The 144,179-nt window shown below is 45.4% G+C and overlaps 6 protein-coding genes, 1 long non-coding RNA gene and 1 pseudogene across 11 annotated transcripts; 6 read left to right on the forward strand and 2 right to left on the reverse strand.

The window, feature by feature from the left end:
• Positions 1-24,945: 24,945 nt before the first annotated feature.
• LOC123064209 (transcription factor bHLH168) lies at positions 24,946-27,460 on the reverse strand. Its single transcript, XM_044487737.1, has 4 exons — positions 27,222-27,460; positions 26,971-27,138; positions 25,828-26,220; positions 24,946-25,169 (listed from the first exon to the last, which is right to left on the reverse strand). Exons 1-4 carry the CDS (start codon positions 27,246-27,248, stop codon positions 25,104-25,106), a joined length of 654 nt encoding a protein of 217 aa, XP_044343672.1. The 5' UTR covers positions 27,249-27,460; the 3' UTR covers positions 24,946-25,103.
• A 13,957-nt stretch (positions 27,461-41,417) lies between these two features.
• On the reverse strand, positions 41,418-44,230 carry LOC123064210 (uncharacterized). The gene is made up of 5 exons (XR_006430648.1): positions 43,986-44,230; positions 43,764-43,914; positions 42,980-43,562; positions 42,447-42,540; positions 41,418-41,608 (listed from the first exon to the last, which is right to left on the reverse strand). It is a non-coding gene; the product is annotated as an uncharacterized lncRNA (long non-coding RNA).
• Positions 44,231-48,917: 4,687 nt separating this feature from the next.
• On the forward strand, positions 48,918-57,488 carry LOC123068157 (uncharacterized). Of its 4 annotated transcripts, none has more exons than XM_044490633.1 (21): positions 48,918-49,187; positions 49,620-49,682; positions 49,875-50,203; positions 50,314-50,410; positions 50,489-50,566; positions 50,655-50,714; positions 50,799-50,903; positions 51,604-51,717; positions 52,002-52,043; positions 52,206-52,313; positions 52,395-52,573; positions 53,452-53,732; positions 53,825-53,946; positions 54,058-54,100; positions 54,211-54,302; positions 54,978-55,026; positions 55,107-55,177; positions 55,278-55,397; positions 56,318-56,412; positions 56,846-56,891; positions 57,188-57,488. In XM_044490633.1, the coding sequence occupies exons 1-21, from the start codon at positions 49,038-49,040 to the stop codon at positions 57,233-57,235; spliced, it is 2,292 nt and encodes a 763-aa protein (XP_044346568.1). In that variant the 5' UTR covers positions 48,918-49,037; the 3' UTR covers positions 57,236-57,488. The 4 variants fall into 4 exon arrangements, with proteins under 4 accessions (XP_044346568.1, XP_044346567.1, XP_044346569.1 ...); XM_044490632.1 differs by having other exon boundaries at positions 48,919-49,187; positions 55,275-55,397; XM_044490634.1 differs by having other exon boundaries at positions 48,919-49,187; positions 49,626-49,682; positions 55,275-55,397.
• Positions 57,489-65,760: 8,272 nt separating this feature from the next.
• LOC123064211 (transcription factor bHLH162) lies at positions 65,761-68,851 on the forward strand. Of its 2 annotated transcripts, XM_044487739.1 has the most exons (3): positions 65,761-66,079; positions 67,623-68,015; positions 68,581-68,851. In XM_044487739.1, exons 1-3 carry the CDS (start codon positions 65,906-65,908, stop codon positions 68,644-68,646), a joined length of 633 nt encoding a protein of 210 aa, XP_044343674.1. In that variant the 5' UTR covers positions 65,761-65,905; the 3' UTR covers positions 68,647-68,851. The 2 variants fall into 2 exon arrangements, with proteins under 2 accessions (XP_044343674.1, XP_044343673.1); XM_044487738.1 differs by lacking the exon at positions 68,581-68,851 and having other exon boundaries at positions 67,623-68,342.
• Positions 68,852-77,276: 8,425 nt separating this feature from the next.
• Positions 77,277-79,377, forward strand: LOC123072940 (transcription factor bHLH168-like; annotated as a pseudogene).
• A 12,193-nt stretch (positions 79,378-91,570) lies between these two features.
• Positions 91,571-97,078, forward strand: LOC123064213 (uncharacterized). Its single transcript, XM_044487740.1, has 5 exons — positions 91,571-91,702; positions 91,825-92,010; positions 92,846-93,238; positions 93,925-93,984; positions 96,592-97,078. Exons 1-5 carry the CDS (start codon positions 91,676-91,678, stop codon positions 96,838-96,840), a joined length of 915 nt encoding a protein of 304 aa, XP_044343675.1. The 5' UTR covers positions 91,571-91,675; the 3' UTR covers positions 96,841-97,078.
• Positions 97,079-104,839: 7,761 nt separating this feature from the next.
• On the forward strand, positions 104,840-106,877 carry LOC123068158 (transcription factor bHLH167). Its single transcript, XM_044490637.1, has 2 exons — positions 104,840-105,213; positions 106,189-106,877. Exons 1-2 carry the CDS (start codon positions 104,995-104,997, stop codon positions 106,645-106,647), a joined length of 678 nt encoding a protein of 225 aa, XP_044346572.1. The 5' UTR covers positions 104,840-104,994; the 3' UTR covers positions 106,648-106,877.
• Positions 106,878-113,068: 6,191 nt separating this feature from the next.
• LOC123068160 (transcription factor bHLH167-like) lies at positions 113,069-115,068 on the forward strand. Its single transcript, XM_044490639.1, has 3 exons — positions 113,069-113,236; positions 113,939-114,331; positions 115,003-115,068. The coding sequence occupies exons 1-3, from the start codon at positions 113,069-113,071 to the stop codon at positions 115,066-115,068; spliced, it is 627 nt and encodes a 208-aa protein (XP_044346574.1).
• Positions 115,069-144,179: the final 29,111 nt, after the last annotated feature.

Raw genomic sequence — 144,179 nt, forward strand, 5'->3', positions numbered from 1 at the left:
TCGCGCCCTGGCTGTTGCATGGTGTGTTCGGCGAGTTGATTGCCGGACAGACCTTCCGGATAGTTGGGTCCTGAAAGTATATATATAAAAAAAGAAAACGGCGAAATAGGGAGCCCCTAAGTGCGGTTAAGCCGCATTCTGGGCGTGCCGTAGTTGTGCCCCTCCCCTTACGCCCATGGTATTTTCAAAGCGTAATTATGTACGCGTGGTACCGATATCACCGTCTGGCGAGGGCTGGGGTTGGGGCCGCACTGCTATGCTTGCTCGGAACGTGCTAGCCGGCCTTGCTGGAGGTTGCTTCGGGTGCGCTTGACGTTGTCCGGATGTTTAACACCCGAATTGGGGAACTGCCTTGAGAGGCTGCTCTGTACTTCCGCCGCCAGGGCTGCTGTGTGCTCCTCCGTTCGGAGAGAGCGTTCGGTGTTTCCATTTACCGTAATGACTCCGCGAGGACCTGGCATCTTGAGCTTGAGATATGCGTAGTGCAGCACCACATTGAATTTTGCAAATGCGGTTCGTCCGAGCAGGGCGTGATAGCCACTACGGAATGGGACTATGTCGAAGATTAACTCTTCGCTTTGGAAATTATCCGCGGATCCGAAGACCACTTCGAGTGTAACCGAGCCTGTACAGCTGGCTTCTACACCTGGTATGACGCCTTTAAAGTTTGTCTTTGTGGGTTTAATCCTTGAGGGATCTATACCCATTTTTCGCACTATATCCTGATAAAGCAGGTTCAGGCTACTGCCTCCGTCCATGAGGACTCGAGTGAGGTGAAATCCGTCAATGATTGGGTCTAGGACCAATGCGGCGAATCCGCCGTGACGGATGCTGGTGGGGTGGTCCCGTCGATCAAACGTGATCGGGCAAGAGGACCATGGGTTGAGCTTTGGGGCGACTGGCTCCAACGCATAGACGTCCTTGAGAGCACGCTTCCGCTCCCTTTTGGGGATGTGGGTTGCGTATATCATGTTCACCGTCCGCACTTGCGAGGGGAATCCCTTCTATCCTTTGTTGTTCGGCAGCTGGGGCTCCTCCTCGTCATCGCTACGCAGCCCCTTGTCTCTGGTTTCAGCACTTAACTTGTCTGCCTGCTTGAACACCCAACAATCCCTGTTGGTGTCGTTGGCTGGTTGCTCGGGGTGCCGTGTATCTGGCACAAGCGATCGAGTATCCGGTCTAAGTTGGATGGGCCTGGGGGGTTTCTTTTGAATGGCTTCTTCCGCTGACCGGGTTTAGAGCCTCTGAATCCGGCATTGACTGTCGTATCCTCAGTATTGTCGCCGTTAATGCGGCACTTGTGCTTGTTGCGACGTGACCTACCATTGTTGTCCTTGGTATCTGAATTACCAGGGCTCTTGGTTATGTTATTACTACGAGCTAGCCAGCTGTCTTCGCCTGCGCAAAAGCGGGTCATGAGTGTCGTGAGGGCTGCCATAGATTTCGGCTTTTCCTGTCCTAGGTGCCGGGCAAGCCATTCGTCTCGGATGTTGTGCCTGAAGGCTGCAAGGGCCTCGACGTCCGGACAATCGACTATTTGATTTTTCTTGGTTAGGAACCGTGTCCAGAATTGTCTGGACGATTCCTCTAGCTGCTGGATTATGTGGCTTACGTCATCGGCGTCTGGTGGTCGCACATAAGTGCCCTGGAAGTTATCGAGAAATGCGGATTCCAGGTCCTCCCAGTAACTTATTTACTCTGCTGGCAGGCTGTTAAGCCAATGCTGAGCTGGTCCTTTAAGCTTGAGCAGGAGGTATTTGATGGCGTGCAGATCATCACCACGGGCCATATGGATATGAAGGAGATAATCCTCGATCCATACCGCGGGATCTGTTGTGCCATCGTATGATTCGATGTTTACGGGTTTAAAACCCTCTGGGATTTGATGATCCATTACTTCGTCTGTGAAGCATAGTGGGTGTGCGGCGCCTCTGTACTGGGCTATATCACGATGTAGCTCGGATGAGCTTTGTCTGTTGTATTCGGCCTGGCCGTACTTTCATATCCGGCGTGACGGTTATCGTCCCGTGATGTGGGGCGCCCACGCGATCCATAGATCGATCTTGTTTGCCTTGCCTTATCCTCCAATATGTCTCGCAGGTCTGTTGCGTTTCCCCGTGCTCTGGTATTTTTGGAGCGGCGCCGGGGTGCGGCTTGGATTGAGGGCCAAAAGGCCTCTCTGTCGCGGCCATGGGGTGGCCGATCGGGTGCATCGTACACTGGTGATGTAGGTTTAGTTGCTTCCTCCTCTAGTTGGGGTAGCAGCCTGCGCTTTGGGTAATTCTTGGAGGGGCGTTCAAGTTTATACTCTTTGGCCGCCAGGACTTCGGTCCATCCGTCGGCTAGCAGGTCTTGGTCAGCTCTAAGCTGCTGCTGTTTTTTCTTGAGGCTGCTTGCCGTGGCCTTAAGCTTGCGTTTGAAACGCTCTTGTTCGACGGGATCCTCTGGCACGACGAATTCGTCGTTGTCGAAGCTTGCCTCGTCTTCGAAGGGAGGCGTATAATTGTCGTCCTCGACCTTTGTACCTGCCGCTCTCTCATGAGGGCTGGCTCCTTCGTCCTCCCGCGCTGAATCCTGCTGGAGGGGGTTATCTTCGGCACTGTCCCGGGTGTTGACGTCTCCGGTGCCGGTTTCGCCGTTCTTGTTTTGGCGGGATTTGGAGCGGCGCCGCTGACGTCGGCGCTTGGGTTGCTTCTTGGAGGGGTCATCCTCCGCTTTTTCATCGCCATCCCCTGCTTTGGGGGTGTCCGCCATGTATATGTCATATGGCGAGGTGGCCTTCCAGTGCCCTATAGGTGCTGGTTCTTGGTCATCTCCCGCATCGGCGTTCATACCGTCGATGTCTTCGGAGTCGAAGTCGAGCATGTCGGTTAGATCATCGACAGTGGCTACAAAGTGGGTGGTGGGTGGGCATCGAATTTCCTCGTCGTCCGCATCCCAACCCTGCTGACCATAGTCCGGCCAGGGCTCTCCTGACAAAGAGAGAGACTTTAGTGAATCCAGGATATCGCCAAAGGGCGAGTGCTGAAAGACGTCCGTGGCGGTGAACTCCATGATCGGAGCCCAATTGGGTTTGATCGGGAGAGGTGCAGAATATTCGGAGTCCGGAACGGAGTCCGGCACCTTGGAGTCACGGGCCTTGCAAAGGACTAGGCTGGTATTCGGCTCTATCGCCGTAGAGATTGCGGCTCCTGGGGCGGCGTCCAACCGTCCGTCCCTGACTAGCGCAGTTGGCTCCGAGTTAATGGTCGGAGCGGATACCTGAGCGGCGCTCTGGGCGCTGTCCGGCGGCAGAGCTAGATCATGCCCATCGAGACAGTGCGGCACACTTGGTCGTGGCTTGAATCCATCAAAGATCAAGTCCCCGCGGATGTCGGTCGTGTAGTTTAAGCTTCCAAACCTGACCTGATGGCCAGGGGTGTAGCTTCCGATCTGCTCCAGATGGCCAAGCGAGTTGGCCCGCAGTGCGAAGCCACCGAATACGAAGATCTGTCCGAGGAGAAAAGTCTCACCCTGGACTGCGTCGTGGTTGACGATCGAAGAAGCCATCGGGCCTAATGGTGACGACACAGAGAAACTCTCAATGAAAGCACCAATGTCAGTCTCAAAACCGGCGGATCTCGGGTAGGGGGTCCCGAACTGTGCGTCTAGGCGGATGGTAACAGGAGACAAGGGACACGATGTTTTTACCCAGGTTCGGGCCCTCTCGGTCGAGGTAAAACCCTACTCCTGCTTGATTAATATTGATGATATGGGTATTACAAGAGTTGATCTACCACGAGATCGAAGAGGCTAAACCCTAGAAGCTAGCCTATGGTATCATTGTTGTTCGTCCTACGGACTAAAACTCTCCGGTTTATATAGACATCGGAGAGGGCTAGGGTTACACAGAGTCGGTTACAATGGGAGGAGATCTTCATATCGTATCACCAAGCTTGCCTTCCACGCCAAGGAAAGTCCCTATCCGGACACGGGACGAAGTCTTCAATCTTGTATCTTCATAGTCCGGGAGTCCGGCCAAAGGCCATAGTCCGGCTATCCGGACACCCCCTATCCAGGACTCCCTCAGGGAGGATGACCATGGTTGAGGCGTCGCGTGAGCGGGCTCAGCGGTGGCCATCGGTAGTCACGGTGTTGTGTCCTCCTGGTCCAGCGGGACCAGTTGGGGACGCGTGTGTGGATGCCCCTTACTATGGGGTATCGACCCGGATCTAGTGACTGAAGATGGGCTAGGAAGGAAAGGTGATCCCTTTCTTCCGTTCTTCCATGGTTGGTGCTTCGTAATGTGGATGGATGGTGGTGGCTACGACATGGATGCCGGAGCGGTGGCTTCCGATAGCGGTCTACATGGTTGGCTCCCTGGTGGGCACCATGTCGGTGGCAGTGGCTCTCCCTCTTGGTCGTGTGGGCGGCATGGGGATAGTGGTGGGTGGCTCGGGCGCTCTTCCTGTCCTTGGCAGCGGCGTCGCTCCGATCCGGACCCGGGGAGCTGAACTCATTGCGCCTGTCCTGAAGACCTCGTGTCGCACGGGGGAGCTACCGAGCAAAAATTACTACTACTCTACACGCGGTGCGGGGACGTTGTTGACCTCCTTCTCTTGGATGTGTGCTGTGGCAGTTGCAGATCTATGGTTTGTGCTCAGGCGAGTCGATATGGGCCCAGGGCCGATCAAAACTTCTGCTTCGGGTAGGAGATGTCGGGCTTGGCCCAAGGCACTACTAGGAAAAGGCCGGCTAGTGGCGCACCTGTTTTGGCCATTAATGGCGCACTACAGGTGCGCCACTAGCATCACGCCATTAGAATTTTTTACTAATGGTGCACCACTGGTGCGCCATTAGTATACCATATACTAATGGCGCACCTATAGTGCGCCACTAGTATGCCTAGAGGTGCGCCATTACTATCTGACTTAGTAATGGCGCACCACATAGAAGTGCAACATTACTAATAATTTTTTTTCAATTTTTTTTAAAAAAAATCAAAAAATTTCGATTTTTTGTTGATTTTTTCTTAATCTCGGGTCAATGGTGTGCTCGTTGGTGTCCTTCGTGATCTCCTCGCGGGCATAATGGTCGGTGATGGTGGTTTGATCTTCTCTATCATGTTAGGCAGATCGGGGATGCTGACCATGGTTGAGGTGTCGCGTGAGCGGGCTTAGCGGTGGCCGTCGGTAGTCACGGGGTTGTGTCCTCCTGGTCCACCGAGACCGGTTGGGGACGCATGAGTGGATGCCCCTTACTGTGGGGGCATCGACCCAGATCTAGTGACTGAAGATGGGCTAGGAAGGAAAGGAGATCCCTTTCTTTCGTCCTTCGTGATGCAGACGGATGGTGGTGGCTATGACATGGATGCCGGAGCGGCGGCTCCATATAGCGGTCCGCATGGTTGGCTCCCTGGTGGCCACCATGTCGGTGGCGGTGGCTCTCCTTCTTGGTCGTGTGGGCGGCATGGGGATAGTGGTGGGTGGCTCGGGTGCTCTCCCTGTCATTGGCAGCAGCATCACCCCGATCCAGACCCGGGGAGCTAAACTCATTGCGCCTGTCCTGAAGACCTCGTGTGGCACGGGGGAGCTGCCGAGCGAAACCTGCTGCTACTCTACAGGCGGCGCGGGCGCGGTGGCGACCTCCTTCTCTTGGATGTGTGCCGTGGCAGGTGGAGATCTAGGGTTTGTGCTCGGGCAAGTTGGTCTAGGCCCAGGGCCGATCGAAACTTGAGCTTCGGGTAGGAGATGTCGGGCTTGGCCCAAGGTGTGCTCGTTAGTGGCATTCGTGATCTCCTCGCGGGCATAATGGTCAGTGATGGTGGTCTCGTCTTCTCTATCATGTCCGGCATATTGGCGACGCTGACCATGGTTGAGGCGTCGCGTGAGCGGGCTCAGCGGTGTTCGTCTGTGGTCACGGGGTTGTGTCCCCCCGGTCCACCGGGACCGTCTGGGGACGCATGTGCGGACGCCCCTTACTGTGGGGACATCGACCCAGATATGGTTACTGAAGACGGGCTAGGAAGGAAAGAAGATCCATTTTTTTCGTCCTTCCATGGTTGGTGCTCCGTGATGTGGACGGATGATGGTGGCTACGACATGGTTGCCGGAGCGGCGGCTCCGGATGGCGGTCGGCATGGTTGGCTCCCCGGTGGGCACTGATATGTCTCCAACGTATCTATAATTTTTGATTGTTCCATGCTATTATATTATAAATCTTGAATGTTTTATGTGCATTTATATGCTATTTTATATGATTTTTGGGACTAACCTATTAACCTAGAGCCTAGTGCCAATTTTTGTTTTTCCTTGTTTTTGAGTTTTACAGAAAAGGAATATCAAACAGGGTCCAAACGAGCTGAAAATTCCCGGTGATTTTTTATGGACCAGAAGAAGCCCCCAAAGCAAAAGAGTTGGACCAGAAGAGTCCTGAGTCATCCATGAGGGTGGAGGGCGCGCCCTACCCCTCTGGGCGCGCCTCCTGCCTCGTGGCTGACTCGGAGACCCCCCTGACGTGAAACCGATGCCAAAAAATCCTATAAATATAGAAACCCCCGAAAAGAAACCTAGATCGAGAGTTCCGCCGCTGCAAGCCTCTGTAGCCACCAAAAACTAATCGGGACCCTGTTCCGACACCCTGTCGGAGGGGGGATCCATCACCGGTGGCCATCTTCATCATCTCGACACTCTCAATGACGAGAAGGGAGTAGTTCACCCTCGGGGCTGAGGGTATGTACCAGTACCTATGTTTTTGATCGATCTCTCTCTCTCATGTTCTTGATCTGGCATGATCTTGATGTATCGCCAGCTTTGCTATTATAGTTGGATCGTATGATGTTTCTCCCCCTCTACCTTCTTGTAATGGATTGAGTTTTCCCTTTAAAGTTATCTTATCAAATTTAGTCTTTAAGGATTTGAGAACACTTGATATATGTCTTGCATGTGCTTATCTATGGTGGCAATGGGATATTCACGTGATCTACTTGATGTATGTTTTGGTGATCAACTTGCGGGTTCAGTGACCTTGTGAACTTATGCATAGGGGTTGGCACACGTTCTTGTCTTGACTCTCCGGTAGAAACTTTGGGGCACTCTTTGAAGTTCTTTGTGTTGGTTTGAATAGATGAATCTGAGATTGTGTGATGCATATCCTATAACCAAACCCGCAGATACTTGAGGTGACATTGGAATATCTAGGTGACATTAAGGTTTTGGTTGATGTGTGTCTTAAGGTGTTATTTTACTACGAACTCTAGGGCTGTTTTTTACACTTATAGGAATAGTCCAATGGATTGATCAGAAAAACTAACTTTGAGGTGGTTTCGTACCCTACAGTAATCTCTTCGTTTGTTCTCCGCTGTTAGTACTTTGGAGTGACTCTTTGTTGCATGTTGAGGGATTGTTATATGATCTAATTATGTTATCATTGTTGAGAGAACTTGCACTAGTGAAAGTATGAACCCTAGGCCTTGTTTTGAAGCATTGCAATACCGTTTTTGCTCACTTTTATTACTAGTTACCTTGCTTTTTTTATATAATTTCAGATTACAAAAACCTATATCTACCATCCATATTGCATTCGTATCACCATCTCTTCGCCGAACTAGTGCACCTATAAAATTTACCATTGTATTGGGTGTGTTGGGGACACAAGAGACTCTTTGCTATTTGGTTGCAGAGTTGTTTGAGATAGAGCATCTTCATCCTACGTCTCCCACGGATTGATAAACCTTAGGTCATCCACTTAAGGAAAATTTGCTACTGTCCTACAAACCTCTGCACTTGGAGGCCCAACAACGTCTACAAGAAGAAGGTTGTGTTGTAGACATCAAGCTCTTTTCTGGCGCCGTTGCCGGGGAGGTTAGTGCTTGAAGGCATATCTTTAGATCTTGCAATCGAATCTTTTAGTTTCTTATTTTATCACTAGTTTAGTATATAAAAGAAAATTACAAAAAATGGTATTAAGGGTGCCACATATGCTTCATCTTTTAAATGTCTTTCGTGAAAATAAGGATTCTGATAATTGTGCTCAATTGCTAGAGGAAGAATGCATTAAAATGTTTGGCACTAAAATTTTGAAGGATGAGCATGATTGCAATGTTGTTAGTATGAATTCCTTGAATATCCATGATGCTAATGATATTCAAAGCCACAAGCTTCGGGATGCTATGTTTGATGAAGATTATATTTTTTTTGTCCCCCAAGTTTTGATGAGAATATTTATTATGATGAAAGCATGCCTCCTATTTATGATGATTATATTTATGGAAGTGGATTTGGAGAGGTCATGATATTATTTAGTGATGAATCCACTATTTCGGAAGAGGTTCCAATTGATTATGAGAACAAAGTTGCTATCTATTATGATTATTGTGATGACAAATATGCTATAAAGAACAATGACAACCATGAAACTTGTCATCTTGATTTTAATTTTCAATTGGACTATGCCTCACATGATCGTTATTTTGTTGAGTTTGCTTCCACTACTATTCATGAGAAGAATTTTGCTTATGCGGAGAGTAATAAAAGTCCTATGATTGTGGATCATGAAAAGAATGCTTTATCTGATAGTTATATTGTTGAATTCATTCATGATGCTATTGAAAATTACTACGAAGGAGGAACATATGCTTGTAGGAATTGCAATAATATCAAGTTTCCTCTCTATGTGGTGAAAATCTTGAAGCTATGCTTGTTTTGCCTTCCTATGCTAGTTGATTCTTGTTCCCATAAGTTGTTTGCTCAAAAAATCCCTATTCATAGGAAGTGGGTTAGACTTAAATGTGCTAGTCATATGCTTCATGATGCTCTCTTTGTGTTTCAATTCTTATCTTTTATGTGAGCATCATTGCCATCATTATATATGCCGAGCTAAAAAGGCATTAAAGAAAAGCGATTGTTGGGAGACAACCCAAAATTTACCCTTAATGTTTTTGTGCGTTCACATGATTATCCCACTGTAGTAATCATGCTTTATAGTTTTTGTTCAATAAGGTGCCAAGTAAGACCTTTAGGATAGCTTACGGTGATAGTTGTGTTGATCCTGCTGAAAATCAGAAACTTTTGCGCCCAGTAAATTGGTTTTAATAATTCACAGAAACGTAATTTTTATATGATTCATTTTGCTGTGGATTGGTAGACAAATTGCTCAGGTTTTTCTAATTTGTCTGTATTTTTGGAGTTATAGAAGTATTCGAGAGTTACAGATTACTACAGACTATTCTGTTTTTGACAGATTCTATTTTCTATGTGTTGTTTGCTTATTTTGATGAATCTATGAGTAGTATCGGAGGGTATGAACCATGGAGACATAGGAATATAGTAGATATAACACCAATATGAATGAATGAGTTCATAACAGTACCTAAGTGGTGATTTATTTTCTTATACTAACGGAGTTTACGAGTTTTCAGTCGAGTTTTGTGTTGTGGAATCTTCAAGTTTTGGGTAAATATTCGATGGACTATGGAATAAGGAGTGGCAAGAGCCTAATCTTGGGGATCCCCAAGGCATCCCAAGGTAATATTCAAGGACAACCAAGAGCCTAAGCTTGGGGATGCCCCGGAAGGCATCCCCTCTTTCGTCTTGTTCATCGGTAACTTTACTTGGAGCTATATTTTTATTCACCACATGATATGTGTTTTGCTTGGAGCGTCATTTTATTTTATTTTGTTTTGCTTGCTGTTTGAATAATATCCCAAGATCTGAAACTCTTAAATGTTAGAGAGTCTTCACATAGTTGCATAATTATTCAACTACTCATTGATCTTTTGGAGTAGCTTGTCGTTTGCTCTAGTGCTTCACTTATATCTTTTTAGAGCACACTGGTGGTTTTATTTTGAAGAAATTGATGAACTCTCATGCTTCACTTATATTATTTTGATAGTCTTAAACAACATGGTAATTTGCTATGGTTATGAATTTAGTCCTAATATGATATGCATCCAAGAGGGATATAATAAAAACTTTCATATAAAGTGCATTGAATACTAAGAGAAATTTGATTCCTTATGATTGTTTTGAGATATGAGGACGCTGATATTAGATTCATGCTAGTGAGTAATTTTGAATTTGAGAAATACTTGTGTTGAGGTTTGTGAGTGTCGTAGCATGCACGTATGGTGAACCGTTATGTAACGAAGTTGGAGCATGAGGTATTTTTTGATTGTCATCCTTTGCGTGGAGTTTGGGATCGCGCGTTGGTTAACTCCTACCAACTCTTCCCCTAGGAGCATGCGCGTAGTGATTGGTTTCGATGATGAATAGATTTTTGCAATAAGTATGTGAGTTCTTTATGACTAATGTTGATTCCATGGATTATACGCACTCTCACCCTTCCATCATTGCTAGCCTCTCTTGTGCCGCGCAACTTTCACCGGTGCCATACATCCACCATATAGCTTCCTCAAAACAGCCACCATACCTACCTATTATGGCATTTCCATAGCCATTCCGAGATATATTGCCATGCAACTTTCCACCTTTCCGTTTATTATGACACGCTTCATCATTGTCATATTGCTTTGCATGATCATGTAGTTGACATCGTATTTGTGGCAAAGCCACCTTTCATAATTCTTTCATACATGTCACTCTTGATTCATTGCACATCCCGGTACACCGCCGGAGGCATTCATATAGAGTCATATTTTGTTCTAAGTATCGAGTTGTAATTCCTGAGTTATAAGTAAATAAAAGTGCGATGATCTTCATTATTAGAGCATTGTCCCATGTGAGGAAAGGATGATGGAGACTATAATTCCCCCACAAGTCGGGATGAGACTCCGGACAAAAAAAAGATAAAAAAGAGGCCATAAAAAAAGGAAGGCCCAAAAAAATGAGAGAAAAAGAGAGAAGGGACAATGCTACTATCCTTTTACCACACTTGTGCTTCAATGTTGCAGCATGATCTTCATGATAGAGAGTCTCCTATGTTGTCACTTTCATATACTAGTGGGAATTTTTCATTATAGAACTTGGCTTGTATATTCCAATGATGGGCTTCCTCAAATTTCCCTAGGTCTTCGTGAGCAAGCAACTTGGATGTACACCCACTTAGTTTCTTTTTGAGCTTTCATAAACTTATAGCTCTAGTGCATCCGTTGCATGGTAATCCCTACTCACTCGCATTGATATCTACTGATGGGCATCTTCATAGCCCGTTGATACGCCTATTTGATGTGAGACTATCTCCCTCTTTTGGTCTTCTCCACAACCACCATTCTATTCCACCTATAGTGCTATGTCCATGGCTCACACTCATGTATTGCGTGAAAGTTGAAAAGGTTTGAGAATACTAAAGTATGAAACAATTGCTTGGCTAAGACCGGGGTTGTGCATGATTTGAATATTTTGTGTGATGAAGATGGAGCATAGCCAGACTATATGATTTTGTAGGGATAACTTTCTTTGGCCATGTTATTTTCAGAAGACATAATTGCCTTGTTAGCATGCTTGAAGTATTATCGTTTTTATCAATATTGAACTTTTGTTTTGAATCTTATGGATCTGAATATTCTTGCCACAATAAAGAAAAATTACATTGATAAATAAGTTAGGTAGCATTCCACATCAAAAATTCTATTTTTATCATTTACCTATTCGAGGACGAGCAGGAATTAAGCTTGGGGATGCTTGATACGTCTCCAACGTATCTATAATTTTTTATTGTTCCATGCTATTATATTATCAACCTTGGATGTTTTATATGCATTTATATGTTATTTCATATGATTTCTGGGACTAATCTATTAACCTAGAGCCCAGTGCTAGTTTCTGTTTTTCCTTGTTTTTGAGTTTTACAGAAAAGGATTATCAAACGGGGTCCAAACGAGCTGAAAATTCGCGATGGTTTTTTATGGACGAGAACAAGCCCCCGAAGCAAAAGAGTTGGGCTTGAAGAGTCCCGAGTCATCCACGAGGGTGGAGGGCGCGCCCTACCCCCTGGCCGCGCCCCCTACCTCGTGGCTGACTCGAAGACCCCCCCTGACGTGAAACTGACGCCAAAAATTCCTATAATACAGAAACCCCCAAAAATAAACCTAGATCAGGAGTTCACCGCCGCAAGTCTCTGTAGCCACCAAAAACCAATCGGGACCCTTTTCCGGCACCCTGCCAGAGGGGGGGTCCATCACTGGTGGCCATCTTCATCATCCCGACACTCTGCAAGATGAGGAGGGAGTAGTTCACCCTCGGGGCTGAGGGCATGTACCAGTAGCTATGTGTTTGATCTCGCTCTCTCTCTCCTCTCTCTCTCTATCTATCTATCTATCTATCTATCTATCTATCTCTCTCGTGTTCTTGATATGGAACAATCTTGATGTATCGCGAGCTTTGCTATTATAGTTGGATCATATGATGTTTCTCCCCCTCTACCTTCTTGTAATGGATTGAGTTTTCCCTTTGAAGTTATCTTATCGGATTGAGTCTTTAAGGATTTGAGAACACATGATGTATGCCTTGCATGTGCTTATCTGTGGTGACAATGGGATATTCACGTGATCTACTTGATGTATGTTTTGGTGATCAACTTGCGGGTTTAGTGACCTTGTGAACTTATGCATAGGGGTTGGCACACGTTTTCATCTTGACTCTGGTAGAAACTTCGGGGCACTCTTTGAAGTTCTTTGTGTTGGTTTGAATAGATGAATCTGAGATTGTGTGATGCATATCCTATAACCAAACCCGCAGATACTTGAGGTGACATTGGAATATCTAGGTGACATTAGGGTTTTGGTTGATGTGTGTCTTAAGGTGTTATTTTACTACGGACTCTACGACTGTTTGTGACACTTATAGGAACAGCCCAATGGATTGAACGGAAAGAATAACTTTGAGGTGGTTTCGTACCCTACAATAATCTCTTCGTTTGTTTTCCGCTTGTCGGTGTCAAAACCGGCGGATCTCGGGTAGGGGGTCCCGAACTGTGCGTCTAGGCGGATGGTAACAGGAGACAAGGGACACGATGTTTTACCCAGGTTCGGGCCCTCTTGATGGAGGTAAAACCCTACGTCCTGCTTGATTAATATTGATGATCTGTGTTACACGAGTGGATCTACCACGAGATCAAGGAGGCTAAACCCTAGAAGCTAGCCTATGGTATGATTGTTGTTCGTCCTATGGACTAAAGCCATCCGGTTTATATAGACATCGGAGAGGGCTAGGGTTACACAAAGTCGGTTACAATGGTAGGAGATCTACATATCCGTATCGCCAAGCTTGCCTTCCACGCCAAGGAAAGTCCCATCCGGACACGGGACGAAGTCTTCAATCTTGTATCTTCATAGTCTTGGAGTCCGGCCGATGATGATAGTTCGGCTATCCGGACACCCCCTAGTCCGGGACTCCCTCAGTAGCCCCCGAACCGGGCTTCAGCGACGACGAGTCCGGCGCGTATATTGTCTTCGGCGTTGCAAGGCGGGTTCTCCTTCAAACTTCATGTTCCTGTCGAATAGTGTCTGGCTTCCTTATAAATGTTGCGCTCCTTGGCTTCTACGCCCAATAATGGCCTTCTTCCACGTGTCGTATGAATGCGAAAAGCTAGGGTATTTTTACATTTTACCCCCTAGCCGTGCGAACGAGCCGCCTATAAGAGAGGCGAGGATCTAGATCCAGCTCACACCATCCTCCATTCCGCAAGTTCTCATCGAAGCGCCTCTGACAAAAATCCATTCCATCATGGATAGTCGACGCGGCTCCTCCTCTCGCGCTCCCAGCCCTAAGCCAGGAGATTGGGGGAGATGCTCAGTTCCACACAGCGAGCTAGTGGCGCTCCAAACCGAGGGATATCTTCCCCCAGCTTTCATGGTTCCGGTTCGAGCCGGACTGGCCACCTTCAAGGGTGGAAAGCAGGCGGAGAGCGTCCCCAACCCTTCCAAAGGAGAGCGGGTATGCTTCGTCCCTTATCTAATAAGGGGACTCGGATTTCCCATACATCCGTTTCTCCGGGGGCTCCTGGAGTTCTACGGACTCCAGCTTCACCACCTCACACCTGCCTCCATTTTGCACATCGCGGGCTTTGTAGCTCTTTGCGAGCTGTTCCTGGGCATCGAGCCCCATTTTGCACTGTGGAAGAGATTGTTTTGCCTCGTACCCCGTTCTTATGAGGGGTCGATATATCAAGTGGGCGGAGCCGAAATATGGCGCATCGCTGGGACCGGATATCTATCCGGCACCCCGAAGAAGGCGTCCGAAGACTGGCCTTCGGAATGGTTCTACATGGAGGACGCCCCTCTGCCGGATCCAGTTCGGATCGGCCTCCCGGAGTTCAGCAATGCTCCCTTGAAGAAACGCCTGAGTTGGCGCCCGCGGAGCCCTCAACGGGAGGATGATGGGAGCGTCCATTATCTGATGGGCCGGATTAGGTTACTGGCCCACTCCGGATTGACCATGATTGGAATCATGGCCACGTGCATTATGCGAGGGGTGCAGCCACTCCAATATAGGGGCCACCCTATGTGGGATTTCAACGGGGAAGACGACGCCACCCGTCATGGCCGCAGAGGGCCGAGCTCGGCAGCCGATCTGGCAAAGATCCTGTCCGGCTTGTACAAGGGGGAGGAGGAGGACTTTCTCCGCACGAATCCATTGAACGGATTCTCCATGAATAACCCTCGGAGCTGGGTAAGCGGACGTTTATCTACCCGATCCATACTTCCAAAGTCAAGTATTTTACTTTGTGATTTCGACGCAGGAGCTGCGCCGGGACGTGGAGGGCATACGAAGCCTAACTCCACAGCCCGAGGATCCGGAACGATCCCTTGATCCGACCTCCGAAGAGGATCCGGACATAAAGGTGGAGCTGATTGACGGGGTGTTCCACCAACTTAGCATGGACAATGCCCTAGTCGCCATTACGGCTGACTACCCCGGTTTGTTTCCGGCCTCCCAGGTGACTACGACCGAGGTCTTGACACCATCATTTGATCCGTGCTCAATTCTGACCATCCTATACTGATGGTGCATCGCAGGAGGTGCCTTTAAGGCGGGAAGCCGAACCTGCGGCGGCTGACCAGCAAGGGTCAGTTCGGCCCAGCAGGCGGAAGAGGAGTGCGACGCGAATCGAAACGTCGCCGCAACGGTACGGCGCACCGTTGTTTTTAAGGGAAGGATCCCTAGGAGGTATATTAATGCTCATAACTTTTTCCAGGAGAAAGAGCGCTCGCCGGACAGTGTCCGGAGAGGTTGCCAATCAAGCCTCCGCCAGCCATGCTCCATCGCGTGGTCCGGAAGTGGAGGCGAACACAAGGCAAGAGCCGGATGCTCCTCCGACGGAGGATGCCGACAGGCTGTCCGCCACCCGGTCTGAGGTGGAGAGCGCCATGAATCACAGGCGTCGCCGGACAGTTCTTCGTGACGCGTGTTTCTCCCCGGAGGCGTTGAATGCCTTTGATGCGGGAAACGCGCACCTCCGTGCTGCTCAAGATGGTTTAACCAGAGCCACGGAGCAGTATGTGAAGGACATACGGGTAAGTAATTTTAATAGTTATATATGCTAGTAGCCCCCGAGACTTAAAATAGTTAAAATAACTGATTTAAGGATCATTTATTATGCAGGATCTTACGGAGAAGAATACCCACCTGTCCCAGGAGCTCCAAGAGTGCAAGGCCCAACTTGAGGCCGCACTAGCCACCACAGGGGGAGCCACAGAGACCCCCGCTGGTAATACGTACTTCGAAAAGATAAGTAGTTAACAAAGTGCGGCGTGTGCGTAAATCTGACAATAATATTGCAGAGGGCGCCGGACTAGATCCGGACAAGCAACAGCTACTGCGTCAGCTAAAGGCCGGCGAGAGGGTGCTTATGAAGGTGCAGCAGGAGAGAAACAAGCTCCAAGATGCCCACACCCAGCTAGGAGAAGAGCTGAAAGGTGTTCGGGCCCAGCTGTCTGGCTCCGTGAAGGAGAATCAGCGGCTTCGTCGCGGCATTTATAGTAAGTGCTTGAGCAAATTCCTTTGAAAAGAAGAATTCGGCGAGGAAGTCGATTGACAGAAATGTGTCTTTAGGTGTGCTCACAGGTCGCCCTGCGGAGGAAATGCCTGGTTCAACGGGTGACCAACTTCCCGAGCTGGTGCAACTGCTCGAACGTGTTCGGCAGGCGATGAGTGGCGTCGTTCAGGCTTTATGGCCTTCCGTCTCCCTACCCGAGGGCCTTGGAGGGCTTGCTGAGAAGCTTCAGGGAGCACGGCGACGCCTCCGTCTGTGGAAGATATCGGCCTGCCGTCAAGGCGCCAGGGAGGCCTGGGCCATGGTGAAGACGCGGTACCCGAAGGCTGACCCAAACCACATGGCCGAGGTCGGACCTGCGGGGCCTGATGGGAAGGAGATCCCTGTGAGCTTGATGTACGGCCAAGTAGAACTGGCCGCGAAATATTCCCAACAGGACTGTAAATTAGACAGCCTGTTAGATGGGATTGAAGAGGAGTACAATCAGTCAGTTTGACGATGTAATTTGAAATGACATGTAAAATGCCTTCTAGCCGGATTGTAGATCGTTTGTCTTTGCGGACCTTTTCGCTTCAACCTCGGGACCCAACAGTCCGGAGTGTGTCCGAATACCCTTACGGTTATAGAAGAACCGGGGCATGCGTGGAGACAAGGCGTCGGGGTCATAATTGCTTTATCAGACAAGTGCCCAACTAGCTATGTTATATTACATGGTTAGTAAGAAACATCTTCCAGGGAGAATAGTTCCGTTAAGGGTTCCTTTCCCTGGGAGGCATGCCCTAAAGTGCATGTCCGGACTGCGAAAATAGCAGAAAAAGCATCTGGGGGCAAATAAATAAGTAAGTAATAAATCATCTTTCAAGTCACCGACCGAATATTCTCTTAAGAACGCTAGCTTTCGGCTTCACCCAGTCTGAGGTACACATCCGGCTGACCCGGCAGTAACAATCGCAGAGGTGCTCCCTTTACCTCCTAGCCGAACAATCGGGAACGTAGGGGTAAGCACAGGAGCCAGGCAACCCAGCTTGGCCAAAACTTAAGTCATATCGATGCATATAATGGTGAATAAAAGGTACATGCGGAAGTATGACACATGTGTTGGGCATGAAGCCCGTATAAATAAGCTTCTGTTAAAGAAGCCCCCAGGTATAATGAGTGCTAGGAGCACATCAAGTGTGTGCGAACAATGCGCAAATCAGCCTATCAAAGGTATTGGAAAAAAAGTGGGAAGAAGGAGGGGGACAAGAGACAGTGAAAATGTAAAAAGGTGGACGGAGGAGTGAGACGAACTCTGAGTCCGGCGTTAGGCGTAGAATCTTCGGAGACGGGCTGCGTTCCATGGGTTCGGCTCGAGTCGGTTGTCAGATGCGTTACGTAGACGGTATGCTCCGCCGGTCAGGACTTGGTCGATGATGAAGGGACCTTCCCACTTGGGCTTAAGTTTGTCCTTTTTCTTGTCCGGCAGGCGTAGAACAAGTTCGCCAACATTGTAAGCTTTGGCCCGTACTTCTCTGCTTTGATATCTTCGAGCCTGCTGTTGATAAAATGCGGAACGAGCTTTTGCCACGTCCCGCTCCTCCTCTAAGGCGTCCAAACTGTCCTGCCGATCCAGCTCGGCTTCTCTTTCTTCGTACATGCGCACGCGAGGTGAGTCATGAATTATATCGCAGGGCAGAACTGCCTCTGCGCCGTACACCATAAAAAATGGTGTGAATCCGGTAGTTCGGTTTGGCGTGGTCCGCAGCCCCCAGAGTACGGAGTCGAGCTCCTCTACCCAGTGCGTGTTAGATTCCTTGAGGGACCGCACTAGTCTGGGTTTGATGCCGCTCATGATTAGACCATTTGCTCGCTCGACTTGACCGTTAGTTTGGGGGTGATAGACTGAAGCGTAGTCGAGCTTGATGCCCATATTTTTGCACCAGAGTTTAACCTCGTCGGCCGTGAAATTCGTGCCGTTATCAGTGATGATGCTGTGGGGGACGCCAAAACGGTGTACTACCCCGGATATGAAATCTATCACAGGTCCGGATTCTGCCGTTTTAACCGGCTTGGCTTCAATCCATTTGGTGAATTTGTCCACCATGACCAATAAGTATTTGTGCTTGTGGGTTCCCCCTTTAAGGGGTCCAACCATGTCAAGCCCCCAGACCGCGAACGGCCAGGTGATGGGTATAGTTTTGAGGGCGGTGGGTGGCATGTGGCTCTGATTAGCAAAGAGCTGGCAACCGACGCATCGTTGGACTAAGTCCTGAGCATCTGCCCGGGCTGTTGGCCAATAAAATCCTGTACGGAAGGCCTTGCCTACAAGGGCCCGGGCTGCAGCGTGGTGCCCGCCGAGTCCGGCGTGAATTTCAGCCAGGAGATTACGCCCTTCCTCTTCGGAGATACACCTTTGAAGGACTCCGGTTGTGCTTTTCTTATAAAGTTCTCCCTCATGGACCTTGTAGGCTTTAGATCGCCGAACTATGCAGCGGGCCTCATTTTGGTCTTCGGGAAGTTCCTGCCTAATTAAGTAGGCTAGGAATGGTTCCGTCCACGGGGCAATTACTGCCATTATTTCGTGGGCTGAAGGTGTTATTTCATTGCTGAGCCGCCGATTGTGTCAGAATTGTCTGAGTTAGGTGCTGCAGCTGGCTCCGGATTGTTATTTCCGGACTCCTCTTCCCATAATACGGATGGCTTAAAGAGCCGTTCCAGGAAGATGTTTGGAGGGACGGCGTCGCGTTTTGCGCCGATGCGTGCTAACACGTCTGCTGCCTGGTTATTATCCCGGGCTACATGGTGGAATTCGAGTCCTTCGAACCGAGCTGACATTTTTAGGACGGCGTTGCGGTAAGCTGCCATTTTCGGATCTTTGGCGTCAAAGTCTCCATTTACTTGGGATATTGCGAGGTTTGAATCCCCGCGCACCTCTAGGTGTTGAATGCCCATGGAGATTGCCATCCGGAGGCCGTGTAGAAGGGCCTCGTATTCGACTGCGTTGTTGGAGTCCATGTACATTATTTGAAGTACGTATTGGACTGTGTCTCCAGTTGGGGACGTCAAGACGACGCCAGCCCCCAAGCCAGCCAACATTTTGGATCCGTCGAAATGCATGATCCAATTGGAGTACGCGTCGTACTCTTTAGGGAGTTCGGCTTCGGTCCATTCGGCGAGGAAGTCAGCCAGAACTTGCAATTTTATAGCTCGCCGTGGTTTGTAGGTTATGTCAAATGGTAAGAGCTCAATGGCCCATTTTGCAATCCTGCCCGTTGCGTCGTGATTGTTTATAATATCGTTGAGAGGTACTTCGGAGGCCACCGTTATGGAACACTCTTGAAAGTAGTGTCGCAGCTTCCGGGATGCCATGAACACCGCATACGCTATCTTTTGATAATGTGGGTACCGGGACTTGCATGGAGTTAAGACAGTGGATACGTAGTACACTGGTTTTTGAAGAGGGAATCTGTGCCCTTCTGTTTCTCGTTCGACGACGCGTACCGCGCTGACAACTTGATGTGTTGCTGCGATATATAATAACATAGGTTCGCCCAGGTTGGGCGCGGCCAGGACCGGATTTGTTGCCAGTATGGCCTTGATTTCTTCGAGTCCGGCCGTGGCGGCATCCGTCCATTCGAAGTGTTCGGTGCGCCGGAGGAGGCGATAGAGGGGCAGAGCCTTTTCTCCCAAACGGGAGATGAAGCGGCTTAGAGCCGCTACGCACCCAGTTAGTTTTTGTATTTGCTTGAGGTCTTTTGGGATATCCAATTGTGACAGAGCTCGGATCTTGGCTGGGTTTGCTTCAATTCCTCTACCGGATACAATGAAGCCCAAAAGCTTTCCGGCTGGTACTCCGAAGACACATTTTTCCGGGTTGAGCTTAATGTCATATGCTCGGAGGTTGTCAAATGTCACCCTCAAGTCGTCTACTAGAGTTTCGACGTGTTTGGTCTTGACGACCACATCGTCTACGTATGCCTCTACTGTTTTGCCTATCTGGGTAGCCAGACATGTCTGAATCATGCGCTGATATGTTGCGCCGGCGTTTTTGAGTCCGAAGGGCATTGTGTTGAAGCAGAATGGCCCATATGGAGTAATGAATGCCGTTGCGGCCTGGTCTTTTTCCGCCATCTTGATTTGATGGTATCCGGAGTATGCATCGAGGAAGCACAATGAATCGTGCCCTGCGGTAGCATCGATGATTTGGTCGATGCGAGGGAGAGGGAAAGGGTCCTTTGGACAGGCCTTGTTAAGGTCTTTGAAATCGACGCAGAGGCGCCAGGATTTGTCCTTTTTTGGTACCATTACTAGGTTGGCTAGCCAGTCCGGATGTTTGATATCTCTGATGAATCCGGCTTCTAAGAGCTTGGCTAGCTCCTCTCCCATTGCCTGTCTTTTGGGTTCGGAAAATCGCCGAAGAGCTTGTTTGACTGGCTTGAATCCTTTTAGGATATTTAGGCTGTGCTCTGCCAGCCTGCGTGGGATTCCTGGCATGTCTGAAGGGTGCCAGGCAAAAATGTCCCAATTTTCCCGGAGGAATTCTCGTAGTGCGGCTTCTACATCAGGATTTAATTGTGCCCCAATGGATGCCGTCTTTGTGGGGTCCGTTGGATGGACCTGAAATTTGACTATTTCGTCTGCTGGTTTGAAAGAGGTGGACTTGGACCTCTTGTCGAGTATCACATCGTCCCTATCCACCGTGGAGCGCAGCGCAGTTAGTTCCTCTGCCGCTAGGGCTTCGGATAATGCCTCTAGGGCCAGTGCGGCTGTCTTATTTTCAGCGCGGAGTGCTGTATCTGGATCACTGGCGAGAGTGATTATTCCATTGGGTCCGGGCATTTTGAGCTTCATGTACCCGTAATGGGGTATAGCTTGGAAGATTGTGAATGCCTCTCGCCCTAACAAGGCGTGATATCCGCTGCCGAATGGGGCCACTTGGAACGTGACCTCTTCGGACCTGTAATTGTCCGGCGAGCCGAACACTACATCTAGTGTGATTTTTCCTGTGCAGCGTACTTCTCGACTAGGGATTATTCCCCTGAAGGTTGTGCTGCTCCGCTCGATGCGGCTCCAGTCAATTTCCATTTTTTGAAGAGTTTCTTCGTAGATGAGGTTTAATCCGCTGCCGCCATCCATGAGTACCTTGGTAAGACGAAAGCCGTCCACTATCGGACTGAGGACCAATGCGGCTGGTGCTCTAGCTGTTCGGAATTTAGGTTCGTCGCTGGCATTGAAGGTGATAGCCGTGTCACTCCATGGATTTGTTGTTGCTACTTGGTAGACTTCGGCGAGGCTGCGGATTGTTCGTTTCCGCATGTTATTTGATGCGAAAGTCTCGAAGACTGTTAATACCGTACTGGTGCTGCTGGGCTGGTTGCCCGGGGCTAAAAAGCCTTCGCCACTTTTGGCCACCTGCCGTAATATCCAACATGCTCGAAGGCTATGTGTTGGAGTGGCGCCCTCCGTACTGTGGATTTTGCAGGGTCCGTTGAGCCATCCCTCCAGTACGGTTCCGTACCCTTTAGGGGTTTTTTGCTTTTTGGTTTTTAACCCAGGTGCTTGAGTATGACGCACCCTTTTATTTCGGACTGGGGTTGTATTCAGGGCCGGATTGTCCCAAAACCTAGTTTCGGTTTTCCAGGCACTCTCCATCGCGCAGTATTTTTGTACAATGGTCGCTAGGTCGACGAAGCGTGTAACTTCGCGACGACTGATGGCGTTTATGATTCCCTTGTCCGTGCAATTGTTGCAGAAGATTGAAATCGCGCTTTCTTCACGGCAGTCCTTTATCCTGTTCATAACCAGGAGGAATCTGGCCCAGTAATGATGTACTGTTTCATCGGGCTCTTGCCGTATTTGAGATAGATCGCTTATGTTTGGGTGGGCGGGTGGAATCAAGTTCGGAACCCCGCCCGATCTGAGGCTCAAAGGCCAAGAAGCTTCCGGATTCGGAAGCTTGGTTTGCTGGACGCTTTCCAACAAATCTGGTCCGATGCCTGACTTTAGGTTCAGTATTTGATTAGCGTCCGTCCCTCCGCGGGAATCCGGCATGGAGGGATCGGGAATCCGGACATAGTTGGTTTTTAACATAGAAGAAGAGTCGCCGCATTGTTCCTCTACCACAACAACGTGGTGGGTAACCTGGGGAGAGTTAATTTCTCTCAGATCGGTTTTAAGCCCAATCTGATCGTAGTCGGTAGCGACTCCCAGGGCGGCGATGCGATCCAAGAGCTCGTTTACGGAGGAGAGCTCAATCGGATCTAGCTGCTCGGCGAATTCCGAGCTGACGTGAAGATCGCTTTTAATGACCTGAGAGGTCATTGTCGGAGCGGTGGCCGAACAGGCGGTCATAAGAAAACCGCCTAGCCGGATAGTCTGGCCGGCGGCCAAAGCTCCCTTGACGACGGTGCCGTCTTTAAAGACGGGAAAAGGCATCCTTCCTGATGGTGACGGCACAGAGGAACTCTCAATGAAAGCACCAATGTCGGTGTCAAAACCGGCGGATCTCGGGTAGGGGGTCCCGAACTGTGCGTCTAGGCGGATGGTAACAGGAGACAAGGGACACGATGTTTTACCCAGGTTCGGGCCCTCTTGATGGAGGTAAAACCCTACGTCCTGCTTGATTAATATTGATGATGTGTGTTACAAGAGTGGATCTACCACGAGATCAAGGAGGCTAAACCCTAGAAGCTAGCCTATGGTATGATTGTTGTTCGTCCTGTGGACTAAAGCCATCCGGTTTATATAGACACCGGAGAGGGCTAGGGTTACACAAAGTCGGTTACAATGGTAGGAGATCTACATATCCGTATCGCCAAGCTTGCCTTCCACGCCAAGGAAAGTCCCATCCGGACACGGGACGAAGTCTTCAATCTTGTATCTTCATAGTCTTGGAGTCCGGCCGATGATGATAGTTCGGCTATCCGGACACCCCCTAGTCCAGAACTCCCTCACCGCTATTAGTGACTTTGGAGTGAATCTTTGTTGCATGTTGAGGCATTGTTATATGATCTAATTTATGTTATCATTGTTGAGAGAACTTGCACTAGTGAAAGTATGAACCCTATGCCTTGTTTTGAAGCATTGCAATACCGTTTTTGCTCACTTTTATTACTAGTTACCTTGCTGTTTTTATAATTTCAAATTACAAAAACCTATATCTACCATCCATATTGCACTTGTATCACCATCTTTTCGCCGAACTAGTGCACCTATAAAATTTACCATTGTATTGGGTGTGCTGGGGACACAAGATACTCTTTGCTATTTTGTTGCAGGGTTGTTTGAGAGGGACCATCTTCATCCTATGCCTCCCACGGATTGATAAACCTTAGGTCATCCACTTGAGGGAAAGTTGCTACTGTCCTACAAACCTCTGCACTTGGAGGCCCACAATGTCTACAAGAAGAAGGTTGTGTAGTAGACATCAGGCACCATGTCGGTGGCGGTGGCTCTCCCTCTTGGTCGAGTGGGCGGCATGGGGATAGCGGTGGGTGGCTCGGGAGCTCTCCCTATCCTTGGCAGCAGCGTCGCCCCGATCCGGACCAGGGGAGCTGAACTCATTGCGCCTGTCCTGAAGACCTCGTATGGCACGGGGGAGCTTCCATGCGAAACCTGTCGCTACTCTGCAGGCGGCACGGGGAGGTGTGGACCTCCTTCTCTTGGATGTGTGATGTGGTAGGTGTAGATCTAGGGTTTTTGCTTGGGCGAGTTGTTCTGGGCTCAGGGCCAATCGAAACTTGTGCTTTGGGTAGGAGAGGTCGGGCTTGGCCCAAGGTGTGCTCGTTGGTGACCTTCGTGATCTCTTCATGGGCATAATGGTCAGTGATGGTGGTCTGGTCTTCGCTATCATGTCCGGCAGATCGACGACGCTGGCCATGGTTGAGGCGTCGCGTGAGCGGGCTCAGCGGTGGTCATCGGTAGTCACGGGGTTGTGTCCCCCCGGTCCATCGGGACCGTCTGGGGACGCATGTGTGGACGCCCCTTACTGTGGGGGCATCGACCCAGATCTGGTAACTGAAGACGGGCTAGGAAGGAAAGGAGATCCCTTTCTTTCATCCTTCCATGGTTGTTGCTCCGTGATGTGGACGGATGGTGGTGGCTACGACATGGATGTCGGAGCGGCAGCTCCGAATGGCGGTCCGCATGGTTGGCTCCTCAGTTGGGCACCATGTCGGTGGCGGTGGCTCTCCCTCTTGGTCGTGTGGGTGGCATGGGGATAGCGCTGGGTGGCTCGGGCGCTCCCCCTGTCCTTTGTAGCGGCGTCACCCCGATCCGGACCAGGGGAGCTGAACTCATTGTGCCTGTCCTGAAGACCTCGTGTGGCACGGGGGAGCTACCGAGCGAAACCTCTGCACTTTGGCACCGATGATGGCAACACTTGCGGGCGTCACTTTCGTCTTGAAGACGTCGTCATGGTGCTCCTCTTCATGCAAGGATTCTGGGTGAAGACCCTTGTCTCTTCTGGACTCGATGGCGGCGACGCTTTGCGCCATTTTCCCTCCTGTGGGCGTTGTCATTGAGCTTAGGTGTTTAGGGCATTGTGTGGCCTTGTACCCGGCTTCTCTTTGCTTTCTTTTGGTAGCGTAGCAGTTCTGCTTGATACGTTTATCAGGGGATCGACATTGTATGAGAGATACCCACCATCTTGTATCGTTCGGCCGTGTACTTGGTTCGGTTATTGCTTTATATGTAAAGCGGGGCGTAAACCTGTTTCGAGTCGCAGAGGGAGATGCACTGGTCGACAAATATCAATGCAGCTTGTTGTGGTGGTGGTGGTTGTTGTTATTGTTAATAGAAATTACACAAGGTGATTATATATTTTATACTCCCTCCGTCCGAAAATACTTGTCATCAAAATGGACAAATGGGGATGTATCTAGAACTAAAATACATCTAGATACATCCCCTTTTATTCATTTTGATGAGAAGTATTTCCGGACGGAGGGAGTATTTAACATGTAGTACAACAAGCTATGATTGCCCAAAACTTGTTTATAGAAATTATAGAGGGTGATTATAGATCGAAGATTGGTCCACATTTTTTTTGCATACATTGATAATGTTGTGAGTTCAACACTTTTACTAGTTATAGTTAAGGTGTTTCCACCCCTAATGGTAGTTAGTTAATGAATAGACATCATGTACCATTTCTGGGATGTTTATATTTACTTTTTACACAAATTGACTTACTATCATACCAATGCTCCCAGTCGTTCGGAAATTCTTGAAACACCTATACCAATTCTTGTGCTGAAAGCCTGTAAAATAACAAGAAAGAAATTTATGAAATCAGTTAACTTAATTTGATGCAAATTGGATAACTTTATAATTTGATATTTAGATGGAAATTAACCAATCCTCCATCACACAAGCAATTTTTTTCCAGCCGCGTCTAACTAAATTTAGCACATACATTCAGGCCATAAGAGAGGGACAAAAAATGAAGACATAAGTAAAGATGTGTATGTCATGTTGTGTACATCCAAGGTTGTTTTCAAACTTCTGGGCTAGCTTTCCTCCTTCTTTTTCTTTCTATCATTCTATAGCCTAAGAAAATGATTGGAGAGGAATCTATAGTTCCGCAGATTCACATACGCACAGGGACACTCTTATATTTTCTTTTGTGCATTTTACTTGTACATATGTTGCTAATTCAGTATAATGTTACTTAGAAACTAACATTACCCGTGAGATGAGTATGAACACATATTTTTATTAAGGCTATCGATTCAAGGTTCCAAAAAGGAAAAATAATATTTTGACACAAAAATCATTTTAATCAGCAAATAATGCTTTTAATGATACAATTTTCATGCCTCATGAACAATATTTTATTGGTATAATTAATTATTGGTCGAAACCTTAATCCTAGGACTCGTGTGCGCATTATGTTTTGCAGCGTGTGTATGTACGTACCCGGGAGTGTATAGTGTAGAATATTCTGTCGGCAGCAACAGAGTGATTAGCGTTAATGATGACAGCCCCTTCTTCCTCAAGAATGGTGATCACCTCATGGATCTTGATAGGCCTCTCTGTGCTGCATATCAGCCTTACCTCCATGCTTTCATCGTCGTATTGCCGCACATCCACTACCCGTGGTGATACCTCCAATTTTTTTCCTCCTTCTGGTGACCCCGCACCGCTGCTTGTGGTAGCAGTGATAGTGGGCGTCGAGATGCCACTAACTCCCAGTAACGTAGCTATGGCTTGTGCAGAGACCTTCTTGTGTTGTAGATCATCGACCCGTTCCTTGAGCTTCTTGATGTATGATGCCGCCACATCCAGGCTGCCTAGCTGGCTCAATGTATCATATATATGCATTAAAGGAACAATAATATAAACATATTATGAAGTGATTTTTTTTATTTGATGACATGATTTCCTTGGCTGATAATCTTGATAATGGACGAGTTGTATTTTTTCCCAGTTTATTTATGGTGATGCATGTGATTACACAAAACAAACCTTCTGGATTTGACACTGTATTATTCATATCATCTTGTGTAAGCCCATACTTTCAAACATCACGTTATCTGGGCGCTATAGCGTTTAGAGGGGCATCATGCTAAGTCGATTACCACCAATTAACACGCTATAGCACTAGTTAGCGCGCTAACACTTCTTCTGCTATTTGCCATAATCCACTATTTAAAACTTGCGTAAAAAAAAATTGAGGATATCCTTTAGTCGACAGTGTGTTTGTACTCTTTGCTTAATAATATGGCTGTGTGGATCAATCGAAAAAAAAGCAATGTGTTCTTACTTTGCACTTGTTTTTCTATACCGTGCCTCGACATGCCATGAGCTCCAAAAATATACTCTTGGACGGAGGGAGTAGTACCTAATGTGAAAATAAATGCCCAGCAAACACTCCTAATTACCATTCTCCACTTAAATATTCACAATACAATATATAAACTCAATAGTTTCTGGAGAGGACGAGATCATGAGATAATAAGCATGGAGAATTGGAGAGAAACAACTAGCTAGCTATCAATCAACTATATAAGAAAAAAGGGAACAAGCTAGCATGTGAAGAGAAGTGTGTTCTTTCATTACAGCGTGGGGGAAGTGTTGTTTTGGGATGAGGGACGCGAGCTTGTCGCAGAGCGCCTTCATGCGCTGCCTCCTCTGCCTCTCGGACCTCTTCTTCTCCATCGGTGCCGCCGTGTCGCCAGTCGCCCTGGTCCTCTTTCCGCCACTCACCGGCTTGGCCTTCATCTCCATCTAGCTTAGCAGGGAGAGATCGATCAGCAGCCGCGGTCTTATTGCTCTAGAACGAAATTTAAACGTAATGGAGAAGAAGATACCGAGGTGCAGGCAGCTGCTAGGTTCATGGCGGCAGCTCTAGCTAGGTAGGATTAGGATGCGATGGAGGAGGAAGAAGGAGTGCGTGGTAAGGGCTGGCCTGATCTGAGAATATATGCTAGGCCAATGGGTGCATAGAAAAAAGGGTATATATTGTGTTCAAAATGTGTGTACAGATATACGAGGTAGTATATCCGTGGCTACAGTAGTGGATTTCAGTACGTACACATGCTATTGGTTGGAGTGGGATGCAGTGGTGGAGCCAGAAAAATAGGGCCGAGTATTATTAAACCTTGTTGGGGTGGGCCAATCCATCAAAAACACTGTTCATATACTAGGCCTAAATCGCTGACACCCCCTGTCTCCGCCACTGGTGGGATGGAGAAATTTCAAGGGAGATTTGCAGCTGCGTGTTGTTGTTATATGCTCCGCGTGTTCCGGTGACAAAGGTGACAGCAGCGTGTGCATGCATGGATCTATTGGTTAAACACGTACAGTAGGATCCAGCGTATAATTCCCGGCCGTGGGCGATATATACAACAAGCACAGCATGCATGCAGGATTGGGTGCAAGTGGGAGTGGGCCTTCTGCCATATGTACGTGGGCGCAAGATACTTTCGTTTTTTTCCAAAAGGATCATGTATCTACTCTCTCCGTTTCACAATATAGTATGCCCACGTTTTCCGGGATCTAAGTTTGACCATAAATTTAAACAACGAAAGTGACTACGACGGGAGCAAAGGTTATACCAACGAATTTGCTATTTCGACACGAATTCGGTACTATAATTTTTACTTCCGCCACAGTCGGTCTCGATGGTTGAATTTATGGTCAAACTTAAATTTTGGAAAGTGCGGGCACACTACATTGTACTAATCACCTCAAACATAATAAAAATTACATCAAGGTTCATGGACCACCGAACGACCATTGCCTCCGCCAGAACGAGCCGCCGACGCGCCATTGTCGCCGCTCCCATACTGTAGCCGGCCTGACCTTGTCGGTGACAACCAGGAAGTCTTCGTACACGTGCCCCTAAGGACCAGCGCCAACAGCTAGTTATATGAAGTTTTTCACGGTATGTTTTTTGGGACCTGTAGGGCTTGCTCTAATAGCATATTTCCGGGCCAACAACTAGTTATATGAAGTTGTCATGTCAAATATAGCCCAACTAATAGTCACGTGTACAATAGTTAGTCGTACTAGTATGTTATTGATATGCGGCCCATCTTTTTCTCTCACAAAACATGTTCGAACACATGCTACAGCCGGTTGTAATTCTACAGCCCGTTTATCATCTCTCTCTTTCAACCAGGGAAAAAAATCTAATGTGGGATCTCTTATAGCCCAGGTACGTCACTTTAGGGAATCTCCAACGCTGACATGTAAATTTGCTCCAGTATCCATCCACGAACAAGTGGGGACTTGTTCGCCGCCACGGATGCAGGAGGTGGCCATCCAAAGCTAGCCACATATGTCCGGTTACATTTCAAGCGAAATTCAACCAAAATGACAAAATTTAATGCAAACTCAAACAAACCAGATGATATTCATTTATACCTAGATTTTTTTTACATAAAACATGAACATATTTGGTCCGGTGAACTAAAAATGCATCGTGCGTAGATCATGCGTAGTACGAGCTTCATCCTGCATCATGCATAGTACAGGCGTGGCCACCGACGACGTGGGGCAGAGCGGGTGGCAGGCTTGGAGGATGTTGCATTGGCGGCGACGATCTCGCTGAGAGATCACTCTTCGCCGTACTTGGCTATCTCCTTGTCGAGGCATCGGAGACGGCACTTGCTCGGCTCCGCCGTCGTCATGGAGCGGTCCAGGGCCCAGCCGTAACCCAGGTCCGGGACCACTGTGATGTGTGGCGGCGGAACGTCGGAGTCTGTGAAGCCCGTCTGGGGCGCCTTCTTCGACGCGTTAGTGTGGCGAGGGGGCTCCTCCTTGACGCGGCATCCCATTTAGACACCGCGGTAGCGCTGGGAAGAGCGCGGAGGGGAGGGAGCTCTGGCTTCACGCGGAGGAACTTCTCAGTTGGTGACACCGGGCCGTTGGCGTGGAGGACAGAGCGACGGAGTGTCACCTCCAGCCGCTGCTCATACTAATCGTCCGTGATGGTGAACAACGGCGCGCGACTGCTACTGCAGCGGCTGGTCCTCCTTGTCACCTGAGGAGATGATGATCACCACCTTCCATGAGGAGCCGCCCGCCAATGAGGACGACGGCCCCGGAGTTCGAGGGCGGCAGCGCCAAGATCCCCACGACTTGCAGTGGTCCAGACGCCTGCAAAGTCCACCCCCGAGTTTGTCTCCGGTTTACGAAAAAGTGTGTTTGGATGGCTAAGCGGATCGATACCGGACCGCGTTGGATGACAGAAGACGCCCGGACGTATATGGATGACTTAGAAGGTCTGCATTGTACTCGCCCTCTTTTTGGTATAAGCAAAAATGCCACACAAACGGGCTATAAGCCTGTTTGCCATTGTGCTGTTTTTATTTACTATTCCCTCTGAGTCACTCATTTTGACACAAAGAAAATATAGTGAGTTATAATGTGCTCGATCATGACCGGACAGTGACCAGATGACCCGCCAAACATATAAGACGGGTTTGAGGCGCCCTAAATGCTCTTATGATGGCAGCGCCCTAGATCGATCTCCATGCCGGCCGGCACCGTGGCACCGCATTAATTAACTCAGTGAATGGATGGCAGAGAACGAACTGCCGGAAAATGTTTCATCGAATCGCATGCATGCCGTCCTCCTCGTCTTCCTCGTCGCGGAGAGGCAAGAACGGCGGTGGCGGTCCGGCCGACACGGATCTGATGACGTCGTCCTCAAATTCCTCCGACACGGATCTTCACCACTTCCTCGCCCGCATTTTGCCCTTCCGATCGCCGGCATAGCTGTAGGAATCCACGACAAGAGGTGGGTCCATGTCGGACCCATCGGAGGAGGAGGAATCAGAGATGACGATGTAGCCTTTCAAGCAACGGACGACGCGGTCTTGGTTGCGCTTGAGCTTGGCTATCATCGCCGCCTCCCACTCGGATTACTCAATGCCGAGCTGGAGCTGCTTGGCGTTGAGCTTCCGGAGCTGTCGGGCCTTCTTCTTCGCCTCATTCAGTGACCAGTGGCACGCTCACTCGAAGAGACGGTCATCCTCGTCGGGCACCCGGCGGCGGCGGGCGGACTGGGCAGACCCGTTGGACCCACTCGCCATCTCCCTTGCCCCCTACCTCTCGCGGCTGGCGGCACGTGCCTCTGACTCCAGAGTCTGTATCTGCGGCATCGGCGGAGCGGGCACTAGAACCCAGCACTGCCCTCGCGAAGCAGCGGCTGAAGGTGGAGGAGGCCGTCGGGCGGGAGAAGCAGATCGGGCAGGCCTCGCACATCCACGCGCAGGGCAGGAATGGCCGGCGCCGGCATCGGTGCTGCCGCGACGGGCGACGGGTGGCTTTACATCGGACCTAGAGCTGCCGCCCGTATCGACCCGCGAGTGCTCGAGTGCGATACGGAGCGCCAACTCCTCCTCGTCTCCGGAGCTGCCATCAGAGTGGCTGCTGGTGCTGAACAATGCTTGTCGGCGCTAGGGATTTGGCGGATTGGGGAAATGGGAGCGTCGAGGAGCGGAGCGGAGCGGAGCGGAATGAGCTAGGGTTTGTGCCGGACAGGGGGGTTTGTGGGATCGGGATGGGCCAACGGTGGGCCGGGCTGACATGGCGGACGCGCCCGGGCGTGCCTAGGCCGCCTCATATCCTCCCAACATTTGGGACGGATATGAGGAGTGCCAGTCAGCCCCGACGTTTGAGGTCCATTTGAGAGGTCTGATTTGGTCGGTTTTTCGTGCCCGAATGGCCTGCCCGGGCGTTTGAGACGAACACATGATGCCCGGTTGTAGATGCTCTGAGGCTGCCCTTGCTCATGTATATATCACGTTACGGAGAATATCACATGGAAAACAACATTCAAAGAAAACTTCGCGAGAATCACATTTAAAAATTTCTGAAAAATCTAGAAAAAACATGAGATTTTACGAAGGTGATGTCTCATTGCCATACGAAATTTTGAGTTAAAACACATTATAAGATGTGAGCTATGAAAAAGATAAATTCAGCAAATAATAATGATATTACTGTTTGGCATTATTCAATGATGATTTTGTTACTTTTACATCTCACAACCCGTAATGCGTTTAAACTTGAATTTTTGCATGGCAATAAGCCCCACACACACACATGTATAGAAACAAAGACTCTCTATCTCACACACACATCTATACAAGCAAAGATTCTCTTTCCCTTTGTCTCTCTCCATCTCTCTCTCTCTCACACGTATACAAACAAACTACTTATCTCTCCCTCCGCATACGTCGCGTCAAGCCCTGTGATTCTGCGAACATTATTATTCCTGGCGTATGCATATAATATCGATGTGCATTTCACCAATATGAAGAATGTGCAAAAAATTGAATGGCCTATCACATCCATAGAAATGCGTGGTCGACGCATGCATGGATGCATGCATGGCGCCAAATGAAGAACAAAACCCGGATATATCTCTTGTGGAAACTAGCTAGCTAGTAGTCCGATGCATGGCACAGATGGACGATGGAGACATGCCATGCTAACATGTGTGCATGGACCAACACAGCAACGGCCCATCCTATGCTCCAAACAAAAAGCAGGTCTACAAAAATACAGATTTGTAGGCTACAAAAATACAGATTTGTGGCTACCAAGAAGGAAGAAAATTGTGGCCATTAGTAGTTTAGTACAAGTACAATCTTTATAATTTACTGGGGTCGCACGATAATGTTTTCATTTTTTAAAAGGCCCCATGTAGTTTGGGATCCATATTACTTTTCCAACAGTCATATACTACATTGCATGCCCTAATGCTTCACGTGCCCTTGTTCCTTCTTCCATGTATATATTCTATGCTCCACTTGGAAATTTGTGTACAGAACATTGCAAGCTAGAAATAGGACTTCACACACACTTTTCTTCTAAAAATTGTTTTGGCCATAATCTCCGTATCCAACTTTTCCCGAAATCACTAGTTACCCGATACATCAGTGAGTTCCATGCTGGGGCAAAGAACACAATCATGCCCAAAAGAAAAAACAAGAGAAAAGGAAGAGGAAAAAAATGTGATCAACACTGGCTCAACTAAAGCTGCTGTATCCCACGACTGCTGCGCCCACGGGAGAATTCCACCACGCTCCATTGCCATCGAATTGCCATGTACCAAGCAACACCTTCAAGAAGGACTGCGACGACGATGACACTGCTGCCCAGACGAGTCCTAGGATTTCTCCCGGCACGCGGAGGGGAGTGGGGGACAGGTACACCTGACGCCTTCAGGAAGGGTGGCGGCGCCCACATGCATCACTGTGTCCGTGCCGGCCAGGTCCGACAGAGATTTTCCCCTACCCCTCACACCCATAGCCCAGGACCGACCATCAGCTCCACCATGCCTACCGCCGACCAACATGCGCCACCACATCCACGAGAACACCATCATCGTCTCACCACGACAAACGCGGCGAGGCCGGCCAGGCCGAAACGAAGCCACCGTGGACAGGGACCTGCGGTGCCGCAGCCCCGTGGGAGGGGACAACCTCCACCGGCTCAGGCGGTAGCAGACCAGACGCAGAACAGGAGCACGCCAGGCCAACTGCCCAGTCGGGCCCAGATCGGGCCTGCTAAGCTTCCGCCGTCGCGCTACAGCAGACGCAACATGGTAGCCGCCGCCTCATCACCCGTAGCTCACCAGCTCAGCCGAAGGCAACCCTCCGGAGTCCAAGCCGGCCCAGCCAGAGGCGACCCGCCTGAGATGGTAGAAGCTCTTGATGTCATAAGAGCATTTTATTTGGCACCTGATGAACATTTTTTTGATGTTATTTTCGCCTCTGATTGCTTGCCATTGGTACAACAGCTGAATTCTTCTGTCCATGATCGATCTTCTATTGGCTCGGTTGTGGCTGATATCAATTATGCGACAAGCGTCTTCTATTCGGTGATCTTCAAACACGTGCGTCGGCATTTGAGTGTAGCTGCTCATTTGTTAGCTAAGTCATGTATGAACTTTGTTGGTCTTAGACTTTTTGTGATATTGTCTAAGTAATTAATAAAGTGCCGACATTGCTAAAGTTGTCATCTCATGATCTTTTGGTCAGGATATCATGCATGTGTGCATCACAGTGATGTAGACAATGAGGGTTTAACCTCCTTTAAAAAAACATGTCAAATTCAACACTTAGTAAAAGTTAACATTGTTATCCAAGTGCAATATTTCTCCATCCAAATCTATATGGGGGCTGATCCACATGTTATGTTGCATGAATTTATATTTCACCTTTTACAGAGCTATTGTTGTGAGAAACAATCACAATCAACAAGAATTACTGATGTGAATAAAAAAAATCAGTCACTTCCACACGCCAAATAAAATATGTACAAATGGACTTCCACGTCCAATCACCCTCTTGTGACGAGGAAGAAAGCAAAGTGCAGCATGAGCCCAAACGCCATCACATCAACATTTGGCACGTTTACATGCATGTAACATCTGCTCGGCCAAGCTCTCCCTTTCATCCATCACTCCTCTTTTTCTTTTGCAACATAAACATTAATATATTTACTGCGATCAATGCGTAGTACATATTCATTTGTTAGGCACGATTCATACTCCACTCAATCTTCTACTTCGTACGAAGTTTCAGTATAGTTTAGAAACTAGAATTTTCTTTTTGTCAAAGAATTATTAACTTAACTGTCAATGTCAGCCAAAATTCTTGATGTTGAAGGTATTTGTTCCTTTCCCAAATTAATTTGTTCTCAACGTGCAAGTGAAAAATATATGTAGTCTGAAATAGGCCTCATGCATCCACGAGGTCTAGTTTCTTTAATCTAGCCGGAACCACTAGCTAACTAAGGAACTAATACTTATATCTCATGGTGAAATTGTGGCTGTTTAGTTAAAGGCGAAGTATCAACACCTGCAGTTTCATAAACATATAAGTTTGTGTGTGTGTGTGTGTGCGCGTGCGCGCGCATTTTGTAAAGGAAAATGAATTGTATCAATGGAGGAATAACAATAATCATAAAAAAAATGTATTGCTTACCTGTGTAGGAGGCATGTTCATGGCAGGGGATAGAGGATCGGTGACACCATTGCTAATAACGAGCGGTAGTGACGCGTGCTCTGGAAGGCGAGTCGCAACCGGCATAGAGCAATGGCTCACGGCCATGGCCGGCAGAGGGCGTGGGATCACGGACAAGGCCGACGGAGGGAAGGGGATCCCGGTCGAGGCCGGCGGAGGGCTAGTGCTGTTGGACGGGGCTGTCGTTGGAGAGCTAGGGCACCTGGCGATCGGCGGCGGCGCAGGACTAGACTCCATGGCGGCATAGATAAAGCACGATTCGTTTTCCTTTCTTTTTGCTGAATCGTTACCAAGCTAGAACGTAAGTCCAGAGGTTAGCTGCAAAACTGTGATTAAGTGGCTAGTTAGATTCACACCTTTGCTGTGCGCCGTACATCCTTGATCAAATGGCGTACGATGATAGTTTTCAGTTTTTACTGAATAAACGTTTTCACTTGATACTTCATCTTAGTTAAATAGTTATTGTTAAGTCACACTGCTATTTTTTGGTCCATGATACATATTGCACAACTCACGGATTTGTTCAGGCATCTCCACCATGCAATTACATAGCCAAACATTTACAGTAATCTAGATATTGAGCAATTAGTGCATGAATGAATTCCAAATATTTGTTTTCCAAAAAAGTTCTCCAATGATGTACCAAAACAGATGCTATTGGTTGGAGAAGGTGCATGCACTCCATTTGTTGTTGTTGTTGTTAGAAGTATACACACCACATTTAAATTTCTATATTTTAACATGTACAACAACCTGTTATAGCCCAAGATTTGTTAATATAAATTATAGAGGGTGATTATAGATCGAAGATTGATCAACATATTTTTTTTCATACATTGATCATGTTGTGAGTAAAACACCTTTACTAGCTAGTTAAGGTGTTAATCGTAGTCAGTTAATCAACATACATCATGTACCATTTGTGGGATTTTTATTTATACAATTACGTGATTTTTTTCCTTTTTACCCAAATCGACTTACTATCATACAAATGCTCCCAGTCGTTCGGAAATTCTTGAAGCATCTATGCCAATTCTAGTGCTGAAGGCCTGCACAATAATAAGAGAGAAATTTATGAAATTAGCAATTTAATTTGATGCAAATTAGGTAACTTTATAATTTCATATAGATGGAAACCAATCCTCCATCACAGAATGTAAATTTTTGCAGCTGCGTCTAATTAAATTTAGCACATATATTCTGGCCACAAGAAAAGGACAAAAAAAGAAGGAAATCAATTAAGACGTGTATGCCACGTTTTCAAACTTCTGGGCTTAGCTTTCCATCGTTTTATAGCCTAAGAAAATGATTGGAGAGGAATCTACAGTTCCGCGGTTTCACATACGCACAGGGGCACTAATATTTTCTTTTGTGCCTTTTACTTGTGTGTGTGTGTGTGTGTGTGTGTGTGTGTGTGTGTGCGTGTGTGTGTGTGTGTGTGTGTGTGTGTGTGTGTGTGTGTGTGTGTGTGTGTGTGTGTGTGTCGTTAATTCAGTTTAATGTTACTGCCTCCCTTCTCAAATGTAAGACTTTTTAGAGATTCCAATATAGACTACATACGGAGCAAATTGAGTGAATCTACACTTTGAAATGCGTCTATATACATATGTATGTAGTCCCTATTTGTTTTGACCCGGTATGTAGTCCCTATTAAAATCTTTGAAAGGTCTTATATTTAGAAACGGAGGGAGTACAATCGAAACTAACATTACCTGTCAGATAAGTATGAACACACATATTTTATAATGCTATCGCTCCAAGGTTCCAGAAAGAAAAAAAATGACACAAAAATCATTTCATTCCGAAAACAATGTTTTTAATGATACAATTTTCATGCCGCACAAACTATATTTCATTGATATTATTAATTATTGGTCGAAACCTTAATCTTATGACTGAGCGTGCGCATTACGTTTTGCATCGTATGTACGTATCCGGGAGAGTATAGTGTAGAATATTCTGTCGGTAGGAATCATTGATGATGACGGCCCCTTCTTCCTCAAGAATGGTGATCACCTCATGGAGTTTGATAGGCCTCTCTATGCTGCATATCAATCTCACCTCCATGCTTGCATAGCCGGGTTGCCGCACCTCCACTACTAGTGGTGATGCCTCCATTTTGTTTCCTCCTTCTGGTGACCCTGCGCCGCTGCTTCTGGTAGCGGTGATAATGGGCGTTGAGATGCCATTAACTCCCAGTAAGGTAGCCATGGCTTGTATAGAGGTCTTCTTGTGTTGTAGCTCATCGACCCACTCCGTGAGCTTCTTGATGTATGATGCCGCCACATCCAGGCTGCCTAACTGGGTCATTGTATCCTATATACGCATTAAAGGCACAATAATATTAACAGATTATGGGAGTGCTTTTCTTATTGTATGACATGATTTCCTTGGCTCATAGACATTCCTTTTTCCAGATAATGGAAGAGTTGTATTTTAGTCCACTCTATTTATGGTGATGCACACAATTACACATAACAAATCTTTTGAATTTCAATGTTTATTATTTATAATAAGTCGTGTAAAAACTATAGTGTTAAACAACACGCTTTCTTGGCGCTATAGCGTTAGAGGGGCATCATGCTAAGCCGCTTAGCATCAATTAAAGTGCTACAGCGCAGTTTAGCATGATATAGCACCAGTTTAGCGCGCTAACGCTTCTGCCGCTATTTGCATAACCCACTATTTCAAAACTTTGCGTAAAACCAATTGTGGATTTTCTTTAATCCACAATGTATTTGGACTTTACACTTGTTTTTCAACAGTACCTCGGCATGCCATGAGCTTCAAAAGTAGTAGCTATAGTGAAAATAAATGTCGAGCAAACATAGTTAATTGCCATTCGCCACTTAAATATTCCGAGTATATAAACTCATCTATTTCTGGACAGGATGAGAGCATGATATAAACATGGAGAATTGGAGAGAAACAACTAGCTAGCTATCACACAGTTCGGTTATATGCAATGAGCAAAAAATAGCATGTGAAGAGAGAATCCTGTTCTCAATTAGTTCTTACAGCGTGGGGGAAGTGTTCTTTTGGGATGAGGGACCCGAGCTTCTCGCATAGCGCCTTCATGCGCTGCCTCCTCTCCCTCTCCAACACCTTCTTCTCCACCGGTACCGCCATGCCTCCGCTCGCCCTGGTCCTCTTTCCGCCCCTCGCCGGCCTTGCCTTCACCTCCATCTACCTTAGCAGGGAGAGACCGATCAGCAGCCACGGTGTTAATAATACTCTAGATCGAAATTTAGTTTAAACGTAATGGAGAGGAAGATCCCCCTTTTCGAAAAAAATGGAGAGGAAGATACCGAAGTGCAGGCAGCTGCTAGGTTCATGGCGGCAGCTCTAGCTAGGATGGATGAGATGAAGGAAGAAGAAGGAGTGCCTGTGCGTGGCCGGCTGGAGGGGGGCCTGATGATATATGCTCGGCCTATGGGAGTATCGGAAATATATATACCTGGTATATATTGTTTTGAGAAATGTGTGTAACATATATACGAGGTATGTATGTGGCTACAGTAGTGGATTGGAGTACGTGCACATGCTACAGTAGTGCTTGGGGAGGGAGAAATTTCAATGGAGCTTTGCGCGCGTTTGCAGCTGTGTCGTTGTTGTTGTTGTTGTTGTTGTTGTTGTTGTTATGCTAGCTGCAGCGGTGTGCGAACGAATTGCATAGCTCCGTCTCTTTCCGTGACAAAGGTGACAGCAGCGTTTGCATGGATCCATTGGTTAAACAGACGTACGGTCGAGCGTATAATTCTCGGCCGTGGGCGATATGTCTCTGCAGGTAGCATGCATGATTGAGTGCAAGCGGGAGTGGGGCTTCTGCCATCGGTACCACAATAAACTTACTGTAAGAAAAGAAGATCGGTAACGAGTGATAGGTAAGATCCATCGTTACAAGGATTTTTGGTCGAAGACGGAAATTAATTATTCTCTTAGAGCATCTACAGCCGGACTTGGCAAATCCGGCTTCTCAAACGTCCGCAGGCACTGACAGGGCACGCCTTAAATTAGCCACTTTGCATCCGTTTCTCATATTTTATCCCCTAAATTCATACAAAGCATGCAAAAGAAATCCTACGTACTACGCTAGCTACTCTTTGTCGTCGGAGATGTCCACGACGACGGTGCCGGGCGCCGGCTGGACGGGCGGGTAGGAGGGCTCTGGCTCATCGTCCTCCTGCTCGACTGCATCCATGTAGGCAAACATCTCCGCCTCCTTCTCGTCTTCTTGTGCCTCCATCTTCTGCCGGCGACGGCGTCTTGCCTCCGCAGCCAACTCCGACTGGAGGGAATCGAGGATAGCCTGCTGCTCCGCCTGCAGATCCCCGCCGCCAACGTTCCCCACATCCTCCTTCTCCGGCTCATCCTCCTCCTCCTCCTTCTCCTCCACCTCCTCCTCCTCCCAACTCCTCCAGATACACTGCATCCGGAGGTACCCCCACGATCCGGGCTTCGCGCATAGCCCAGGTTGCTGAAGGAGCTCGAGCCGGCGCTCCAGCGTTGGAAATAGCTCGCTCCTTACCCGGCAGCGGGGGGGCATGGCTACTAGTGGACGGGTGGAGTGGAAAGTGGCGAGGGCGGCGGACAGGAGGAGGAAAGTGGCGACGGGTGGAGTAGGGTTTCGGTGCCGCCGGCCGACTTAAATAGCCGGGTTAGGCACTACGCGGCCCGCCGTAGCTGCGCCATGCGGCGCTACCAATCTGACGGAGGAAACGAGTTTCGGACCGCCGGGTTTGAGGGCGTTTTCGGCTGGGGCCCATTCGTCAGGCCGATGTGGCCTGCGTGCTCAGGCGTGCCCGGGTGCCCCATATCCGTCCCTTATTTTGGGCTGGATATGGAGGGTGTCGGTCAGCCCGGGCGTTTGAGGGCCGTTTGAGAGGCCCGTCTGATCAAAAAATCGTGACCGTGCAGTGACCCGGCAGCCTGTCCGGGTGTATGAGGCGGGTTTAAGGGGTTCGGTTGTAGATGCTCTTAGAGCTAGTCTGAAAAGTCCATTTTATAGAGCACCATGTTTTTTTGCACGGTACACAACCACTATGATTTCTTAAGGCTTCATTAAATAGGAGTCGTGTTGATCCATGTCTCTATGGTTGAACTCATCCCTTAGTTCTATCACTAGATTTTTAGTGGATGATGTAAGCATTATTGACAGTTTGGTTTGACAGGTAAAGGACTTTATTTCATATAATGGTCATATCATTTACCGGGAGATGAGAAACGAAATTAGGGTAGTATTGCCCCAAACACTAAAAGATCAAATGAATTCTTCGCCAAACTGTCAGCCACCTGGTTTTCTTCCCTAAAGCAATGCTTAATTTTAGCATTATTTAAAGTTAATAAAGCTAGCATGAAAGATTTCCTCTCAAAAAAGAAAGCCCCGCCAAATAGGAGCTACCCACAAGTGTCGAAATGATTTGGTTTGGCTATGTAGAAATGATTTGATTTTTAATGATAAAATGCTTCTCCTCTGTAGGTTATTTTCCGTTGTACGCACTCGCTATGTACATGGTCTATGCTACAACAGCCAGAGTACCAACCCTTGTTGATGGCGGTGTGTACGTGATTGGAGCAGGTGGCTATGGAGGGTTTTTTTCAACAGGGTGGCAGCATAACCTATGGATCGATCCTCTATCCCCTTCGACATAGGCATATATAGTGTCGGTCTAGGAATGACGCCAAAAATCTTTGTGTCTACATTGCGTTTGCCTTCTCCAAACCATTCCCTTTACCTTCATATGCAATATTTTACTTTCCATTGCTATACTCTTAGAATTGCATGCGTAGGTTGATTGCTTGACTTGTGATAAGTTGCTAAAATTTGCCAAGACTTAAAATTGAGAAAATGTTAGATTTTTATTTGGTGAAGTAGTCTAATCACCCCCCCCCCCCCTCTAGACCTACTTTCGATCCTGCGGGGAGGAAGGGGGAGGAGGAGAGGGGTGGGTGAAATTAAAGGTGGTAGGCACGCCTAGTAGTAGCGATGTATTCTTGACAGCGCTATTGCTATTGTGGTTAGCAGTAGCGCTTGTCCAGAGCAGCGCTACTACTAAGTGGGGCCCAATAGTAGTAGCGGTGTTGCCTTACCAAGCGCTACTGCTAAATTCTTAGCAGTAGCACTGTATTTTGGGTCGTGCTGCTACTGCAGCTAGCGTCGGTGGGCTCAATGGGAACCACTTAGCAGTAGCGCTTTTCTGGTTCCAACGCTACTGCTAAGGCCTTAGTAGTAGCGCTACTTGGAACCAATGCTACTGCTAATTAGCAGGAGCGCCTGTTCTTTTCCAGCGCTACTACTGATGTCCTAGCTATAAGCATTTTCCTAGTAGTGGTTGGATGAGATTATCATGTAATCGAGTTAGTTTTATCAGGGCTTGATCCCTAGTATCCACTATGTTCTGAGATTGATGTTGCTATGACTTTGCTACATTTAATGCTTGTCACTAGGGTCCGAGTACCATGATTACAGATATGAACCATTTATGTTTTCACCAATATATTTGTGTTCTGGATCCTACCATGCAATTCGTATGCACCTATGACGTGTTATGATCCGCATACCCCAAGGTGACAATAATTGGGATTCTTTTCGGTGATTACCGTAATTTGAGGAGTTCATGTATTCACTATATGTTAATACTTTGTTTCGGTTCTCTATTAAAATGGGACCTTAATATCGCTTAGTTTCCCTATGGACCCCGCTGCCATGAGACACTACCAGAAACGCAAATATTTCTGTGGGTCAGAAACCGATAGGAAAATAAGGAAAACCATCAGGAATAGTATTTCCTGTCGGCCAACTGACAGGAATACCCGTCAGCCATAGCTTGACAGGGATAGGAGAAAATGCCTGTCGGGAGACCGACAGGAAACCTATTCCTGCCGGGTGGCCGTCAGGGAATGTAAATCCCTGTCGGGACAGAACCGTCAGGAAAATAGAATTGGGTGAACAAAAAAATAAAATGGATAGAAATACATTTTGCATAATTGATCTATTTCACAACAAATCAAGAACATACACAGCTTAATAGGTTACATTAATCATAGTTTTAATAAATCACATGTACTTTGTATACAAATCCGTCTAATTTGCATACAACAAAGCAGGAAGAGCACATCTAATAACACATAAGTTCGTCAACTACATATGAAAAACATGACCTCATTTGTTACTCAATTACAGCTTGAATTGGCTTCTTTTCCAGATTAGCCTGCACCAAAAAGACTCATCAATCTGTTAAAGAAAGGACTCGTTGAGGTTGTACATTTTATGTCAAATGTCAATTGCAAAAGTACGATTGCAAGAACTAGGACCATTGATCTGTGATATAGTAAGAACCTATTTGGCATCTTAGTTTCTCAAATTAACTTGGCCAAACCTTACCTCCATCCCTCTAAATCCATCACATAATAACTAGGTGAAACTATAAGTCGCAGAATTGTACACAAAGTTGACACCAAATTTAATTGATGGAGCTGCAAACCATATATGTGGAACATCATTGCAGCAAACTTGCTCATAAGTTTTAATAGTATGTACCAGAAACAGATGTCCTTCTCTATAGACAAAAGCTTCTGTACAAAACAGTACCCAGATTTAAGAAGCATGGAGGCTACTTTTTGAAAAGAAAAACATGAAGGAACAATCTTATTATAATTACTTCTCTTTGAAGTATTGTCATTAGTTAAAAAAATCAACAAAATAGCTTTTGCAGCTTAGTATAGTATGAAAAATACTAGGGGGGCAAGGCCACGAGCTGGGAGATGACATTCGCCAGAGGCAATGGACAACTAAATTCAACATCAGACCACTTGTTGAGTGTTGTGTTCCTGGTCTCCATTCCAACATTTCAAAACAAATTAGTTTTCAAACGGGTACTCAAAATCATAACCGTCTTTATGTGTGATGGCTGGTTGACATACAACTAAAACAATATATTTTTAGCAGCTAGTTTAAAACTTGTACCAATTGATTAATTTCCAAGCACGAAACTAAAAGAACACACGGCAATCAATTCATGCACTTGGCAATTAAGCAAAAAATCATACCTCCACCCAGCAGCTCAAGGCCAACTCAACAAACACACAAAGCAATCTTAATTCTGTTGTCGCCCTCTTATCCTTTGCAAAGGCTATTTTCTGTCTGTGAAAATATGTATAAAGACAGTGCTCATTACATAATCTAATTAGAGATAAGTAGAGTGTAGGTGGTAATATTACATGTATTTCAACGGAAAACAGAACAATTGCTAATCACACCATGTATTCCGCTCAATCTTAGTGTAGTAAAGAATTCAGAATTTATGGAAACATATGGCTGTCTTCAAACTAATTTAACAAATTAAGGCAGCAATAAATGGTTGCAGTCCCTCAAATGTGGTAATAGCGGTTTCACCCAAGATGGTTCTGCGATGGGAGAACATAAATAAAATAATTGTTTTTCTACATAAGGCTACTACAATCAGTAGATTACATGCATAACAAATGAGGACAGATTGATGATATGACGTGAGCACACAACTTTACCAAGCTTATCGGCATAACACTAAATTATTTGATTTTGTAACAGTAGGGAATGGTACCTCTTCATCTGGAGGAATAATGATACATTTTAATGCCACCAGGTGATAAACTCAACTTCTTGTTTGCAACCTCTCTGCTGTGCCAATGATATTCCTTGAACTTGCAATGTAACTGCCGAATAAGTCAAAAATACTAACGTAATGAAAGGTCAAAAGGTATGATAGACAAAAATCCCAAGGAACTATAAGGATAAGTACCATTAAGACTGAACCAACAAAGAAAACACAAGCACAAGACAGATCAAATGATCCTGAGCATACTAAATACAGAATGGCATTGTAATGTATAGGATAAAACATGGTAGAATATCACATCAATATAAGGAGCATCATTGCTGCCTAAGAGAAAGAAAAATATAAATTAAAGAGCTACCCTACTGAATATCACATTAACATAAAGGGCGACAAACAAACAGCTTCATATCTAACTGTATCTGGTCTTATCATGATAACATAATAAAGAAACAGAAACGACCGAGTGATTATAAACCCTGTTTTGGAGCTTCACATCTAACTGTATCTGTACTTAAGCATGACAACCTGATGATATTAACAATGTCTTCCCCAGATTCAGTTTCTTCCCCTGCATCATAGTGGAGATGAGCTGGTCAATGTGCTTTCACGTACACAAGTTTAGAATAACACAAGTCAACATTTGGCACAAAAAACCCAGCAATTATAGTTGTATGCAAGCATTAAAATAGTAGTATATGTCATTGCACTTCATAAATAGAAAAGCAAGAACCAAGAATAAAGATGCAAGACGGCAGGGGAGAAGGATTACCTATTTTTATTCTGGTGAGCTCCGTGGAGTGTTTATCCACCTGCTCCTGTTTGTACTCCCATGTTCATGGAGCAACGTCTCCCTTGGTCTATCACCAACTGGATGTGTCCCCCCAACTTGAGGCAGTCGTTGTCATCTTGGTGAGGCGGATCTGTGAGGGGAAGTGTTGGATCTGTAAGGGAGGCAGATAGGAGAAGGAAGGGGCGAACAATCAGGCAATACCGTCGCTGCTTTCCCAGGTGGTGACGACTCAAGGACGGGGCGCTCGGGCGTGCTGTGAGGCGGACGCGCACAGGCGCCGACGAGGACACGGCTGGGTCGCTCCACCGGTGAGGACGAAGGGACAGTAGGCGAGCAGGTGGAGCGGCGGACTGGTACGACGAAGGCCGCGACCGATGCTGCTGGGGCAGTGTTGAGGGTTGGGTCGAAGACGGGGTAGCTGGAGTGCGGCGGCGGCGGAGTGGAGATGAGGGTTCTGATTTGGGGATCCAGAGTTTCCTTCCTATTTCGTTTTTGTACTGGGCCTATTCCTGTGAGCCCATAACTCACAGGAAAATTGGCGGAGCGCGCGTGGCTGAATTCCTTAGCGCGGGAAGGCCCATTTAGGTGGAGAAGTGGGCGCGAAAAGCTAAATTGTTTTCCTGTCGGCCTCAGCCCACAGGGGAATTTATTTTTCCTGTGATCCAGTTGCGGGCCCGACAGGAAAATTACAGGGCCGACAGAAATATTCGCGTTTCTGGTAGTGAGAGGGTAGGACAAAAGATGTCATGTAAGTTCTTTTCCATAAGCATGTATGACTATATACGGAATACATGCCTACATTATATTGATGAATTGGATCTAGTTCTGTGTCGCCCTAGATTATGACTGTTACATGATGAATATTATCCAACAATATCACCGATCCAATGCCTATGAGCTTTTCACGTATTTATCTTTATTAAGTTACTATTGTTGCTGCCACTGTTACAATTGGTACAAAACTACTACTGTACCATTACTGCTACTATTGCAATTGTTATTATTGCTACCGAATTATCATATTACTGTGCCACTAATCACTCTGCTGCAGATATTTAGTTCTTGGTTGAACTGATCACTCTACTTGCAAATATTCTTGGGCTCCCCTTGTATCGAATCAACAAATTTGGGTTGAGTACTCTATCCTCGAAAACTGTTGCGACCCCCTATACTTGTGGGTTATCAAATCATTTTTCTAGCACCATTGCGGGAGAGCATAGTTATATTTGTTGAGTCACTTGAGATTTATATCTGTTGATCACTATGAAGAAACTTAAGAATGATAGAACTAATGGGCAAGAGCGTGGAAGCTAGTGTCAATATAAGTATGGCAGTGAACAAGTGGAAGGCTAAAACAGTGCAAAGAAGTCGGAGCTAACCAATAAAAACATCAAACCATCCGCATAGGACGTGGAGACATCCACGAAGAAACATGTGAATGGCCAACACCTCTTACAACAGAACCATGATGCAGGAGACATCCTAGTCATATGGTAAGTTTGTTTGCCCGGAAGGACGTTTCAATACATATGAGAAGGACCCTGAAGCGCCCACCATTCTAACCCTGATGCAAACCCTACCTTCGTCCGAAGAGCTAGTCGCAACCTGACAACCTATCCATCACTTCCATCGAGGTTCGAGAGCTAGTTCGCCCGGATATAGTTGCGCTTCGTTCGAAACTAGAGTGTGGGTAGGGTGTTCGATTGCATATTGTAGGGGGGCGATGACGAGCCTGGAGGAAGTGCACTATTAACAAAGTGCTTGGGATCGAGGAGGTGAAGGAGCTAGATGCACAACTTGCTAATTTATGGGTGAAGACGAAGACGTTGGAAGAATTGACTGCCCTCCCGATGAATGTGGTAGATCTTTTTTCTGAACTGGAACACCTTGCATTCCAAATTTACGTCGGGCCGTCCAAGTCGGCGGTCAGACGGTTACATTGGGAGGGAGATTTGATAGATACGTTGGCCCATATGAGCACTACATTTACCTATGGCTGCCATTTCAGGGGCTGGCTTGTTACAAGCACGGGAACAATGGATGACACTCCACTCACTAAACCCATCTAAAGCAAAAACCATGTCTCGCGGAAAAGAGCCCCTAGGGCAGATCGGTCTAGCATCGTAGTGTTGATGGCTTGGGCAAGTCCTAGACAGTTAGTCTCAAAAATGACACGACCCATACTATGATCTTCAGCAAGGTTGATGGCGTTCAGGAGGGCAGTAGCTTCAGCATGTAGAGCATCACTCACTTGCTCAATCTTGCCAGCAGCAGCAAACAACACATCACCCGTTAACCCATCCTGAACTCTTGTTAGAGGCATTAAAGGCTCCATCAAAATTAATTTTCACCTTGTCCACATTCGGTTTGACCCAGTGTGTTTGGGCGACCCTTACTTTCCTTGGACATGCACAGAATTCACGCCATTCAACAACATGCTTCTGCAGGAGGAAATAAAACTCTTCAGGCTTGGCTGTATTCTGCTTAGATCATCTCCAACAGACGCGTTATATAAGCGCCGCGAAACAGGAACGCCAGATCAAACGGTTATAATCGCTGGAATCGGGTGGCTACACGTTGACCGGCCCAATTGGGCCGGTCGACCGGCGCCTAGTACTCAACAGAACGTTAACACGGGATTCGATGTTCCTTCGATAGGACGCCGCCGGTTCGGTTAGTACCGTTTCAGTGGTTGGATGGAAGTTTCGTTCTGGGCGCGCCAGCCGTGTGCTTGTTCTACTAGTGGTTGTGGCGCCATCATGTGGCGCTGCTTCAGAGAAAGTTGTGCGCACGTTTTTATTTAAAAAAAATACATAGAGTTCTTGCCTTCGTCTAAAAAAACTTCTCAGAAAAAATATCCTTACATTCATCTATAAAAAATAAAAAAAATAAAAAAATTACCACTGGAGCCTAAGTGCGGGTGCCACTTTGCATAACCTTCCACTTAAAAAATAACGAAGGTCCTCACCTCCATCTAAAAAGAAAAGGAAATACATTTAAAAAACAATCCACATCTTCATCTAAAAAGAATTTCAAAAGATTTCTCACCGCGGCCAACCAGCTTGCGCCACATGGCATTGCTGGTTGGCCGCCCTTCACGCGTAGCTTAATTGGTTTAATGTTTCTTTGGATCGTTCTAAGCATTTATCATTGAAACAAAACACCACCAACTTCTGTAGACATGTGGCCTAGTTAAGAGAATCTACAATCGGCATCCTCAAATTCTCCTCAAACGTCTGCGGACTCATCCAGTCAATGACTGAACAGAAGAGAGAAGAAGAAAAGTGACCCAACCACGACCCCTCATATCATTCATATACGCCCGGACTGTCCGTGAACCCTCATATTGAGTACAAGTATAGGGATGATATAAGGGCTCGCGGACGCGTCCGGTTAGTCCGACACGTAGCACGCGACCCACTCCAGACCACCTTTTCTCTATCTTTCTTTATTCATCTTTTCTCTCTCTCTCTTCAAATCCACCAATCACGTGCAAGTGACTGGACATATGAGGGAGAAAATGAGGAGTGTGATTGCATACACGGACAAATAGGGGCTCAAAACGAACACGCTTGGTCACTTACCCGGCGTCCGCATACGTTTCAGGCCAGATTTGCTAAGTCCAGCTATAAATGCTCTCCAAGTTAATTAAGTTGAAACGTGTCATATCTGGTTTTGGCCATCTGTCCTTACTAGCACCAACTCAGCATGATACCACAAGTCTTCACTTTGCTTCCTCAAGAAAGCAAGCAAGAAAGAAATAAAGAAAATAATCATGTTCTAGCTCATATGATCGAGTGGCTGGTGAGTGATAAGCAGATGTAAACCTTTAATTATTTCCCATGGCGTATGCGTCACGTTCCCATCAAAGCTATCCATGCAGTAGGCTCTAGAAACATGGGACCTTTTATAATTTCCAGCTCACATACGGAAAAAAAGGAACCTTATTTTGATCATTGGCAATTGAGAAGACAAAGATGAGATGAGTAAGCTTCAATCCAAAGCCCGTTTGAGTCATGACGAGATGGATCCCTATACATAAAAAAGAAAGAGAGGAGGAGGTAAGAACAAAAACAATTCGCCCGGTTCCACGAAAAGAACTAGGAACGGAGCATAAATGCGAAAACGGAAAGGTGTGGTTAGGTCTCAACCGCCCGAGATTTAACTAAGTATTATTTAAGGGATATAACATACTAGAGAGAAAAAATAACTGATTTTTTTTTGTTTTGCACGGATCTTAGTGTAATATCTCACGAATATAACATCTTCTTAACGAAGTGTCAATTAATAACACAGAGAATGAACATGTAATTTCACACAAACATAACATGGAAACGGAAGCTTTCTGGTGGGATGAAAATGGAAGCGTTTTTTTAATGCATTGTTTAATATATAACCCGATACAACCCAGCCATGTACACTTAGAGCATCTAGAACTGAAACGTCCGCACAGGCTGCCCGGTGAGTGTCGGGCATAAAAACACCTTCCAACCGGGTGTTTCATTTTCAGTCCGACACTCCCCGTATCTAGCCCATATCTGGGGTTGATATGGGGACGTCCGGACGCGCCCGCCACGTATATATTGGACCCTGTCCGCACTCCGGTCGAAACCCTAGGTACATTCCACTCCACTCCACCCGCGAGCGCCCATCCAACGACCTCCCGGCCGTCTCTGGCATGGCGGCATCAGATTTGAGTTGTACACCTCCAGATCCGTTGACCCGGGGCTCGTCCCATGCGGCCCGGGAGAAGGAGATGGTCGTCCGCCTGGCACTGCGTCACTCACGAGGGGGAATCCCTTGTGGCCGATGTTGGTGAGGCGGAGTCATACTCCCTGGCGCCGAGCAACCGCGTCATGGTGGACGCCGTCGGCTCCTCCCACGACGGATCCATCACCGGCCTCACGTCCGCGGGCGACGTGCACGCGACGGCCTCCGGCGAGGAAAAGCAGGGCATGGGAGACGGCCGAGACTTGAGTCCTATGAGCCGGTACGGGCATGGGCACGGAGTGGGATTCAGTTGAAACCGGAGCGGTTCCAGTCATTCCGACCCCACCGTCCGCCGTGGTAGGTGGCTCCGTCCGTCACTACCCGTCGCCTTCATTTCCATCCCCTCCCCTCCACTCCCCGTGCTTCCACGCGCTTCGCCGCCCAATTCCTTCCACGCGCTTCGCTCCCGGAATTTCCTCCCCCGCTCCTGCTCCTGCTCCAGTCCGTCAGTCGCCTCCGCCCCTAACCCTACGCTCGCCCACCATGGAGATGGACCACCTCGCGGGGAGGCTCGCCGCGGCCTCCGTCTCCTCCCCCGACGACCCCGCCCCCGCCCCCGCCGCGGGAAACGACGGCAGCCTCCTCGACGTCATCCGCGCCGTCGAGCGCGCCGAGGGCACCATCCGCGACCAGGTCAGCCACCCCTCCACCTCCCTCCCCGCTCCCTCACCAGCTTACCCACTCTGTATCCCGCTTCAATTCCATCGATTATAACTACATACTGCGACGCGGCGATCCCCTTCGGGCTTCGGCTCGCCGCTGAATTGGATCGACCGCCCGCCAAGTCAGGCGGAGACGGCCGAATCGCGCAGGGCCCTCTTCACTAGTGGATTACTACCAGTTACAGTACATGTGTGCACAATTTGTGCCCTATTGCCTGCACAATCTGTTCCACTTCCTACTACTGTATGTGCGTACTGTGATGTGAGCCTTCAGAAAAACTGCGCTGACTGCAGATTATTTATGAGTAATTAGCCACGCATGTGGTTTGCTGAACCGAACCAACCAACGCATGAGCTCAGCTGATTTTCGGTTTCCGGTGTCTGTCTGTCTCTCTCACCCTAGTTGCAGGAGAACAGCAGGCTCAAGCAGGAGCTCATGAAGAAGACGCGGCTGCTGCAGAGGGTCGTAAGTGCTCACACCCCACCCCACCAATCATTCATCCACCCATCCCCCTTTTCTTCGCCGGGGCACGCCGGCAGGCACAACGAATCCTTCCTATCACACTGCTGCTGCTACCATAGCATGACTATATGAATGAATGAATGAATGAACATATCGTTTTTTGACGTGCTCTGTTCTCTGTCGATTTGGTTTCAGAGCGAGGACGCCGCGTCCCAGGCCACTTTCGGTGGCGGCGGCGGCGCGGGCCAGGAGCCCAGCGCAGCTTCCGTCGTCTCCAACAAGATGGACGGCACCAAGCCTTACGACGCCGCTGCTCCGGCGAACCCGCGAGGCGCCTCTGCTCTCCGTCAGAACGGGGTTTCAGAGGGTGGAGGGGACCACCTGATGCATGAGCAGAGTAGACACAACAAGTACCTCCACAGCGGCCAGGCTAACGGGGCGTTTAGAAGGGAGCCGGCAGGCATGGACAATGGTGGACCATCGCACTTCTCCACTCCGTCGTCTCGCTCCATTTCTCCCACCAGGTAACTCCAGCACATATATATGGTGCTTGTTTCCTTAGGAGTTCTCTGTCTTAGAAGGAAGGGCCTTTTGGTGGCAGTACTGAATGAATAGTAAAAATCCCTTCGCACAGGCCGAGAAAAGAAGGCGATTATGATTCCAGACTCAACTTATCTGGACAGGGGCTACTGCCTGTTTCAGAGATGAACTCAAACGTGTCCTGGAAGCAGGTCAGTTTGATCCCCTTGCAACACCATATGCATCCACATGACCTAACAACGTTCCTGACAAAGATCGCTCCTATGCAGGACCTTACTGTTAAGGTCAGAGAACACGAAGAAGAGATCACACAGTTACGGAAGCATCTGGATAACTACATAATAAAGGTGAATATTTCTGCGCAGTGAAAAAGCACCCCATTCATGCTGTCTTTCCCTTTCTATCTTGTACCTTACCGCGAGCTACTGCTGTTAGGAAGCACAAATACTCAACGAAAAATCGGTGCTGGAAAAACGCATCGCTTATATGCGTGTGGTAAGATATCTGCTTTATCGCAATTCTTTAGTTCCTTTGGTCCAGTACTCACCGTATTATCTTTAAAACGGTTTTCTTTTTCAGGCATTTGATCATCAGCAGCAAGACTTGGTTGATGCAGCATCAAAGTCTTTAGCATATAGACAGGATATTATCGAGGAAAACGTCCGCCTAGCATATGCATTGCAGGTACTTTTCTGCCATTGGACTTTTTCCTGACTAATGTGCTTGATTTGAATGGTTGCCAGATGTTCTATCTTTGCATCCTCAATTAGAGATCATTTTAAATTGGTGCTGATTTTACGATACCCATTTCAAATTGTATGAATTTCTCTGTATTCTGTGAACTGAATATTCTTATTGCATCTTGCTGTAAAAGATCCAGAATGTGTGTAAAAACATTTATAGCAGATCAGACAAGACGTTCACTGAAAGTTTATGAATGCATTTGTTATCTTAGTTGGGCCTGTGCCTTAGGATTGCAACTCAAGCTTCGCACGGGGATGTTGCACATAACCATGTTTCTCAATAACCTAAGGAATCTTTTCACCTTAAAATACTTATGCAGCTCAGTTGCTACAATGGTTAGATATGGTTTATGACCTATGAACTTGCAGTTTGAGAAACAGCTACTGCGCCAGAGTGCTTGACTGAGGGTAAGGTAAACAGAACACAATTGGTTCTGTCATTTTTACATTTTGGAGAGTTTTCAGATTTTACCATAAGATATTCCTTGTCTTGGACATGGAATTTTGTAGTTAGATTTGAGTTTTATTTCTTTTGATATGTTAGAATTTCTGTGCAGCTCGATCATTTCATCAGTACAAACTGTTAATATAGTAGTAAAGAAACTGAAATGATACTGATTTTTTGTTCTGTTACTATATAGACTGCACATCAAGAGAGGTCAATGTTCATATCCTCTTTGCTGCCAATTCTGTCTGAATATGAGAACCTACGACCGCCTGTCCCCGATGCTCAATCCATTGTTGGTAATTTGAAGGTATGTCTTGTTTCCCGACGTTTTGGCAGGAAGCCGTCATTGAGTAACTAGCACCTGAATATATTCATTGGAGTACAAGACCAACAAGGCCCAAAAAGGTTAAATGAAACTATATCAGTGCGACTAAGAAACATGGCACAACTTTTGATGGTGAAAAGCAACTTGAGCACAGTTTAAAATTCAGAACACGCAATCAAGCTGATTCTGTCTTTGTTCTGAACTGAGTTGGAAGTGGCCAGGGCCTGAGTTAACCATTTGCTGAATGTGTGTTCCTCGCCCTGCAGGTTTTGTTTAGGCATCTGCAGGAGCAACTAATGCTTACCGAGGTGAGCCACATGAAGCTACAGTAAATATGCATTTTGTTTCAGAAGCGCAATGCGCACATACTCTGTAGTCAGTAGTGAGCTTGTCGTGCTTGCACAGCTTACTGCTGATATTTTTCTTACAGAACTTTGAAGTTGCCTTGTGTGCAAACTTGGATGATGCAGGAGAAAGTTAAGGAGTCACAGTATCAGATTAACCCATGGCAAAATGAATTGCCAAATAAGGCCAGTCTTCCTGTACAGTCACCTAACAATCCTCTTGGAAAAGTATCGGTAACTTCGCTATAGCTCTACACTGCTTTTGTGATCATGTTGCAACACACGCTTCCTTCCTCTAACCTTTTACTTTCCCAGAACAAAGGCAGCCTTGATATTGTGCCCCAGACGCCATATCCTCAAGTACAATCTCCAATGTCTTCCCCTTCCCCTGTTCAAGCCAGAGGTAATTGGAAAAACCATCAAGTAATTCCAAGTGAGGTTCCTACAAGAATTATGGATCAAGATTACGGAGGAAGGACCGCTCTTTCAAGCAGGTAGTGCTTATTCTTTAAGAGCTTAAGTTACCTCTTGCTCTTTAACAGTGTTATCTACGGTAGTATTACAGTCGCATGTTTATTTATGGTAGTCATGCAAATACTTACTTAGCACCCGGACCACATTATCTATGTTCGTTAATTGCCCAGCAACATCTTGTAGTCATCACACCACCTGCCACTACTAGTTGCTGAAATGTCGCCTGTACTATTATTGAGTTGGTTATGAGTTATGACACCTTATAAGAAAAAGGGGCAGCCCCAGTGCATGTAGCTCCCACTTGCGCAGGGTCTGGGGAAGGGTCCGACCACTTTGGGTCTATTGTACGCAGCCTTTCCCTACATTTATGAGTTATGACACCTTATGTGTCTATCAATTTGGAGGCAACCAAAGGACCAAGTAGTGAGAAGAGACCTAAAAGAAAGGAAAAAGGGGGAAGGCAAGGGACAAAAACCAGGATCAATTCAGTAACTTCGCTGGTTCGACACCTTCAGGATAAGCAACGATGAAGAAAAGGCAAACCAGCAAGTGACAAAAGGGAAAGGCTGGATAAAAACAATAGTCATGGACACTCTTGAAGTTTGTTTTGTCCATGGAATTGATTAATGATCTATTGGATGATAGTATAATTTGGGAGAGCCATCACTGAATCTTGCAATTTCTTGGATAACCAATAATTGCGAAAAATCCATTGATGTGTCACGTGTGCACATTTTGCTTCTGCTTTTGCTTGCTTATATCGTTGTTTCATCTTGTTAACATAAACTGTTTGCTGGTAGGTTTAGCACATTTCTGTTAGTCTGTAATTTATCATATTATGTACACTTATTTAGGCATAACTAGAGTACTAAATGAGATTAGTAATTTATGATTGCAGCAACCAATTTAGGAAGGATGTTCCTGCTCAAGCGTCTCAACGTGATTCTGATGCTCTGCAGTTTGGCTTCGTTGCTCAGAACTCGAGCCTACCACTCGAGGGCCCTAGTAGAAGGTATGTCTTGGATGATTCTGTGGGCGCTGAAGATCAACATGTGCGAGAACCTGCTCAATGGGGTTCTGGAGACTCACCTAATATAGAATCTGGCCTTGAGGAAACAAACCCTTCATATCCTTATCTTCCTACTGTCCCTGAGGAGCCTGGTTCTTCTTTTTCTGAAGGTAGTTACTATTGGGTTAAGTTCATATACTCATCATAATTGTTTAGCATTGCATTCAGTCTGAGGATAGATGCCATTTCTTTCAATATGCAGCTGCAGAGGATGACCCATTGCCAGGCATAGATGGTCTTCGAATCACGGGTGAACCTTTTCCTGGACGAGACCTTCAAGCAAGTGGGTTCTCCATCAACGGAACCACAAGTTGTAATTTTGAGGTACGCTTCATAGTTCTTGTTGACCCACATTGTGAATAAAGATTATGTTCCTATCTCATCATATTTCCTGTTGGTTCAGATTTTCATTTTTGCAATTCTTTCTGTGTGCAGTGGGTTCGTCATTTAGATGATGGCTCCGTAAAATTCATAGAAGGTACTATTTTGTGTATGTGCTGCATAATAAGTGAATTTATGGTTTGTGACCTTGTTACTTATATCAGGATGCCATTATGTCTCACATAACCCCTTTTTGTGCGTGTGTAGGAGCAAGGCAACCCACCTATTTGGTTACTGCTGATGATGTTGATAATCTACTAGCCATTGAAGTCCAACCCCTAGACGACAGAAAAAGAAAGGTAATCAGTTTCTCATGTGCTGATCTTTATGCTGTATGATTTTCTTCTTCCAACACTTCTAGGAGTCCTGGGACTGGGACTGTGTATTTTTTGTTCTCCTTTTGAAATGACAAAAAAAAAAGGAACTCTTGGGGACTGGGAGCTTTATGATAGTGGTGAGAATAAAATTGATCATAGTGCCATTTTGATCTTTGTGAAAACATGCCATGAAGCTGAATATTACTACAAACATGCACTTAAGTTCATGGAAGTAGATCCAGCTAACCATTTGTAATTTTTCACTTCTTAACTCTAAATAGTACTAGGAAAAGCACACATGATGGTTCCCACCCACCAACCTTTTTTTTTCGATCTCTAAGATCTCAGATCTGATGAAGCTCAGGTAAATAGATCACTAGATATTTGCCATTAGTATCGATACTCTTCTTTCTGTTCTTTTTTTATATTTGTTGAGATCCAGAATATCCAGACAGTCCAGTCAGTATGAGACAAAATCCTAGCTGTGTTTTCTTTTCTTAAATTTCTAACTTTATGAAATACCAGCAAGATGCTCTGGAAGCTGGGTTGAAATCTTGTAGACGGTTAAACCCTTTTCTAGAAAAACGATTTGCTTCTATTACTTCCAGTAATTAAATGTCTGAGTTTGTTTTGAAACCTTCATGTTTCCTATTGTAGGGTGACATCGTAAAGGTTTATGCTAATGATCAAGCAAAAATCACTTGCGGTGAGTATCGGAACTGTGAACATGCTGTTCCGCTTGCACTTTGTACGCGTCATAACTTGAGTAATCATCTTTTTTTGCAGATCCTCAAACAAAGGAACTCATTAAGAAAACCCTTGAAGTTGGGCATGTGTCTTATCAAGTCCAACTGCCTGTATGTTTCCTGCCCTTTACAGTTATCTACCAATAGAATTGTTACTGCGTTTTTTGCGATGTCCCAAAACTAATCGAAATGTTTAATCCCACAATAGCAGGTGAGATTCTTAGACATGTGGGAGCCAGCTGTTTTGGCAATAAAGAGGGAAGGTTACAGCATTAAATGTAACGGGCAGCGTGGTGTTGTTCTCACGGAGAAATTTCAGAAAGCAACTGCTGTATGTACCTACTCTTCAGTATTAGTATTGTTTTTCCTCTGAATGTGGATCTTGGTCTGGAACTGCCAAGGGATTCTGTTGGTTCTTTCGGAACTTAATTAGCACACTGATTTCCCCAAAATGGACTGAAAGAAAACCAGTGGTAGGCTAAGTGTCACCACTCACCAGTAATACCTGGCAAACATAAGGATTTTCGCTGGTTTTAGTAAATCGAACATTGTGCTGTTCCATTATGTATAGTCGTATACATGTATCTGTTGCCATATGTGCAACATAAGAAAGTCCGAAAAAGCAGCCACAAACTGGCTGTTTCCAGAGTTTTTCTGTGAGCAGCTGTGTTCTATTCCAGCTTACAGGATCCATCTTCAAGTTTCACTGTGGACACTGCAGTCGGAATTAGATTGTGGATCGGTCATCATCCGAGTTATTGCTTGCCACTAGTATCAGACTATCAGTATACCCTAGTTGTAAGGACTAACATGTTTAAAAACCTTTCCTTCAGCATTCCCTTTCTATCGAACTGGTGACAGTTCTTAATTCTGCTTGGGCACTGCTTTCTTCATACCATGTACAGTATTTTTCTTCAGGAGATTGATACACTTCTGCCAAAAAATGTGGGCAGAACAACTGAAACTCATGTCACTTACAACTACATTTCCGTACACTAATTTATCACCAATGTTGGTTTCTGCAGTCGTGCTTTGGTTGTATTTTAACCAGCGTTATGTTATGTGAAAATGCAAGCCATGGTTTATGCTTGATATTTTGCTGTTTGACATTTCCTTTGCCTTTCCAGTTCTGGTTTTAACGATATTTCCGTTTCACATTTTTGACCCTTGATTTAAACCTGTGCATCTTATTTCTTGTTGGGATATGTAAGTTGTGATCTAACAACAAATTTCATAATGTTTTTTTTCCAGATTAATATTCCATACGGATACGAGCGCCAGACAGAGTTTTCGATTGTGTCGGCTGATGGTGACGAGTATAATCTCCAGCCAGCAGACAATAACATGTGAGTGCCTCTCTGAAGAACCGCTTCATTATAAATAGCTGCAAAGTTTAAACACCCCCCTAACCTTTAGCAGCATGGGGTTCTGGCTGGCCATAGTAAAACAACTTTACTTGTCATCGCTTTTTTAAAACGAAAATCTACTACGCGTTTCAGTACAATCAAAACCATGTCAGTTTAGGATGAAATTCATTATTCAGAGTATGTTCTTTGGAAATTTAAACCAAACTTGATTGGAAAACAATATTCCGCCGCCATTATTATTTTTTAACCATTTCAGAAAAACAATATTCCGCCTGATGTATGACTTTCGCCCCCCTTCCTGTCTCTGTTTTGTATGACTGTTGCCACCGTGTTAAGTGTTTATTACTGACGAGGTTATGCGCTGTCATGCATACACATACTTATATACCGGTGTATTCAAACATTTTGGCAGGTCGCGGGATACGATTGTGCTGGTGCTAAGACTGTTCAGATCCATGGTATGACCTCATCCATCATCTCTTGTGAAAGCCACGCCGCACACTAACAGCACCATGTACTACTGTTATTATTTTGCATAACAACAAATATCATCATCAGTTTGTTTGGTCATCATGAAGTGATGATGGCCCCCCAGTACAGTACTGTATCCAAGCTCACACTAACAACATCTGACATAAGAGACTACCACTAACAAGAAGGTCCTAAAGAAGGTCATACATACCTGCTAACACGCTGGGCATGAGATCATGCGTTCCTTGAACCAACTAACATGTGGATACTATTCTTTGTGCAGGCCGTCGAGAAGCGGCGAGGGAGGAAGAAGGGCCTCTTCTTCAAGTAGAGTGATCCGATCCGGCTTAACGTATATCTCCATCTGTGTTTATTCTTCTTGCAGTCTACAGTCGACATAGGTCCCTGGTGGTGATAGATAGATATATAGCCTGATAGGCGCGGCGTGCTATATACATAATATATATTTTCGGTAGTATTGTATTTTTCCGTATGTTGTAATCGAACGCGGAAGAACCTGATTGTAAATGCTTGGTAGAAATGGTGGTGATGATAGGAGAATGGTTTCAGATGTTTTGGTAGGACACAAGCTTATCCAAATACGGAGTAGATGCTGTGCACGGCTGCCCGTCTGCATTGGGAATTGGAACTCCTTTTTTTTTTTTGGAGAATCCACATTGGGAGCTCCTATTAGGTGCTTCAGGCGCCCGTCAGGAGAGACTGCGCCCGCGCTACACCTCATGGGCCGGCCCAACAGGAGAGATTCGCTACGCTCAGGAATCTCTATGTTCGCTGGTTCACTTTATTATTATTAAAAAATAAAAACCGGTTTGCTGGGTTCGTGGGTTCACAACTTGAAAAAAAAACTTTTTTAGAAAAAGCGAATACAAAAATGTTCATTTGTTTTGAAAAGAATTCATAATTTTTTTAAAAGTTCATCAATTTTGAAAAGAAGTTGACGAAAATTGAAAAAGTTAATCATTTGCATTTTTGTCGGAATAAGCTCAAATGTTTTCCCAGATTGCTACTGAAAACATTTTATTATTTGATAATCCTTTTGTTCAAATAAGCTGAAAATATGCAAATAAGTTGCTACAGGCTTACCATAATATTTTTTGAGGATTTCACCTATAGCGTAGTTTTTGTTTTCCCGAAACGACCGATGCCAACTGCCGGCCGTTGGTGCGGGGCGACGGCTGCAGCTTGCCGCATGTCTGCTCGCTAGGGTTAAAGGCATGGAGCTTCGTGGTTCGGTTCCTGTACTGACGGCCGCTCCTGTTGGTGCCTGTGCCCGTGCGTGTGTGAGAGCCGTGGAGTAAATGTGCTGAGACTTGAGACATGCGAGCTAGGCTAAGCATGAACGGTATCCATAATCACGTTCCCCTTTCTCCCCCGCGTCGCCCACTCGCGCGACAAGGGGGACGAACCCTAGCCGCCGCGCCGTCGGGCTCACCTCCCCCTCTCTTCCTCGCCGCCGCCTGAGGCGCCAAGGATGGTGGCAGCGGTGCCTCAGATGCCCTGCCTCTGCGTGGGGAGTCCCGGATCTGGAGCGGCGGCTCCTTTGGCGAGGCACGACAGGCTCCGACGAGCAGCCTTGCGGGCGGTGGATCCGGCGTCCTGCCGGCGTGGGCGGCGGGATCTCGGTGGTCGTTGGCGGCTGGCGGCGGCTTCTGCGGTGGCCGATGCGCGCGATCGGGCGCCTCCCCTCTCCTCCCCTGTTCGGCGTGCGGGCCAGCCTGGTCGGGCCGCGCTTTCCTTGGTCGCCGGTTCTGTACAGGAGGCGCTGCTGGTGGCGGGGATCTAGTTCGGGCGGAATCCCTGGCCGGCCATGGCCGGGCGCGCCGACGGCAACGTCTGAGGGCGTCGTTCCCCTCCTTGGAGGCGTCGGTATGGACTGATCTCCTCACTTCCCCTTCCCCTAGGTCTCTTGGGCAAAAGCCCTAAATTTGTTGGGCGGTGGCGGCGCTCACGGCGCCGTTCCCTTCTTGAAGGCACCGCTTTTGGAACCTTGGGGTTGGGTTGGTCGGGGCCTCCGGCTCTAGATGTTAGGCTTAGGTGAGAGGTGTGAGTATGTGGTCCAGCTTTGCACCCCTTCATCATATGGATAGGAGTAGCGGTAAACGTTGCCAAGATGACGGATTCATGCATATTGTTGTTCTACTTTGTAAGATCCTCGAGAATAATCAATAAAATGATCGCATGCATCTTTCAGATGCAGAGGCCGGGGGTCATTCTCCTTCTCTAAAAAAAAGGCTTGAGTCAGTTTAAGTCTGCTTAGTAGACTCGCCTCCGTATATACATTCGTATGTAGTTTCTATTGAAATCTTTAAAATGGTCAGCCTGGTTTGCGTGGCTCAGCTGTCCACTCTCTGAATGCAAAGGACCAACTCAACTCAACTCAACTCACTGCGAAGCGAATTCAGAAAAATGAGAAGGAAGCTCAAAATGCAGCTAGCACGTCACAGTAATATGTACGAGAAACATGTGGCTTTTTATACTTTATATAAGCTGCGAACATCATCAACAAATTCTCACGTACGTACGTACGTACGGTGTGAACTGATTAATTGCGCGTACACATGGAGCATCAACACTTCTTTGACCTTTCCAACTTGCAAGTCTTCGTGCCTGTCTGTGTTCACCATTTGAATGTCTTCCTGCAGAGGACACGTACGTACTAACGTTTTCAGATTCAGACATGACCAGGCTTGTGGAATCAATAATTAAAGGTAGGGGGAGACTTGACCTGAGCTTAGGCGTGTCTCTACTCTGTACCAATGGCGGCTGCCACTCCATGGTCGGTTTACACCTGACCTGTGAGTGAGGCCTTCAACGTCGTCGATGCATGGGACGGGTAACAGTACATGCAGGCAGAGCAAGACTACTACTCTCCAAGCAAAGCACATTTCTAGTTTCAATTCGAGTCGGAGCTCCAACGGCCATGGGTGTTCACATTCTAATTTTGGCCCAATCTTCTAAAATCACTGTGGGTTGCTTGGACTGCGGGTTGATGAGAAACAGTTGATTGCATAGGTGTGCCCCCCTTCCCTCCCACCCCCTTTCTTTTTCCTCGCTCGAACCAAATGAAGGTTACCTCCATCCTAAAAGCGTGTGTTTTAGATTTGTATATGGATATACACATATCTACAACAACTAAAACATGTCTAGATACATACGTATCTCGACAAATCTAAGACAAGTAATTTGAGACGGAGGAAGTACAATATTAACAAGTCAAAGGCATATGCCGCCGTCGTCGCCCCTCCCTCGTCGGAGCCGGCCAAACCTTTTTGTAGTAAACAACCCGAAAGCCGTCGTGCTAAGGCCCCAAAGGACCAACACACCAGCACATAGCTGCGTGAAGGCAGACATGGAGAGAATAAGCGCAGACATGGAGAGAATAAGCTAATGATGTGGGTGTCAGCGAGGCTTCGCCATGGGGACAAAATTTCTGTTCTAACCTTTTGTGCTAACAAAATCAAGAATTGACCTCGTTTGCGAAGAAATTTTGAATCTGACCTTTTTTGGTCATGCCAACATCTTTGGCGTTTGGCTGGCACGGAAGACGCCGGAGTTGGTGGCGTTTGGCCCTGGCCCACACTAGCTTAGCTGGCGCTGAAGTGGCACGGCCAGACGCCATGTATCTTGGCGTTTGGGCAAACGCCATGAAGCCTGGCGTTTGGGTTCTTCCATTACGTAACAAGAAAATCATGTGACGCCTGTCTGATTATTCTCGTTTGATGTTGATTAGTGTGGTTGCTTAATCAGTGAGGAGGCAGAAAGCTAAAGTATCACGTCAGCCAGGAAGCTGCGTTCTTTTAGAAAGACGTGCGGTTTGGATGGATTAATCTCATGTTAAGTGGCTGTGTACCTAAACTTATTTAGGGCATCTTCAACGCCGATCCGTAAACCTCCTGCTACCTACCGTCTGGACCGCGGAAGCTATCAATGTCGATTTGTATCGGTCTGTGGTGTGGTCCGAACGTGATTTCTCCCGCAAACCAGAGACAAAAGTGGGATAGATTTGCGGGAGTCCGGACCGATCTCAAGAACATTGCTGACCGTCCTCGCCCACCAAAAACCCCTCCCGCCTCCCGCGCGTTTTTGGTCAGCGCCGCTCCAGAGGGTCAGCGCCCGCATTCATGCCGGCCAGAGCAGACGCAACCGCTCACTGACACCGGCATTGAAGCGGCGCGCCGCCCGAGAGAGCGCAGCTCGCGCCGCATCCCATTGCAGGCAACTGTCACGCGTTCAAACGACACGATGGCCGCCCGTTCGTTTGTCTGCCGCTAGGATTGATGACACGCGATTGCCGAGTCTCCTCTGGCACCACTCGTCCGTCCCTCTGCCGCCTACCGGTGCTATAAAAATAGATGCCCCGATGCCCCGGTCATAGTCACAGTCATGCCTCTCAGCACCACTTCCCGCCATGGATCCCCCCCCCCCCCCCCCCCCGCGGCCAAAGCTCTCTGGGACGGGCTGACGTCGGAGTAGAAGAAGGCCATGGCCGCCATTACTGCCGACTGGCAGGTCGGCAGGCAGCCGGTGGATGCCTCCTCCGACGTGCCAGCGCCACCCTCCTCTTCCTCCGCGACACCCTCCTCCTCCGCTCCACCCTCACCAGTGCATTATTGCACCATGACCACCGACAAGGCCCGTGCCCACTATATGGACATGGTGCAGGGAGCGGGAGGGCCAGTTTTGAAAGGCGCAGGCCGACGCCAACTACAACCACAACCGATTCTAGGAGCATCTGCAGGCGGAGGAGTAGGTCACCGCCGGCAGGGCCGCCGGGGCGGACGAGGACCTGGTGGAGCAGGAAGCGCTACTTGAATCCTACCGCTCCGCCCGCGAGATACACCTCGCCCCGCTGGCGATACCGGCAACGGGTGGCGGAAGTTGCGGCCGCCTGCATGGAGTGCGATGACGAGGCGAGCGAGGCGTTGTTCGGCACCGCCAACAACGAGTAAGAGTAGTGCACGGTAGGTCATCACCATTCGTGTCCCAAAAAGGTCACCACCCCTCCCGTCCCGTCGACGCCAAGCTTGAGGGCGACATGGAGGCGGACAACTTCAATTCTTGTATAGAGGCGGCACGTGCGGGTTGCCGTTGAAGATGCCCTTAGCACCCCTAGTAAGCGCCCGTGTAACCATCTAGTATGTTTGGATGATTTCCTAAGTTCTAGAATACATTTTTTTTGCTAAATAAAAGCCTACTACCAATTCTTTTAGTTTCCTGATAAGATTAATTAACCTACTACAATTATTGACGGAAGCAAGTCCATTATTGATGCATGCATGCAGCGCAGTTTCTACATGAAGCTTAGCTCCCAAATGCAAATATCTTTTCTTGTCTACTCACAATGGATGGGCTCAAAACGCTAGGCTCTATGGCGTTTGCCCAAACGCTAAGATGCATGGCGTCTGGCAGTGCCACTTCAGCGCCAGCTAGGTTCGTGTGGGCCAGAGCCAAACGCCACAAAGTCTAGCGTCTCCCATGCAAGCCAAACGCCAAAGATGTTGTCGTGACCAAAAAGGTCAGATTTAAAATTTCTTCGCAAACGAGGTCAATTCTTGATTTTGTTAGCATAAAAGGTTAGAACAGAAATTTTGTCCTCGCCATGGAGATATACGTGCGTCATACACGCACATGTCATATCAATCGATCTAGACAGACACAGAGAGAGACCTGGTTGGGACAATTCTGTCATCGATGTCCAGAAGCAATCCAAGGCAGCTGATCCATCAATCTTGGGCTTCATCTTCATGCATGCGTGCGTACGTCAGCCTTGCTTGCGTCACCGGAGTGACGAATGCATGCATGCGATCGATGAGCTGAGCTCTCCTAAGCTCGTTTCTTTTTCTTGGTCAACAAATAATTAATCAATCTTGCTTTGCTTGCACTCACTGAATTAATTAATGCGGCCAGCATGTGGAGATCGAGCTTAATTGCATGTCCATTCGGTACAGCCCAGCCCAGCCCATCATTACTCACGACTGGTAAACAGCAACAGCACAGCGGCAACAGCTTAGGTCAGTGTCTCACATTTTATTTTCATTAGAGCATCTCCAGCCGTTCGGCCCCCGGAGCTTGAAATAGCGTTGCCTGAAGCGAACATGCGATAATTTCGGCTTGGGGCCGTTCGGGTTCCCAGCCACTGCCCCAGGTCGTCCCTAGACGTCATTTAAAATAAAATAAAATCGGCCAAACACGACATAAATTCGTTCAAAAATATGCGATTTCATTGATATTTGTAAAAAACTTAAAAGCACAAATTAAAAACACAAACTAAACACAACGACTACACCTAGCACTATCTGCCGCCGCCGCCTCCTGCCTTCTACATGCATAGGATCCTGTAGAACCGGGTGTAGTCGCCGCTGCCATCGTCGTCGTTGTCATCGCCATTGCAGTGCTGGGTGCCGCCCCGTCCTTGCTGGACCCCTGACCAGCGTCGCCGATCTGCGGGGGGTTGGACGGCTCGGGCGCCTCCTCGTCGTCGATGTTGAGGATGACGACGCCGCCCTCCTCGCGTCTGCGGCGCCTAGCGGCGATCTCCTCGAAGGCGCGGCGCTGGCGCTTCATCTGCTCGCGGACGTAGTCCTCCTTCACCCACTTGAGGGCGGTCTCGTCGGCGGCGGCCATGCCCTCGTGCTCCTTCTTCATGGGGAGCAAACCCGTCTTCGGCCTGACGAGGCGGGAAGAAGAGTGGGGTGGGCGCCCGATGAGCGCGCCGCGGTGGGTATGGTGCCCAAGTGGCGTCTCCTGCGGCTCCAGCTTGACGGGGCGGAGCACCGACGAACCGGAGGAAAGAGAGCCAGAGCCTGACGATGAGGAGGTCGCCGTCTCCATTCGCCGCGGCGTCCATGAGCTACCACGACGTCGGGAGAAGGAGGGGGGCGCCGGGTATTCCTGGCGTGGCGTGTTGTCGGCCTCGATGTGCTGGAGGACAGCTTCGAGGGTGCGGCCAGGGACGCCCCACCATTGGCGCCGCCGCTCGGAGTTGAGGTGGCCCCGGGGCTCGACGCCGTTAGTGGAGGCGATCTTCTCCTCGTGGAGCCGCTCGAAGTACGCCATCCACAACATGTTGCTGTCAGGGGCGTACCTCGGCTGGTTCCGCTGCGGCTCCAGCAGCGAGGACCGGATGCGCGCAATTTTAGTGCGCCGAGCAGCTCCGCTGGGCGCGGGTGGCACCGAGACGCCGCCGGCGCTGAGCCTCCAGGTGCCCGGCACCATCATGTCCGGGGGCGCTAGGTAGTCGACATCGTCGTCCTCGTGCAGATGGCGGCTGCCGAAGTCGTTTGCTGCCGCACCGTCGCCTAGGAAGCACTCCGCCATTAGCGTCGGTGGGGAGAGAGTGGGAGAGAGTGGCGTCGGCGGCGAGAGGCGGAGAGAAGGGCGTCGGTGGCGAGAGCGTGTGCGTTCACTGGCAAGGGGGCCGGCTTTTATAGCCGCGGATGGGCGGTGGTAGGGCTGCCGCCGTGTGCCGCTTGGTGGGAGTGGGCGGGACGCGCGTCGCCGCACCTTCACTGCGCCGCCCGTGAGGTATCAATGTAAGGCTGACTGGCGCGACAACCTTGGCATTGATGCCCGCAAGAACCGAGGCGATGAGGACGACAAAGGCGGCGAGTCACTGACTCGGTGGCCCTACTTCTTTTCGCGCCAAAAACGTTTCCCCCGGCGTCCCTGGGTGCACCAAGCGTGCGGAGTTCGGCCTGGGTGTGCTGGCACCAAATTCAGCCCTAACCTGCGAAAATTGGGCTTCTGAGGGCGCGACTCGGCCGAATTTTGGGCGCCGGCGATGAAAAAGGGCCTTGGGGGGGGGGGCATGTTGGGGCCCGCGGCTAGAGATGCTCCTATGTTTTCCTCTCCTTCCACTCTTCTTGCTCCGCCACTTGTGCCTTCCCCCCTTGCCTCGTTGTTGCCGAAGTCGGTAATGCGCTGCGTCGAGGATGGGGAGGCCGCGATGTGGTGGGGTCGAGATGTGGAGGCGTGGAGCAGCGATGACGCTAGAGGCGGGCCGAGAAGAGGCGGAAGAGGAACTGCGGCAGGCACCGGCATTGCAACGTCTCCCGGGATGGCGAGATGGAGGCCACCAACTAAAGCTGTTTGTTTTTGTTGCTTCAACCACCAAAAAAAAATGCTCCGATGACCTACGGAGGGCCCCTTGGTGCAAGACCTAGGAATCTGTTGGGCTGGGCTCCGATAAGCCCGACCCTAACGATCCGGGCCCAACCTAGCCTGGCCACAATACTATACTATTATGTATTTTAAGACATATTTCATATTTAGAAGTATTATTGTGGGGTGTGTGTGTCCACATATATATATATATATCGTTATAACTATATTCAGGGACATTTCGAGCTTCCGGCCAGTCTGTCGCGCTTGGCCCATGCCAAGGGCTATTTGATGGTGTTGCTCGTACAACCACATTTTTCCAATCTATGGCAAAAGGAACCCAGCTGCTACAAAGGAAAACCTTTCCCAACCAAATATAATTCACCACAGATTTGGTGCGGTGGTAAATTACGTTTTGGCTGTGAATCAAAATACCCGTCGATATTTCCCAAAAGAAAAGGATAATATTCGTGGATATTTCTGGGTGCTCCCTGTCTAGCATGCATGTGTACTCACCGGTGCAACCACATATATTTCATAATTTGTACATATATTTTGATACTCTAGTGTTCGTATACAGTGTCCACACATATATCTAGCTACTTAGGCATATTTTCCACGTCCTGGGCTGCCCTTATCCGCGGGCGCGCACACACAGCACCCATCTGTCCGCCTCCCATTTAAGCCACACCACTCCAGTCCTCCTACTAGCTCTCATCCCTTGGAATTCTTCTTCTCCTACCTCCATCTGGCTGCTCCATGAAAAACAAAACACTCACTCCAGCTAGCTAGCAGCTGCCTTCTTGTGTTCATAAACCCTCACTCCTCCTCACCCATCTCCCCCTCCGTCCTTCTGGTTGCATTTCGACCATCGGTCGAGATGGAGATGCAGGCGAAGGCAGCGAGGGGCGGGAAGAGGAGCAGGACGAGCGGCGGCACGACCACGACGAGGGTGGTGGAGAGGAAGGAGGCGGAGAGGGAGAGGAGGCAGCACATGAAGGCGCTCTGCGCCAAGCTCACCTCCCTCATCCCAAAAGAGCACTTCTCCAACCCTGTAAGACCACAAACAGTACTCCATATGTTGTACAATTTGTTTCCCTTTTAGCTGAATATAATGGGACACTTAGTTAGCTGCTTCTCTGGCACAGAAAAAGGAACAAGATGAACAAGTTTAGTATTCTGAAATCTTTTAGTGGCGACTATAATTAGTCAAGAGGGTTTGTTGTGTGTATATATGGACATTTATTTCACTCTACCCAATTCAGTATCCAGTAGATCCTATTGTAATTAAGTATAGTCCTTCTCATCACATGGAATATCATAATCAACGGGACAAGGCAATTGAGTTCTATGTACGGCGGCATTTAGTTTTGTTGGAATGTATTGCTTTCCTCATGAACTGTGTGATGTAGGAATGTACAACCTATTAACTCTTTTGTAAACATGAATTCTTCTTCCCGTTGAGATGGACAGCCGAAGCTAGCCGACTGGTACAATCATGCTATGGACCTCACGTCCAGGTGTACAAAATAGTACTCCCTCCGTCCCGTAATATAAGAACGTTTTTTATACTATTATGGGACGGAGGGAGTAGTAATATTGAAACATAGAAATTTCTAAAGTTCACCTCGATATATTTTTCTGGCATACTCTGAATATACAGGCCCAAGTTCCCAGGAGATATCCAAGACAGTGTCATGTTTGAAATGCATATGTTTTTTTTTCTGAGCTTGCAAGAATCATTTTGTTCATCTCTCAAAAACTGAGCTCGGAATTCGATATCCATAAATATATAAGAAACACATATAATGCTTTATTAATTTTGTGCCTCCATTGGACGTATGAGGTCTTATGTGGCTCTTCACGTAAATATTTCTTACCTATTAATAATATTCACTCCATCGAGATACATCCGTTTCAATGACAAACTAATATGTGACGGAGGGAAAGTACATTAACTAAAGGTCAATCTAACAATAAATTGGTGTAGTACAAATCTGAGAAGATTTCAAATTACTTAAGAGGACAAATATCTCACTCGTTGAAATTACTATCCGGGTGACAAATGGAACTCAAGGATGGGCCGTACTAGACAGCTAGAAATAGGACGAAGTAGCAAGTACAACTCCGTTGCAGATATTAAGAAGATTTCTGAGAAATAGAAGAACTAATCCGGGATTAAGAACCAACTAAGGATGAAGAATTGATTAAAAAAATAAGGATGCACATTGGACGAAAATATCATACAGTAAGAGATTCTCAACTGTTAAGGAAGCATGAATTGTAGGTACGTATGTGAAAACATTTGGGTGGCACACATAAACCATTAGCGTATCAAACTCTTTGTCAAGTAGTAACAGGAAGTCTAAAGAGAATCCATGGTTAGTTTTACAAGAGATGATTTTATAATATTTCCAAACTCAGAAGATTATTATGTGTGGTCATGTGCATTCAGGATGCATAGATCCAGAAAATATAGCTCTTCCGTTATCAAAATAAGATGACTTATCTTTGCAAAACAAATAAACGTCCTTTGATATCTTTGATATCTTTTCTCATATTTTTCTAACACTGTTGGACTTTAAATGTGTATATAGGATACGATGACCCAGCTAGGCAGCCTGGATGAGGCTGCGTCATACATCAAGAAGCTCAAAGAGAGGGTGGACGAGCTGCAACATAGGAGGAACTCTGCACAAGCAATGGCTGCCGCAAGAGGGGCTAGTGGTGCCTCAACGCCCACCACCACCCCTACCACGAGTGGTGGTGCGGGGTCACCAGAAGGAGAGAAACATTGGGAGGCATTGGCACCGGTGGTGGAGGTGCAACAACACGATGATACAAGCATGGATGTGGTGCTGGTATGCAGCACAGAGAGGCCGATCATGCTCCACCAGGTGATCACCATCCTCGAGGAAGAAGGCGCCGAGGTCGTCAATGCCAATCACTCCGTTGTTGGCCACAAAATCTTCTACACCATACACTCCAGGGTATGTACATATATAGGTATAGCCTTTCACATCTGCACAAGAAAATACAACCCATGTTGTATAATATTAGGCACACATGAGACCGAGTATACATTTTGACCATAACTATTTACTTGCTGTGTCCATATATATTGGAGGGATTCACCTTTGTTTCTAGTGTACCTACACATATTGAAGTAAACTAATGGTATATACACAAGTGAAAGACACAAAGGGAACATGAAAGTGATGCATATACACATACATGAAAAATATGGACAGTAGATTCCTCTCTATGTAGGGAGAGATAAAATTGAGGAAAGCTAGATAAAGAGTTTGAAAATGACCATAGATATACACATGTGCCACACAAATTTTAATTCCTTTCTTTTTCTCTTCCCGACCCTCCATCTGCTAGAATTTATGTCTTAAATTTAATCTACCGTGACTGGAAAAAGTCTTTAACTGTATGATTAAGAACTTCTTTCCATCTAAATATAAATCTAATTTGTTATCTACCTTTTCCATGAAATTAACATGGGTTAATTAGTTGCATCAATTAATTTCCTCTCTCTATCTTGTGTAGGCCTTCAGCTCGAGAATTGGCATAGATGTTTCAAGTGTTTCTGAAAGACTGAGAGCATTGGTATGATAGTAAATTTATTTGTATAAAATATATATCCCATAACTATATATAAAGAGAAAATCCCGCATGTGGTACATATGTCTAGTTATTAGCTAGAAGAACGGGATGGAAACACCCTTTAGTAGCTATATAACATCTTCTTCATGTTGTTTTCACAACATGATCAATGTATGGAAAAGGATGTTCACTGATCTGTGATTTATCACTGACTTCTGGGCTGTCATGGCTTGTTGTCCGTTGCTGGAGTATTTTCAGAATAAGTTTGTATTCATGTATTGCTCGATATTCTGGCTATGTGATTGCATGGTGCAGATGCCCAAAATTATCCCCAACTTTCTTGAATGTAATTTACTTCTACTATATGGTCTGCTCAATATTGTAAGTTATTCTAGCATTAACTATATATACCATGCAGGAGTTGTTGTTTTTTCTGGCAACTATATACAGTATATAGGGTAAGACGAAATTCATTATTTAGGGGAATGAACTTTGTTCCCACAACATGCAGACCTTGAGATTGAAAGTTAAGTTAATTAGTATCCTCTGGCGAAAGCAAACCTTGGCAAAACAGAAGAAAATACAATATGTGGACAAGTGGGCGTCATGTCAAACAAATATATGTTGACTAAAGTATCAAACAAAGGAGTATGTCAAAAAATATGCTAACTAAAGTATCAAATAAAGGAGTATAATATACGGTAAGACCGAGAAAATATTAGAGAAAGGGATGGATGAAAGTGAGAGGCAGAGGTTTCTGCATCCATATGCATGTAAACATGCTGAATACTATTATGTGACGGCTTTTGGTTCTGGACCCATTCAATACTTCACTTTCTTCCTCGTCGTAAGAGAGTGGATGACTGGGGAGAGCCTGATGTGGTTGGCCGAAAGCTCACCGGGAAAGAACACGTCCGTTTGTTCATTTTATAAATTTAGCAATCGAAAATAACGTTTCTCTAAAAAGAAGACAAAGAAGTGAAGGTGATTGGTTGCTAGCTAATCGGCACTTTTGAGAATCACCACTTTCTTAAAAATTGTATCCACTTTGGTTTCTTATAACTTACTCGTGTCAAGCATGAAGCTCCAGTATTTGTTTAAATTCAGTGTGTAAAATTTGTTGGGTTATTTTTTTAGTGCCTTCGCCCATAAATATGTTGTTACAACTAGCTATACTAATGTTGCTCTCGCTGACTTCCGTCACACGAAAGGCATGACACATTACTCCACCGTCAACTAGCTATACCGTAATGTGCTGAAATATTATGAATCGACAACTCATATGATGTAGCAAGTCAAACCATCCGTGTATAAAATGGCGCGCGCGCACACACACACACACATACGTAGCGACATGTCAGTTGAACAATGGAATGTTACATTAGATAATCTATGCACGTGATAATTGCCAAATTAATTTGGCTCTTTTCCAGAAGCTCGTGGGCCAAGAATTAATGTCTCTGCTTGAGAACTTTTATAAATTCAGCACCACTGCTTGAGCAAATGGTGGCCTCTCCGGTGTTGAACTTGGCTATGTCTTGAGAGTGTGGGACTAATATTTAAGCCAGGCTCGAGGGGTATTTGGCAAATTATTTTGCTTGGTAGAAAGGGAAATAAGAAGTTACCATTTTTACCAGTGAATGGAAAAAACGAGTACCTGCAATGGTGGTAGGACATATGCATAATGCTCTGCAGAACTGCCTGTCTGCTGCATTGTAGGGACCTTGCTTTGCTTCACGGGCTGAAGGGCATGGGGGATGGGGCAGTACTGTATTTGGCAAATGGCGATATAGGTGGTGGCCTCCACACTCCCTACCCTACACCAGCTGCCCTGCTCCAGTGAATCCAGCAATTATCTGAATGGAGGCAAAGAGAAGATGATGATCAACTGTTCGTGCTGTACGTACACATGTGTTGCGGCCATGCATGGGGTGCACTGCGTCAACGTCCTGTCTGTGGTAGCATGCATGCGTGCCCTCATCTGCTTGTCTGATCGATGGGGCAAGTGAATGATTGTGATTTCTGAAGGCAATTTACTGAAAAGCCGAGCATATTGATATGTACGAGCAGAGACATGCATGTGGCTTTTCATATCAAATGCAAACATCAGGCAACAGTGTACATACAAATAGGTGATTCTCCAGTTGAATAGATGGAACGAAGGTGGTTAATGATGGAGATGGAGCTGTACCAATGGCGGCTTCCACATCCACATGGCCTACACATGGAATCCAAGGAAAAAAAGATACAGAGGCCTAAATGAGCAAGGCCCTATAGCTTTTGTGCTAGCTGTCTGTGGGGCCCGGCAGATAGCTGTGCTTTTTTTTCCTGGATGTATATATATTTGTAGAAAGTGATAGAAAAAACTGCAAGGAAAACTTTTAGTTTATTCATCAACTGTTGTGGTAGTACAAAGAACACCAGAATTAGAAAATACATCCAGGTTCGTAGACCACCTAGCAACGACTACGAGCGAGCCGAAGGCGCACCCCGTCACCCCCCTCCCTCTCATTGGAGCTGGGCAAACCTTGTTGTATCATACACTTGTTCTGCTTAGGTATTATTTTATTATCTGTTTTGTTTTTGTTAGAAAGGCATTTTATGAATAGGTTACTTGAAACTGTCCATAGAATTTCCCTGATTTAAGTACATATCGTCCATTATATCACCTGATAACTTGTACTCCCTCCATCCCAAAATAAGTATCATTGATTTAGTACAAAATTGTATTCTAAACCATATGAGCCCCCAACCTGATATTTTGAACCTTGCCGAGACTCGACAAAATTCACCCTTTTCAAAAGTCTTCGAAAACTTCAACCCAATCTAATCCATGGCGGTGGGAAAAAACTTACATTCACGCGATCAAAACAAATTCAATGGTGCTACGACTACGTGGCCATCCCTAGCTAGGGTCGGTGTCTACCTTGAGGTAGCGTAAAAATCAAAACATTATCAATAAAAATGTATAGATATGCCAAATTGCCACTCTCACGATTTGTTCCGTTGCTGAAACGCCTTAATCATCAGTTGAACACAAATAAGCAGCCAACCGGCAAGGATCCAAATGCCTACCGGACGGACCACACTACCCATAATTTGATTTCGAGCATGGGCCTCACTAGGCGCACAGTGTATACGCTGTAGATGGATGTTGCACTGGTAGCTAGCGTCTGTTTGCACCGCTGTGCCTGGCTTTTGTGCTTTAATTTATGTGCCTAATAATCATCTGGACTGCATGCATGCGCACATCTAATCCACTGCGTGCCTGTCTCTCTGGCTTCTGGATTCGTACGTGAGAGACAAGGCCCTAGCTAGAGATTGTGTAGACATGTCTGCATGACAGTGCCCATCCATCTGTTGTCATCCGACCACTTGCCTGCATCCACACAAAATAGAATGATTTTTATCTTCTTCTTCATTTGGGACGATGCATATGCATCGATGAGGCATCCCATGGATATGTGATGGACCATTCATTTACCGCATTTTTTCCAAGGCCAGGACTAGTGCCCGAATGTGGACGGCAGTCGTATGGCGTGTGGGACAACATACATACGTATTAAGTATGTTCCTACGAATTATTTATGTTTTCAAATTAACTGACCAATAATCAGTGAAGCTACGAATTCGCCGACACCGAAATTACCACATATAAGTTAGGTAATGGGTCATTGTATATGAGATTGATAGCGTGTGTTTGATTTATATACGTGTCGACCGTAGAGTATTCAACAATTATTATATGCAGCGAGACCTAGGTTATAGGGAAGGGGACATTTATAAGTTAATAACCAACACATGTAGGGTCGTGGGTGGGTGATGAGCATGTTCATGGGTATGGTATCGAGGTTCGATATGATTGACCTGATGTAACACGATCCAACTGCCATCTTTATGCCACAATAGATGTTGCTAAATTATTTATAGACAACCACACCACTACAATATATAGAACAACATAAAAGGCTATATAAGACATGGCTTTGGATATGGGTTAACAAAGCTCGCAAAGGCTATTTATGGCGAGTTTTCTCGGCCCCTTGTCTCAAAATGTTTAGGGGAGGAATTAATACGCCTCTCAGAAAAGTAGGGCTTGCGAGGCATGAAGAAAAGTAAGGTCCGTCACCGGAAATGATCTTAGACACGCCAAAAGAGAGACATGTCTCACATAGTAGATATATCCAAGGTGGCATTCAATTTGGGACAGTCTAGAAAACCAACCTTGGATATTAGATAAACCATGACGAAGGATCGTCATAGACACCCTTACTCTCAATCCTCCTGTCTCTTTCTCGTCTCTCGGTCTTTCTTGCGAGTCTGGCTGCACGCTGAAGACCTTGCGTGTGGCACCCTCATCGTTCTCTGGCGGCACCTTTGCACCTCCTCTCTCTTTCCCTACTATGTGTGCTATCCAGTTCCCCTATCTTCCTGTTATGCGGTCCTCTCCTTCCCTGGTTTATAATTAAACTTAAAGTACTAAATCAATTTGGTATGATTAAGCTTGACCAAGTAAAGTCCACAATTGTTTTCATGTTTCAAAGTATATTTCAATGTAGAATCCTATCATTTTCCTCCCATAACCGGCTAACCCTAGGCAGCTAGGGCAAACTCCACCCTCCGGTTTCACTGGCGAGCCCATGAATTAATCGGCACCCCCGCACTCTGTTTGCCGCTCTGGCGGTCAGTGGCGGGGAGGGTAATCCTGATGCCTTCGCTCCGGTTAGTAGTTTAGAGTAGCGTTTTTTAGTCCTCCCAGGTGCAGCACTTGGGCGGATGGCGGCGCTTCTTGTTTGAATTTGTCTTTCAGTTTCAGATCCTTCTTGAGTTCGTCTGTGTAGGCGTAGTAGGCAGAGCTCCGACATAGATTCATGTCGTCTACTTGGGGCGATGGTGTTAGGGTTTCTCGTCAAGTGGCGAGATTTAGTGTTAGGTGCTTTAGATATATGCAAGGGTTGAACAGCGGCGACTGTGGCTCCAGGGCGCTGGTCCTTTGAGCCACGTGCCCCGGGTGTCATCGACAAGGTTAAGCTGACTCCGGTAGGGGAGCCACGACAGCGGCGCATCGGTGGCTCATTTTGTGGCAGTAGTGGTCACTCGGTGGTCTCGAGATCTCGATGTGATTTTTATTAGGTCTAAGATGTTTGTACTTCCAGTGAACTTTTATAGTAGTTAATCTGTTATTTTTCACACAAAAAAGCAAAGTCGACGGTTATTAGTGTCACTAGCTTGTTGTTTCACCATTTATACGTATTGTCCGAAACTTCTATACAGTACATACATACATACGTACATGCATGTCGCACGAGCTTGGATGGATGGAGAGGCTACTGGAAGCAGCAGAAAAGGGAAATGTTTCCTACGTGAAGAGAGACACGGAGAGATGGACAAAGCTAGTGTCTGTGTCAACCAGGCCTCCTCCACGAAGCCCCCTTCCATACGTGCGTCATGCAGCATGCATCCATCAAGCTCGATCGATCTGCGCACACAGAGACACACCTGGCTCTTCTTGTCGATCGCCGGAAACAAGTAAAGGCAGCTGATCAACCTCGTGGTTCATTCACACTCATACGTACGTCAGCCTCTCTCGCGTCACCGGCGTGACGCATGCATGCTTTCTCCCTTTCATCGTTTCATTTTCTTCGCCCAACAACGAATCAATCAAAATCAATAAAAATACGCAGCAGAGTCAATCAATCAACGGTAGTACTATGGACCAGTCTTGCTTGTACAAATTTTCCCGCTGCCATCCACTTCACTGAATGAATGCAGTGTCATACTTATGAGTAACAGCTTAGACCATCTTCAGCCCCCCCCCCCCCCCCCCCCAACCCCCCAATAGGCCACCCAGGTCCTTTGTTGGCGTCGGCGCCTAAAAAACGGCCCAGTCGTGTTCCAGGGTCTATTTTTTGCCAGTTAGGCCCGAAACTGGCGCCGGCGGACCCAGGCCGCACCCGGCGCACTGGGGGCGCCTATGGGCGCCGGGGCAATCGTTTTTCGCGTGAAAGAATGGCGGCCCCGCCGAGTCAGCGACCCACGCGCCTCCTCGTCCTCACGTCGCCTCGGTTTTCCGTGGGAAATCAATGCCAAGGCTGCTGTCGGTCAGTCTTCCATTGATTTCTCACGGGCGGCGCGGTGAGGCGACACGCACCCTCCCGCCACGCGTACACGCGGCGACGCCCCCCGGCCGGTATATAAAGCAGCACCTCCCTCACCGGTGGACACACCCGCCCGCAGCCCCTCTCTCCCCGTGCACAGCCGCCGCCGACGAGCTCTCTTTCCTCTCCGTCCCCACAGCCACCACAGACGATGGGTGAAAGGTTCCCCGGCGACGACCAATGGCTTCGGCCGCCGCTCTCTGCACGAGTGGGAAGCCCATCTCCTACACGAAGCCAACTACTCGGCACCTCTCGACATGAGCGCGCCGGGGCGATGGAGGCCCAGCGTTGGCGGCGTCCCCCGGCCCCATGCCTGACGTCACGCGCCCCGACATCTTCCGCGCCGAGATCGAGCATGCGCGGGCGTCTCTGTCGGAGGAGCAGCGAGCCCTCCCAGAGTACGACGCCGGCAACCACGGGGCGTGGGCGACGTACTTCGAACGCCGGCAGGTGGAGTGGCTGGCCTTCACCAACAACGCGTGGTTGGTGCGGGGGAGCAAAAAACAGCGACGGCCGCCGCCTGTGGTGGGGCGCCCCCGGCTGCACGCTCCACGCCGTCCTCGAGTACCTCGAGGGTGGCAACGATCCACCGCTGACGTACCCCGCCGCCCGTTCCCCTGCTGGAGTGGCGGCCAATGGATGTCGAGGAGGACCGGCTCCTCTTCCTCCTCTTCCTGATCCTCCTCCCACTCCTCTGGGTCGCGAGCGCTCTTCAGCGTCAAGGCCGAGCCCGCGAAAATGCCGCTCGACTGGCGCACCCGCAGCGCCGGCATCATCATCAACGATGGCGGGCGTGCCTCCTCCTTGGCTCCACCCTGCCTCGTTAAGCTGAAGACAGAGCCGTGGCTCATCGCCGTGAAGACGGAGCCGGAAAGTGGGCGCAGGAAGATTGGGCGCGGCTGGAGATGGAGCGCCAGCGCCGCGCCCTGGAGGAGATCGCCGCACGCCGCCATGTGCGCGACGAAGGGGGCGTCATCGTGCTTGAAGACATCGACGACGACGCGCCTCCACCGGCCAACCCTGTCCGCCTAGGCGACCCCGGGCAAGGGTCCAGCAGCGTGAAGAAGGAGAAGGGCAACGACGACGACGACTACGTCGCGTCAGCGAGTTCTTCGGCCTGTAGTCGCGGCTCTTTGATTTTTAAGTAAATTTCATGTTTTCTATGTAAAAAAATGTAGAATGCCGAAGTTTATGCCCTGTTCGCCGAATCTTTGTCATGTTTGCCGAATCTTAGCCGATTTTCTTTTTAAAATAGTTTTAAAAAGGGTGTCTGGGGCGACCCTGGGGCGGCGGCGGCTGGGAACCCGATCGCCCCCAAGCCGATTTTTAGCGCCGCCCCAGGCGGCGATTTTTAGAGCCCCCAAGGGCCAACGGCTGGAGTTGCTCTTATGTCTCCATTCTTGCCCGAGAGCATCACATTCGGACTAGTCAAATCTGACACCCTGCGACAGCTGGGCATGCATGCAGGGGGACATTGGTGCACGGATATGGGTGAGAGGTAATGTTGCATGGTGGCCAACCCAGTGAAACTTCCACCCTGTGAGAGTTGGCGTCAGTTGTAGGATTCTGATGGGCTACTCTCCCCGATCCAAATTAATTGGCACTCACTTAGTACATATTTAGAGAGAAGCATTATATATTTAAAAGTGTTATTACGAGGTATATAAATACATCATTAATACTCCCTATATTTCTTATATAAGACCACTATTAAGATTATAATTTGCAGCTCTACAAGGCCACTAACACCAATCGAGATAAAATTGGTGAGGTTTACCCCGTATTAGCAACCGAGGACATAATACCTCATGCATGCATGCTGGAGTGAGAAGGTTGGTTTGCATGCATCACATAATTCACATTAATCAACTAACTAGGAGTGAAAAAGTTGTATTGTTGTGCGTTCAAGAAAAAAATACACATTAATTAACACGTCAAGCGAGAAGAAAAGACTAGTTTGCAACATTGACTTAAGTGACCATTAATTACTACCTTGGTATCTGTAATATATGAGTCTGTGGCCTTGTATAAAAATATAGAGGGAGTACATCATTATTAACTATATTCATTTGGAGACATTATATTTGTGTATTTTTGGGCTTCCGGCTGGGCCCCATGCCCAGGCCTGTTTCATGGAGTTGCTCTTATATATACAGAGCCACCTTTTTTGGATAAAGGGTGTCAAAGTATCTCCACAAAAATAGAAAATAACAAATAATAATAAAAAATTAAAAATTGTGGATATGCTGGTGCTCCCTCTCGCATGCATGTGTACTCACCAGTGCAACCACATACGGAGTGCTTCGTATGTACATATTCTAATACTCTAGAGTGTTTGGTGTCCATATATGTCCTAGCATATTTTCCACATCCGGCCGGCCCTTATCCGTACTCGCACCACCCATACGAGCGCCTCCCATTTAAGCCACCTCCGCCACTCCCACTCCTCCTACCTCTGCTTGCTCCATGAAAAACAAAACACCCACTCCAGCTAGCTAGCAGCCTGGTTGCATTTCTACCTAGACCACCAGACCGGCCGGCTGCTAGCAGATCCGTGACTCCTTGTGCGTGGGAGTTCGAGATGGACGTGCAGGCCCATGAGGCGACTGGCCGGATGAGGGGCAGGGCGAGCAGCGGCACGACTGCTGCGAGGGTGGTGGAGAGGAAGGAGGCGGAGAGGGAGAGGAGGCAGCATATGAAGGCGCTCTGCGCCAAGCTCGCCTCCCTCATCCCAAAAGAACACTTCTCCAACCCTGTAAGACCCACAAACACTACTCCATATGTTTTTAATTTGTTTCCCTTTTTACTGAATAATGCGATACTTAGTTAGATGCCTCTCTCCATACCATACATGCTAATCGATCTGGCCCAGAAAAAGGAAGAAGATGAGCACGTTTAATTGTTTTGAATTCTTTTAGTGGCAACTGCATGCTAATTAGTCAACAGAGTATACTAGCATTTCATATTGTCACTAACTAATTCAGTATCCACCACTATAGAATAGTAGTACTCCCTCCGTAAACTAATATAAGAGCGTTTAGATCACTATTTTTAGTGATCTAAACGCTCTTATATTAGTTTACAGAGGGAGTACTAATTAAGTATAGTCCTTTCCATCACATGAAATATTGTAATCACTGGGCCGGAGCAATTGAGTTCTACGTACGGCCTCGGCCGGGCATTTAGTTTTGTTGGAATGTGTTGCTTTCCTCATAAACAGTGACGTAGGTACATGCAACCTATTAATTATTTTGTAAACCATACTTCCTTTTTTGTTGTCGATGAGATGGACAACTGAAATTAGTTATTGGTACAGTCGTGCTTATTTTGACCTCACGTCCAGGCGTACATATCTACGAGCATTGAAATACAGGTATCATTAAACCTCGCCTCTATTTCATATTTCTGGCATATTTTGGATACACAACCCCAAGTTCCATTTGAAAGGCCAAGCTAACCATAAATCGATGTAGTACATAACTAATATATTGCAAAAAATCCGAGAAGATTTCAAATTACCAAGAGTAGGCATATATGCCTCTGTTTGACATTACTATCAGGGTGACAAATGGAACTCAGGGATAAGCCGGACTGGATAGCTAGAAATAGGATAAAATATCGTCATGTACCAAGTACAACATCGATGCAGATAGTATGAAGTGAGATTTGTGAGAAACAGAAGAATTATCTCCTGGACTAAGATCCAACTAAGTACGAAACATTTTTGTTTTAGCTAACAATGTACAAAGGGTGAAAATACGACACAGTAAGTGAATATCAACTGATAAGAAAGAATGCCTTGTAGGTATGTGAAGACATTTGGGTGGCACAAATAAATAATTAGCTTATCAAACTCTCTGTCAAGTAGAAACAAAAATTCTAAAGATAATCCACTGTTTGTTTTACAGGAGATGATTTGATAATATAATTTTCAAACTCAAAAGAATTATCATGTGTGGTTATGTGCATCAACGATGCATAGATCTGGGAAAATATAGCTCTTAAATTATAAAAAGACGATGACTTATCTTAATTAACAAAACATTAACATCCTTAGATATTTTTATAATTACTTCACATATTTTTTTATAACACTGTTGCGCCTTAAATGTGTATATAGGATACAATGACCCAGCTAGGCAGCCTAGATGAGTCTGCGTCATACATAAAGAAGCTCAAGGAGAGGGTCGATGAGTTGCATCATAGGAGGAGCTCAGCGAAAGAAATGGCTGCCGCAAGAGGGGATAGTGGTGCTTCAACGCCCACAACCACCCCTACCACGAGTGGCGGTGCGGGGTCACTAGAACGAGAGAAACATTGGGAGGCATGGGCACCGGTGCTGGAGGTGCGGCAACATGATGACACGAGCTTGGATGTGGTGCTGGTATGCAGCACAGAGAGGCCGATCATGCTCCACGAGGTGATCACCATCCTCGAGGAAGAAGGCGCCGAGGTCATCAATGCCAATCACTCCATTGCTGGCCACAAAATATTCTACACCATACACTCCCAGGTTCGTACATATATAGGTACAGCCTTTCACATCTACGCAAGAAAATACAACCTATGTTGTTAAAGATAAGGCACACATGAGTTCAAGTATTCATATTAACCATAAATTTCTAGTTTATGTGCCCATACTTATTGAAGGGGTTTACATTTTCTTCTAGTGTGCATATTAAACTGAATGAGCAGTAAAAGAAAGTATTGAAGTATATTATGGTCTATATATACAAGTGAAAGGCACAAAGGAAAATGAAAGTGATGCATGTACAATATGTGGAAAATGTGGAATCGATGATTTCTCTCTATGTAGAAAGTGAAAAAATTGGGGAAAGCTAGCCAAGATGTTTGAGAATGACATTAGATAAAACATGTGCCATATTTTTTTTTATATCTTTCTCTTCTCTTCCTCCCTCTCCACCCGCTAGAACTTAAGTATTAGATTTAATCTACATCAACTGAAAAATGATTTTCATTGCATGATGAAGGACTTCTTTCCATCTAAATATTGAACTAATTTATTATCTACTTCTCCACGAAATTCACATGGGTCAATTAATTGCATCAATTAATTTCCTCTATTTATCTTGTGCAGGCCTTCAGCTCAAGAATTGGCATAGATGTTTCAAGTGTTTCTGAGCGACTGAGAGCATTGGTATGATAGTGTGTGTGTATATATATATATATAAATATAGATGGTACATATGTCTAGTTATTAATTGCTACAAGAAGGGGATGGAAACATCCTTCATTAGCTATATAACATCTTCTCCATGTTGTTTCACAACATGATCATTGTACGGAAAAGGATGTTGATTGCTCTTTGATCTACCACCTGGTATAATTTACAGTAACCATGTCTGGTTGTCAAGGTTTGTTGCACGTTGCTGGAGTTTTTTTTTAGAATAAGTCTATGTTCATGTATCGCTCAATATTCTGGCTATGTGATTGCATGTTGCAAGCCCAAAAATATCCCAAAGTTGCCCAAGTGTAATTTATTTTGTATTTGTGTGGTTTGCTTTATTTTTTGCTCCATTTAATTATGGCGCAACCAGGAGAAAAAGAGCGGTAAATACTATGAATCATACTAGTATATATGAATTTGTCGGCGAGCTGGTGCTTATGACCAGAAAAAATTCATTACTTAGGGGAATGAAGTTTGTTCTCTCAACATCCTGATTTTGATATTCGGATGTTGACAATTAAGTTAATTTGTTATTCTTTGGCAAAATTAAAGTTCAATAAAGCGGAAGAAAGATGTGGATATCATGTCAAGGTGTGTATGTTAGAAAGTTATGTTGATTAAAGTATCAAACGAAGGAGTGTACTATAGGGTAAGACTCAGCAAGTACTCTGTATGTCTTTCCAAATTAGAGAAAGAGATTGGCGAAATGAGAGGCTGATGTTATTGCATCCATGCATGTAATCGTGTTGAATACTATTACGTGATGGGTCTTGGTTTTGGGGCCATTAGATGCTTCACTTTCTTCCTCATTGTCAAGAGAGTGAATGATTGGGTGATCTTGCTATGGTGGGCCAAAAGATTACCAGGAAAGAACACACCCATTTCTTAATTATTTTAATTTAGGGAGCGAAAGTGATTGGTTGCTGGCTAATCACAATCTTTTGTTGAAAATTGGATCCACTTTTGTTGCTTAAAACCTACTCCTGCCATATGCATCAAGCTGTAGTTTTGTTTTGTTAAGTTTTATTTTTTAATTTATAATTTTTTATTGGATTATTCTTCTAGTATCTTCGGCACTAAATACCTTGCTACAACAAGTAGTTGTTTCATCAGAAAGAAAAATATGTTTATGCTATACTAATCCAACGAAGGATTTAACCTTGGGTACATCTAAACCCAACTTTTAAAAACTTCAGTATTTTAAATTTCAAAAATTATGGAGAAATTATGCATTTACATGTTTGTACAAAATTTCCCAATAGTAACTTTCATAAATATTAATCACGTGTGGCCTGTGTGAAAATCATAAAAATGAGTTACCGTGTGAAGATTGAGATACACTATAAGTTATGAATTTTGTGTACTAGTAAAAGTATATATATATTTTATAATCTTCACACGTCACAAAAGACCATATCATTTTATGAATATTTTCACAGATAGTTTCTACAGAATAGCACTTTCCCGCTTTTCTTTAGCATCTGTAAGCCATCTAGATCGAACACTGTCTATATAACCGTAAAAGGATTTGGATGGAAACATGCATCTCTATTCCCGTAGATCTTAGGAGAAAAGTTGTACTGCAGTAGTAACGTTAATTTTTACTCAGTGCAGTACTCGATGGTTATCACAATAAAAAAGCATGAAAAACTTGGGACCTGCTTATTTTATCCACGCCGAAGATGGTGGACAGAGGAGTATAACCTAGCCAAAATGGCATGTCTATAACTCGATCCTTCTTCTCGCACGTGATTGTTAATACACCTTAAAAATAATCTTGTATCACTCGCGCCGTCTTCCCTCACATGAAAGCCATGAGACCAAATTAATTGCCACCAACAATACTTCCTCCGTCCCAAAATAAGTGATTCAACTTTGTACTAGATGCTCTATTTGCGTGATAATTGATAAATTAAATGACCCATTTTCTGAAGCCTGGGCCAAAAATCCTCTGCACCAAAAGTTTAACAAATCTAACACCGTTTGAGCAAACGGCGGCTCTCCGTTGTTGAACTCGGTTATATCATCAGAATGTGGCACTAACGTTTTTGCCAGTCTTGAGCCGTAATTTAGCAAGTGGTGCTCAGCACAAACGAAAATAGGTTACCTTTTTTTTACCGGTGATAGAAAAAGAGGGTCAAATGGTAGCTATTTTTTTTAATAATACACTTTTTCTATGAATTTTTAGAAATATTATGCTGGATACAAAATTTTTAAAACTAATACACCGGTCTAGTCAGCCCACAACAGGCCGACTGCGCCTAATCAGCCAACAGCAGGCCGATTAGTATCTCAACCGTAGGCAGGGGGTCCAGTCGGTTTATGGTAAGGCGATTGGGACTAATCGGCCCTCCGTAAGCTGATAGGCTAGCTAGCTGGCAATACCGAATACATACGGTTTAGAGCTAGCCGGTTTAGACATGACACCATTAGCTGGCAATACCGATCAATCAACTAGCTAGCGTCAAGATCGATACAGCAGGCTTCGGTAGCTAGCTTGTTACGTACGTGTGTGTTGTCTCCTGGAAGATTCGATCAAGCGTGGCTTGTGTATTCGCACGTCTTGCCGGAAAACAATTCACAGGTCGTAGTACTTAGCCAGTGTACCTGTGTACGCACGTACGCATTCGGTCGACCGACGAAAAGTAGTCGCGAGGAGCGATCGGGCCTAGTCAACAACGACATCAGGCCACGCACGGGTAGCCGCGCTCAGGCACTCTCCCTGTCGCCGCATGCACCATACGGTATTGCCAGCTAGCTAGCCTCACAAGCCACGCTAACCAGCACAGGACTCGAACCCACGTAAGATTGCATTGGCCATGCACCTATCGGCTTACGGAAGGCCGATTAGTTTCAATCAGCTTACCATTAAGCCAAACGTGTGGATTCATTTGTCCTGGTTCGTGTGGAACCATTTGTCCTGGTTCGTGTGGGCCCACGCTAACCAGCTTACCATTGGCCATGCACCTATCGAACCCAGGGGGTGGCCGGGGCCTCGTGGGCATTGGTCCCGGTTCGTGTGGAACCATTTGGTCTGGTTCAAGCCACGAATTGCTACTAATCGGCCTGCTGTTGGCTGATTAGGCCCAGTTGGCCTGCCGTGGGCTGACTAGGCCCACGGTGTATTATTTAAAAAAAAATTATATCCAATGTAATATTTCTGAAAATTCATAAAAGAAGTGTATTATTTTAAAAAAAATTAGCCAAATGGTAGGACATACGTACTGTATGCCTAATGCTCTGCACAACTGCCTTGTCTGCATTGTAGGGTCCCTGGTTTGCTTCACGGGCTGCTGGGACGACGTGAGGTTTGATCTAAGCGATGGGCAAATGGCTACGTGGTGGTCTCCACACTCCCTGCCCTACACCAGCTGCTCTACTTATCTGAGGAAGGTGACGAGCAGAAGATGATCAACTGTACGAACACATGTGTTGCACTGCATCAGCGTGCTCTCTGTGGTAGCATGCATGCATGCCCTCTGCTTCTCTGATCGATGGGGCAGCCCTGCTTGCCTGGCTCCGTGAGTCCACGCAGCTGTTCATCACTGCCCAACACACACGCACGCACGTTAATATTTCAGAACGGAGGGAGTACGAGAAACATGTGTTTTCATATCAATATGAACTAATCAATTGCATACATGGAACTTGAAGGCTTACCTTTGCATAAAGGTGACTAAAAAGTGCTCAAGTGACATTTTCAGACTTGACTCAGCGTGTTTATATTCACCAAGGAAATAAGGACTTGACTAATTCAGCGCGTGTGTGGATGGAGCTGTACCAATGGCGGCTTTCACATCCACATGAATTACACCTGAAATTCAAGCGAAAAAAATAAAGATGCCTAAACAGGCAAGGCCGCGTAGGGCATGGCTGCTAGCTGGCGTTTTTTTTTCTTCTTCTGGTTGTACTATATATTTTGTTAAGAAAAGCTTAAGTTCCTATTTTTTACTTTATATTTTTTAACACAGTACAATCGAAGTTGCTACGTACACGAGCATACACTCACCCTTATGAATGCACGCACGCACATCCTACCACTATTAGCACATCCAAGAGATTGAGCCGGCATAGCATTTTGAGATTAACAAAGCCACCACAAGCGCTTCGTAGTCGACGGGAACGTCTCCTTTCATTGAACAAACATTGGCGAAAATCTTGAAATAAATTCAGGAAAATGTGAGCACCAATGTCAAGTCTATGATTTAAACCATGATGGGCTGGAAATACCACTGTCCTCCTGACCATACAACCAGAATTTGGTTCGCTTTCTTTACTTTATGTTGGGGTAGTTTATGTTCTGTTAACAAACAACAAAAAATATTAAATCATACACTTTTGTGCTTGGATATTATTTTATGAGAAAAGTATATTTTTTGTCCCGGCTCTCAGTTTATTACTGGTTTTGGTGCTGACTCACCCCGGTTTTGACCAGTGCTTACTCAAATTCACGTAATTTTTTCAAACCCGTGATCTTTTTTAAAATCCACATAATTTTCTAAATCTTATTTTTAAGTTCCCTTACTTTTTTCAGTATGTGAACTTTTTGAAATTCACATACTTTTTCCATATCCGTGTACTTTTTTCAAGTTGGTATTTTTATAAACTAGCATACTTTATTCAAATCGAGCTTGTTTCAAATCCACATAATTTTTTCAACCCCAAATTTTGTTTTGAAAAAATGACTCAAATTTAAAAAAGAGAGAAATTATGCAAACTAGGAAAAATACTTGGAATAAAAAAATTATGCGGATTTGAAAAAAAATATGAGAGTAAAAAAGTTTACATATTTGAAAAAAGACGAGAACTGGAAAAATGTACGCAAATTTTTAAAAAGTTGACAGATTTGAAAAAAAAAACTATGCGAATTTGAGTCAGTAAAGCTCAAAATGGCGTGAGTTAGCACTAAAACTTAGACGAGGGACGAGCGTTGTCCGGTTTCAGTAGTTGAGGGTGCAAGTTGTCTGGTGTTGAAGTTGATAGACTAAATATAGATTTCGTAAAGAGTTGAGGGATGAAATGTGTACATTCCCTTATTTTATTATATATTTATTTTTGTTAGAGGGAAATTATATAAATAAGCTTAGCCGAAAATTCCATATTTTTTCTTGATTTAACTGCCTGTCGTACATTATATGGCCCGCTGACTAATATTTGATTTGCCAAAATCAGATCAATATGGACCGTGACCCAATATTTCAAACCTTGGCGAGAATTGACAAAATTCACCATTTTCAAAATTTCAGCAAATAATTCACCATCTTTCAAAATTTAACCCAATCTAATCCGTCTACTTAATACCAGCACCCCCCGTGCTAAATTTTGCTAAATCGGTGTCGTGTATCTTTGTGGCGGAAAGAAGGGTAAGTGTTTTTGCGATCAAAATGAAGTTTGCAGTGCAAGAGGATAAGAAAATATCTTTTTACCAGTGATGAAAATGGGTCAAATGATTGGACAATGCTCTGCAAAACTGTCTCCATGGTAGTAGGGGTCCCTGAGGTTTGTCTCGGGAACTTGAAAGCGATGTGGTGATGGGTAGTGTTTGCCAAAACCCGAGGTTGTGGTCTCCACTACTTGCCGTGCACCAATATTTGCCCACTCCTTACCAATTCATGCATGTCCTCTGCTTGTGACTTGTGAGTGACAAGTGGGCAACTGATTCCGATTGTGAATGTGATTAAGAAGGGTCATGAGTGACATTTTCAGACTTGACCCAGCGTGTATCAGCAGCAAGGAGACTTGACTAACAATTCAGCGCTCCTGTGGAGCCGTACCTATGGCGGCTGCCAGCATATCTCCAAGATTTTCAAACCAAGCAAAGCCTTTTCCGCTTAATGGTGGAAATTTTGTAATCACGGTACATGATTGGAATTGATACTATACATACTGTATCGAATGCATATGATTTTTGTGCCCTACTCACCTGTGTCTTTTCTTTTCCGTCTTTTGGCAAAGTTAGAACGTGATTGTAGGAGTATCACCTATTTGTTTCATAAACTAGATGATAGCCCGCACGTTGTTGCAGGAATATTTTGCAATATAGTTCGGTGTGATTCGTTGTACAAAACAAGAATATTTGAATTAATAGTATAAAAAGCTAAAACTAAAAATACATATAATTTATTATGTTTGATTATTATATAGTTATAAAAGGGTGATTAAATATATATCACATAATAGAATGAAAATGCTCATGTATGTTTAATGTTGAGATGGGCCTTTTTTCCATGCATGTCATGATGAAGTGGCATGCATGCATGTTCAGACATATGGTAGTGGGAATGGGCCTTTTCTCATGCATGTTGTGCGACGATGTGGCATGCTTGCATGTTGAGAGAAATAGTTAGTGGGGGCTAGCTATTTAGATGTAGAAGATATATGTTGTCCAAGAAAGCACTCAGTTAAACAAGTGTAACTTTTTTTTAGAAAAAAAACTGGAGTAACTTTGGCTGCTAAAATATAAAAAAACTATTTACATTGATAAGGTGAAATATTTGTTAGATTTTTTAAAATGAAAAAAAACTTCCGTAACATTTATGTTTGTGTATATTTACTAATATATACGCATACGAGCTAAAGGTGTATGTTGGATACATTTTAATCTCCGAGACGACACATATTTACAACCAGAGAGGGCGTAAAACAAACAATTGCTATGTATCTCCTACTCCACAAGCGAGCTGCATTTCTTTCCAATCTTGAATCGGCGGCACAATGATAAGAGGCCATGGAGTCGAGTAAACGTAAAAGAGATAGAAGTTACACATGCCAAGGCAAGACTACCCAGTACCATGTATGTGGACCAAGTATATGTGGACCATGGATGAGGACGCGGTACATTCACTGCACAATTGTCTTCATGCACCTTCCGTTGCTGCAAAACCTCAATTATTGATACACATATATGCGTATGTATATGTATATGCAGCCAACAAGCAACAGCAGGCAGGCTAGGCTAGGACCCAAATGGCTACCACAGGACCACACTAAGATAGCTCACAAACTTACTCAATTCGATTGAGCATGGCCCTTATTATTATGTGCATTGGTAGCTAGCGCTGTTGATGGATAGTATTGCTTTGGCTTTTGTGTTAGCTGCATACTGATCTGGACTGCACGCATGTGCATATCTGTCGGCCCTGCCCCTGTCTGGATTTAGTGACAGAGATACTCCTCGCTATCGCCGGTAGGATATCTATCCGGCCTGGAATGTGACATCCAGCAGCTAGCGAGCTTCCACAAAAAATTGATCCAGTTTTTCGTGCTTCCTTCCTGGCCATGCATCCATCAGATATTTTCAATGCATGAGGCAGAAAAAACCATTCATTTATTGTACATTTTCATATACACAAAGTGAACACGACAATATATATACTCCCGGGTACTCTTAAGTCTGAAAACCCTTGCTATCAAATTAAAAAAGAAACATTCCAAGAAAATAAAGTAAAATAATGACACAGATACAGTAGGTGCCAATTATATATGCCGCGAAAAATTATATACAAAATTTAAACACAAATCATGAATCGAACAAAAAGCTAACGATGAACAGTAACCACTTCAGATTGGGTTTCTCGAGCTATATATTTTAGTTTTCTTGGATGGAAGCTTATGTGCATTAATTCGGGCAGCGACTATCTTTTCTTACTAAAAGATATTTTTCGTGCATGTAGCAAGTCAAGAACCATTCATTGCGCATTTTCTTGTGCCAAAATTGTTTGTGTAGGTGGACCTCTAGAAATGTTCATTGCATAAAATGTAGTGAAACTAAAGATTTAAATCTTATCTCACAGCCTCAGAAAAGATTAGATTTACATGGATGTGAACGCCAGATTGACCTAAGAAGAAAAAAACAGAGCAAAACTGTTATTGAATCTACCGCGGGATACATGTATACACACGCAAACTTATGCCTCACAAAGTTGTGGCCGTTGGTGGCCGCCAAGCGCTAATCCCGGTCTGGAGTCCGTGGTTGGTTGTGATGTGTCAAGTAGATCGAATCCCCTCAGCAAGGTGTGTGCGAGGGGCTGAGACTAGCCACAGTGGGAGTACAGTAACATCGAGTCCAACTCAGCAAAATTGCTTATGTGGCAATGAGTTAATGAGGAGAGAGATAGTTATATTAACTTAGCTAGTTACTGTAACATCATATGTCCCAATGCAATATGAGTCTATAATCTAATAAATGAAGCTTTGCATGTTACCACACTTATGTTACTACCCACTATGAATATAGTAATATAGTCTAGGGATATGTGTATGTTACTAGTGTATGTTACTCACCATTGTGGCTAGTCTGGGCGAAAGCTTGGCGCCCGGAGCTAGCAGGTGTCGCATCCCTCTTGGGATAAAAACATGTGTCCGCTCCGGTAGACGCGGTATTGGTGGCGCTTTGTGTCGTGACCCTCTTGCTGGAATCGAGTGCGGGTGTCTCTAGGACAGGGTCATGTGTTCGAGATGGTTTCAAGTTTTAATTCGCAGCGCATCTGTTCGGTCAGCTAATGGTCTTCTTTGCATGCATCTATCTTCTAGAAGAGGCCACATCTTCCCTTTGGCCTCCTTTCATCTAGATCGAGAGGGCAGTGGGTCACCTTAGGCGGTGGTTTGATGGTGATGGCACGACAAAGTCCGGTAGTTTCTTCCATGTGGAACGTGTTCGCATGTCGTCCTCGGGATTGGTTGTGTCTCGCCGAGTCACAGTAGTCCGGGTTCTCCCGTGCATTTTCGCGGCTGCTTAATGAAGGCGTCTAGTGATGCACTCTGTGTTGAAATATATTGCCCGCTTTTTTTCGTCGGTTCGGGCTTTTGGTTGAGTTGGCTAGCGCACGAATCAGTACTCTGGTGTTTGTTATAGTGTGCTCGGGTTGTTTTGTCGTGCTTTTCTTTGACTAGCTCATATGAGGATTTACAGTGCCTTCTAAAGATGGAACAAACAAGAACACGGACTCCTGTCACGGATCGAAACAGTCATGCATGCATACCCAGCTAAACGTTTGAGCACAACACTTGGTGCATGCGTCACTCCTGCTTGCGTCACCGGCTTGCTGGGATCCATATATCGAGGAGGAGTCTGGTAGCTGCGGCCGGCAGTGTATTTGTGTCGTTTTTCTTCAACGGATGGATGAGCGACCAAGACCAATTTGTCGCACTATCCTACACTTAGTGCAGACCTACGTCAGCTTTGCTCGCGTCACCAGCGCCTACGTACGCATGTTGCTCTGCTTCTAGCCACGAAAATACTCTGTTCACCTATAATCCCAAAGTTCTATTGGCATGCCGTCTACTGCAAACTCTTCATTTCCAAACAAAGAAACAAACAAAAAGGATTGCATCGAGGACGCGCACTCTCCATGATATTCACTCCGTTTTATTTACTCTGTATATTAGCTTTGACCTTACATCAAATTTTGTAAACTTGGACCAAGTTTACCAATAACAATCTAAACTTGGAGCAAATGATTTGCAGCAGGGACACATACTCTAACCGATGGCGGTCTGTCCATCCTTCAGTGTGCCAATATGCTGCAGTTGCAACAAAGAAAGAAAATAAAGGATTGGCTTAATTTAAATCAAACCCGCAAAATAAATCGAGCATACTGGTAAGAATGTCAAACAAACATAGTTAAACATTACAAATATAGCAATTGTATTTGTGGTGTGCAACTAGTGTCAGATCAATATGCAGCAATAGAGTACAAAGATAAATCAATTGAAATCTTTAAAATGCTAGTCGATTGGCAAGAATAAAAATTGATGCCGCTTCATCGGAAGCGAATCTGTTCAAATAACAAAAAATAAAAAAAAATTAAGCAGGCAGACCTTGAGAAGCCTACCTAATAATAAACTAGATGTGTTTTCTTTGGGTGTGTTTGCTCCAAGGACATTTTTTTAGAAAAGGAGGAAAATACCCCCGGTCTCTGCATCTGGACGATGCATACATCCATCTTATTAATTATTGACACAAGACCTTGCATAGTCATACAACAGTAAGACTAAAGCCAGCGTCTAAGCAACATCTATCGCTACTCCTATCGAGTTGATGAAGGGGCGCTGATAGTCTGGGCCTGATACCAAACAAACCTCGCAGCCAAACCTAACATCTAAGACCTGATGTCCCAGCCTGGACGCCTGCCGGGTATGGGCACCCACCAGTCCGGCGTGCTCCTCAACCAGGACGCCTGCCGGGTATGAGGCCGCCGCAGCCGCCTGCCATCAATCCATCTTCAGAGTTGTATTGTCGCATCTATCTTGCTCGGTCTAACTGCCGCCGACGCCAGACAGCGTCACCCTCCTGCACGATTCCATCTCCGTGCATCGGGCGCCGAGTCTCCACTGTGCCACGCCGCCGAGATCCACCGTCATCAATGGGCAGGATGAAACACCGCTCCTCCTCTTGTCCCCTCCAACCAGCGCTTGCTCCAAAAGGATGCCCCTAGGAGGAAGAACAACACCGAAGGCGCCGTCATCGTTCGATCCGGTAGACCCAGATCTAGAGTTTCCCCCGGAACTTCCCGATCAGGTTGACGTGACCTGCAACAACGATGCCTCGAGAAAGGAACGACGTCCGAGACGCCACCATCGTCCACCAAGACCGCAGTCAGGCGCGATTTCATCGGAAGTCACGTCGTCCCGATCTCGCGACTGACTGGAACCGAGCGGAACCTCGCCACGAAGACGTACGTCGCCGTCGGTACTCCGGCGGAGATCCGGCATCTCCTCGCCGGCCCCTCCGCACGCCGCCGGTCGGCAAAAGGCCTCCCCGCAGCGGATCCGATCGAGGCGTTGGATCCGCAGTCACCGCCGTCACCATCTCCGACCAGAACAGCCCATCCCGCCGGATGGGGCGCTGCCACCACCGCCGTCCATCTCAGGGCCGCCGCTCCGCCGGTTCAGCCACCACCGGACGGCCTGGGGGCGCCGCCCCAGCCGCCGCCTTCGGGTCGCACGAGAGGAGCCGCCTGCCGCCTCAGATGAGATCCACATCATCCACCCGCGACCACCGGGCAGACCCAACGTAGCCACCACCTCGCGACACACAGGCCGCCACCGCCGCGCCGCCCAAGACGCCGCCGGGAGACCCGCCAGCCGCGCCGCCGAAGCCCACATACGTCCGGCGCTCCTGTACCGATCCATATTAGTTCTCGCTCAAACCAATGTTGCGACAACTAATATGGATCGAAGGGAGTAAGTTTATTGTGGTGAAGAGCAACAATGGCGAGGTACAAACGGTGGAAATCCCAGCTCCCACTTGCGCTCAATCATGCATGCATGTCGTTCCTGTATCGATCGTGCTTAACCAATAGATCCACGTCCACGCTGCTGTCACCCCTGTCCCGGCATTGAATGCCGTGTCGCGCTGCCGACACACACGGCATTTGTACGTACGTAAACAGCGGCAAGCAAAGATCCGTTGATATTTCTCCATCGGTGCTTGAACCCTCTCCAACCAATAGGATGTGTACGTACATCATCTCACTTCTGCAGCCACATATACCTCGTATACACACACACACACACACACACACACACACACATTTTTAAAAATATTTTCAAGATCCCTATATATACACGTAGAGGTAGAGTATTTCCCAAGCTCCCATAGGCCACCTTGGCTGGCCCTTATCCGTACACGTCCATTTAGACCACGCCACGCAAGCACTTGTTCTTCTTCCTCCATTCTCATTCTGCCACCATGAAGCTAGCAGCTGCCTGCGCCTCGGTATCTTCTTCTTCTTCTTCTTCTTCTTCTTCTTCTTCTTCTTCTTCTTCTTCATTTTTATTGCATTTCGATCCACACCCATTGACACAGACATTCTGATCGATCTCTACCCCCTGAGCTAGATGGAGGTGAAGGCGAAGCCGGCGAGGGGCGGGAAGAGGACCAGGGCAAGCGTCGGCACGGCCGGGACGCCGACGGAGAAGCTACTGATGGAGAAGAAAGACTCGGAGAAGGAGAGGCGGCAGCGCATGAAGGCGCTCTGCGACAAGCTAGCGTCCCTCATCCCCAAAGAAGACAACCCCCACGCTGTAAGAACAAAGAACACACTTCTCTTCTCATGTTCATTTTTTTCTCATTACCTATAGCTATAACTGAATAGTCTCCAATTCTCCATGTTTATATCGTGATCTCATCCCCGAGCAGATTTAATTATAGCCTCATAGGTGAGAAAACCATTAAATTTAATGGCCACTAGTATTGTCCTTCTCATCACATGAAATATCGTACTCAACGGTAGCTAGCAATTCAGTTCTACAGGCAATAAGTTTTCTTGGAATGTGCTGCTTTCCTCGACCGAGTTCATTTTTCCTGCCATACTCTGAAATGCAGCTCCAAGTTTTCAGGAAATAACTAACTGTCACGTTAGAAATACGAAGTCTTTCCGTCTGCAGTTTGCAAGCATTATTATGGCCATCTTGCAATCTTGCAAAACTCCTCCAGCTCTGAATTCGCATGTCCACAAATAAGAGAATGCATATAATATTGCTTTATGCAGTGCATCAATGAGACGGGATGGCCCATGTGGCTGTTCATGCCAAACATTCTCAGATAATAATAAGAGTAACTTCACTAAAGGGGCTTGCTAGCTAATAATGAATCGACAATGTAGGACGGCAACATTTAGAAAGTAAATATCAATTCGTAATGGAGAGGAAGATAGTATGCAGTAAGATCTTGAAGATAATTTACGAATTAAGTCACTTCCCCAACATCAACTAACGATGCATAGACCAGAAAGTTATAACTCTTCCATTGTCTTGAAAAGGAATGGCTATCTGAGCCCAAGAAATCATGTCATCAAAACTAAAAAAAAGCTCCTGTATATAATCTGTTCACATTATTGTGCATTAAATGTGTTTGTAGGATACAGTGACCCAACTAGGCAGCCTGGATGTGGCCGCATCATACATCAAGAAGCTCAAGGAGAGGGTAGATGAGCTGCAACGTAAGAAGGCCTCAATGCAAGCCATGGCTACCTCACGGGGAGTTAATGACATCAGAACGCCCACAACCACCACAAACACAAGTAGCGGTGCCGGGTCACTGGAAGGAGAAAAATATTTGGAGGCATCACCAACAGTAGTGGAGGTGCGACAATCCGACGAATCAAGCATGGAGGTGCGGCTGATATGCAGCACGAAGAGACCGATCAAGCTCCATGAGGTGATCACCATTCACGAAGAAGAAGGGGCCGACATCGTCAACGCCAATCATTCTGTTGCTGGCCACAAAATATTTTACACTATACACTCCCGGGTACGTACATATGTAGGTATAGTCTTTATATTTGCAACGTATAAACACATCTATGCTGCAAAATGTAAGCCATGCACAATTCCTTGGATCCAAGTTTTGACAAATAATTAATTAGACCAATAAATATGGGTTATGTGGCATTAAAATTGTATCACTGGATTCATATCTAAAAAGCATTAGTTCCTGAAAGAAATGATTTTTGTGGCAAAAAAAAAATCTTTCATTTTGGAACGTTGGCTCGATAGCCTTACGAAAATATGTGTTAAAATTTATTTGAAGGGTACTGTTTGTCCTAGTGTAACATTACGCTGAATTAATGAAATATATACAAGAAAAATGCACATAATAAAACATGAGAGTGTTTCTGTCAAAAAAAGAGAGGATGCTGCAGATCCATAGATTCCTCTCGAATCACTTTCCTAGGCTGTAGAAACATAGAAAGAAAATAAACAAGGAGAAAAGCTAGCCAAAAATTTGAATATGACCTTAGATGTACACACTTGCCATGCAAATCCTAATAAAATTCCTTTGTTATTCGTCCCTCCATACTGGCTGGAATGTATGTGCTAAATTTAATTAGATGCAATTGGCTTTGTTTCCATCAAGATATAAAATTATGATGTTATCTATTTTGCATACAGTTAAGTTAACTAATTTCATAAATTTCTCCTTTTGTTATTATGCAGGCCTTCAGCACAAGAATTGGCATAGATGTTTCAAGAATTAACGAACGACTGAGAGCATTGGTATGATAGTAAATGAATCTGTGCACACACTAAAATCCACACATAACTGTATTTAATAAACATCCTACAAACAGTTCATGATATCTATTTATTAATTGACTATGACAGGGGATGGAAACGCCTTAAGTAGCTAGCTAGTGTCTTCTCCATGTTAATTTTACAATGAGGTCGATGTATGAAGAAAATGTTGATCATCCTTCGATCTATAATCACTTGCTATAATTTACAGTTACCTGTTTTTGGCTATTATAGTATGTTGTACATGTTAAAATATAAAATTTTAAATGTGTTCTATTTTATCTCTTCCTCCAATATCCAGTGTTGCATGAGATGAATAGGCTTGTTTTGAATATCGAGGTTGAATAGAATTGTTCGTTATAGCCCCAACAAAATACAACTTACATCTCATGTCTTTGGTGCAATACATTGATTGAGCCCTAGCACCGGCATCCCCAACCAATCTGCTATCACTAATTTGTATGGTACGGTGTAGCAGCTCCCGACCCCCGCGTCCCTATCCGAGGCGGCACGGGGGGAACCCCAGACCCCGCCGCCGGCCACCCCCCTCCCTCCCCTTCCCCTCGCCGCCACCGTGGGCCGCTGCCGGGCGAAGCCCGTGAAGTGCCGGTGGCGGCGGGGTCTCTCCCGGGCGCGGCCCCCTCCCCTCTAGCGGCGGCGTGGAGTTCCACCGATGGGGCTCTTGGCGGCTTGGTGCGGTGAACCTCCGGCGGCGGCTCGGCGCGTTGGCTGCGGTGGTGGGGCGTGCTTCGTCCGGTGGTGTGACCTGCGGTAGCGGCGGCCCGGGGTCCCTGCCCTGTTCCGGTCCAGTCCGATCTGGATCTGGTTCTGGCCGGTAGGATCTCGGCCATGGCTGCCGGCAGGCGTGGTGGCGCCAGTCCTCGGCGGCTGCTGGGCACTGTGGTGGTGCTGGCGGTTGTGCTGGTGGCTCGGTGTGGTGGATGGGGCTCCGAGGCGGCGGCCTCGGACCGAGCTCCCGGCGTGGCCTGGGCGTGGACGACGGGCGTGGACGGCGTACGTGCGCGCGGAGGCTCTGGATGTGTGCGTGGGGCGCGGATCGACTGCCGGGCGCGGCGGCGGCTGGCGCACGTCGGGCGCTGCGACTGACTGAACGGGCGCAGCGACTGGATGGTTTCTCCGGGGCGCGAGGTGTGCTGCGAGTGAACGGCCTGCTCCTGCTCAGCTGCTTCGCTCGAGCGGCTCTGATCTGGGTGCTGCTCCTGGCGATGCGGCGTTGGTTGCTGCAGTGGTGGTGGCTACGGTGGTGCTGCGGTGGTGGACGGCGGCTTCGGCCAGGGGGTGGTGAGTGTCTGGTCGTGGTGGATCGTGGGATCCCGTGGTCAGAATGAGGTCGGCCTCAGCAGGTGGTGGACGATGGGCGGCGGTCGGTGGTGGAAGGTGGTCGGCGCATCTCCGGGAGAAATCTTTGCTCCGGCCTTCTTTGGAGCCGGCGACGGCGGTACCCGCGGGTGCCGTGATCTTTCTTGGAAGCGTCGTCGTGGAGGTGTGCTCCTCCTCCCCACGGCTTTGGCTCCGGAGGGAAACCTCAGATCCGTTGGGTCGGGCGATGGAGGCGTCTTCGCGTCTTCTCCTTCTTGGGGGCATCGTCTCGGAGCCGGCTACGACCGGAAGACTGGTGGATTGCGGCATCTTCGTCGTGGATGGCGGCATCTTCGCCGCATGGTTTGCTGAGGCAGGGCGCTGGTTTCTGTTTGGCAACGATGATGTCGTCGAGAGGAGCTCAGGTCGCAGCGTGGACTTCGGTAGCCGGTTCTTCCCGACGTGTCTGAGGTGCTCTTCTGTGGGCACGGTCGGCGCAAGCCCTGCATATTTCCTTGGTGAGGCTCGTCGTCAAAGTCGGAGCTGTCGGTTGCTTGCGCGTGTGGCCTTCTGGTGGCATGTGCCGTCGTGGCTTCTATGCAGCTGTTTGCGGGTTGGCTTCGAGGTTGGAGCTGTATGCTGAAGTCGGAGTCGCCGTTCGAGGCAGCCGGTGATGACGATGACGCTTGCGACTTCTCGGTGAATGCCTTTCTTCTTTGCAGCTTTGTGTCCCATGTCGGTGGCCAGGTTGGCCGGTGGTGCCCATATCATATGGGTTGACTTGTATCGGTTTTAGCCCGGTTTTCCGCCAATTAACCGGGCAATTCTTTTCTTCTTAATCAATGAAAATGGCAAATCTTTTGCCTCGTTTCAAAAAAAAAAATTGTATGGTACGGTATTAGAGCCGCCTCTCCAATATGCAAAGATCTTTCGGGTTCACGTGCAATCGGCAAACATGAGGAAGAACGACCTACCGGCAAATTACTCTTTCAACAAAGTAAAAGAACTCAATGATACAATGGCTTTAGAAGGATCCCCTCTCGCTGAAGAGCATGCACTCTCATATATGTTTTGTGACCTCAGTTCTGACTACCCCCATGTTGTCATTGACTCAAAACAAGTTGGTGTTGCTTGGTGAGATATATTCTCATATGAACTCTTTTGAAACCATATTGGAGAAGAAAAATCTCTCATTCTTGGTAAAATTTTCATCCAACCTTGATCCGTGCAATCAACATGGTGGTGATAATTGAGAAAATGAACATGCAGGATGTGGTGGCAGCAACAACGATCAGCATGGACAAAAAAGGTGGCAACAATCATTGTCAATACTCCAACTGTGATAATGGTGGGTGCTCATGCCTCCAACGTTCCAGCAAGATGGGCCCTCCCTCCCTAAAGGGTTCGAAGCTCTTGGACCATATCTTTGAAGACAACGATAATCAACCTCCCAATTATATGACAACCTACGACATCGATACAAACTCATATGCAGGTAAGGGAGCATGGACAACATAACAAGTGACCTAAATCAACTCACCTTCCACAACTATTGCAAGGGGGAGTATCAACTGTACACAACCAACATGTGAGGAATGCACATTAGTCATGTTGATTACTATAGAATTTGTACTTACACCAATAGCCACCATCTTGATAATAGCCATCATGTTCCTAAGGCTGCAAAAACACTCTTTTATGTAAATCAACCCACTTAATGGGTATAATGCTTTTTATGGAATTTATTATGAATAGTTTTTTATAAGGCATATGAAACGAGGAGAACTTTTTTGAGAACCTTGTAGAGGACTCTCTAACCTATCAATAATTGCCAGTCTTGCTAGGGTCAATATCTTGCAGCTACGTACGCATCCTCTCCGCATACATGGCATAGTCAAATATGCCATCCGACTTTCCCATTGGTATAATTTCACTATCTTAATAATCTCCTACGTTTTTGTGGTTGTCAATAGGCAACAAGTCATCTTTCTCTCTATTCTCTTGAACTTGTATTTTTTGGTATATCTGGACACACTCCCAAATATGTTCAGGGTCATTTTAGTTTGTAAGATTTATGGATGATTATAGTAATTTTGGTTGGATTTATCTTTTGGTATGAAAAAGATAAGGTTTCAAAACTCATTGCACAATTACAAGCACACTAAACGGTTGCTTTCCAGGGAGATAATAATCACACTAAGTACACAGTAGAAAATTTTAAAAATCTACACAATTCCAAGGAAAGATGAATGGTTCGTGTTGTTGGCTAGGGACATAATAGCCATGCAAAGTGATTCGGTGGAGTATGCCAAAAAAACTTAATATTTTTTTAACAACATGGGTATTTTTTAGTGGATATGTGTATCTCCTCTTGTGGGAATACCATACGGATAGTACGGACCTTTCACTCCTCAATGAGTCTCCCATAACCTCAAGGTGTTGTACTTCAAGCACCTAAGTGGGAACTTTAGAGGTGATAAGGTTAGGAGCGTGAAAATCAGGAATCTTAAAGTTATACGGAGATACGCTCTCTATATATCAAGGGATCTACAATGCATAGAGGATCCCAGATAAATATTTACAAGACTACCACTTCTGGTAGGTCTTTTACCCATTTGGGGGCTGGAACCTGGGTAAAACTGTCGATCTTTGTCCTCTCCAGCCTAGTTCTCTTTGTGCACCACCCATCTCTTTATTTTCTTATGATGTTACCTTCATATCGTATGGTCATTGAGCCATTATTTGTCAATATAATCACGCATGTCTCATATCCACATAAGTGTCAGCAGAATAGTTCTCCTGAAACAGAACATCAACATACTGTGAAAGTAGGCCTTGCACTTCTTGCCCATTCACATATATATGCTATTAAAATTTTCGGACACAACCTTGACATCTAGTGTTTTACTCATCGACCAAGTTCCAACTAATGTTATATATCAATTTCTCTACCCTCTTGGAATGCTACTAGGACAAAAACCATGTCATTCCATCCTTCGAACTTTCATGTGTGTGTGTGTGTGTTGGCTAACCATTCGACAATACAGTGTCTTGCTCTAAGTGTTGTGTTATAATTTTATTTTTTTGAAAGGGGGAGGGGGTTGCACGAACCTAAAAGATCGCCCTAACAAACTACAACATGTATATCAAGTCTGATATATATTTATTTATTGTTGGCACTATATAGGGCCCGAGAGGCATCCCAAAGCAATCTGGTATGATGATATGGCTTCCAGATAGTGTTTGGCAACCTGGTGGCGGCATCAAGTCTTGCAACGGGGTATTAACCACCTAAAACTGTATTGAGTCCTCAGTCGCCAAGGAATCATATGCGTCATGGCCCCGCCTAACGAATGGTGGAGATAGCTGGCGACCATGATGACTTCTCCTAGCTGCCTCGTGCTCTCGTTCCTCGATGGACTGGTACAACAGCTCCAGTCGGATTGGCTAAGGTAAGGTGGCCACGTGAGCAACCTCTAACGTGTTCTTAGTCGGCAACTCACCGAAATGAGCATGCTCGGGATCTTCTTAGTCACACATGCTTCCGCACCACCAACATGGCTTCAACAACAATGTGAGTACCATCACCCTCAAAACCTAGAGGGGTACCATGCGCCCGGTTGGATCGAAGGTGGAGACATCCCATCCGTTATCAATCCGAGTGCATGTCCAAGGGTACTCACTGACTCCAAGAGGGAGCGGCTGCGGTGTGCCCTCATCTCGCCCTGGTCTATGTGGTGAATAGGTCCCTAGGTATCTGTGTATAATTTCCTTTCCTTCTAGGGGTGTGTTGTACCAATTCTCAAATTCAATATAGGTCTGAGGTCCTCCTTGCAAAAGAATTTTTTTTCGCAAAATATGTTTTTTTGAATGTACTGCACGTTTTTCGATATCTATTTTATAATGTATGTTAATTTGACTCTATAATTACGGGGTACAGATAGCCGAACATATCCACACGTTGTCCACTATGTATCGCAAAGAGCAGTGTGACTTAACAGTAAATAATTAATTAAGCAGCCGCAATTTTGCCTTGACACTTCAATATCAATTCCTTAGCTAGCTAGTGCTTCTTACTAGGACAAAGAGATTCGACCTCGTGGATTCACGAGGCCTTTTTCGAACAATATTATGCATTTACAAAGTGAGAGCAAGTTAACTGGGGAAGGGAACAAATACCTTCGTCATGCAGACTTTGACCTCAAGACATCGACAATTAAGTTAATGATTTTTTGACAAAAGTCAAATACTAGCTTGTTAGTTAATTAAACTTAACTGAAGAAAATATGTATGTGCATGTCAACGTGCGTATGGTAAAAGGATTAAATAAAGTATGAATGGTGCTTTCTTGCCCAACAAAGAGTAAACTAGTATGCAGTAAGAGTCAGCAAATATATTACCTTTTCAGAAGAAAAATGGATGGATGAAAGTGAGAGCTAGGCCATGTAAACGTGCGGAATACTATGTGATGCCTTTTTGGCCCATGCTACACTTCGCTTTCTCCCTCTGTCGCCAGAGAGAGTGATTGGGCGAGCTTCCTGTGGTGGGCTGAGAAGTCACCCCAAAGGAATCAATCCACACGAACATTTCATTATTTAGCGCGCGGAAAATGGTTGGTTACTAGGAAAAGAGCAGTGTGACTTAACAGAAAATAATTAACTAAGCAGCCACAACTTTGCCTTGACATTTCAATATTAATTCCTTAGCTAGCTAGTAGTGCTTCCGACCAGAATAAAGAGATTCGACCTCGTGGATGCCTAACGCCTTTTTCAGACTATATTAGTATGCATTTACACAATGAGAGCAAATTAAATTGGGAAAGGAACAAATACCCTCGTCGTCCAGACTTTGACCTCTAGACAATGACAATTAAGTTAATGATTCTTTGACAAAAAACAAATACTAGCTTGTTAGTTGATTAAAGTTTGTGTAAACATGAAAAAAACTATGGGGATGTCAGCGTGCGTATGGTAAAAAGATTGAGTAAAGTATGAATCGTGCTTTCCTGCCTAACAAAAAAGTAAACTATTATGCAGTAAGAATCAGCGTATTTGCCTTATCAGAAGAAAAAGGGATGAATGAAAGTGAGAGCTAGGGCGATGTTACTGCATGCATGCAAACGTGTCGAATACTATATGATGGCCTTTTGGCCCATGCTACACTTTGCTTTCTCCCTGGTGGGCCGAAAAGTCACACCCAAGGAATCAATCCACACGTCCATTTTATTATCTAGTGCGCAGAAAGTGGTTGGTTACTAGGTTAATTAAAGGAACTACCATAGTTTCTGTTTAATATCGCATCCACCTTTAGTGCTTAAAACCTACGGTGCATCAAGTACATAAGTAATTATTTTTACTGGATTCTTTCTGATTGTACTCCCATAATAGCCAATTCCGGCCGTTTCGTTGGTTAAAACTGCCTTTTGCGATGTTAACTTTTACTGAGTGGAATTCGACATCGCATGAAAATCAAAAGATCGTGAGACCATGACTAGAATTACTTGATTAATTAATTTATATGCACGAGGAGGTGGTGGGTCGCTAAGTATAACTCCGCCAAAAATGCCGCACGTGATTGCTTAACTTAAATCTTAATTATGTCACTGTCACCATCTTCTCACATGAAACCATAACACATTACTCCATCTTCAGTTAATTAATCGACAATACTGTATCAATGCTAAAGCACTTCGATTGGATGAATTGATAACTCCTATACATTTCGCATTCAGGTGTGTTTATTTATGTAGAGTGTGAATGCAAGTATAACGTACTTCCAAAGTCAAAACAATATCCGTGTGTAGAATGGCGCGCGCACGTTGGCAATGCTAGTTGGACTAATTTTAAAATCTGACAACTCTGATGATTTTATTTTTAGAGGAGGATGGTTGGTTGCTTGCTTGGCTCCATGTTCAGCGCGCTGGCTGTTGGGGCATGATCTGCCAGGATCAACATGTTCTCCAAAATAATGAAATTGGCCTGGATCATCATCGAGCTTAAGCCACGTATTAACCATGTGTGGCGTTATCTCGTTACCAAATTATATTATTGTATTGGAGATTGAAGGATCAAGGCGCGATTAAAATATTTGCCAGCCGGGCTCGTGTACCAGTAGTACTGTACGCGCTTTGCTAGCTTAAGCTAATCTCTTGATGTTAACTTAATTCGAAAGGGTATGCATGCCATTTTAAGCTACTTCGTTGATGGTTGAAGCAGGCCGTTTTGGAGTCCTGACTCAGTAGTGGCACAAACCAAAAATGCTTCATGGACAGATGCTTTACGGAGATATTATAGAGCTTTCGAAAATTTAATAATTCTCCTCTGAGTATAATACCTAAAATCCCCACACATTATAGAAGCTTTTCCGCAATTAAATTTTCAGTTTTCCTTGTATTTTAATATTTCATTCATTTGTTAATTCCATTTTAAGTCTTTATCCCAAAATATAAAAAACTAGTTTTTTTAGAGAAAAGGCACGAAGGCCCGACTTCAAATTAATGAAGCCATCAACCGGCTAGGATACAATGGTGCTGAATTACAAAGGCAAAGACTTGACCAAAAACTGAAAAATACATGCCAAATTCACTACGACCCGGAGCAGCAGCGAACAGAGCATCTAAGAGAAACAACGATCAAGCCACCGGAGATCTTGTGCAGACAGAACAACAGGGCCGAAGCCACCCTACGCCGACAATTGCCGTGGACATGAAGGCCCAGACCGCTTGAAGGAAACCATCGACTCCGCCGCCCACTGCCTCGGGCCACTGCCGGAGGGGAGACCACTATCTCCCCTACGCCCAGACCGTGCCGGACGCCCACCACCGGCCGGCCGCCAACCAGCAGACAAGGCGGGGAGCAACTGAAAGATGCGGAAGAACCAACATGCCACCACCAACGCCGGCAACCAGGGGATCGGAGCACAGCTGCCGCCACCCACCACCAAGCAGCACGCCCAACCTCCAACCTCCCCTTGAACGGCGCCTCCAAGGAGGATCAAGACGCCAGAACGTCTCCGCCGTCCGGCCAAAAGGCCAAGACTTTCGCCTGGAGCAGGAAGGGGAAGAGGGGGACGGATCTGGAAGCTCGACCCGCCCTCAAGAGGGGAACGACACCGAAGCGCCGCCAGCGTCGAGGTCGACGCGAAATCGACCAGGGGTTTCCCCCGTTCCAAGACTCCACCACCCCATCCTCGGCCAGATCTAACGGGCCAGCCACCAAATCAGGAGAGGAGGCCACTGTGAGGGGAAGGGGCCGAGAGGAAGAAAAGCCGCCCTCCGCTGCAGCAAGGCCTCGCCGCCCTTACGCCACCCACGCGGCCGGAAGGGACGACCAGCACCTGCGCGCGCCATCCACCGGAGAGATCCACGCCGCCATCTCCATCCAGGGTCGCCGCCCTGGCTTCCAGAGCCCCTCACAGCGGCGTGAGGCAGCAGATCCTCGCCGCCACCTTCACCGGAAGACGCGCAGTAGCCGGCGGGATCCTCGGGTGGCGGCGAGGCGCGGGGAGGAGGGAGGAGAGGTGGCGGCGGCTAGGGTTTGGGGTCGCCCGAGAGGGGCGACGCGAGAGCCGGGGGGGGGGGGCTTCGACTCACCTCCCCCACTTAGCTTTCATTATGGATTTTAATCATAATTTTTTTTGCTAATCTTGTTCTTAAATTTTGCTATACTTTCTATCCACCTTGTCTGGATTGTTTGTACAACGTAGTGTTTTCCCTACTTATAGTATCTCCATGCCCTGTCAGTCCAAATCTCAATTCCCACGGTATATTTTTGACATTTGTGGAGACAGAGGTCGATGTCATCACGTGATCATTGATTAATTAATGGGGTCATTGTTACTTCTATGCGGTTGATAATCGACCGGTTTGGAAGGCGTGGGTGCATGATTGCGAAAGGCTGCTAACAGCTTTTGTGATTTTATTTTTGTGGGACACGTAGGTTGATAGTGATTGTGTTTTTGCCACGTAGTGCCTATATAGACACGTGTGTACACGCGGGCTAGCAGCAACATTATCTGTCGCACGGTTGCACTGTATATATACCTAGCCCACGTGATTGCACAGTTCGTCTTCACTTAACATTTCCTCCTCTTTTTTCGAAACAGCGGCAAAAGATTTGTCTCACTCATTATTTAAGCAAAAGAGAATTGCTCATCTAATTAGCGAAAAACCAGATGAAAACTATCAGAAACCACTGAGCGGCATACAAAATACCACACACACACCTCTCCAAAGAGGGTCTGCCGATACAGCACACGGGCGTCATCGTAATCACTCCTCCCCTAGAAGGCATGCATCATCGTCATCCCTAAACCCTGAGCAAATGACTCCGACTTAGCCGTAGATGATCGTCAACCCACCACACATTGTAGAGGAAACTGAAGTTGTATGAAGATCAGTGCCAGAACTCGGCCACATGCACCTAGACAACGCATCTACGACTCTAACATAGAACTGCGAAGGAGAACTAGACAGTGCTGGCGCCGTGAATGATCACCAAACGGACCACATGTTGCCCGTCATCATATGCCACGAGGACCCCGCCACTTCACAACAACAAAAAGGCCAAGAAAATCCTATGGACACGTCCGAGAAGAGCTGACTACCTCAACCATTGCCACATCTCAGTCATCACTCACAGCCGCCATCGTCGGCACCGAAGTATAAACGCCAACACACACCAACATCTTCCATTGGTCGCCACCCGACGACGTTCGCCGCGCCTATGCTTCCGTGACTAGAGGGGGTGGTGAGTTGGGAGGGTGGTTTGCGGCGGCGCCGGTTTCTCCCGGACCGCTCACGGGGAGCCAAACATAATAAAATTTACATCGTGGTGTTTGGACCACGGAACAACCACTAGCACAGCCAACATGCTACTGTCACTGCTCCCTTATTACCAAAGCCAAACTAACTTTGCTACTGACAGCCGAAACGTTTTGTCGGCATTCTTGAATCGACCTGAAGCGTCTGACGGTAAAACCCATCGACGCATGACGAAATATCACAACCTCACCGTTCAAGGAGGCAAACAGAATTCTACGCCAGGGATCCGTCGAATCAATGAATTTGAGGTGGATCGAAGCCCAGAAGACTAGCTATCTCGACGCCGATGCGCCCGTCGAACATGTATTACTAGTAACCAAGAAAGGTTCTTGGTGACGTTACCTCTAATGTTTTTTGTTATGCCATGATTGATTAATACATTAGAAATTTCCCTCGAAAAAAAAATGCGGCGAGAAAACAGAGGAGAACACAGGAGAAGAGAAGAGGATGTGGGCAGAGCAAGAGGGCGACCGGCGGGATGTGTTGACCGTGAAACCGCGTGCGCGGGGGTTTCTCACTCAGTCAGTACTACTACTTGTCGATCCTCTCCACTCATGTTCATCTATCTCTCTCTCTCTCTATCAAAAAAGAAAAAAGAAAGATTCCATCACCTTTCTTTTTCACTCGCTTTTTCGCTGGATGCTCCGTCTTCCTCCTCCGTCCTCTCCCCTCCCCTCTGCTGGCTCTGGCTGTATAAATAAGCTCCCCTCCCCTCCCACCACCCCCAACTCAACCACCCTCCCTCCATCCACACCTCAGCCTCAGCTCACCTGCTCCTGCTCTCCTTGCCTCCCTCCATCCGTCCTCCTTGGGATTGGGAGAGAAGAGACCAAGCGCAACTCACCTCAACAATGAAGAGCAGGAGGCAGAGCGGCCGTGGAGGAGCCATGCTGCTGCCGGACGGGAACCTCCACAGCAGCGGCAGCAAGATGGAGCGCAAGGACGTGGAGAAGAACCGGCGGCTGCACATGAAGGGACTCTGCCTCAAGCTATCCTCCCTCGTTCCGGCCTCCCCCTCCTCAGACCACCACCTCAGACACTATTCTTCCTCGCCGCCGTCCAGCAACAAGGTACGTACAAGTAGAAAACTATTCTGCCTGCTACCTTAAGCATCCTCCTCTTCTCTTCTTCCTCTCCTCTTGTGTTGATTCGCCTCCCCAGCAAAAGGCACATCTTGGCAGATTGATTCATTAGCCCAACTCACGCAGCTGTCAGGACACACAGCTGATTACCCACACTGTTACCGAGCAGCAACACGCAGTAGAGAATACGTGCTTTCCTCAAGAAAAAGAAAAAAAACATCAAGTACGCGTGTGATGTGGAGCACCTACTTCTATGGTCCACTGAATTATGATGTCTGAAATTGGTTGGTGCTGAGTGACCACCTTCACAAGAAAAGAAAATTCTCATCATCATTTCGGCACGTGCCAGATTCGATGCCATAGAAAGCGATCAGTGTGGTACCACTCACTCATTTTGCTACCCGTCTATCGGATAACCCGTCCCCAATAATTACTTTCTGGTCAAGAAAATTTAAAATGTTTGGTCGATCAATCCATCCCCAATAATTTGTCATACAAAATTATTTTTGAAGATCACTCTCCCGATTGGGTTCACATGGATCTGCCATACAAAATCTGAATATATTTTTGATTGCAAACGCAAGATGATGCCAACTAGTTGATCAGTTATTTTACTAGCCATTAGAGCATGGTTAATAGTATAACTAGTTGATGGCTATATGATATTGTCAATGTCATCTATAGTTAACCTTATGCATGGCCAACAAGTACAATAGTAATATATGAAGATGTGCTACTTTCTTAATACATGGCTCACTTTTCATTCTCACATAGTGCCTATGAGCATGTGTTGCAGCTGGCTCTAATTCTATAGCCGGCTCTTCTTCTCTCCACTTCGTATCATCAGAAAAATAATATTTTAACTCTTATAGCCTGCTTACAGAAGCTCAAGCTTATTGTACTTGCTCCTGCCAACAGGATCAATTGGTCGCCTAATCTGACTTAGTTGTGTGGTGTTTTCAGGACGCGGCGACACAGCTGGACCAGTTGGACAGCGCGGCGGCGTACATCAAGCAGCTCCGGGGCCGGATCGACGACCTGAAACGCCGCAAGCAGGCCGCCGTCTCCGGCACCGCTGGCTGCTCATCCTCCATCTCCACGGGCGACTACAAGGGAGCTCCTTCAACGGCCACGACAGCGCTGCCGGTGATCGAGGTGCGGCACCAGGACGGAACTCTGGACGTGGCGCTGGTGAGCGAGGTCGGGCGGCCGTTCCGGCTGCACGAGGTGATCGCCGTGCTGGAGCAGGAGGGCGCCGAGGTGGTCAGCGCCAGCTTCTCTGTCGTCGGCGACAAGATCTTCTACACGGTCCATTCCCAGGCGTTGTACCCCCGCATCGGCCTCGAGGCCGGCCGCGTCGCCCAAGGGCTGCGCGGCCTCGCCGCAGCCGCAGCCGTCTCGCCGTCGGTCCTCCTGACATGATCTCTTTCTCTCTTTCTTCGTTGTTTTGCCATGGTGACAGATTAGCTGATCTATTGGCAGCTTAGCTTAGTACTGCTCTACTCTGCTCATGAGTGAGAGCTTCAGGTTTGTCTGAAATCTACTAGTGTAGGCACGTGCTTGCATATCCTCCTTCCTGAAGATGTGAGATATTTTTAGCTTTCAGAATGTTGGGTTTCTTTCTACTAAGAAGGCTTGAAAACAGGGGAGCATTAGGCTGTGGTTGGCTGAGCCGAAGATTCTGAAAAAGCTGCTGTGCTACCGCTATCGTGGCGTGATCGCTGCTTTGAAACGCCCACGCGATCTGCATGGCTTGGGGAATCGCGCGAGATCGCGGTGCTATTGAGGCGTGATCACTGCTTTGAAACGGCCATGCGATCTACATGGCTTTTTCTTATGTTTGTAAATTAGGTGCAGATTTTCAGCTGTCCGGTAATTTCCCTCTCTATGTATAACTTGCAGTTCAAGAGCGAAAAAACATTAGAATTCCATCATAATGTGAAATATATCATTAAAATAGAATAAATTATAGTAGGAAATAGTCATGCAAAATGGACGTATCACCTTCTTGCTTGGCAAGCACTACAAAGTAGATCCTTGTCAACAGTGGCGGATTCAGGACCTAGGCCGGGAGGGGGGGGGGGGCCTGGGCCTGGGGCGTGAGGATGATTTACTTCATGGGCTGTAGCATATTGTGCACTGTGTCAACACTGTACTAGTCTGGGGCCCTGGGCTTGGCCCAATCCTGGGTCCGCCCCTGCTTGTCAAAGATGACATCTCTCACACCCAATACGTGATCACTCTTGATCAACTTGTTGAGATTGCACAACCCTACATGTCCAAGCCTTCTATGACAAAGCCATCCATAAGCAAATTTAGCAATAAGACATGTACGAACTCTTGATCCTTGTGAAAAAATGATAACGTAAATATCTTCAAGAACACGGGTAAGAACCATAGTACAATCATCTTTGCGAAAGACTTGACAATCAACTTAGCACACAAAATCCATAGTCAGTTAGTTTTGCAATGGAAAGAAGATTGTAACCAAGTGATTCAACAAGCATGATATTTTGATTGAGTTGTGTCTAGATATGATCACTTTACCAAGACCGTATACCTTCCCTTCGGAATTGTCTCCAAAGGTGAAATTTCTTCTTGATCTATCATTCTTATGGAGTTCTTGGAACCTGTATTTATCTTCGTTCATGTGGTGAGAGCACTCGCTATCGAGTACCCATTCTATTGCACCGGGAGAATTGTGTTTGTGAGATCTTGACATGAGACACCTAAAGATACAATCACATTCATCTTCTCCATCGACATCATAGTCATTATGATTGCCTGCATTGTTAGTTTCTCCAACACCATGTTTTTCACTTATGCAATGAATTAGAAGAGCTGGTGAAAGGATATTGACAATGATAGGGACATCGCTTTTCTCCCGAGTGAGTGCATTGAGTTCATGCAATTGCTGCGCAAAGCTTGGATCGTTTTCGTCCTTCATCTTCAAAACTGCCATAGCCTTATGGAGAAATTCATCAGGATTTTTGAGAGAATAATATGGAGAGACATAATAGCATTAGTCCGATTCCTTCCAAACAACATAAGCATTGTCAAAGTCAGTTAACTTTCTAAGTACATGATCATTAATGCCTCTAACAGTAAGTTGTGTAGCTCTAGCATTACATATCATATTAAGTTCTTCTTTAGAAGTAAGATGACTAGGATCCAACAGAGCGAAAGTCATATTCAACCCCTAGGTGCAAATGAGCTCGGGATGAATGGTAAATTCAAAAAAAAAGATGAAGATACATTAAAAAAAATTCTGAAAAACTTTCATGGCAAACATTGATAATTTTTTTGGATGCTTGCAAATTTTCATCATGAAAGAACATTCGTGAAAGTGGTGGAAAAAATAACAAAATCATCACTCCAAAACGCTTTTGAAAATAGCACTATTGTAGCATTGATTTTGTTTTTGTTTTCTTGCCACGACTTCCGTGAATGTTCTTTCATTATGAAATTTTGCAAGCATCCAAAAAAAATCGTCAATGTTTTCCAAAGAAAAATTCAGATTTTTTTGAATTTACTGTTCGCCCGAGCTCATTTGAGCTCGGGCTGATAAACATCAGGTCCCAAACAGAGGTACATATTGATTTTCAATGATATCAAGAAAGTCACGTTCCTCATATAAGCTAGGGTATTTAACTTTCCAAGATTGATAATTAGAGCAAACACATATAGGAACTCTGCATCGAAGACTATCCATTAGATACCGTACTCTCCTAGGCGGTAAAGCCAAACCAAAGGGTCAATTTTCCTAGGATTCGCTAATGGAGGAACTTGTAGAGCAGACCAATGCTTGGATACCACTTTTAGGATCGATAAGTATGTCTAGAGGGCAGGTGAATAGACTACTAAGCCAAATAATGGACTCTTTCTGAAGTTTTAATTTCTTGTCCGATTATAGGCTTTTCTGGCAATCCATAGAGCATGCACACGTGCAAACCAAAAGTAATAGGCAACAGAAAGTAAAGACATGCAAGTGCAAACTAAAGAGGTGGACTTGAGATAATCACAAACACAATTGGCTTGGTGAAGACTTTTTACGTGCTTCAAATAGTTGGGGGTATCTCACATCCATGTTGATGGATATCTTCCATCCATGAATGAATAAGATCAAAAGGGCCCCGTTTAGGAGATGCCATGGAGGGACAGTCCAAGGACCATTGTTCAAAAAATCATCTGATTCAGCGATTTATCGTCAAATTAATCACTACTCAGGGGGTGACCGATATATAAGATTATGCCGACAAGCGATTTATCGGGAATCTACTGATATATCGGGCCTATTCCTAGCAACATGTGTGCAAGAAATATATTTATTTTTGTTTTTTGGACCTAGTTATGTAATATGTATTCTTGTCCAATTTTGTTCATCATTGTAAAAGGATTGAAAGCCGAGTAATCAAGTTAGCACTTCTGTCCAATATTGTTTTTGTGTCGCATATGGGGAATCCATTGGTGCTCCCGGCAGGCGCGCGCTACTGCCCATGACATTGTTTTTTCAAATGTCAAAAAAAAATTCCAGCAAAAATTCTGCGTGTTCATTGTCACAACCAAATTTGTAAGCTAAAAAATTAAACATTTCCGCTTGTGCAAAAAAAAGAAAAAAAGAAATGTTACCCCAAAATGTCACCCTAAATTTGTTTTCTTCACCGGTGAAACACCACTGCTCTATTTCGCATGAAAATTTTCAAGGATGCTTGCGACACTAACACGAACATCTACAAGAAAAATTCAAGAATTTTTTAAAATATTTCCTATATTTTTTGTTTACTATTCACGCGGGAGCGCGCGCTCCCGGGAGCCAAAACGTCATTCTCGTTGAATATAGCATATTTTAGTGCTCGGAACCCGGGATAGCAATCTTGGGGTGGAGTAATAGTAGTACATGCAGTTGGTTTAATACTCTACTTATGCCAGACATAAAGCCTATGTGAAATTATGCCATGAATATCATAGTCATACTCGTTGTTATTCTTGTCAGTTGTCCAACTTTAATTTGTGACCATGTCGTTTGCCTTCTTTTCTAGTGAGATACCTCGTGTGAACATATGCCCCTGATCCATTCTTCCATCGATAAAAGCATACAAAATTGCTCTTTCATATTTGCTTTTACTTTTACTGCTCAATTAGCTATCGATTTGTTTTTAACCTTTACAGTTAGGTACAAGTTGGGTTCCAACTGCATAGAGTAACATTGTTTAGAGTCTGCGTTAACTGAGTCAGACTAAACCGAGCATGCACAGATTCCAAAAATGATGCAAACTTGCAAAGTGATGGCTAGCCCAAAGCATTTTTGTGATAGTGATGTTACGATATGTATAATGGTGGCATGTGGATACAGATGTCTCATGACAAAAAATAGCTTCAAGCACATATATTGATTTTTTTTTCCCCAATGCAAACTACTACTAGTGGGCCTCATCAAATAATAAAAAGTAGAGTCCCACTACACATGCATCCATATTCTTCACTTTAACTTTTCCAGCTTTATGGACCAGACCAAAATTTTCTTTTCAAGCACCCGCCTCCGTAGGGGATCACGCCGCTCCATCCAAACATACTTTTACTGACATCGCCGATCCTACATAGCATATGAGACATCACCCTGAGGTTATGCATTGTACATGCCCTTTATACTAGAATTTGCAACCTGTGTACATGGTCTGGACCTCCGGGGCTGAGCAAGGTACATGGTACATGGTCCATGGTCCAGAGCGTGGTGTGGATGGCCCTGGTAGTACATGGTCCAGAACGTGGCGTGGATGGCCATGGCAGTACATGATGCACTTAATTTGGCATGCACCTCCCTTGTTCTGGGTCCACAACGTGGTCTGGGGCCTGAGCATACGGCCACCAGAAAAACGTGCGTGGGTTTTGTTTCCCAAGAGTAAACACTGTAGCTTTTTTTTCATGGTAATACGTGTCTCATTCATATCATAAAGAACAAAGTACAAGTCACGTAAAGACCGATATAACAAAACTGAAAAGATAACAGAACATCTCTGAGCTTGACACCAACGTCCGTCACCTGCCTCCGGCACCACCACAGCAGCCACCGAAGAAAAGAATGACGAAGCACCTCCTGACCCGAGCTCGACGCGGCTCCATCGCTGATATGCAGCTTTACGGACCTCCAAGGTGGCTCACCAAAAGTGAAACCCTTACCGTTGAACGAATCAGACTGGGGCAACACCCCAGACACGCCATCGAACTCCAGATCTAGCAACCCACCACGACTAAAACGCCGAAGGAGGAAAGCATATCTGCCATCCACCAACCACGAGCCCAGCACATGCTCCGTCTTCCAGATGTCGTCGATGCAGACCACAATCTGCATCCGCTCCTGGACTACCTCCCAAGCTCCGCGCCGACGCTGGAGCAAACGCCGTCGCAACGGCGGAGCCCGAGGACACAGGTCCACCACGAGGATGCCGCCGCCGCCACGCCATCCTTGCTTGAACAGACTGGTTTCCAAATCCATCCCCAACCATAGGACCGATGGCCTCGTCAGGGAAGGATCCAAAAAATCTTTATTCAGCGTTGTCATCGTCGCCGCCGAAGCAAAGACGATGAACAACCTAAAAACCTAAACTACAAGAGAGTAAAAACGATCCACACGCGTGGATCCGGCGACCCCCCTCACCACCGACGACCGAGGTCGCCGGTGGAGGGGAGCCGCCGAAGAGCGGCGTTGGAAGATCGTCCTCTCCCTAGCGGTGGCTAGGGTTCGAGCCGCCAGAGACGAGAGGAAAACAAGGACAGTAAACACTGTAGCTATACTGTTCCTAATCTACGGCTAGGAGAGCAAATACGGTGGTTCAAGCATTGCTTTAGGGAAACAAACCAAGTGGCCTGGAGTTTGGCGAAGAATCCCTGATTTTGTTTCTCATCTCTTTGTAAACGATATGACCTTTTTCTTTTGCGGGTGATGTAAACGATATGACCATTATATGAAATAAAGACTTTTACCCGTCAAAGAAACTTTAACTAATGCTTACAACGTCCGCTAAAACTCTAGAGATAAGACTAATGGATGAGTTGAACAACAAAGACATGGATCAGCATGGCTCCTATTTAGCGAATCTAAATGTTCAGCGGGGTAAATACCGAGCTAATGAAGCCTTAAGAAATGACAGTGGTGGTGTACCACGCAAAAAAATAAGCGGTGATCTGTACAATCAAGTTTTTTAGCCTTGCTCTAAGGGAGTAATTAATTTCCCTCTTCAACCAGCAATCCTTGTAACGATGGATCTTACCCATCTTCTTTTCTTACAGTAAGTTTATTGTGGTGAAGAGCGACAAATAATGCGGCAGTAGCCCCACTCCCACTTGCACTCAATCATGCATATGCATGCTACCTGCAAAGACATATCGCTCACGGCCGAGAATTATACGTTCGATCGTACGTGTGTTTAACCAATAATTGCAATGGATCCATGCATGCACACGCTGCTGTCACCTTTGTCACCCAAACACACGGAGCTCTGCAATACGTTCGTACGCTGCTGCTAATAAGCATAACAAACAACAACAATAACAACAAAGCTCCGTTGAAATTTCTCCATCAGTCTCCACCCACTACTGTAGCCACACATATACCTCGTAGATATGTACACACATTTTGTAGCACAATATATCCTCAGATCCCCTTCGGGCCGGCCTTCCCTTACCACGCACTCCTTCTTCCTCCTCCATCGCATCCTACCTAGCTAGCTGCCGGCATGAGGCTAGCAGCTGCCTGCACTTCGGTATTTCCTTCCTCATTACGTTTACAATTCGATCTAGAGTATTAAGACCGCGGCTTCCGATCGGTCTCTCCCTGCTAAGGTAGATGGAGGTGAAGGCTAAGCCGGTGAGGGGCGGAAAGAGGACCGGGGCGAGGGGCAGCAGGGCGGTACCTGTTGAGAAGAAGGCCTCGGAGAAGGAGAAGAGGCAGCGCATGAAGGCGCTCTGCGGGAAGCTCGCGTCCCTCATCTCAAAAGAACACTTCCCCCACGCTGTAAGAACTAAGAACTAATCAAGAATACGCTTCTCTCTTCACATGCTATTGTTTGCTCATTGCATATAACCTTACTGTGTGATAGCTAGCTAGTTGTTTCTCTCCAGCTCTCCATGTTTATACTGTCATCTCATCCTGTCCATAAATAGATGAGTTTATATATTCTAAATATTTAAGTGCCGAATGGCAATTAACTGTGTTTGTTGGAGATTTATGTTCACTTTAGGTACTACTTTTGAAGCTCATGGCATGTCTGAGGTACTGCTGAAAACAAGTGCAGAGTACAAAGACACCATGGATTAAAGAAAATCGACAATTGGTTTTACGCAAAGTTTTCTAATAGTGGGTTATGGCAAATAGTGGCAAGAGCGTTAGCACACTAAACTGGTGCTATAGCGTGCTAAATTGCGCTATAGCATGCTAATTGATGCTAAGAGCCTTAGCATGATGCCCCACTAAATGCTATAACGCGCATTGTTTAAAACTATGGATTTTTACTCGACATAATATGAATAATAAACATTGAAATCCAAAAGGTTTGTTATGCGTAATTGTGTGCATCATCATAAATAGACTGGACTAAAATACAACTCTTCCATTATCTAGGAAAGGAATGGCTATCAACCAAGGAAATAATGTCATACAATAAAAAAAAGCACTCCCTAATCTGTTAATATTATTGTGCCTTTAATGCATATATAGGATACAATGACCCAGTTAGGCAGCCTGGATGTGGCGGCATCATACATCAAGAAGCTCAAGGAGAAGGTCGATGAGCTACAACACAAGAAGACCTCTATACAAGCCATGGCTACCTTACTGGGAGTTAGTGGCATCGCGACACCCATTATCACTGCTACCACGAGCGGCGGCGCGGGGTCACCAGAAGGAGGGAAAAAATTGGAGGCATCGCCACTAGTAGTGGAGGTGCGGCAACCCGGCGATGCAAGCATGGAGGTGAGACTGATATGCAGCACAGAGAGGCCTATCAAGCTCCATGAGGTGATTACAATTCTTGAGGAAGAAGGGGCCGTCATCATCAATGCTAATGACTCTACTTCTGCCCACAGAATATTCTACACTATACACTCCCGGGTACGTACATATGTTGCAAAATGTAATGCGCACGCGAGTCCTAGGATTAAGATTTCAACCAATAATTAATTATACCAAAAAAAATATAGTTTATGCAGCATGAAAATTGTATCATTAAAAGCATTATTTTCTGAATAAACTGGTTTTTGTGTCAAAATATCTTTTTTTTTTTCCTTTTTGGAACCTTGGAGTGATAGCATTATTTAAAATATGTGTCCATACTTACCTGATGGTTAATGTTAGTTTCTAATGTAACATTAAATTGAATTAACGACATATATAGAAGTAAAAGGCATAAAAGAAAATATAAGAGTGTCCCTGTGCATATGTGGAACTGCAGAACTATAGATTCCTCTCCAATCATTTTCTTGGGCTATAGAACGATAGAAAGAAACAAAAGAAGCGCGGAAGCTAGCCCAGAAGTTTGAAAACAATCTTGGATGCACACAACGTGACATACACGTCTTAATTGATTTCATTATTTACTTATATATTGTTTGTCCCGCTCTTGTGGCCAGAATGTATGTGCTAAATTTAGTTAGGCGCGACTGGAAAAAATTGCATTGTGTGATGGAGAATTGGTTTCCATCTTAATATCAAATTATAAATTTGTCTAATTTGCATCAAATTAATTAACTAATTTCATAAATTTCTCTCTTGTTATTGTGCAGGCCTTCAGCACTAGAATTGGCATAGATGTTTCAAGAGTTTCCGAACGACTAGGAGCATTGGTTTGATAGTAAGTCGATTTGTATAAAAAGGAAAAAAGAGTCGCTTAACTGTATAAATAAACATCCCACAAATTTTACATGATGTCTGTTCATTAACTGACCGATTAGTGATGGAAACACCTTAACTAGCTAGTAAAGGTGTTGAACTCACAACATGACCAATGTATGAAATAATATGTTGATCAATCTTTGATCTATAATCACCCTCTATATATTATATTAACAAGTTTTGGGCTATAATAACTTGTTGTACATGTTAAAATATAGAATTTTAAATGTGGTGTACATATACTTCGGCTAAAAACAACAACTGGAGTGCTTGCACCCTTCCAACCAATAGCATCCGTGTCAGTACATCACTGGAGAACTTTTTTGGAAAACAAAATTTTTGGAATTCATTCATGTACTAATTACTCGATATCTAGATTAGGGTAAATGTTTGGCTGTGTAATTGTATGGTCGAGATGCCTGACCAAATCCGAGAGTTGTGCAATATGTATCCCGGACCAAAAGAGCAGGGTGACTTAACAACAATTATTTAACTAAACAGCCGCAATTTTGCCATGACTTATAAATATTATTTTCTTAGTTAGCTAATGGTTCCGGCCAGATTAAAGAAATTAGACCTCGTGCATGCACAAGGCCCTTTTCAGACTACATATTTTGCACTTGCATGTTGAGGACAAATTAATTTGGCAAGGAACAAATACCTTGAACATCAAGACTTTGGCCTGTCATTGAAAGTTAAGTTAATAATTCTTTGACAAAAAGAAAATTCTAGTTTCTGAACTAATGAAACTTCGGACGAAACAGAAGAAAATATATGTGGATGTCAGGGTGTGTATGGTAGAAAGATTTAGTAAAGTATGAATCATGCATGACAAATGAATATATCCTACCCATTGGCTCAACAAATATAGTAATGTTTATGTTCCAAAAGAAAAATAGAAGTGATGCATGGACAGCAAGGTGTGTATGGTAAATGTTTGGCTGTGTAATTGCATGGTGGAGATGCCTGAAGAAATCTGTGAGTTGTGCAATATGTATCCCGGTTATTGGGGTGCACGGCCGGGACCAAAAGAGCACTGCAACTTAACAATAATTATTTAACTAAACAGGCGCAATTTTGCCACGACATAAAAGTATTAATTCCTTAGTTAGCTAGTGGTTTCTGCCTCATTAAAGAAATTTGACCTCGTGGATGCATAAGACCTTTTTCAGACTAAATATATATTGCACTTGCACATTGAGAACAAATTAATTTGGAAAGGAATAAATACCTTCAACATCAAGACTTTGGTATGACATTGATAGTTAAGTTAATAATTCTTTGACAGAAAGCAAATTCCAGTTTCCAAACTAATGAAACTTTGTGCGAAACAGAAGAAAATATATGTGGATGTCAGGATGCCTAAAAACGAATATACTATATATTGACTCAGCAAATATATTGATGTTCATGTTCCAAAAGAAAAAAAGGAAAGTGATGGCTGAAAGGGAGAGCTAGGCTGGTGCTACATGCATGTAAACGTGCCGAATGAAGATGTGATGGCGTTTGGACATATGCTCCACTTCGCTTTCTTCCTCGTCACCAGAGGGTGATTGGGAGGGGCCGAAAAGTCACCAGCAAGGAATCAATCTACATGTCAGTTTACCCACACACAAAAATCTACATGTCAGTTTGCACATATTTTATTTGGCGCGTGGAAGTGACTGCCGTATTATTTTCTTCCACATCAGTAATTCTTTTCGATCGTGATTGTTTCACACAACAATAGCTTTGTAAAAGGTGAAAATAACTTTATCCAAAACAGCATGTGGATCAGCCCCATATAGATTTAAGTGGAGAAATATTGCACTTGGATAACAATGTTAAACTTTACAAAGTGTCGAATTTGACATGATTTTTTTAAAGGAGGTTCAACCCATGCATGATATCACTGTGATGCACACATGCATGATATCCTAATCAAAAGATCATGAGATTATGACGTGTTTACTTGATCTCTTCCAGGCCGAGGTGGTGCGCGGATGAGTATAAACTCCACCAAAATGCCACATGTGATTGCTTAATTTTGTTGTAATTGTGTCACTCTTGCCACAGCTAAGTTAACTAATTGCTACAGCTAAATCTTGACTTAATTAATTAAGTGCCACTAGCCAGATTAAAGTGCTTAAATTAGGTGAATTGACAACTCCCATACACGTCACAGTCTGGTGTACATTACATAAGTGTGAATGTAAGTACACATACGTACAATTTTGTATAGCTCGTGGCGACCAAATGTCAAAACCACAATTTTATAATCTGTCAACCCTCTGCTGAACGCGCTAACATTGATCCTGCATGTGTGCTCTGTATCATTATGAAACTATATCAGCATCGACAGCTTAGCAGTGGAGATTTCAGGATCAAGGTGCCATTAAAATAATTGCAGGCCGTGATCGTGCAGCTGTACTGTACGCGCTTTGCGCCTTATCAAGTATAGCTAATTATTCTAGCGCCTCCTCCCCCGATGGCCCGTGATGGCCGGATCTACGGCAGGGTGTGCAGGGCGGCGGCGGCGTATGGCGGCAGGTCCAGCGGCGGCGCTCGATCTGGGCCCAAATGGGCTTCGGTGGGTCGCAACCTCGTGTCCAGTTCCGTCAATGACTTGCCGTGCTGCTTCAGGGAAAACCCTAAGATCTGGTCATCCAGATCGGACGATGGCAGTACTGCGGTATCGTTATTCTCTTGGGAGCATCGTTTATGGAGTGGCGTTGGAAGACAGAGGCAGGAGGTGGAGCGGCTAAGTCTTGCACGGAGCTTCGATGGTGATGTCAAGTCATGCCTGACTGACAGGTTCTACGCTTTGTCATGCCTGGTCGGTAGGTGCTATGCAAGACAGATCTTCCAGAGTCTTCGCGTCTGGATGAATGCGCGCAGGGCGGTGGCCCCGTTGGGCGCCGTGGTGGGGTCGACGGATGTCTGGAATGGCAAGGATGATGCGCATCTCTATCCTGAAGATGGGTCAGCGGTCCGAGGATGATGGCGGCTTCTAGCTTCTAAAACGTGTGCATGTGGTGCGTCTTGATGACCCGCAAGTATACGGGGTCGCAATAGTTTTCGATAAGTAAGAGTGTCGAACCCAACGAGGAGCTAAAGGTAGAATAAATATTCCCTCAAGTTCTATCGACCACCGATACAACTCTACAGACGCTTGACGTTCGCTTTACCTAGAACAAGTATGAAACTAGAAGTACTTTGTAGGTGCAAAAGGATAGGTTTGCAAGATAATAAAGAACACGTAAATAAAAACTAGGGGCTGCTTAGATAAATACACAACTAAATAAGTAAAAGTAAAGAGCTTGTTGTCACGAGAAAGTTATTTGTCCAAGGCAATCAATAACTAGACCGGTAATCATTATTGCAAATTTATTTGAGGGAGAGGCATAAGCTAACATACTTTCTCTATTTGGATCATATGCACTTATGATTGGAACTCTAGCAAGCATCCGCAACTACTAAAGATTCATTAAGGTAAACCCAATCATAGCATTAAAGCATCAAGTCCCCTTTATCCCATACGCAACAATCCCTCTTACTCGGGTTTGTGTTTCAGTCACTCACCAACCCACTATAAGAGAATCATGAACATATTGCAACACCCTACAGCGGAACTCCCTCACGCTTGCGCGACACGGAGGGCACCATAGGACAGCACCAATAATAAAACATACAACTCAAACTAATCACGATCATCAAATAGCCATTAGGACAAAACAGATCTACTCAAACTTCATAGGATAGCCATACATCATTGGGAAATAATATATAGCGTTGAGCACCATGTTTAAGTAGTGATTACAGCGGGTAAGAGAGAGGTTACACCGCTGCATAGAGATGGGGGAAGGTGATGGAGATGTTGGTCAAGATGACGGCGGTGTTGGTGATGATCGCGGTGATGATGATGGCCCCCGACAGCGTTCCGGCGCCACCGGAAGCAAGGGGGAGAGGGCCCCCCTTCTTCTTCTTCTTCCTTGACCTTCTTCCTAGATGGGAGAAGGGTTTCCCCTCTGGTCCTTGGATCCCATGGCTTGGGAGGGGCGAGAGCCCCTCCGAGATTGGATCTATCTCTCTATTTCTGCGTTCTCTGCGTTGGCAGATCCTACCGCTTCACCGTTTCCTTTATATCCGGAGATCCGTAACTCCGATTGGGGTGAATCTTTCGCCCAGATCTTTCTCATAAAATTAGCTTTCTTGCGCCAGAAGGAGAGCATCAACCGCCTTACGGTGGGCTCACGAGGGTCAGGGGCGCGCCTGGGGGGTAGGGCGCGCCCCCCTACCTCGTGCCCACCTCGGATACCGTTTCACGTTGATTTTACCTCCAAAAAATCATAAATATTCCAAAAAAAATCTCCGTCCATTTTTTTTCCGTTTGGACTCCGTTTGATATTGGGTTTCTGCGAAACAAAAAACATGCAACAAACAGGAACTGGCACTAGGCACTGGATCAATATGTTAGTCCCAAAAATAATATAAAAAGTTGCCAAAAAGTATATGAAAATGAATAATATTGGCATGGAACAATAAAAAATTATAGATACGACGGAGATGTATCAGCATCCCCAAGCTTAATTCCTGCTCGTCCTCGAGTAGGTAAATGATAAAAAAGAATAATTTTTGATGTGGAATGCTACCTAGCATAATCTTGATCATATGTCTAATCATGGCATGAATGTTAAGACACGAGTGATTCAAAGCAATAGTCAATCATTTGACATAAAAACGATAATACTTCGAGCGTACCAATAAAGCAATCATGTCTTTTCAAAACAATAAGGCCAAAGCAAGCTTATCCCTACAAAATCATATAGTTTGGTCATGCTTCATTTTCGTCACACAAAATGCCCCCATCATGCACAACCCCGATGACGAGCCGAGCAATTGGTTCATACTTTTTAACGCGCTTCAGCTTTTTAAACCCTCATGCAGTACATGAGCGTAAGCCATGGATATAGCACTATAGGTGGAATAGAATATAATGATGGAGGTTATGTGGAGAAGACAAAAAGGGAGAAAGTCTCACATCGACGCGGCTAATCAACGGGCTATGGAGATGCCCATCAATTGATGTCATTGCGAGGAGTAGGAATTGCCATGCAACGGATGCACTAGAGCTATAAGTGTATGAAAGCTCAACAAAAGAAACTAAGTGGGTGTGCATCCAACTTGCTTGCTCATGAAGACCTAGGGCATTTGAGGAAGCCCATCGTTGGAATATACAAGCCAAGTTCTATAATGAAAATTCCCACTAGTATATGAAAGTGACAACATAGGAGACAATCTATATGAAGAACATGGTGCTACTTTGAAGCACAAGATATGAGACTCACTACATGAAGAACATGGTGCTACTTTGAAGCACAAGTGTGAAAAAAAAAGATAGTAACATTGCCCCTTTTCTTTTCTTTTCTTTTTTTTGGTGGGCTTCTTTGGCCCCCTTTTTTTAATTTAGGCTTCTTTGGCCTTTTCTTTTTTTATGGGGCAATGTTCTATAATGATGATCATCACACTTTTGTTTACTTACAACTCGATATTACAACTCGATACTGGAACAAAGATATGACTCTATATGCATGCTTCGGGCGGTGTACCGGGATGTGCAATGATCTAGCGTAGCAATGACATCAAAAACGGACAAGCCATGAAAACATCATGCTAGCTATCTTACGATCATGCAAAGCAATATGACAATGAATGCTCAAGTCATGAATATGATGATGATGGAAGTTGCATGGCAATATATCTCGGAATGGCTATGGAAATGCCATGATAGGTAGGTATGGTGGCTGTTTTGAGGAAGATATAATGAGGCTTATGTGTGATAGAGCGTAACGTATCACGGGGTTTGGATGCACCGGCGAAGTTTGCATCAACTCTCGAGGTGATAAAGGGCAATGCACGATACCGAAGAGGCTAGCAATGATGGAAAGGTAAAAGTGCATATAATCCATGGACTCACATTAGTCATAAAGAACTCATATACTTATTGCAAGAATTTATTAGCCCTCGAAGCAAAGTGAAAGATCGTGGATGTCGCCTAGAGGGGGGGGGTGAATAGGCGCTCTAAAATAATTATGGTTGAGGCTTGAACAAATGCGGAATAAACCTAGCGGTTAATTTGTCAAGCACAAAACCTACAACAACTAGGCTCACCTATGTGCACCAACAACTTATGCTAAGCAAGAACAACTACTTAGGTGATAGCAAGATATATGACAAGAAACAATATGGCTATCACAAAGTAAAGTGCATAAGTAAAAGGCTCGGGTAAGAGATAACCGAGGCACACGGGGACGATGATGTATCCCGAAGTTCACACCCTTGCGGATGCTAATCTCCGTTTGGAGCGGTGTGGAGGCACAATGCTCCCCAAGAAGCCACTAGGGCCACCGTAATCTCCTCACGCCCTCACACAATGCAAGATGCCGTGATTCCACTAAGGGACCCTTGAGGGCGGTCACCGAACCAGTACAAATGGCAACCCTTGGGGGCGGTCACCGAACCCGTACACTTTGGCAACCCTTGGGGGCGGTCACCGGTACCCGTCAAATTGCTCGGGGCGATCTCCACAACCTAATTGGAGACCCCGACGCTTGCCCGGAGCTTTACACCACAATGATTGAGCTCCGAACACCACCAACCGTCTAGGGCGCCCAAGCACCCAAGAGGAACAAGCTCAAGGGTACCAAGCACCCAAGAGTAATAAGCTTCTCAACTTGTAACTTCCACGTATCACCGTGGAGAACTCAAACCGATGCACCAAATGCAATGGCAAGGGCACACGGAGTGCCCAAGTCCTTCTCTCTCAAATCCCACCGAAGCAACTAATGCTAGGGAGGAAAATGAGAGGAAGAACAAGAAGGAGAACACCAAGAACTCCAAGAACTAGATCCAAGGGGTTCCCCTCACATAGAGGAGAAAGTGATTGGTGGAAATGTGGATCTAGATCTCCTCTCTCTTTTCCCTCAAAAACTAGCAAGAATCCATGGAGGGATTGAGAGTTAGCAAGCTCGAAGAAGGTCAACAATGGGGGAAGAACACAAGCTCAAAGTATAAGGTTGAATGGGGAAGAAGACCCCCTTTTATAGGAGCTCCCGAATCCAACCGTTATGCTCACAGCCCGCACAGAGCGGTACTACCGCTCCAAGGAGCGGTACTACCGCTAGGGCGGTAGCACCCCTTCGAAACACAACAGTGAGGAGGCAAAAAGGACAAAAGAACCTTCGGAGCGGTAGTACCGCTCGTCCTCACGGTACTACCACTCGACCTCACGGTACTACCGCAAATGGTAGCGGTACTACTGCTTGCGAGCGGTACTAAAAAAATACTTCTGTGCCTACTTCCGCTGAGCAAAACACGAGATTTTGGTCCGGAGCGGTACTACCACTTAGGAGCCGCGGTAGTACTGCTCTGGGGCGGTACTACTGCTCAGGAGCCGCGGTAGTACTGCTCTTGAGCGGTAGTAAAAAATTACATCCGCTCTAGTCGCGGTAGTACCGCTGCAGCCTTTACCAAAACAGCCACAACTTTTGCAAACGGACTCCGAATTCAACGAAACCTAGTTTGTTGGAAAGCTAACGACATGGGCTAACACAATCTTGATAGAAATATCAAGAATAAGCAAATGAGAAAAGTCCCAAAGGAAAATGGTGAGAACCCTTCCTCGGAAAAGACCGGTAAAACCTTCAACACCGAAAACATCATAGAAGACGCATGTGAACTCCGTTTTCGATGAACTCAAACTTGTCATCAAGATGACCATAAGCTCTAAGACTCACAAAGAGAACCAAACAAGAACCAAGAAACATGATGCAAGGATGCAAGGGTTTGAGCTCTCTCCTAACGATACGATCAAGCTACCAACTTGAGAGCCCCCCTTGATAGTACGGCAATCGATCCTATAAATCGGTCTCCCACAACTACCATGAGACCGGTAAAATAGAAAACCTATCAAGGGCAAACCTTTGCCTTGCACAAAATCCACTTGAGCTAGATGATGACGATCTACTCCTCCTCAAGATGGACCACCTTTCTTGATTGCGTTGGCTCGATGAAGACTAGTTGATTGCTCCCCATACTCCACTATGGGTGAGCCACTCTTCCGCTCATCTTCACAAGTCCATTGTCACCACAACGGACGGCAAGCTTCAAGCACTTGATCTCTTCGTGATACATCACTTGAACTTGCACACCGTAACCTAACCCCACAAAGAACTCTCACGAAGACCATGGGTTAGCACACAAAGCGTAATGGACAATGCTTACCATACCATGGGATCACTTGATCCCTCGGTACATCTTGTGCGCTTTGTGTGTTGAATCTTTCCAACTCTCTTCATTTGGATGATGTCTTGAAGGTGGACATGAATGATCACACAATCTTATTCTTCAAGACATGCTTGCAATAAGCTCAACACTCACATGACCAATCTTTGGATAATTCCTTAATAACACCTTGGTCAACTCATAAACTCCTTGAAACCAACACATGGACTTCAAGAAAAGCCTATGGACAAAACCTTCAGATATAACTCAAGGCAACCATTAGTCCATAGAGATTGTCATCAATTACCAAAACCAAACATGGGGGCACCGCATGTTCTTTCAATCTCCCCCATTTTGGTAATTGATGACAATCACTTTCAAGAGAGTTTATACAAGGAGTTATGCATCATCATGCAATGCAACAACCAATGATGCATGAGAATGGGATGCAAATGCTTAGGAACCAAAACCAAAGCAAGGAGAAAACTCAGAAGACTTCTCCACAAAACTCTCTGAAACTCCTCCCCCATTGGCATCGATTGCCAAAATGGGTGAAAAGCTTAGAAGGCCAACATAAAGAGTGTTCCTCCATAAATTGTGTATCTCTCAAAAATAGAGTGGAATGCAATACACATATCCAATGGTAAATACTTGGAGGAAGACAAACTATATTGAGACCCAAAGATTGCAAAAGAGTGATATGCCACAAAGACATAACAAAGAGAGAAACAAGCAATCGAGCAATCAAAAGATACCAATTGAAGCAAGCAATCAAATGATATCAATTGAACCAACTAGACCAAAGATCCTATGAGCCACATGAATGAAGGATATTATGATATGAGCAAAGGAGTGTTCTAAATAAGCTAGAGAAGCTCCCCATGATTTGTGCACACATAAGAATATTTGTATTTGGATACAAAGTGCAAAAAATAGGATCATAGCTCCCCCAAAATCAATATAAACTTACATCCAGTGCAAGTGAGCATATAGGAAACAAAGCCAAGCGCTTGCAACAAGCACATGGTTGAGCAACAAGTAAAAGAGGCAACTTAAGAATAGGCTCAACCAAAATGATGTGTGTGAGTCATGGCGACGCACTTGAGAAGACTAAAAATAGGATGAGCATTAAGCATCAACATAGTCTTGAAAGAATGAGGCACACGGTGCAAGGCCTATCATTCCCACACACAACTAGCAAATGGGTTCACAAGCTTACTAATAAGCATATAAAGAACCTATGCTTGTGACAACCTGTGGTGAAGATAGAAGATTAAAGCCTCATCAAGACGAGGGATACCAATTAAGATGGCAAAAGCCTCGTAAAGACAAGCATGAGGAAAATAATCTTCACCACACAAGAGTGAATCAAGATGCTACAATAGAGGACACGCACTCAAGGCAAAAGCTTTCACGGAGCCACCAAAGAAATAACATAAGAAAGACAAGGTGGACGTGAAAGAAAGGATATCAACTAGAGACGTAAGTTCTCTCAAGTGTATAGGGTTCTAGGTAGATGAAATCATGATGATATATATCTACAAAGAAGGATGTACACTCGAAATAGTTACAGCACGAAGGAACAAGATATCCAAAAGGAAGTCATACATATACCAATAAGATATTTGCCTGGAAGCATAGCACATGGCTAGATATGGTCTTATTGTATATAAATGAATTCCTACCGCACGAACATCAAAGACATCACAACTAGCAACAAGAGATTATCGTTGGGATGCTTTGAGAAGGGAAACAAGTATCACAAGATATGAAATGAATATCATGCCAAGATGCAACCTACACAAGGTTGAATACAAGAAGGGAAAGCATGAATAGATACTTGTTACCGGGATATCATTGGAAGGATGTAGTAGATACCAATTGAAGGTAGATAGTAGTTCATTGATCATCCTAGCTTGACTCCAATATGCACATGGTGACAACACCTTCCTTGTGAGTGAGCCAAGCATCCAATGCATCTCCAAATGTTCCTAGAAGAACAAGACAAACTAAACGGTACCCAAACTCATCGGGACCAAATAGTTAGAAACACCAATACATAGGACAAACTCCACATAAATATGTGCATATAGATATGAAAATGAATTTCATGCACATCTCATCCAAATTGAGACTAGGTGGAGTTTCCCTATATATTGAGTCAAAGAAAGAAAGCATGCCAAATGAAATACATGAAGTAAACATGCATGCTCAAGACTTTCAAAACCCGAAACCAAAAGACAAAGAAATGCCAAGTGAAAAGGATACCAAATGGAGAAATCATCACTTGGAAGATATCATTAAAGATACATCAAGGAATGAGATATCCATTGATACACACTAAACTAAAGATGTCAAACTCCCAAAGAGAGGATGGTTCCAAACAAACCAAGCTCTCAACAAAGTTTCATGATGGCACAAAGTACCAAAAAGAAATGGCTTGCCTTCCACCAAACACACTTGATAAGGATCACAAGAAGAGTGTTCTGAAGAAAATAGGAATAGCTCCCCCACGAGTTGTGCATTATATAGGATTTGTATTTGAATACAAAATGCACAAGGTGGGATCACCGCTTTCACTATATCTAGAAAACACTAGACAAGAACAAGAAGTAAACAAGATCCACAAGTGGTATGGAAGACAACGGGAGTTAACACAATCCTTGGCAAGAGAAAAGGCAAGTAAAACAAAAGCCAATGTAAAGATGATCAATAAATTCTACCACACATAAATGACTACCAATTGTCAAAAGACAAGAAGTAGATGGAAAGAATTCCCGGTGGTAGATAGCAAGGATATCCAACATCATCTTCACACCACACACAAGCAAATTGCAACTTGTAGAGCTAACATGCCACCTAGGAACAAGATAATCTACAATATCAACACTAGGTGACAACATCTCAAATGTACACATTTTCTAGGCTAGTAATATAGATAGCATATTACTCCCCCATAATGTGATACCAATGAAGAAAACTTAACAAGAGGCAATAAGAGGATCCAACACGAGATAATCAATGGAATTTTTAGAATTTGAATTTCTCATGAGAGATATACCACCTAGCGACTAGATAATCTTGAAACATCAATACTAGATGGTATTACTCATGTGCACACATTTATAGGATTGTGAGGTGCACAAAGCACACCACTCCCCCATAATGGATATTCCATTAATCTCTCACAAGAGCCAACTAAGAAATAAACAATATGCACTAAGGCTCAACGAACTACCACACAAGTACATGATGTGCAAACCAACATACACAAAGGCAATTTGGAGACACATCATATACAAACACATGCAAGGAACAAAACCAAAACATGCAAAGGGGCAAGTAACTTTCAATGTAAACAATTTAAGTACAAGTTACCGCAAGGAGGCACATTGGATATAAGATAGAAACTTGACAACCCAATTGACTTGGCTTGAGACAACAAGAAAGATGAAGTCCCCTTAATTCTTCATAATGTAGCCAAGTCTCCAATGCCCTCCAACAACACCTATTGATCAAGTTTGAGCTTGTTGGTCCCCAACCAAGTTGGGTCCTAAGAGGTTAGTCACAATAGGCTTGGCAACCCAAATGGTTCTTTTCTTGACACCACTTTGAGTACCAACAAACTTGGCAAACACATTGCCAACCTTATCCTTCCCAAGAGAATAGATATCATCAATAATAATTGGGTTGGATAAGTTACCACTAGTGCATGAAGAAGCGAGGTGACCTTTCTCACGACATAAGTAGCAACGTCTACTCTTCATTTTCTTCTCACTTGATTTCTCAACAAGAGAGGCATTAACTTGAGTCTTCTTGGGAAGTGGCCTTTCTTCAACTTGAGGTTGAGCATGAGATTGAACTTGTGGCCTCTTCCCTTGTTGCTTGTTACCAATGGCATTCTTCTTCAATGGGCAATATCTAACATGATGCCCTTCAGTTTTGCACTTGAAGCAAATAATCTTGGCCGAATTCTTGACTTGTTTTTGGCCCTTCTTCTTGTTGCTCTTAGACTTCTTCTTCTTCTTATTGGAGTTGAATCCAAGTCCACCTTTGTCATTGGGGGATTTTTGCACACTCAAGATATTGTTGAGTGTGGATTTCCCTTCATGACTCTTTTCCAAGTCTTTCTTCAAAGAAGTGACTTGGGCCTTGAGCTCTTTGATTTCCTCTACATGGTTAGTCTCAACACAAGTACTAGAGGAAGTATAAGCTTCATCGTTAGAGCAACACAATTCATCACAAGATGTACCAACATTGTGAGTAGATGAATTACAAGGACTAGCACATGGCAATATAGTATTTTGACTAGAAGTGGTGCTAGTATCAACATGAGGCTCACTAGATGTTACCTTAGCAATCATGGCCTCATGAGCTATCTTTAGCACATTATGGGATACTAGAAGATCGTCATGAGAGCTTGAGAGCTTTTCATGGACTTTCTTCCAATTTCCCATAATTGCTAGATAGCAACTCAAGTTGAGCCCGTAGCTCAACATTCTTCTTCAAAATGGATGCTTCACAAGTAATAGAATTAGTAGCACAAGCATCATCATTAACAACAAGAGGAGAAGGCAACTTGGCAAGCTCTTTTAAATAAGAAGCTTCAAGTTGAGCATGAGACTCGGTGAGTTTGATGAGCTCACCCTTGATGACCCTTGAGCCATTTTCGAGGTGCTCAAAATCCTCAAGGAGTCTAGCATGAGCAACTTCAAGCTTAGCATTTTTAGTTTCAAAAACATTGGCCACCTCAAGAGCTCTATCAGTAGATTCCTTCACTCTAGACAATTCTAGAGCAAAAGTCTCCTCAAGAGATTCCTTGGTGGTTTGTTCAAGTTCAAGTGCTTGAGAGAGGTCCGCAATCTCATTAGCGTAATCACGCCCATGACCTTCCATTTTATCAATGGTGACCTCATGCTCCTCAAGATGAGATTCCAACTCATCAATATATTTCTTGCTCTCAATAGCAATGGACATAATTTCCATGAAGTTGGAACGAGCAATTTTATTTTTATGAAGAGCTTTAAAAACCATTTCCCCCTTAATTTTTAAGGAGGCAACATTATCATTCTCTTCATCATTATCCTCATCATCATTAGCATCAACATCATCATCAAGAGACATATTGGGGTACAAAGTAGGAGATACCTTTGACGCCTTAGCCATAAGGCAAAAGCAATAGATGATGATGTAGGATCCCTTGAGGCACCATTAAACACCACATCTTGTTCCATGGAGTGTTCGGTTTCCTCTACATTGTTAGCACAACAATTCGAGGAAATAGATGCATTTTTATCATGGCAACAAGACATAGCAGGCATATCATCATGAGATTTAGTCAAGCAATTTCTACATGATATGCAAGGACTATCAACACAAGCATGTGAAACATTTGGAATGCTCGAAGTGTTAAAGCCCAAAGAAGGAGCATTGTAATAATATAGTGATGAAGGATCATCCACAATAAGCATACTATCATCATTGCAATGACCAACACTACTCACCATATCATTACCTTGTGGCAAACCACATGTAGGTGAAGTAGAAGAAGTTGAGAAGACTATATGACCGGAGGTGGAGGGAGAACAACCATCCCCACAAATCTTGGACACACCATATTTATCTTGAAGCTTTGTCCATAACTCATGAGCATCCCGGAACGGCATGAGTTGAAATATAACTACATTGCTCAAAGCATCGAAAAGCACATTAGAGGCTTGAGCATTGAGATAAGAGTTTTTCTCATCCTCTAAAGATAATCTTTGGGGATCCTTTGGAGGAGAAAAACCCATATCTACAATTCGCTCTAAATTTGGGTCCATGACCCTAAAGAGATTAAGCATGTGAATTACCCAAACATCAAAATTTGTGCCATCGAAACTAAGAGTGTCAGAGAATCCTAATCCTCTAGTCGACATCTTTACTCTCTAGGCGGTTAAGCCCAACAAAGAGAGACGAGGCTCTGATACCAATTGAAAGATCGTGGATGTCGCCTAGAGGGGGGGTGAATAGGCGCTTTAAAATAATTACGGTTGAGGCTTGAACAAATGCGGAATAAACCTAGCGGTTAATTTGTCAAGCACAAAACCTACAACAACTAGGCTCACCTATGTGCACCAACAACTTATGCTAAGCAAGAAAAACTACTTAGGTGATAGCAAGATATATGACAAAGAACAATATGGCTATCACAAAGTAAAGTGCATAAGTAAAGGGCTCGGGTAAGAGATAACCGAGGCACGCGGAGACGATGATGTATCCCGAAGTTCACACCCTTGCGGATGCTAATCTCCGTTTGGAGCGGTGTGGAGGCACAATGCTCCCCAAGAAGCCACTAGGGCCACCGTAATCTCCTCACGCCCTCGCACAATGCAAGATGCCGTGATTCCACTAAGGGACCCTTGAGGGCGGTCACCGAACCCGTACAAATGGCAACCCTTGGGGGCGGTCACCGAACCCGTACACTTTGGCAACCCTTGGGGGCGGTCACCGGTACCCGTCAAATTGCTCGGGGCGATCTCCACAACCTAATTGGAGACCCCGACGCTTGCCCGGAGCTTTACACCACAATGATTGAGCTCCGAACACCACCAACCGTCTAGGGCGCCCAAGCACCCAAGAGGAACAAGCTCAAGGGCACCAAGCACCCAAGAGTAATAAGCTTCTCAACTTGTAACTTCCACGTATCACCGTGGAGAACTCAAACCGATGCACCAAATGCAATGGCAAGGGCACACGGAGTTCCCAAGTCCTTCTCTCTCAAATCCCACCGAAGCAACTAATGCTAGGGAGGAAAATGAGAGGAAGAACAAGAAGGAGAACACCAAGAACTCCAAGATCAAGATCCAAGGGGTTCCCCTCACATAGAGGAGAAAGTGATTGGTGGAAATGTGAATCTAGATCTCCTCTCTCTTTTCCCTCAAAAACTAGCAAGAATACATGGAGGGATTGAGAGTTAGCAAGCTCGAAGAAGGTCAACAATGGGGGAAGAACACGAGCTCAAAGGATAAGGTTGAATGGGGAAGAAGACCCCCTTTTATAGGAGCTCCCGAATCCAACCGTTATGCTCACAGCCCGCACAGAGCGGTACTACCGCTCCAAGGAGCGGTACTACTGCTAGGGCGGTAGAACCCCTTCGAAACACAACAGCGAGGAGGCAAAAAGGCCAAAAGAACCTTCGGAGCGGTAGTACCGCTCGTCCTCACGGTACTACCGCTCGACCTCACGGTACTACCGCAAATGGTAGCGGTACTACTGCTTGCGAGCGGTACTAAAAAAATACTTCTGTGCCTACTTCCGCTGAGCAAAACACGAGATTTTGGTCCGGAGCGGTACTACCGCTTAGGAGCCGCGGTAGTACTGCTCTGGGGCGGTACTACCGCTCAGGAGCCGCGGTAGTACTGCTCTGGAGCGGTAGTAAAAAATTACATCCGCTCTAGTCGCGGTAGTACCGCTGCAGCCTTTACCAAAACAGCCACAACTTTTGCAAACGGACTCCGAATTCAACGAAACCAAGTTTGTTGGAAAGCTAACGACATGGGCTAACACAATCTTGATAGAAATATCAAGAATAAGCAAATGAGAAAAGTCCCAAAGAAAATGGTGAGAACCCTTCCTCGGAAAAGACCGGTAAAACCTCCAACACCGAAAACATCATAGAAGACGCATGTGAACTCCGTTTTCGATGAACTCAAGCTTGTCATCAAGATGACCATAAGCTCTAAGACTCACAAAGAGAACCAAACAAGAACCAAGAAACATGATGCAAGGATGCAAGGGTTTGAGCTCTCTACGAACGATACGATCAAGCTACCACTTGAGAGCCCCCCTTGATAGTACGGCAATCGATCCTATAAATCGGTCTCCCACAACTACCATGAGACCGGTAAAATAGAAAACCTATCAAGGGCAAACCTTTGCCTTGCACAAAGTCCACTTGAGCTAGATGATGATGATCTCCTCCTCCTCAAGATGGACCACCTTTCTTGATTGCGTTGGCTCGATGAAGACTAGTTGATTGCTCCCCCATACTCCACTATGGGTGAGCCACTCTTCCGTTCATCTTCACAAGTCCATTGTCACCTCAATGGACGACAAGCTTCAAGCACTTGATCTCTTCGTGATACATCACTTGAACTTGCACACCGTAACCTAACCCCACAAAGAACTCTCACGAAGACCATGGGTTAGCACACAAAGCGTAATGGACAATGCTTACCATACCATGGGATCACTTGATCCCTCGGTACATCTTGTGCGCTTTGTGTGTTGAATCTTTCCAACTCTCTTCATTTGGATGATGTCTTGAAGGTGGACATGAATGATCACACAATCTTATTCTTCAAGACATGCTTGCAATAAGCTCAACACTCACATGACCAATCTTTGGATAATTCCTTAATAACACCTTGGTCAACTCATAAACTCCTTGAAACCAACACATGGACTTCAAGAAAAGCCTATGGACAAAACCTTCAGATATAACTCAAGGCAACCATTAGTCCATAGAGATTGTCATCAATTACCAAAACCAAACATGGGGGCACCGCATGTTCTTTCAATCTCCCCCATTTTGGTAATTGATGACAATCACTTTCAAGAGAGTTTATACAAGGAGTTATGCATCACCATGCAATGCAACAACCAATGATGCATGAGAATGGGATGCAAATGCTTAGGAACCAAAACCAAAGCAAGGAGAAAACTCAGAAGACTTCTCCACAAAACTCTCTGAAACTCCTCCCCCATTGGCATCGATTGCCAAAATGGGTGAAAAGCTTAGAAGGCCAACATAAAGAGTGTTCCTCCATAAATTGTGTATCTCTCAAAAATAGAGTGGAATGCAATACACATGTCCAATGGTAAATACTTGGAGGAAGACAAACTATATTGAGGCCCAAAGATTGCAAAAGAGTGATATGCCACAAAGACATAACAAAGAGAGAAACAAGCAATCGAGCAATCAAAAGATACCAATTGAAGCAAGCAATCAAATGATATCAATTGAACCAACTAGACCAAAGATCCTATGAGCCACATGAATGAAGGATATTATGATATGAGCAAAGGAGTGTTCTAAATAAGCTAGAGAAGCTCCCCATGATTTGTGCACACATAAGAATATTTGTATTTGGATACAAAGTGCACAAAATAGGATCATAGCTCCCCCAAAATCAATAGAAACTTACATCCAGTGCAAGTGAGCATATAGGAAACAAAACCTAGCGCTTCAACAAGCACATGGTTGAGCAACAAGTAAAAGAGGCAACTTAAGAATAGGCTCAACCAAAATGATGTGTGTGAGTCATGGCGAAGCACTTGAGAAGACTAAAAATAGAATGAGCATTAAGCATCAACATAGTCTTGAAAGAATGAGGCACACGGTGCAAGGCCTATCATTCCCACACACAACTAGCAAATGGGTTCACAAGCTTACTAATAAGCATATAAAGAACCTATGCTTGTGACAACCTGTGGTGAAGATAGAAGATTAAAGCCTCATCAAGACGAGGGATACCAATTAAGATGGCAAAAGCCTCGTAAAGACAAGCATGAGGAAAATAATCTTCACCACACAAGAGTGCATCAAGATGCTACAATAGAGGACACGCACTCAAGGCAAAAGCTTTCACGGAGCCACCAAAGAAATAACATAAGAAAGACAAGGTGGACGTGAAAGAAAGGATATCAATAGAGATGTAAGTTCTCAGTGTATGGGGTTCTAGGTAGACGAAATCATGATGATATATATCTACAAAGAAGGATGTACACCCGAAATAGTTACAGCACGAAGGAACAAGATATCCAAAAGGAAGTCATACATATACCAATAAGATATTTGCCTGGAAGCATAGCACATGGCTAGATATGGTCTTATTGTATATAAATGAATTCCTACCGCACGAACATCAAAGACATCACAACTAGCAACAAGAGATCATCGTTGGGATGCTTTGAGAAGGGAAACAAGTATCACAAGATATGAAATGAATATCATGCCAAGATGCAACCTACACAAGGTTGAATACAAGAAGGTGAAGCATGAATAGATACTTGTTACCGGGATATCATTGGAAGGATGTAGTAGATACCAATTGAAGGTAGATAGTAGTTCATTGATCATCCTAGCTTGACTCCAATATGCACATGGTGACAACACCTTCCTTGTGAGTGAGCCAAGCATCCAATGCATCTCCAAATGTTCCTAGAAGAACAACACAAACTAAACGGTACCCAAACTCATCGGGACCAAATAGTTAGAAACACCAATACATAGGACAAACTCCACAAAAATATGTGCATATAGATATGAAAATGAATTTCATGCACATCTCATCCAAATTGAGACTAGGTGGAGTTTTCCCTATATATTGAGTCAAAGAAAGAAAGCATGCCTAATGAAATACATGAAGTAAACATGCATGCTCAAGACTTACAAAACCCAAAAAGAAATGCCAAGTGAAAAGGATACCAAATGGAGAAATCATCACTTGGAAGATATCATTATACATCAAGGAATGAGATATCCATTAATACACACTAAACAAAAGATGTCAAACTCCCAAAGAGAGGATGGTTCCAAATAAACCAAACTCTCAGCAAAGTTTCATGATGGCACAAAGTACCAAAAAGAAATGGCTTGCCTTCCACCAAGACACACTTGATAAGGATCACAAGAAGAGTGTTCTAAAGAAAATAGAATAGCTCCCCCCACGAGTTGTGCATTATATAGGATTTGTATTTGAATACAAAATGCACAAGGTGGGATCACCACTTTCACTATATCTAGAAAACACTAGACAAGAACAAGAAATAAACAAGATCCACAAGTGTTATTGAAGACAACGGGAGTTGACACAATCCTTGGCAAGAGAAAAGGCAAGTAAAACAAAAGTCAATGTAAAGATGATCAATAAATTCTACCACACATAAATGACTACCAATTGTCAAAAGACAAGAAGTAGATGGAAAGAATTCCCGGTGGTAGATAGCAAGGATATCCAACATCATCTTCACACCACACACAAGCAAATTGCAACTTGTAGAGCTAACATGCCACCTAGGAACAAGATAATCTACAATATCAACACTAGGTGACAACATCTCAAATGTACACATTTTCTAGGCTAGTAATATACATAGCATATTACTCCCCCATAATGTGATACCAATGAAGAAAACTTAACAAGAGGCAATAAGAGGATCCAACACGAGATAATCGATGGAATTTTTAGAATTTGAATTTCTCATGAAAGATATACCACCTAGCGACTAGATAATCTTGAAACATCAATACTAGATGGTATTACTCATGTGCACACATTTATAGGATTGTGAGGTGCACAAAGCACACCACTCCCCCATAATGGATATTCCATTAATCTCTCACAAGAGCCAACTAAGAAATAAACAAGATGCACTAAGGTTCAACGAACTACACACAAGTACATGATGTGCAAACCAACATACACAAAGGCAATTTGGAGACACATCATATACAAACACATGCAAGGAACAAAACCAAAACATGCAAAGGGGCAAGTAACTTTCAATGTAAACAATTTAAGTACAAGTTACCGCAAGGAGGCATATTGGATATAAGATAGAAACTTGACAACCCAATTGACTTGGCTTGAGACAACAAGAAAGATGAAGTCCCCTTAATTCTTCATAATGTAGCCAAGTCTCCAATGCCCTCCAACAACACATATTGATAAAGTTTGAGCTTGTTGGTCCCCAACCAAATTGGGTCCTAAGAGGTTAGTCACAATAGGCTTGGCAACCCAAATGGTTCTTTTCTTGACACCACTTTGAGTACCAACAAACTTGGCAAACACATTGCCAACCTTATCCTTCCCAAGAGAATAGATATCATCAATAATAATTGGGTTGGATAAGTTACCACTAGTGCATGAAGAAGCGAGGTGACCTTATGCTAAGCAAGAAAAACTACTTAGGTGATAGCAAGATATATGACAAGAAACAATATGGCTATCACAAAGTAAAGTGCATAAGTAAAGGGCTCGGGTAAGAGATAACCGAGGCACGCGGAGACGATGATGTATCCCGAAGTTCACACCCTTGCGGATGCTAATCTCCGTTTGGAGCGGTGTGGAGGCACAATGCTCCCCAAGAAGCCACTAGGGCCACCGTAATCTCCGCACGCCCTCACACAATGCAAGATGCCGTGATTCCACTAAGGGACCCTTGAGGGCGGTCACCGAACCCGTACAAATGGCAACCCTTGGGGGCGGTCACCAAACCCGTACACTTTGGCAACCCTTGGGGGCGGTCACCGGTACCCGTCAAATTGCTCGGGGCGATCTCCACAACCTAATTGGAGACCCCGACGCTTGCCCGGAGCTTTACACCACAATTACTGAGCTCCGAACACCACCAACCGTCTAGGGCGCCCAAGCACCCAAGAGGAACAAGCTCAAGGGTACCAAGCACCCAAGAGTAATAAGCTTCTCAACTTGTAGCTTCCATGTATCACCGTGGAGAACTCAAACCGATGCACCTAATGCAATGGCAAGGGCACACGGAGTGCCCAAGTCCATCTCTCTCAAATCCCACCGAAGCAACTAATGCTAGGGAGGAAAATGAGAGGAAGAACAAGAAGGAGAACACCAAGAACTCCAAGAACTAGATCCAAGGGGTTCCCCTCACATAGAGGAGAAAGTGATTGGTGGAAATGTGGATCTAGATCTCCTCTTTCTTTTCCCTCAAAAACTAGCAAGAATCCATGGAGGGATTGAGAGTTAGCAAGCTCGAAGAAGGTCAACAATGGGGGAAGAACACAAGCTCAAAGGATAAGGTTGAATGGGGAAGAAGACCCCCTTTTATAGGAGCTCCCAAATCCAACCGTTATGCTCACAGCCCGCACAGAGCGGTACTACCGCTCCAAGGAGCGGTACTACCGCTAGGGCGGTAGCACCCCTTCGAAACACAACAGTGAGGAGGCAAAAAGGCCAAAAGAACCTTCGGAGCGGTAGTACCGCTCGTCCTCACGGTACTACCACTCGACCTCACGGTACTACCGCAAATGGTAGCGGTACTACTGCTTGCGAGCGGTACTAAAAAAATACTTATGTGCCTACTTCCGCTGAGCAAAACACGAGATTTTGGTCCGGAGCGGTACTACCGCTTAGGAGCCGCGGTAGTACTGCTCTGGGGCGGTACTACTGCTCAGGAGCCGCGGTAGTACTGCTCTTGAGCGGTAGTAAAAAATTACATCCGCTCTAGTCGCGGTAGTACCGCTGCAGCCTTTACCAAAACAGCCACAACTTTTGCAAACGGACTCCGAATTCAACGAAACCTAGTTTGTTGGAAAGCTAACGACATGGGCTAACACAATCTTGATAGAAATATCAAGAATAAGCAAATGAGAAAAGTCCCAAAGGAAAATGGTGATAACCCTTCCTCGGAAAAGACCGGTAAAACCTTCAACACCGAAAACATCATAGAAGACGCATGTGAACTCCGTTTTCGATGAACTCAAACTTGTCATCAAGATGACCATAAGCTCTAAGACTCACAAAGAGAACCAAACAAGAACCAAGAAACATGATGCAAGGATGCAAGGGTTTGAGCTCTCTCCTAACGATACGATCAAGCTACCAACTTGAGAGCTCCCCTTGATAGTACGGCAATCGATCCTATAAATCGGTCTCCCACAACTACCATGAGACCGGTAAAATAGAAAACCTATCAAGGGCAAACCTTTGCCTTGCACAAAATCCACTTGAGCTAGATGATGACGATCTACTCCTCCTCAAGATGGACCACCTTTCTTGATTGCGTTGGCTCGATGAAGACTAGTTGATTGCTCCCCATACTCCACTATGGGTGAGCCACTCTTCCGCTCATCTTCACAAGTCCATTGTCACCACAACGGACGGCAAGCTTCAAGCACTTGATCTCTTCGTGATACATCACTTGAACTTGCACACCGTAACCTAACCCCACAAAGAACTCTCACGAAGACCATGGGTTAGCACACAAAGCGTAATGGACAATGCTTACCATACCATGGGATCACTTGATCCCTCGGTACATCTTGTGCGCTTTGTGTGTTGAATCTTTCCAACTCTCTTTATTTGGATGATGTCTTGAAGGTGGACATGAATGATCACACAATCTTATTCTTCAAGACATGCTTGCAATAAGCTCAACACTCACATGACCAATCTTTGGATAATTCCTTAATAACACCTTGGTCAACTCATAAACTCCTTGAAACCAACACATGGACTTCAAGAAAAGCCTATGGACAAAACCTTCAGATATAACTCAAGGCAACCATTAGTCCATAGAGATTGTCATCAATTACCAAAACCAAACATGGGGGCACCGCATGTTCTTTCAATCTCCCCCATTTTGGTAATTGATGACAATCACTTTCAAGAGAGTTTATACAAGGAGTTATGCATCATCATGCAATGCAACAACCAATGATGCATGAGAATGGGATGCAAATGCTTAGGAACCAAAACCAAAGCAAGGAGAAAACTCAGAAGACTTCTCCACAAAACTCTCTGAAACTCCTCCCCCATTGGCATCGATTGCCAAAATGGGTGAAAAGCTTAGAAGGCCAACATAAAGAGTGTTCCTCCATAAATTGTGTATCTCTCAAAAATAGAGTGGAATGCAATACACATATCCAATGGTAAATACTTGGAGGAAGACAAACTATATTGAGACCCGAAGATTGCAAAAGAGTGATATGCCACAAAGACATAACAAAGAGAGAAACAAGCAATCGAGCAATCAAAAGATACCAATTGAAGCAAGCAATCAAATGATATCAATTGAACCAACTAGACCAAAGATCCTATGAGCCACATGAATGAAGGATATTATGATATGAGCAAAGGAGTGTTCTAAATAAGCTAGAGAAGCTCCCCATGATTTGTGCACACATAAGAATATTTGTATTTGGATACAAAGTGCAAAACATAGGATCATAGCTCCCCCAAAATCAATAGAAACTTACATCCAGTGCAAGTGAGCATATAGGAAACAAAGCCAAGCGCTTGCAACAAGCACATGGTTGAGCAACAAGTAAAAGAGGCAACTTAAGAATAGGCTCAACCAAAATGATGTGTGTGAGTCATGGCGAAGCACTTGAGAAGACTAAAAATAGGATGAGCATTAAGCATCAACATAGTCTTGAAAGAATGAGGCACACGGTGCAAGGCCTATCATTCCCACACACAACTAGCAAATGGGTTCACAAGCTTACTAATAAGCATATAAAGAACCTATGCTTGTGACAACCTGTGGTGAAGATAGAAGATTAAAGCCTCATCAAGACGAGGGATACCAATTAAGATGGCAAAAGCCTCGTAAAGACAAGCATGAGGAAAATAATCTTCACCACACAAGAGTGCATCAAGATGCTACAATAGAGGACACGCACTCAAGGCAAAAGCTTTCACGGAGCCACCAAAGAAATAACATAAGAAAGACAAGGTGGACGTGAAAGAAAGGATATCAACTAGAGATGTAAGTTCTCTCAAGTGTATAGGGTTCTAGGTAGACGAAATCATGATGATATATATCTACAAAGAAGGATGTACACCCGAAATAGTTACAGCACGAAGGAACAAGATATCCAAAAGGAAGTCATACATATACCAATAAGATATTTGCCTGGAAGCATAGCACATGGCTAGATATGGTCTTATTGTATATAAATGAATTCCTACCGCACGAACATCAAAGACATCACAACTAGCAACAAGAGATCATCGTTGGGATGCTTTGAGAAGGGAAACAAGTATCACAAGATATGAAATGAATATCATGCCAAGATGCAACCTACACAAGGTTGAATACAAGAAGGGAAAGCATGAATAGATACTTGTTACCGGGATATCATTGGAAGGATGTAGTAGATACCAATTGAAGGTAGATAGTAGTTCATTGATCATCCTAGCTTGACTCCAATATGCACATGGTGACAACACCTTCCTTGTGAGTGAGCCAAGCATCCAATGCATCTCCAAATGTTCCTAGAAGAACAAGACAAACTAAACAGTACCCAAACTCATCGGGACCAAATAGTTAGAAACACCAATACATAGGACAAACTCCACAAAAATATGTGCATATAGATATGAAAATGAATTTCATGCACATCTCATCCAAATTGAGACTAGGTGGAGTTTTCCCTATATATTGAGTCAAAGAAAGAAAGCATGCCAAATGAAATACATGAAGTAAACATGCATGCTCAAGACTTACAAAACCCAAAACCAAAAGACAAAGAAATGCCAAGTGAAAAGGATACCAAATGGAGAAATCATCACTTGGAAGATATCATTAAAGATACATCAAGGAATGAGATATCCATTGAATACAAGAAGGTGAAGCATGAATAGATACTTGTTACCGGGATATCATTGGAAGGATGTAGTAGATACCAATTGAAGGTAGATAGTATTTCATTGATCTGCCTAGCTTGGCTCCAATATGCACATGGTGACAACACCTTCCTTGTGAGTGAGCCAAGCATCCAATGCATCTCCAAATGTTCCTAGAAGAACAACACAAACTAAACGGTACCCAAACTCATCGGGACCAAATAGTTAGAAACACCAATACATAGGACAAACTCCACAAAAATATGTGCATATAGATATGAAAATGAATTTCATGCACATCTCATCCAAATTGAGACTAGGTGGAGTTTTCCCTATATATTGAGTCAAAGAAAGAAAGCATGCCTAATGAAATACATGAAGTAAACATGCATGCTCAAGACTTACAAAACCCGAAACCAAAAGACAAAGAAATGCCAAGTGAAAAGGATACCAAATGGAGAAATCATCACTTGGAAGATATCATTATATATCAAGGAATGAGATATCCATTAATACACACTAAACAAAAGATGTCAAACTCCCAAAGAGAGGATGGTTCCAAACAAACCAAACTCTCAGCAAAGTTTCATGATGGCACAAAGTACCAAAAAGAAATGGCTTGCCTTCCACCAAAACACACTTGATAAGGATCACAAGAAGAGTGTTCTGAAGAAAATAGAATAGCTCCCCCCACGAGTTGTGCATTATATAGGATTTGTATTTGAATACAAAATGCACAAGGTGGGATCACCACTTTCACTATATCTAGAAAACACTAGACAAGAACAAGAAATAAACAAGATCCACAAGTGTTATGGAAGACAACCGGAGTTGACACAATCCTTGGCAAGAGAAAAGGCAAGTAAAACAAAAGCCAATGTAAAGATGATCAATAAATTCAACCACACATAAATGACTACCAATTGTCAAAAGACAAGAAGTAGATGGAAAGAATTCCCGGTGGTAGATAGCAAGGATATCCAACATCATCTTCACACCACACACAAGCAAATTGCAACTTGTAGAGCTAACATGCCACCTAGGAACAAGATAATCTACAATATCAACACTAGGTGACAACATCTCAAATGTACACATTTTCTAGGCTAGTAATATACATAGCATATTACTCCCCCATAATGTGATACCAATGAAGAAAACTTAACAAGAGGCAATAAGAGGATCCAACACGAGATAATCAATGGAATTTTTAGAATTTGAATTTCTCATGAAAGATATACCACCTAGCGACTAGATAATCTTGAAACATCAATACTAGATGGTATTACTCATGTGCACACATTTATAGGATTGTGAGGTGCACAAAGCACACCACTCCCCCATAATGGATATTCCATTAATCTCTCACAAGAGCCAACTAAGAAATAAACAAGATGCACTAAGGTTCAACGAACTACACACAAGTACATGATGTGCAAACCAACATACACAAAGGCAATTTGGAGACACATCATATACAAACACATGCAAGGAACAAAACCAAAACATGCAAAGGGGCCAGTAACTTTCAATGTAAACAATTTAAGTACAAGTTACCGCAAGGAGGCATATTGGATATAAGATAGAAACTTGACAACCCAATTGACTTGGCTTGAGACAACAAGAAAGATGAAGTCCCCTTAATTCTTCATAATGTAGCCAAGTCTCCAATGCCCTCCAACAACACATATTGATAAAGTTTGAGCTTGTTGGTCCCCAACCAAGTTGGGTCCTAAGAGGTTAGTCACAATAGGCTTGGCAACCCAAATGGTTCTTTTCTTGACACCACTTTGAGTACCAACAAACTTGGCAAACACATTGCCAACCTTATCCTTCCCAAGAGAATAGATATCATCAATAATAATTGGGTTGGATAAGTTACCACTAGTGCATGAAGAAGCAAGGTGACCTTATGCTAAGCAAGAAAAACTACTTAGGTGATAGCAAGATATATGACAAGAAACAATATGGCTATCACAAAGTAAAGTGCATAAGTAAAGGGCTCGGGTAAGAGATAACCGAGGCACGCGGAGACGATGATGTATCCCGAAGTTCACACCCTTGCGGATGCTAATCTCCGTTTGGAGCGGTGTGGAGGCACAATGCTCCCCAAGAAGCCACTAGGGCCACCATAATCTCCGCACGCCCTCACACAATGCAAGATGCCGTGATTCCACTAAGGGACCCTTGAGGGCGGTCACCGAACCCATACAAATGGCAACCCTTGGGGGCGGTCACCAAACCCGTACACTTTGGCAACCCTTGGGGGCGGTCACCGGTACCCGTCAAATTGCTCAGGGCGATCTCCACAACCTAATTGGAGACCCCGACGCTTGCCCGGAGCTTTACACCACAATGACTGAGCTCCGAACACCACCAACTGTCTAGGGCGCCCAAGCACCCAAGAGGAACAAGCTCAAGGGTACCAAGCACCCAAGAGTAATAAGCTTCTCAACTTGTAGCTTCCATGTATCACCGTGGAGAACTCAAACCGATGCACCTAATGCAATGGCAAGGGCACACGGAGTGCCCAAGTCCATCTCTCTCAAATCCCACCGAAGCAACTAATGCTAGGGAGGAAAATGAGAGGAAGAACAAGAAGGAGAACACCAAGAACTCCAAGAACTAGATCCAAGGGGTTCCCCTCACATAGAGGAGAAAGTGATTGGTGGAAATGTGGATCTAGATCTCCTCTCTCTTTTCCCTCAAAAACTAGCAAGAATCCATGGAGGGATTGAGAGTTAGCAAGCTCGAAGAAGGTCAACAATGGGGGAAGAACACAAGCTCAAAGGATAAGGTTGAATGGGGAAGAAGACCCCCTTTTATAGGAGCTCCCAAATCCAACCGTTATGCTCACAGCCCGCACAGAGCGGTACTACCGCTCCAAGGAGCGGTACTACCGCTAGGGCGGTAGCACCCCTTCGAAACACAACAGTGAGGAGGCAAAAAGGCCAAAAGAACCTTCGGAGCGGTAGTACCGCTCGTCCTCACGGTACTACCACTCGACCTCACGGTACTACCGCAAATGGTAGCGGTACTACTGCTTGCGAGCGGTACTAAAAAAATACTTCTGTGCCTACTTCCGCTGAGCAAAACACGAGATTTTGGTCCGGAGCGGTACTACCGCTTAGGAGCCGCGGTAGTACTGCTCTGGGGCGGTACTACTGCTCAGGAGCCGCGGTAGTACTGCTCTGGAGCGGTAGTAAAAAATTACATCCGCTCTAGTCGCGGTAGTACCGCTGCAGCCTTTACCAAAACAGCCACAACTTTTGCAAACGGACTCCGAATTCAACGAAACCAAGTTTGTTGGAAAGCTAACGACATGGGCTAACACAATCTTGATAGAAATATCAAGAATAAGCAAATGAGAAAAGTCCCAAAGGAAAATGGTGAGAACCCTTCCTCGGAAAAGACCGGTAAAACCTCCAACACCGAAAACATCATAGAAGACGCATGTGAACTCCGTTTTCGATGAACTCAAACTTGTCATCAAGATGACCATAAGCTCTAAGACTCACAAAGAGAACCAAACAAGAACCAAGAAACATGATGCAAGGATGCAAGGGTTTGAGCTCTCTCCTAACGATACGATCAAGCTACCAACTTGAGAGCCCCCCTTGATAGTACGGCAATCGATCCTATAAATCGGTCTCCCACAACTACCATGAGACCGGTAAAATAGAAAACCTATCAAGGGCAAACCTTTGCCTTGCACAAAATCCACTTGAGCTAGATGATGACGATCTACTCCTCCTCAAGATGGACCACCTTTCTTGATTGCGTTGGCTCGATGAAGACTAGTTGATTGCTCCCCCATACTCCACTATGGGTGAGCCACTCTTCCGCTCATCTTCACAAGTCCATTGTCACCACAACGGACGGCAAGCTTCAAGCACTTGATCTCTTCGTGATACATCACTTGAACTTGCACACCGTAACCTAACCCCACAAAGAACTCTCACGAAGACCATGGGTTAGCACACAAAGCATAATGGACAATGCTTACCATACCATGGGATCACTTGATCCCTCGGTACATCTTGTGCGCTTTGTGTGTTGAATCTTTCCAACTCTCTTCATTTGGATGATGTCTTGAAGGTGGACATGAATGATTACACAATCTTATTCTTCAAGACATGCTTGCAATAAGCTCAACACTCACATGACCAATCTTTGGATAATTCGTTAATAACACCTTGGTCAACTCATAAACTCCTTGAAACCAACACATGGACTTCAAGAAAAGCCTATGGACAAAACCTTCAGATATAACTCAAGGCAACCATTAGTCCATAGAGATTGTCATCAATTACCAAAACCAAACATGGGGGCACCGCATGTTCTTTCAATCTCCCCCATTTTGGTAATTGATGACAATCACTTTCAAGAGAGTTTATACAAGGAGTTATGCATCATCATGCAATGCAACAACCAATGAT

Source organism: Triticum aestivum, chromosome 3B (assembly GCF_018294505.1).
Source record: "Triticum aestivum cultivar Chinese Spring chromosome 3B, IWGSC CS RefSeq v2.1, whole genome shotgun sequence".
NCBI lineage: Eukaryota > Viridiplantae > Streptophyta > Magnoliopsida > Poales > Poaceae > Triticum > Triticum aestivum.

Bases quoted from the DNA above. Each gene is read 5' to 3' on its own strand.
- LOC123064211 (XM_044487738.1), top strand. From the start codon at position 65,906: ATGGAGATGCAGGCGAAGGCAGCGAGGGGCGGGAAGAGGAGCAGGACG. The intron at 66,080-67,622 runs GTAAGACCACAA...ATGTGTATATAG, and splicing joins AAGAGCACTTCTCCAACCCT to GATACGATGACCCAGCTAGG.
- LOC123068158 (XM_044490637.1), top strand. From the start codon at position 104,995: ATGAAGAGCAGGAGGCAGAGCGGCCGTGGAGGAGCCATGCTGCTGCCG. The intron at 105,214-106,188 runs GTACGTACAAGT...TGGTGTTTTCAG, and splicing joins CGCCGCCGTCCAGCAACAAG to GACGCGGCGACACAGCTGGA.
- LOC123064209 (XM_044487737.1), bottom strand. From the start codon at position 27,248: ATGAACCTAGCAGCTGCCTGCACCTCG. The intron at 27,139-27,221 runs GTATCTTCTTCT...CTGCTAAGCTAG, and splicing joins TAGCAGCTGCCTGCACCTCG to ATGGAGATGAAGGCCAAGCC. The intron at 25,170-25,827 runs GTACGTACATAC...GTTATTTTACAG, and splicing joins TCTACACTATACACTCCCGG to GCTTTCAGCACAAGAATTGG.
- LOC123068157 (XM_044490632.1), top strand. From the start codon at position 49,038: ATGGAGATGGACCACCTCGCGGGGAGGCTCGCCGCGGCCTCCGTCTCC. The intron at 50,204-50,313 runs GTAACTCCAGCA...CCCTTCGCACAG, and splicing joins CGCTCCATTTCTCCCACCAG to GCCGAGAAAAGAAGGCGATT. The intron at 55,398-56,317 runs GTATGTACCTAC...TTTTTTTTCCAG, and splicing joins AATTTCAGAAAGCAACTGCT to ATTAATATTCCATACGGATA.
- LOC123064213 (XM_044487740.1), top strand. From the start codon at position 91,676: ATGAAGCTAGCAGCTGCCTGCGCCTCG. The intron at 92,011-92,845 runs GTAAGAACAAAG...ATGTGTTTGTAG, and splicing joins AAGAAGACAACCCCCACGCT to GATACAGTGACCCAACTAGG. The intron at 93,985-96,591 runs GTATGATAGTAA...ATGAACATGCAG, and splicing joins ACGAACGACTGAGAGCATTG to GATGTGGTGGCAGCAACAAC.
- LOC123068160 (XM_044490639.1), top strand. From the start codon at position 113,069: ATGGAGGTGAAGGCTAAGCCGGTGAGGGGCGGAAAGAGGACCGGGGCG. The intron at 113,237-113,938 runs GTAAGAACTAAG...ATGCATATATAG, and splicing joins AAGAACACTTCCCCCACGCT to GATACAATGACCCAGTTAGG. The intron at 114,332-115,002 runs GTACGTACATAT...GTTATTGTGCAG, and splicing joins TCTACACTATACACTCCCGG to GCCTTCAGCACTAGAATTGG.